This window comes from Tachypleus tridentatus, chromosome 13 (genome assembly GCF_004210375.1).
Source record: "Tachypleus tridentatus isolate NWPU-2018 chromosome 13, ASM421037v1, whole genome shotgun sequence".
Taxonomy (NCBI): domain Eukaryota; kingdom Metazoa; phylum Arthropoda; class Merostomata; order Xiphosura; family Limulidae; genus Tachypleus; species Tachypleus tridentatus.
Genome location: NC_134837.1, coordinates 70,054,157 through 70,176,052, shown reverse-complemented (window position 1 = coordinate 70,176,052; position 121,896 = coordinate 70,054,157). Strand labels below are relative to the sequence as shown.

Genomic DNA, 121,896 nt, shown 5'->3' with positions numbered 1-121,896 from the left:
TCTTGGACTACTCTTTTTACCAACAAACAGTGGAATTGACCATCACATTATAACACCTTCATGGCTGAAACAGCAAGCATGTTTGGTGTTATGGGGGTTTGAACCTGTGACTCTGAGATTACATGTTGAGCACCCTATCCACCAGGCCATGACAGGTATCATCATAAATTGTAGTGTTATTTGTATATTAAAATATAGTTGTGTTAAGAAGGAAACTGTGTGCATCAATCTTGTTTGTAAATATCATAAATTTGATACATATTGAAAATCAATTAATTCCTGAATTAAAATTTCTGGCTATTTTACATCATAATACCTAACGTACGTAACATAATAAATTGGATAATCGTCCAAGATAAATTATAATACGTAACAGAACCCAGAGTCACTTCCATTCCTAACTGTATGGACAAAAGTTTACACTCTAGACATATTATGGACATATCAGTAGCTAGAAGATTGAAAACTTAACCAAAAAGTCATTAAAACAATTGCTTTCACAACTTTACCCATCATTTTTGAGCAAGTCTATGCCAATTTTTGCTGCACATGTATGTTGTAGTCTGTGGAATGTTCTATGCCTCTGTTGGGTTATAAATATGCCTCCAAAACATAGTTTGAATTACTTAGACAGATAGTGTGATTGTGAGTTTAGCCATAAAGAGCATATAGTAGCAATTTCTAAAATGAAATTATCACAGACTGTATTGTAATAACAGAGTATAGAAGAAATAAATTTTCTTATCAGTATTGCTCTAAACGTATTGAACCAGTCTGCGTAAATTTTGAAGAAAGAGAGATAATTATTTATCGCTCTAGATACAACAATGTATCAAACATTTATTGACATATGACTAGTTTTAATATATTATTTTACAACAAGTGGACTATGTGCTGTTTGTTTATTATTCAAATTTACCATTGTCAAGTCACAGAAACTCAATATAAACAATTCAGCCCATACATAAAAACCTGACAAGTTTAATGTCACACAAAACATCCACATTATTAATAATGTGGCCCAGCATGGCCAGGTAGTTAAGGCACTCAACTTGTAATCTGATGGTCGCAGGTTTGATTCCCTGTCACACCAAACATGCTTGTCCTTTTAGCCATGGGGGCATTAGAATGTGATGGTCAATCCCACTATTCATTGGTAGAAGAGTAGCCCAAGAGTTGGCAGTGGGTGGTGATGACTAGCTGTCTTCCCTCTAGTCTTATATTGCTAAATTAAGGATAGCTAGTGCAGATAGCCCTTGTGTAACTTTGTGTGAAATTCAAACCAAACCTTTAACAGTGTACATTTATTGTATCATAACAATCATTGCCATTATCATTAATTATTAAATGAAATAATAGCCTAAAAGTGGCTAAAAAACATCAAATTTGTTTAAAAAATAATGCACTTTCAAAGACACCATTAATAATACCATAATAATTTTATTATATGTAACAAAAATTTTACCATACATGTATAAAAAATAATTGACACTACAAATATACATGCTAAAAAAACTGATACAACATTATCATTAGTTAGTGTGACAGAAAAGACAACCTTCTACTTTACATATACATAACAGATTCTTTGGTTCAATTGAAAACAAAACAAAGTATCAAACATTTTGATACTTTTGATACCTACATTTATATTTATCCTACTATCAAAATTAAGTATTATATACCTAAAAGATCAATACAATAAAGTAATACTGATTAAAAAACACATTTTTAAAATGTTTTAAAATACCTACTAAAATGTAGACCTCTCTAAAGCACAATTTACACAACTCAGAAGAATTAGGTTAACAACCATATATATTTCACCAATACGAAAAGACTATAGAAAATAGTTGAAATTATTTAATGAAAACAGTAAACTAGTTAGTTTCCCAACAAACACATCTAACAACAGTTTCAATTATTATAAAGTATTATTTTGTAGTGTTTTTGTATTATTATTATCACTATAGTGTTCAAGTAATATAACTATATAGTGCTTATTATAACTGTAGAACACATTCTATACAAACTAACCAGTGTAGCCTTTCCTATACATATCCAATGCCCCAATTTGCTTATCTTCTTGCTGATAATTTACTAATTATTTTCTTTATAAAGAATAAATCATTTCCTTGTAATACAAAAATCTAAAAACAGTATAAAATTTTGTTGAAGACTATATGTTGAATTTATAAGGTTGTACAAATATAGGATATATGATATGATATGTGTGTCAAAGAACCATATACACATGTATTAATTACATTTGAAAAACAGCAATCTTGTACTTACTTTTTTACTTTCAGTGGCTAGTATGAATAAAATTGTGACATGAGAATTCTATTCTCATTTTAAATGTGTTAGAAACAGCAAGTATATAATGCACATATATAACCTCCATCTATATAACACAGAGTCTACAGTACACATATTTAATTCCTCGTTAGTGACATGAATTCTCTTGTCAGCAGAAGAGTGGCACAATATATGTGTACAGTCCTTGTTTCTAAATGTGGAGACTACAATGCATACATAAAACCTCTGGTTAGTAACAAGGAGCCTACTATATACAATAAATATGACATTTTTTTTAATGTTATTTGTTTATGTATATTTATAATGTATATTTATTAAGAAAACCTTAAAGCTGTACACTTTCATTATATACTACTGTTGGTAAAATAAATATACTTTTGTTGGAATATAAAAGTGTATAAAGATGTGCATATTGGTATGACTTGGCTTTAGACTACTATGAATGTATTAGTATGTGCTAAAAGGTTAAATATGGGACTGAAATGTGAAAGCTCTAAAACTATTAATTAGTATGAAGTAACTAAGATGAACATTATCTTACTGGGTATCTTATCATGTAGTATTAGTTATCAGAGAAATACAGAATAAATAGATACATCTCAACATGTACTTTAATTCTTATATATATAATCACACTTCAGATAACAATATATATCACTTGTAAAAAAATAATAAAGAAAACTTTGGTGTCCAAATGTGTTGTTAACTGTCTTTTAGAATAAACTTATTTAGTATGACTATATGAATAAAATTTACTAAAGCTAAGTTTGAGTGTAAACATCAATATTTTTGTGTTAATAAAAGAAAGTTTATGAAGAAAAATTATTTGTTTTTCCCAAAATACACAGCAACAATTTCAATTTGTTAAAACTAAGTATAGGAAGGCAACAATATGTTGAAACAAAATATGAAACAATGCATACATATGACGTATATATACTTATGGATGGTATGTAGGTAAGAACAATTTTAATAAAGCAAAACAATTGCTGCATAATATAAAACAATCAATCAGTCTTTGACTTTTTGGATTTACTTACTTTGTATTTTTGTTATTTTTTTTATGGAACTGTAGTTCACAAGTATGTGTAATATATGTGCAGTCTCTTTATAGATGCAGAAATAATAAGGCAGTTATGTTGGAAGAAAGGGAATCTAATGACATCATCCTTTTATCCTGGATAATTTTTTTGATATATATCAAATAATACAAAGGTCAGACAAGTAAAACTAGAATACAAATTATAATTTGGAAAAGACAAAATGAGTCCTAGCAAGAGATACATCTGAATAAGTACAATCCATACAGTAACGAAGGTATTATATGTAACTTCCACGTAATGACGTGTTATTAGTTTTATTGAACTGAAGAGGAAATTCCCATTTTTCTTTCTTCTGATACTGGTAATTGTTGACTAGGTTTCATTATGCTGTTCATTTACACATATGACTATTACAGACAGTAGAATGCTATCTTAAAGTAATAAGTTTTGCTACAGTGATTTGTTTATAGTGACTTACTTTATATTTTCAATCTCTTTTCACACTTCCCATTTTCAGAGAAGGTACTATTCTCCAACTAGCTGCACACAAGGAATGGTAGTTGTAAATGTAGGACATTATGAGCTGGAGCACTTATAAAAGTGCTCTTAATTGATTAAGTTCTAATTCTAATTCATGTGAGACTTTGAAACAGAGATCAAATCTGATGATTTATGTATGACTTGTTCTTTTTACCTCATCTGAATTGTTTTATCTTTATACATAAAATACATTTGCATTAATAATATTTCTAAAATCTATTATCAATCTGAAAACAAAAACGAAACCAAAATTAACAATATTCTATCAAAAATATAAATATATACAAGTTATTGTATTAAAATAAGGTTTTTAAAAGAAATTAGTTGATGTTAATGAAAACTTAACATGCAAAAAATATACCTAACATAGATAAACTTATTACGTGTAAATAAAAGAACAATAATAATTTTTGAGTTTTTAACAAATTATTGGACGAATGTTTTTCGGGCAATAACAAAAACTGTAATATGTATATATTAAATTATTTATATTATTTGTACCACATAGAGATATTTAGTCATTCTTGGAGAATAAAATCAATTTGTACAGAATTTAATGATGCTTGAATGAAGTTTTAGGAAACAAATGGACCTTTACAGAATTTCTCTTGGTAAAAAAATAGCCCTTCCTGCTAATAAAAAATCTAATAATATTTGTAAGCCATTAAAAAAATTAGCTCAAAAATATTAGCAAGTGATATAGTAAAGATTTGAAACTATATAATGATATGGAATATCTCTTTCATACCAGCAATCATAAAAAGTTCATTAATAGAATTTTGGTACTTGCTGAGTGATGGCACTAGCTCAGACACTATATTGTTTTCAAACTCAATATCAAACATTCATAATAACCTTACTTGATCATATTTCAAATATATTCAAGAAAATGTAGACTCTAATACCGAAAATTTGAGGATACCACAAACATTATTTTGTTTTTCAGACTTTTTTCATCTTTTCTTCAAGTTTCTACAAAGAAAAAAAAACAACATTTATTTGAAACAAAAATAAACAAAGTGTTAACAATAAATTGTTTTTCGAGGTTTTGAAAACTGTGAATATTCACATGTAAATTTTATGTGAAACTTCAGTTATAAAACAACAGGTTGACATTTTTATTGATTTGCTCATTTCAAACTAATATGTTTGACATTTTGGAGAACTGTAAATTGTAGTCATTTATTTTGTAAATTTTTAAAGATACACATCAACATGAATAAAAAATCGTTTTAGAATTTACATTCTAAAATTTGATGACATAATATATTGGGTCAACAAAAGACCTATTGGTCCATCTAGGTTGTCCCATCCAATAAACTAAAATAAACAACCTCAAAGCAAGCCTTTATCATTCAAATCTTTATCAAGCCTATCCCTTAAAGTTGCTTAAATTTACTGCCTTCACTCCACACCCAAAGGCAACTCATTCCAAAAACCAACCATCCTGCTAGAATAATTAGCTGAAGATGACTCTTACCTTGTCAGAATTTACACTTGTGTACCCTAGTCTTACCTTTCTCCCCATTAAGAATGATAAAAGATGGTGCATCAACACTATCAATCCCCTGTACAATAGTAAACACCTAAATCTCCTCTAACACCTCTTTTTTTCTTCAAGATAAAATTTAACAAATCTTAAACTCTCCTCATATGACAACCCCCCTCCATCCCAGGTATCATCTTAGTTGCCCTCCGTTCAACTATTTACATCAATTTAATATCCTTCCTAAGGTACGAAGCTCTAGACTGAACACAATATTCCAAATATGGGCTAACCAATGACCTATACAATGAAGTTACACCTCTTCTGATTTTTTATTCCATATTTCTGTAGATAAGTGGCTTAAGAGACTGATCTACCAATACTCTAACATACCTTTTTTACATAACACTGTCAAGGTTATTCCCATTCAAATTATGATAACCCACATGCATTATCTTACATTTATTATAATTAAAACCCATTTGCATTTTATCCATCCAACTCACTAATTGATCTACATCCTTAAATGAAGCAGCACCATCTTCCTCACAATCAGCAACATCCAAGGCCTTGATATCATACAGATGATATATCAATAATATCATCTGTATTATTGATGTAAATAAAAACAAGAATGAGCCTTAAGTATCTCATTTACATAGTTTAACTGAGCCATCATTTTTAAGAATTCTCTACTTTCTTCAATCTAGATACTTTCTAACCAATTAGCTAACGTATCTCCCACATCTGTTAAGGTAAGTTTGTTTACAAGCCTTTTATGTGGCATCTCATCAAATGGTTTCTGAAAATCCAGATAAACAAAATCTACACAAGCAGTAACTTTTGACATTCTTTGAAAAAGCTTTGAAAAGGTTTTCCTTTAGTGAAACCATGTTGGCTATCCAATAAAACTCTAAATTACTTTGTAAAGCATCCTTTAATAGACTTTCCAAAACTTTCCCCACAACTGATATAAGATTAATGGGTCTATAATTACTGGGACTATTTTATCCCCCCTCTTGAAAAGAGGAGTTACATTAGCTAACTTCCAATCTTCTGAGATTTAAGGACTGACAAAAAATAGTAGCAAGTACCCCACATATCAAATCCTTATTCTCCTTCAAAACCCTTGAGGAAATATTATCTGGTCCAGGACCCTTATCATTTTATAAATTTCCTAATTTTTCTTAACCAGCTCAGAATCAATGTGATCTTTTTTTTTATCAGACTGGTTAACTGATCATTTGAGCTACTAAAAATTTGTAGTTAGTTTTAACCATCTCTATTCAAAATGCTTCATTTCATTAAATAGATATTGATCTAGAAATGTTTTGAAATATGAGATCCACATAACTGTGCATTTACAATATCAAGCATAAATTAAATTAATAACTTGAACCACATTAATCAGGAAAGGTCCTTATTAACAATGATATATAACATTCACTGAGAAGTCAACTTAACTTCACAAACAATGCTAAAGTAAAAAAAGTTGTAAGTTTATTAACTCTGTATTACTTTATAACAAAACCAAAGTACAATATTTACAAAATGAATGAAGTAACAAATTCACTAACTCAATAATCAATCTTCTACAAACAGACTCACAAAATCATTCTTCATCTACTTAAGCCTAAGTCATATTTTACAGTACTTAAGTCATTTCCTAAATCTTCAAAAAGGTTCTAGTCATTACTACTGCTTATCATACAACTTTAAAACCCAACTAACAAAACGACAATACAAATATAATTTATAAAAATAGTTTACAACATTATCCCTCTGCTGGATCGTGAAGTCCCTAGTACAATCTTATTACATAAAGAACAGTGGAATATGAAATTTAAACTCACATGATTAATGATAAATTACTGTTGAAAGTTAACATAACTTGATAGTTTATAAATATAATTATTATTAATAACATGTGTAAACCAAAGTGCAATCAAAATGTTTATTAACAAAACAAAATATTATATCTTTACTTAATTACTGTCTCTAAATTGTCCAGTCACCAGATCTTTTTGTGGTTTTCAATGGCTTATGATATACAGAACAGATGACTGAAAGAATCCACTTGTGGCTCCATTCATGGTAATAATCTGAAGTAGTCTCAACAGGAATTTTGGATGTTTCAGCAGATTAATATTTATCTGGTGAAGTCTCCTTTGGTTACCAGTTGGCCATTCTCAAACAAACATGCTTGCAAAGATTATCATGACAGATGACCATTCTGGATTTTGCTCTTTTACACTTCAAGTTTATTGTCTTTATTATCATGAAATTCCTTCATTTTTTCCAATGGAAGTTCATCCCTTGATGCTGTAACTGTTGAATAATGTACAGGTATTTGTTGGTAATAGATGAAAATGTTTGTAGCAAGTATATACTCAAATCTGCATTTCTGAGCAAAGATTTCTCCCACATATATATATATATATAAGATGTATGTATATGTATGTATGTATATATACATTCTTTCTCAATGCCAATTATCCAGATATCATGTTGTGTAGTGAAACTTCTTGCATTGATGGTAACTTCCACTTTTCCTTTTGCTCAAACTTTATAACAACTTGATATTCTCAAACCTCTTTCCCCTTGCTTCACCAATGAAGGCAGTTTCTCACATTTAATTACTAGATTATGTCAATCAAAAGTAACTGTAAAACCAGTGTCAATCAAAACTGTATGAGGTTCTTCATCAATGTACAGTTGACTTGTGGAATGAGTTCTTTGAAATTGAGGCAGACAGAGTACTCCCATTTTCAGGTGTAATGGTCATCTTTTCCTCACTTACATCAGTTTCTTTTCATGTTATCCTTTAGAAGCTGTTTTAATTTTCAGTTGGCTTTTGTCTGAGGATCCTGGCAGGAAATCCTATTAAGTTTTAACTGAAGCATCTTTTGTTCTGTTGTTTACATCTTCTATTCTCAGTATGTAATTGTCTACTTAATATTTTGAGTTCTGTCAGAGTCAGTTTATGTTTCCAAACAGTTTAATCTGATGAACTCATATTTACTGGATGTGTTTTCAGACCTTTATCAGGAACTTTAATGGGTTAAAATTGGATAACTTCCTTTAAAGATGTACGCCTACCTTGCTTTACTGTAGTTCACATATTCTCATCCATTATGGCATCTATAAGTTGGTTATATTCCAAGGAATCCATCATTTCAAATGGAGCATTTGTAATCAATAAATGATCAAGTCTGTAGGAAATATGGGTAAGATCTTGACCTTCTAACAATAATGCTCCTACTCTTTGCTTTGGATGCGGCACTCCAAATCTATTTGATATTTAAAACAGCAACCAGTTCCTTGTAGTTGTTATTGCTCTCTATTGGAAGTTTAATTAGTTGATTAGATATTTCAAATAAGCAACTAGATGAATAACTTGGTTATCACTATTCACTTTAACAAATACATCAGATTAGGACTGATATGCCTCCCATGGTACCTTTCCATTACATTTTCTTAATTTTTCAATTTGATGAAATTATTAAACTGGTTTGTTAAATTCCATAATTTGATGAGATACTGGACTATTGGTACAGAGTATGTTTTCAAGGAAGGTCCTGCAGTCATAGGTGGTACAGTTTGTTTGTTTGGAACTAATCACAAAGCTACACAATGGGCTGTCTGTGCTCTGCCAAACACTGGTATCAAAACCAAGTTTCTAGCATTTAAGCCCACAGACATACTGCTGTACCACTAGGGGCTGGTGGTACAATTACAGAGCTAAAAATGTAAGCCAGATAGGTTCTTTCATTTTATACTGCATTGTTAACAGTGTTTGAGATCAGAATTCGTCAAAAGATGTACATAAAAGTGTACCAAGTTTGTTCTCTGCATTTCATGATACAGTTTACAAATTTTCTATGCTGACATTGATATGATACTGTACTTCATTTATTTCATTTTCATAAATCCTTCTCTACATTTCATTTGACCTTTTCAATGTCAATCCATACATACTTTCTATTTTGTTTTATCATCAAACTGTTTTGGGTTCACAATTATTCTGTAAATATCATGTTTCATTCTTGTAATGCCTTTCTTAAATTCTTTCTTCTGGATATTCTTTTAATTTTCTGTCTTTTTTATCATCTAGCATTTTTTAAACATTTCCAGCAAATCTTGCTTTGAGGATTGTGTTTGCATTAATTTTACTTTTACAAAAACAATTTCATTTCCACACCAGTGTTGTACCAGTTTCTTTATTTTGGTGGGTTCATTTGCATCACTTGATAGAAATAATGCAACATCTAGTCCACTTAATGATAATAAATGTCATATATGCCTACGACTTCAAGTCATAGCTAACATTCACTGAAATGATAGGCCTAAGTTCACAAATAATGCTAAACAGTCACTAACTTCTAAAACTCCTTGTGTCTGTAGTACTTGTAATATTTCTTGTACTTCATTAAAATACAAACTCAATATTCCCAAAACAAAACTAATTAACTGTCTAATAGTAACAGACACACTGAATATCTAATTCTCTAAATCCTCATTTTCTGTGCATAGCCTAATTCATATTTTATACCATTGAAGTCATTTTAAACTTTCAGGAAGAATTAGTCATCATGCTATGCCTAACATGCTGCATCTAAACTCCCTTGGCTAAACAACAGTAGAAAGGTCTAAATTTTAAAATAATCTGCTGGAAAGAAATATGTACTTTTTCATTCAGATAAGGATAAGTTAAAGATGGGAAGGTTAACTCCTTACTGTTATAATTTACTTACCATTCTCTTAATATAACAAAGAACATTTATCCATATGAAAGAAGCCACTCCAACGTAAGCAACCCTCATGTGTGCTGGTACAAAGAAAAAATTGATGTACTGAACTGGGAGCCAATATGTACAGCTCAACTAGAAATTAAAAAAAAAGCTTTTTGTTAAATGAAAAATGCTCTTGAATACCTTATCTTAAACTTCTTTCATTTTATTTTGAAACTGTTCCAAGTGTTTTGAATGAAGACAATACATGTAAAACTAACATATATGACTCTTAATAGGTTTTAAACAACATACTGTTCAATGTTTTGGTATAATCTTACATATTAAATTAATTGTTCCTTCTATGGAGAAACGATTAAATGAGTCAATGTTGTCTTCTATTTCAATACTAATTAAACAATTTGTTTTAGTTATTATTATTTTATATTACTGAAATATATCAGGCTGAAGAGAAAACAAAATATAGAAGTCTAAATCAAGTTTTAAAAACAAAAATATGAAAATAATACATTACTTTTGGCATTATGGAACTAAACTGACAATCTGTGACTGACATGTGCAATTTATCTGTATTAGTTTTAAACCTAAACATGTATATATATATATCAAATACATCTTATGGCCAAAAAAAACATTCATAGTGAAGTCACCCTGCTGATGAAATAACAATTTACTCATCACCAGATTGTTTTTATTTCTCATCTTTCCACATAACTTGCTCTGATCACAAGTTAGTATCAAATCCAGGTACAGTACTTATGAATATGCTTATGTAATATAAGACAATTAGAATCAACTGGGAATTACAAAGAATGTTAAAATTTTGCAATGTACTTACCTGATAGGTGTGAAGCCACTTGCATTTTAGTTCGAAGAAAATATCCTGTTTTTCTTCTAAAATACTCATTACTACCATAAAAAACAAACAAACAAAAAAATGGAAGTTTATTAATTTACTTTCTTTATAAAACAAAACTTTTGAGATGATAAATTAATTATTTACAAATTAATTTCAAAGAATTCAAAGTAGTCTTTCTGTTCATCTTAATCTAAAGCTTGGGGCAGCCTTATGAAAAATAATAAGCATTTGACTACCTCAAATCAATAGTTACCAGTGAATCTCTGTTAATCCTTACAAACTGTTAAAATATAGGGATTTCAGAATCTAGAAGGTTCATTGATAAAAAAATATTATGAAAGTATCAATCCAGTTATAAGTTCAATGCTTGCCATGCCTTACAAGGCACACAGAGCCAGTTCTTTGGATTCCAGTTCCAACAGCAAGAATGGACAAGAATGGTGATCCATTCTATACTAGACAGAATGTCTGTCCATCACGAATTAATCTCTATCTAAGAGCCAAGTACCCATTGCACAGCTTGGTAGACTGGAACATGTGGGATAAAATGTCTTGCTCAAGGACATAACAGTATGGCACAGGCCTGCCTCAGACTTGAAACCATCTGACCACAAGTTCAAAGCATAGAGCCACTAAACAAAATGTCTTGTATAAACTTGTACAAGGTTGTTTGAAAACAATCACCCTTCCCCAGCCTTACATCTCCACACTATACAAACCATGGATCATATGGATATAAAGTACATTCTGCTGTATATGCAATATATATTTGTTGCTGGGACTGAGGAACATTTATGTTACATGAGACTGTTAACAAAAGGTCTCCACAAGAATGAAGTACAATTGATATAGAGAAGAAAGAACAGAGTACCTACCTCAATACCATGTAAATCAATGTCTTGTTTGCAAAGAAGAGAACTTATGCCATTGAAGGGATTGTTTCATGGTTATTAACCACCATCTTTTTGATCAAAATCCTACATGTATGACCTCAATCATGAAGTAATCTCCACTGTAATGGAGTTATTTTGTTTGTGCCCAGCAGTGAGATTCTTCTTAAAGAAGTGTAACTTCACTGTGTGTCGAGTATCACATCTTGTAAAAAGTCAGTACTGCCTCTCCATACAATATTCATTGCACACATCCAAGAAATTTAAAAAATAATAAACTTCATACACTGGCTTCCAAAAATAAAGCATTATCATACTTGAAATATCAAGTAAGTCCATTACCAATTTTTGGTGAGTACAAGCAGAATTTAACCTCTGGCAGTATGCTCTAGACCTACAATGTATATGATTTTGAGATAATATCTCAATGTAATTTTGCAAATATTTGAATTTAGGGATGTATGTTATTATTTGAGACTCCAACATGTACATATTTTCACCAACTAGTGAAGAATACAAAGATAGATGAATTATCACAAATCAACTGGAAAGATGTATATTTCACAAGTTCATAACTACACTATATCTTATATTACTCCTTTTGCAAAATATTTCAGATTAAACATATTAAACATATATGTGTAAATACAGTTACAGATTTAATAGAGCAAGTGGAATACATAAGTATAATGACCTAGCTCAGAATGGGCTGTACTTTATTAGAAAACATGAAACTTAAGTAGCATCCTTTTCTTAGAAACATAGGTTTTTCTAGTAATTATGTTTTATTTTAAAAACATAGGTTTTTCTAGTATGTAATTATTTGCTGAGCTATTTGGTCTCTCAGTGTTCAATTGCCTTTTTTTTTTTTTTGAAAGATTTGATTAAGTTATTCTGAGAAGATGACTTGTTTGGATGTTTAGGAGTAGATTAGCTAGACTTGACTGAGTTATTTCAACAAAATGGCATTTAATGTTTATGGAATCATTAACTAGGTTTGTATGAATTAGCCCGGCATGGCCAAGCGTGTTAAGGCGTGAGACTCGTAATCTAAGGGTCACGGGTTTGCATCCCCGTTGTGCCAAACATGCTCGCTCTTTAAGCCGTGGGGGCATTATAATGTGACAGCCAATCCCACTATTCATTGGTAAAAGAGTAGCCCAAGAGTTGGCAGTGGGTGGTGATGACTAGCTGCCTTCCCTCTAGTCTTACACTGCTAAATTAGGGATGGCTAGCACAGATAGCCCTCGAGTAGCTTTGTGCAAAATTAAAAAAACAAACAAACAAACAAACTTGTATGAATTATTGTTAATTAGCTAGATTTGATTGGGTGATTAACTAGGACTGTATGGGTTAGTGTTAATTAGCTACATTTGATTTGGTGATTAAGTATGTTTGTATAGGTTACTTTGACAACATGATTTGGTTTGATACTTAAGTAATGTAACTAAAGTTAATTGGCAATTTTGGTATTATGATGCAGTTGGTCATTTGAATCAGATTATATAGCTATAACTAACTTTGATTTGATTATTTCAACAAAATAGATTTTCATTTAAGAAAATTATGGCTTTTGATACGGTACTTTCCCTCCGCTTGTAAGATTAGATAGAATCCCACATTGAAATGGAGGAAGAAGCAGTGTGAGGGAAGTGCAAACATATTCCCTGTAAGTCAACTACATCCAAAACCTCACTCATTGAGTATCAGCATCCTCACAAGTACAGAATGAGGATCATTCTGTCTTCACCTCAAATTCTATAATCCAGTGAAAACCTCTCAGAAAGCTCCAGGAAAGCATAGGGTAGCCTAATTCCAAAGATCTGGGAATCCAAGGGAAGTCCACTTGACTCCTGCAAATGTGAAACAAGCCTGAAATGACCCAGGTCACCAATAAATATGTAACAACAAAGGAAAACCCATTCAGAAGGAAAGATGGTCAATCTGAAACCTGTATAAGGACTTATGTGATTGGTTCACTCATTCTCCAAATTCTCACTTGCTATGTACTTACATTCACAAGATGGTAAAAAGAGAGCACCCAATTGGAGGGATGAACTGCATTTAGGCATCTCATCTCTAGGAAGATCACCACCATCATACTCTGAACTGAATGGATATAGCCATTATGTGAAACCCACCCACCAGGTTGCCTTAATGGTCAACCACCCCAGTGATTTGAAACTAGGAAGTGGTAGGGACTCCTGTACTCCACTGGAAGGGGGAAAAATATGCAATGGGGAATCTGGAGAGACAGCAATACCCAAGACAATGTAATGGGTCATCACAAAACCATATTTTTAGAAGTGCACCAAACTGATTTATTCAGTCTAGGCATGGCAGGATGGACACCAATCCTCTTCTGCTTTATCCATTGCATGCATGGATGGTACAGTCAGAGACAGGCACATTATGACACAGTTAAAAGTAGGAATTTGAACTTCAGTGATCTTATGAAACACCCCACCTCAAAGGTGAGCACACATAGCCATGGAAAATGCATAAAAATCAACATGGTTTATAGTGCATATTTGATAGCTAAATATCTGTAAATGGTTATACTTATCCAAGTGGAACCCATTCTAATTACAGATAGAATACCTGGTCAGGCACAACTCATCCCAAAGTGGAATACAAAGCTGAAGCAGTTGCACCTGAAAGAAAGAAAAGCATTAGTAAAGACTTATCTTGGGTCACAGTCACACCAAAGTCTGTAGAAGAGCTACAGGTGGCAGGCAATACCTTGAAGAATCAGAAACAATGATTTGATGTAGGTAGTCAGAGATGAACATGTGTGGAGTCATCCACATGCTAATATCTTAGAATTTCTGTAATGGCTAGTGAAGATGAGTGGCAAGAGAGAAGGTAAGGTAATGAATTTGATGTGAGGAAACATGAAAGAGATCAGATTGGTTGAAATGTCAAACCCATTTGGTCAGGATAACCAGGGAAATGTCATAGGAAAAAAAAGGTTACCAGGAGTAAAAAGGCAGGAATAAGGAAGCTGTACAAGTAATAAAATAATGGAGGATATGGACAGGACAGAGAAGTTTATTCAGATCAGGATGAGAGCAGATATGAGAAATAGAGGATAAGCAGATAGGTGAAAAGGAGGACTGACCTTCTAAAGCCATAGAGGTCTTAGGAAAAAGAAAGTACAATCTGGAGAAAGGACATGATAGGAGGAGAGGTACAAAGTCCTGACAACATCAAGGACAAAAATATCAAACTTATGATGTTTGCAGGTCAGGAAGATTAGGAAATTCACCTTCAACGAGATGTGAAACAGGAAACACATAGACAGCAGTTCAAACAGAAGTAAAGGGAGAGCATGAAGGGCCACATTAATGTCCCAGTCCAGGAGTGATGGATGCCTCAGTGACAGATAGAATCAGAAGAAAAGGATCAACAGGGGAAAACCCTGCATAAATGGGAAAAATGGAATATATATGATAGCACTGCCCATACTGAGAAATCAAGGAGACTAAAGAACCCCTCTCAGAGCCACATGAGAAACTTGAAGATACTTGCAACTGTAGTGTGAGAAGCCCAGGATAGTGTTAGTTATCTTCAAACACCAGATGTAAGATTTCAGTTGTTTAAGAATGTTAAGAAACTCATGTAGATAGCTTTGATGTGCCATCTTTTTTCATAAGTAATGGTGAGAAAGATAGGATTATGGAATATAAATATAACTTTTGGCAAGGTAGGAGTCATCTTCAGATAAGAAAGTTTTATTTTTCTATCAGGAAAGTTGACCTTTGGTATCGGTTGTCTTCAATTGTGTTAAATGTAGTTAATTTAAGGAATTTTAAGAGATGTCTTGGTAAATATGTGAATAATAAAAGCTGGCTTTGAGTGTTTAGATTTTAGTTTAAAGTTTTGTTAAGTACATGGGATGGTGTAAATGGACTAACAGATACCTTGTTATCTTGAAATTAAATGTACACATGATGTAAAGTTTTATCACAAACTTGAGTTCCATATGCCTTGTTTTTAAATAATCACATGTGAGCCACTGTAGCTTAAAATCAATAACTCAGTTGAAGCTTCAGCTGATGTTCCAAATATGGCAATGCTACCTTGGACTCAGCAGATAACCCGATGTTTCTCTGAAAACATGTGCAATCCTGCCTTACTGTATCTCTTGCCTACTGGTGAAGACTTTACATAATATCCTGGAAATTTTCTTAGAGAAGAATGATGACATACCGTTTTTATTCGTTTATAAGACGATTCGCTTATAAGACGGGTCCCAACTTCACCTGAGAGATTGTCGATATTCTGTTTAGACTCGTTTATAAGACGAAGGAAGGAAAGCAGGTAACGAGAGAAAAGTGAAAAAAATGGAAATTAATAGAAACCTAATTTTGGGTTTCGTATACGATATTTCGATTTCAGATTAGAAGGAGAAAAATAGAAGAGATAGAAAAGTGAAAATAAATGAATAAATCCAAACTCGGTGTTCAAGCGTTTAATGGAATTTCATCAACTATTTTATTTACTGTATGATAAATATTCATATTTAAAACACATAACAAAGAACAATCTAACGCACAAAACTTATCACAACATATTTCAGTATCAAAGTACGTTTATGCTAACTTTTAAACCACATTTCTTCAAAGTATTAAAAGAGTTTACGCAAACTGCACTTTAATAGAACACAGCAAATCAGTATGCAAGTTATGAAATTCAAAAGCCTTCAAATTATTCGTTGTCGCTATCTCCAAACAGTTCATAAAACTGCTCCTCGGACAATCCATCATCGTAGAGGTCACATTCCTCCGTGTTCTCCACAATCACAGATCTAATAATAACAAGATAGCTCACTTCCCTATTTTCACTGTCTGAAATATCTGCACAGTTCTGAGTGAACTAAATTTATTTTCTATGTCTGTAGACCTCGCCTATAAGACGGGCCCCCCCAATTTGAGCCCGAAATCTCGAGGAAAAATCCCCGTCTTAAAAGCGAGTGAACACGGTAATTCAAGTTTTTATCAATTAAGAGCATGAGATTTAATTAATGAAACAACAGCAAAAAACAAAATAGCTAACAAACTTTAGGTGAGCTTATCTCACAGAAATTACTCATAATATTCTGAGTGATAACAGTGGCACAACAAATAACTTTAAATGTTCAGCACTTTGTAAATGAAGTTTATGCACTGCTGGCAAAGAATTCTTTCAATAAAATAATAAACATGCAAGTTTCACAAACATTCTCTCTGGAACACAAAATCCTTCTAAAGTACACATCTATGTATAACCTATTTCTCAGCAGCAGTTTTTTTACTATAATGCCCCCCAGTGGCACAGTGGTATGTCTGCAGACTCACACCACTAGAAACTGGGTTTCAATACTCATGGTGGGCAGAGCGTAGATAGCCCATTGTGTTACTTTGTGCTTAATTCCAATTAACAATCAACATCTTTACTACATTTAGACAAAAGTGGAAAATAAATCATTCCTCCACAATCATCCAACACATCAAGTTAAACATAGTCCTTCACGTAACTGCACTAAACAGATGTCAAAGGAATTCTTTAACCTAACAGCACTTACCAAATGGAATGATCAGATAAACCATTCCATTAATTTTATAACTCAAATGAAATTATACTTTTCTTTCAGTACATATCCACAAGTGGGCTTTCAAATCTTAAATTCCACCCCTCAGAACTCCCCCACAGTAAAAATAACTAAACCTATAACAACTTTTAACATCTGTATCAAGACTCCACTAATTTTTCCACCCTTTATTATATACACCCAAAATCGTTTAAGTCATTCAGTTTTTATGATTAAATTATATTACTTAAACCAATCATCATTCTAGTCGTTTGCAGCTAAACTATTCCCAGCATGTTAATATTCTTTCAATACACATTGATGTCCAGATGTTAAAATAACCTACAATTTGTAATTACGTGTTTATTGTAGCAAATCCCTAATAAGATAAATTGAAAAGTCAATACATATAATACCTATCACTTATTTTACTTGCCTGTGACTTATCCATGCAAGCTTTCATGTGATCGAACAATGAATATTAATACCAACATCGATTTATAAGGCGATACTTACACTACTACGATTACTACTAGTATTACTATTACACAATATTGGTAACAATGATATGGTACTTATAAAAAGCTATGCATTACCTACAAAAAATAAATAAAATAATCATTGAAATGATATTTTTTAAATGTATGATGGCGTTAGGGATGGGTGATTCCCTTCCCCCTTTTTTAATACGTTGTTTTATATATAAGGTTAATTATTTACTTTGTTTTTTGCGCACCAATATCGCCAATGATTTTGAATACAAGGATGCTAAGTACATTTATCATAGAGCTTATTTTTAATATTAATGTTACTCACCTACGTAAAATACTGCTAATTGTATTGGTGCACACAACCCTTGATCAAGAAGTACTTTTTTTATAACAACCTTCGAAGCAGTTGATGGTAAAGTTTTATCCAATAAATGATACCATCCATACAGAGCAGGTGCAAATAAAAATGTTCCTAAAAAACCAAATCGTTTAACAGCTAGCCAGTCGAACTTCTCTCCAGATTGCTCCGCTTGCCTTATAATGTATTGCTGTCCAAGTTCGGCCGTAATGTACATCGAACCGTAAGCAAACACATTCGAAATAAACGGTCTTTTACGAAAAGAGCTCGTAATTGCAGTAATTATAACTTTCATTATTTACTTTATTCGCATTGAATGTAACAAGTTGTCTACTAAACGCGTAATATTAAAAAACAACAACAAACGAATATGTGTTGTAGCTTTTATTTCTTCGTGGTATCATACCCAGAGTTACATACATTTAGCGAGTGATGTGCATTTACTGAAATCAAATAGTAACATGATTAATATTCCAGTCAAGGCCTTCTTTTCACCATCGCCATATCAGATTACTTTACATAGCACCAAAGTTGATAGAAGAAAAAAACAAGCCATGAATTTTGGAAAACGAAGCCCAAATAACGCATTACATATATGGTACTGTGTGTCAAATTTCCTATAATCTATCTCTAAGCATATTTATTTCTCTCTTCCAGTGCAAATAAAACTGATAAGTTAATTTTAAAAGCCACTACATTGAGCAATAACCTCAACGCGTTACCATTTTCTTCGAACAAAATATAGTGTTATGTAGTACAGAACCTTGAACAATCAATATGGAACAGCCATCCAACTGCAAACATCGTAACCGCATTCGGCTCCCCAAATTAATTTTGGCATTGAAAAACGTAAACAAAGATGAGGCTTTAATATAGAAACTAAGTACTTCAGTGACGGGTTAATTTGTAGGTGCAGAAATTTCGTTATCATATATATATCGATTACTCAACCTGTCTTGTTTTATATGTCATGAACAATTAAATATCTGTTGAAATTAAGGTAAATTCATACAATTTGTACAACGAAACTTAAGTTTAAATACGTGTGAATTATTCTTTAATCATGCAACCATGCACACGTGATTTTGTTCAAAAACAAGCAAACTAACAGATTGTTTGCTTGTTTGTTTTTGAATTTCGCGCAAAGTTAGACGAGGGCTATCTACGCTAGCCACCCCTAATTTAGCAGTGGAAGACTAGAGGGAAGACAGCTTGTCATCACCACCCATCGCCAACTCTTGGGCTACTCTTTTACCAACGAATAGTGGGATTAACCATAATATTATAACGCCCTCACGGCTGAAAGAACGAGCATGTTTGGTATGACGGGGATTCAAACCCACGACTCTCAGATTACGAGTCGAGCACCTTATCCACCTGGCCATACCGGACCCATTTCGCTAAAAAACAAAGCGACTGGATACTATTTGTAATGCAAGATGAATAATATCGATTTATATTGAAACACTAAACAAAGTATACATCTTGCACAGAACACTAAGGGGTGGGAAAGAAAATGAACAGAACAGTAAAACATTAAATATAAATGAAGAGAAAACGGAAATTAAAATGGAAAAAATATTGTTGTAATATTCTTCTATCACTGATGGGTCTTTTAAAGTTATTTAGCAAAAACAGTTGAATATCTAATCTATGTGCCAATCATTTATTTCATCCTTTAATGCTTTTACAAGTTTGAACGTTTGTAGCCATGAACTGTAGTAGGCCTAAGTTACAAATAACCTTCAAACTTCCCCACAGTAGTAGGATTAAAGTAAATTCGACTTAGTTGCCCAAAATAACTCAATAAGTACGATAGTAAACACTAATTTAAATACTTCTGGAAAAGCGATTGACCGTTATAATTACCTAAAAATAACTCTTCATGTTTCACAGCTATCTCCTGAGTATAATATAGTCTTATTTCATTTATACCGATCGAACAGATTATAGGCTTAAATTCAAAAATAATTTAAATACAAAAGTCCTCGATAATGATGCTAAAACTAACTTATAAATACAAAACGTTTCTGTGTTTTTGTACAATTTCACGGCTAATTGATTGAATAACTTGAATACAAGCAATAACCGACACTTCACTGAGTTCACCAATGGCAAAGTGGCATGTATGCGGACTTGAGCTGCTAGAAACAGGCATTTCGATACCTGTTGTGGGCAGAGCACCGATAAACTTTTGTGTAGGTTTGTGCATAATAACTAAATAAACAAACACTTTACCGCATTCTCAAGTATTACTAATTCACTATTCAATGAATATTTTCTGAAAGAACTGTCTACTCATATTTATTTCTGATGCACACTTGAAGGAATGTAGTATATTTTTGTCTTTATTGTAAAGATGAGCCACAGCTCGCAAACAACTACATTATAACATTGAAAATATTTGTTAAAAATGTGCCAATTAAAGTCCACATAACAAGAGCAATTTAATTTACATAAATAATAACGTTTGCTAAAGGCTACAATCACTTGTAGGCATAAAATACTTATAAACTCACATAATTTCATGGATAACTGATAGACAGCAAACATAACAAGTAGTAACTAATTCAGTTAATTGAATCCATGAGCATTCCTCCCTGGAAAATGAGAAACATAAATATTTATTTATTCAGCCTTTGTGTATAGATTTTTATTAAATTCACAATTTCACACTACTTTGCTCCCTCCTGGAAAACTTTGCCTCTTCCTGGAATAATTTCTCTGGACGCCCATAATTGGATCCTGGGCAGATGGATACAATAGCTCTCATTGTCTAAATCACTAAAAGACACTGGTTTAACAAATTTACTAAATATTCGTTAAAATATTTTAACTGATTCTCGTATTTATATCGTACCAATGTTTCCGCATATTCCACGAAATGTCCAGATTCTAAATTTTCAGTAATTTTCCAGATATTGCATCATTTGCATTATGCAACAGCTAACAAACGAACATTTGAATTAAAATAATGAAGTATAGCTAATAGTAGCATGTCTATCAAACAACAATTATTTAATTCTGTCTAACCAATCAGTCAAGAGTGCTTGATATAACTTGATTCTGGCGATTACTTTAAGATCCGAGTAGTAAGCTTTGCATATGAAGGAAAAGGTAAAGATCATGTTAGCAGAAAATACCAGTAATTCAGAATTTTCTAATTCCTAATTTACTAATGAAAATTTTAAAAAATGAACTTATAGAGATATAAAATTTGGAAAGTTTACAGCATTCCAGAGAGGAAACAAGCTCCTGCTGAGATTTTCCAATATCAATAAAGTTGGAACTTCCTTTTTAAAATTCAGAAAATGGAAGAAATAAAGTTCTCGATAGTAACAGAACATATTGGTAATTTTGATTCTCTCTTGTTAATTTGTCCATGCGAATGAAAGGCAAGAAGCAATGGAAAGTTTCACTAATTGGACTTTAAAAGATTTAAAAAAAGTCGTCAGCTTCCCAGGTTGAGATAAACTCTCTTCTCATACTCTGATGCTCAGTTACTTTGACTCTTCATTTTGAAAATCCTATATCAACCCATGTTAATGCTGTAGCGAATTTACTGTTATACATTTATTTTAATATTTGTGTGTTTTTCAGTTTAATATATATATTTAGAAATGTGTGTAACTTATATTGTTAAATGTGTATTGCGTAAGTCTCGCCTGTTTTCCAGGCCCGGCATGACCAGATGGTTAAGGCACTCGAATCCCCGTCACACCAAACATGCTCGCCCTCTCAGCCATGGAGACGTTATAATGTTACGATCTATCCCACTGCTAAATTAGGGACGGATAGCGCAGATATCCCTCGTGTAGCTTTGGGTAGAATTCAAAACAAACCAAACCAAACCTGTTTTCCAAGTTTGTAGAACATTCTCGAAAGTAATAATAAAAAATATATGTTTTACGAAAGCAGTAGCGTATCTTTGAATATTGTTGCCAAGTGCCTTAAAGTTTATAAATCGATGCGACGAGAGACTGTTTTAATATTGTTGGTCTGCTACAGTCAGTATACTATAAACCTCGGAAGCTATAATTTTGATAAAAGTTTATTAATCGAAAAACTACAGATATTTGACCAGAAACGTTTACAGATTTCAAACAATACAAAGCGTTTAACTTCAGTGAATGAACCTCGGATATTAGTATTTCTACGAGGACAATAGATATCTTCGTCGGTAAAGAACTGGTAAGCGGCGTGAAGCCAACCAAGAATAGACAGGAAGCTAGTTTCAGGGAACTATAGCAATATCAACTCAGAATTAATTCGCTTGTTGTGAACCTGGACCATCGATAAAATATTCAGTTTCAGACCAAATAGAAGATTTAATATTGTTTGTAAGTTTATGAATTCATGATGTTGTATATAACTCATTGTTTGCAATAATCGTTATTGTAAATTGTTAATTAACTGTCGATATTTATTAAATGTATGATATTTGCCAACAAGATTGATACACACAATTTTGTTTCTTAACACAAATGTATTTAAAAAACAAAAGTTTATAATAATGGTTATCAGAATTAGTTATTACAGAAAATTATTTATATAAACAAATGTTACCAACTAACAAACAATATGCAGTCTTCTATCTGGTCTTTAAATGAATATTTTATTTACGGTTTGTTTGTTTTGAATTTTACGCAAAGCTATACTAGGGCTATCTGTGCTACTTATCCCTAATTTTACAATGTAAGACTAGAGGGAAGGCAACTGGTCATTACCACCTACCCCCCAACTCTTAGGCTACTCTTTTACCAACAAATAGTGGGATTGACTGTCACATTATAACATCCTACAGCTGAGAGGGCAAGCCTGTTTGGTGTGATAGGGATTCGAATATCTGTAGTTTTCAGATTAATAAGCGTTTGTCACAGTTGTAGTTTCCATGGTTTATAGTATACTGACTGTAGCGACCAAAAACTACTCTAAAACTGTCTTTTGTGATAGCTAGATTTTATATTTATTAGGCGAGATTCTGGAAAGCACAACAATATTCGAAGATACGGTAGAGTTTTCGTAAAAGGTATATTGTTGATTCTTGCACTGGAGAATCTTCTACAAATTGCACAATAAACATTCAACAATATACGTTACATGCATTAAACTGAAACAAACGTAGATATTAAAATAACTGTATAACAGTAAATCTGCTACAAAGTACATATACGTGGATTATGTTGTCTCTGTATATATTTCAATCCTACTTGCAGGTAAACGTTTTTATAGACCCAGATTTTTTGGTACATACGAATGTAAAGTATATGTCATTTGTTATTATGTGTTTAGATTCAACATAGAAGAGTCACACTTTCTATATATCTCTGTAGTGAATAAATTTGGCTCATAGCGGTTTGGTTTATACTGAGACATCCCTAGTGGTAAAACAGAAAATTACCTGAGCGTCCGCTTTTTTTTTAAAAAACTTAAAATATCTAACTTTCATGCTCTTTATTAATTTATGTAAAATGAGTGTAGTTCAACCACAGATTCTGTGTTGTTTTGATGTAAATATCTATAGTTCATTTGTTATGAACTCCAAGATCTTCTGGATGAGAAAACGGACTCGTTTAAGCTTTTTTGTATTGAGAGTGTGTGTTTGTGTGTTTTCTAATTTCAAAGCCACATCGGGCTATTTGCTGAGCCCACCGAGAGGAACTGAACCCCTGATTTTAGCATGGTAAATTCGTAGACTTACCGCTGTACTAGCAGGGAGCATTTTGTATTGAAATATAATCCATATGCATTTATTATTATACGTGAGAATCAATCGAACTCGACCATAGATTTTTTGTTGTTCAGAAGTAAATATAATGTTATGATGCTGGTCTTTCATTAGCAGGTTAACGAACATGATAACAAATTAATTAATTAATTTTTTAACCTTCACAATTTGAAATACTACTTGCAGGCCAACTTACAAGTGCAACTAATTGCCCCATACTAACGTAAAAAAAGTTATTGTAAAAAGTAATTCATTGTGTGATAGCTAACATAGATCCAAATATTTCACTAAAACACCACGACTGAACCACTCCACTGATTATAAAAGACTGTACCATTTTCATGTATTTATAACATACTCTAATTTACTTGAAAATCTGACAAAGTTATTAGACTGTTTTAGACTTAAATATTCTCATTTAGTCTCATCATTACGAATTACTGCCATCTCTATCTAATACTTAAATTATAACATTAAAAATATGGCTTTTAACTTTCCGTGGTTCACAGTGCTTTTGTATATACCACAAGCCCTCTGACAAAAAAGGGAGATTCATGTGCACCATCTGTATTTATTAGGATAAGTTAGAATCAGTGTAGGTCAATCGCAACTATATTTTCCTGAGGTAAATGCATTTGGTTTATACTGTGAAAGTGCGCCTGTATACATTCAGAGTCCTCTAGTGGAAATACTGACTCTATAATCCGCATTTTGGTTTTATACATGTGTCGAAAATTTCCTTTTTGGGAATGATATATATTTCAAAATAAAATATACGTGTATGTTTGATTTTACTTTCCATACAACTTAGAAAGCTCGAAAAAGAAATACAAAAATTTTAGCTTCAACGAATAATTGATTTTGATGTGACGGTTTCTCAAATTAAAAATATATATTTAAGAAAATGCCAAATGTTTTGAGATCTAAATGCTTAGTTGTTGGTATGTATATTTATTTTTTATTTTTGAATTGAAACATAGAAACACCAATATGGTAAATATTTAAAACCGAGAGTGATTATGTTTAACGTTTGTGATTAAATACAGCAAAATTAATAGCAACGTAATTTGTAAATTGTAATGCACTCTAGTATTACTATCAGTACTACTGGTAATATTATTACTAATAGTATTCTCTTTTTACATTTCAACGAATACCAAGCCCACCATTAACTTCTATTAATTCCAGTTTCAAGAGCAATTGCTCATAAAGTAAAACTGAAGTTTATAAATAACAGTAGATATTGTTGGTGCTGGCCCTGTACTGTATTAATAGTATGCTAATATTTGATAGTTTAGCATTAGCAATACAACACGATGCGCATAGTCTGCATAAGTTATAGCCTAAGTAAGCTGAACACGTAATCATATAAAAGTAGAATTACTACTAGGAACTATTATTAGTAAAATCATAGTTTTACAATGTATCAGCCTTACATGACCAGGTGGTTAAGGCACTCAACTTGTAATCTTAGGTTTGCAGGTTTGAATCCCCATCACACCAAACATGCTTGCCCTTTCAGTCATTGGGGCATTATAATGTGATGGTCAGTAGTAAAAGAGTAGCTCAAGAGTTGGCATTGGGTGGTGATGACTAGTTTTACACGGCTAAATTAGGTAAAGCTAGCGCAAATAGCCCTCATGTAGCTTTGCACTAAATTAAAAAACAAACAAACAAAACAATGTATCTTATACATGGCATGTTAACATATTCTTGATGCTATGGTTCTGTATTTTTATAAAATGTTTATTTTACTGAACTAGGATGGGATTCTGCGATAAAAGAGAAATAAATAAAAATTATACACATTTGTATAAATATACAGAGTGATTATTATTTTATAGTATTACTAATACCACTATGACTAGTTTATTTGTAGAGCACTGCATGGTCCCATTGGAGTGTACAATTTTTAAGTTTATCTCAGGTGCTTATTTCCTAGTGTACCAAGTACTGGTATCACTCACAATTGTTATGGTTATTACACTACACAATATCTGAATCAACATTTCTCTTCTTCTAATTACTACTAATACTAGCTATTAACTTGATACCTAATTCCTAATTTTGGCTGCTAATCTGTTGATTTTGTTGGAGTGCTCTGTCTTCCATTAGACCCCACCCCATATAAGATATTACATTTCAGTTTTTTAATATCTTAAAATTTGTCTTTTTGTTTGAAAAATAACATGAAAATGTTAATTTTTGTTTTAGACAGATAGTGTAGTTATACTATTTTAGTTAAAGAAGTAGCTCCAATCAGCTAAGACTATTTAAGTGGGTTTGTTGGTAATTCGAAATAGAGCCAGACTGCTACAAATTTATGCAAAGAGAGTCTGAAGTAATGGGGACCTATAATTTAAGGAAGTTTAAAAGGGGAATAGATGAATTTTTCACAAAAAGTTTCAAGTTTTTAGTTTGCTTAAGAGTAGACAAGGAAGGACTGTCATGAAAGATCATATTGTCTTTCTTGTTCACACATTTTGTTACTTCTGACTTTTGTTGGTTATTTTATTTTTCCTTGAACACGTGATAAAGGAAAAAGTAAACAATATAAACATGAAGAACGTTGCAGACAAACAGCCATGCTCTCCTGAAGACGTACAGAAGATGTATATATATAACATCATAAAGTTAGAACTGTAATAAAATACATATTTAATAGTAAAAATTGAGCTACTTAAGGAATTGAAAGAAAATCTAAAACATTCCTTCTATAAGTGGACTGCATTACACCATAAAAGGCCAATAAAACTCAGAATTCAAGAATATAATACACACAATACTAACAATAGTCCATTAAGCAAGAGAAGGAGACCATATGATTAACTGAAATAACATTAAAATGACGATTTTAACCACACACATAAACTGATGATATATTTGGTCAACCTAGCATCAAAACTGAGGTATCTTCTCTTAAAACTATTCAAATGGAGAATTCTGATCAGTGGAGAAGACCAGCAAGAGGATAGTACATCAGTCTTTCTTAACTAGAGGACGGAGAATTCTGAACAGTGGAGGAGACCAACAAGAGGATAGTACATCAGTCTTTCTTAACTAGAGGATGGAGAATTATGATCAGTGGAGGAGACCAGCAAGAGGATAGTACATCAGTCTTTCTTAACTAGCAGATGGAGAATTCTGATCAGTGGAGGAGACCAGCAAGAGATCTCCTTGCTGATAGTATATCACTCTTTCTTAACTAGAGGACCCAGGATTGAATCCTTGCTCCTGCCACTGTGCAGTTACTCTTGGAACTTCCTTGAATAAGCTGAAAACTGACAGCTAAAGTATATGATCTAAATTAACTAGCAACTGCTATTTAATAGGAATAATAATAATAAAAAATTTACAAATCAATTAATAATTAGACTTAAGTGTTGCTTTAGGTTACTAACTGTTGCAACAGTTAATATATGGTAAATACAGTCTAACAATAAACATATAATAATTATGATTGTTATTTTATTATTTCACAAGAATTGCAGTAAGATTTTTACAAATTTGCTATTTGAACTTTTTCTGTTAGAATACTAAGATTGTTACTGTAAACAATGTATGTATAGGACTATTTCCTTGTTTTAAAACAAATATTTTTTACAATGATATGCCAGTCATCACTATATAATTTAAACAACAGTTAAAATACATTTCACTGATGTTCCATAACTCACTGCTATACACAATTTAACTATTTTTTTCTTCTGTGTTTTCATGCAAGATTAGCTCTGATACAAGTTCCACCTAATTTCATGTATTTTACAATGAACTGTGCTAGTGCATCTGGCATCCTTGGAACCCCTCATTCTTTTAAGGTATGCAGACATATGGCTTTTATAAAGGATCTCATGAATCTCCAAGTTTCTTTCTTTGGTTCCATAATTCTTTGTGAACACCTCCTCTCATCAGGGAATTGTCATAGTGACTAAACTGGGCTTATACTAATTCTGGCATTTTCATACTGGTTCTCCAAGTTTCTTTCTTTGGTTCCATAGTTCTTTGTGAACACCTCCTCTCATCAAGGAATTGTCATATTGACTAAACTGGGCTTACACTAATTCTGGCATTTTCATACTATTTATTTAACCAGGTTTCTCTTTTTTCACTGATGTTGACACTTCCAACTCTGCTTGAGGGACCTCTGGGCAAGAGTAGGTAGTTTCATCCATCAACTGTCTGACAGGCACCAGTTCCAGTACATTTTTCTTTCAGGCATTGGACACACATTTCATGGTCCATTCACATCAGGTTTGACTTTTTACCTGTCATTTATCAGGAACTTAATACTTGGTGGCAGACTGCTTCTCTTGTCCAGTTCAAATTCTATTAATGATGTGGTCTCCACACTCCCAGGTCATTTTCTTGGTTGGGCATGCCACTCATGGATGCCTTTTATACATCCACCTCTACTTTGGGCTGCCTCTCTTCTAGTTCATTGTTTCTCATTCTCTGGCTGTTGATTTCTCAGCTAGGTCTGATTTCACCTATTTCTATATGCCTATTTCCCCATTTGTCTCTTCCTTCAGGTCAGGTTCTTTCTGTGATACATGCTTCTGTTTATTGTTTCCTATGGTTGTTGCCCTTTTGGCCAGCTTTCCCTCGGTTTGTTCTGCTACTTTACTTATCATTTAAACCCCTTTCTCATTTCCTTTTTTTTTTTGATTCACCTTCACATTCTCTTTTCCTCTTAGAATATCTTCTCTTTATCTTCACATGTGAAATTTGTCGAGCTGTTATGTGTCAGGTTGGGCTGTCCACTCCGTGGTATTCTTCCTGTCACCCTTCCACTGTTTTTGTCTATCTACAAATCTGGTTTTTCTTTCTTTATCATTTTATCTATCTCTCCTTTACTCTTGGCTATCCTACTGTGAATCACTTTTCAGCCATTTTACTTGCTTTTTTATTCATGGTTTCATTCTTTACCCTTGCTAATTGGATGGCCTTTGTTTATCTTTTTTTTTTTTACTCTCCTGGCACTACAGTGTTTTTTTTTTTTTTGCACTTTCCACTGTGTAACACTTCTTCATTCTTCTATGTTCTTCTCATCTAACTCTCATACCAGATTGAGATCTTAGTGAGGGTTTACACACTTTCATCTATGCTCCATTTTAGCAATTGGCTTCTTGTTATATTCCTTCTTTCTGTCCAGTCTTATTTCTTCCTCCTTCCTGCCTGAAATTACTGTCTTTATGTTATCTATGCTATGGATGCTTCTTACACTCTCTTCCACTGCACTTACATACTTTTCTTTCAAGGCTGGTCTTTTCTCCTTCAGACTTTGCCTGCTTGGGAAGGTAATGGTACATTTTGTTCCACATCACTGCATTCTCTGTCATCTCTGATAATTTAGACCCGGAATGAATCCTTTTTCCTTTTTGGACTATTTAGTATTACTCCTCATGGACCTCTCCCTTTCAGTTTTTCTGCATTGTCTGTCCCTACCCTGGGACTCCTCTCTTTTCAGGGACCACTTTCTTTCTTCCCTAACTTTTAAGTCCATCAACTGCTATGATTGATACATTTGTCTCTGGATATGGATTCTCCCAGATTATTTGATTTTTTTTCTTTTATTCATCTTCTCTTTTGTTCTCTTGCATCTCATCTTTGCCATTCTCCAGGCAGGCTCATGATGACTCCTGACATCATCTGGCTGTTTTATCTTCTGATAAAATTGGGCTTTCACTGGTCACCATTATTCAGTCATCCCACTGTCTTTGTGGTGAATATGTACAATTTCATTTTCAGAGCCCTTTTACATTTATAGAAATCTCATCAGGTGGCTGATGATGTCTCCCAGAGTATATTTACCCCATTCATGATGACAAGAAACCCACTTGAAGTAAAAATGTATTCTCAAGACAGTTGGTATGGGTATTAACACTTTAATTAAAATAAAGGTCGAAATGTTGTTCTATACTTGCAGTAGGTACAAGCCAGATAATATGAAATCTGTCTATTATCCTTGCTCAATGCAGATTTGGGATGTTTCATAAGACTACTTGAGGTATCTTTGTGGCATATATATCTTTACTCAGTTGTTTGATCCAGACTATACCTATTCCATGGATTATCATGGAAAAAGCCAGCACCAGAGAGGTGATTTGCTAACTACTTTGGCTTGTACTTGCTGACGTATAAATATAAGGTTTCATAGTCACCTACTGCAATCTGGCTGCAGCTCTGATAGAGATTTAGGCATTTTTCCAGATGTTTTCAATGCATATTTTCACCTTTTTCATTGAATGGAGTACAGAAGCCCCTAGCTACTGGGTTAGTGGATCATGGAGAACCTTCAGTGGTTGGACTTAGCATAAAAGGTGAGAAGTAGAGTGGTGTTGACACTGGCAGTGTAGTGTGGGCCACCCATTTAAACCACATATGTAACTTGTGACATCTTTCTGCAGCCCAAATCTGTTCAGTTAAGTTGAGGTGGGAACACATTATACAACATTGTAATGCATATCTGATGTTCTTCCCTCCTGCAGCCAATGTCTGAACAGTTCAGTCAAGGTCATGAGATATGATATGAAACCATTGTGCATAACCACAGTGCCATTCTCCTGCAGCTTGAGTCTGTTCAGCAGAGTTAAGGTGAGCATGTTATATGACACATACTACATAACTAAAGTACCTTCCTCCTGCAGCTTAAGTCTGTTCAGTAGAGTTAAGGTGAGCATGTTGTATGAAACATACCACATAACTAAAGTACCTTCCTCTTGCAGCTTGAGTCTGTTCAGTAAAGTTAAGGTGAGCACATAAGGTTCAGTTTGAGCATGTCTCAGCTACACTACATGTACTGTTTTGCCAATTGCTCATATGAACATGCGTGGTTTTTATTCTCTCTCTCTCTGTGATATATGGGATTCATTTGCCTCTTTCCCATTACATTCTAAATGAAGAGTACACCCTGGTCAAGATGAGATGTAGTTCCCATGTATGCACCCCTGTGGAGCCCCTGTCTTCAGGTGTTATGCTCCATGGGGGTTAAAATGCCTGAAGGGAACTCATCTAGGTATGTGTAGAGAATAATATCTCTTGGAAATACATTTTCAGTTAAGAAAAATGTTAATTTCAGCATTAGTTTCTGTTGAAACGTTATGATGATATGTGAAGTTTAGAATAAATAAAACAGTAATGAAACATGTGTTTTGTTTGATTGCTTTATGGGAGTTTTTTTAAGAACAGGTTTAAATTATTGTAATGAATTCTTACTTTGCACTTTCCAGGAGACTCTACTGTTGGGAAAACTGCGTTGATCCAAGTGTTTAACAGTGACAATACTTTTTATCCTAAAAACTATACAATGGTAAGTAATAATGTCTTGAATGAAAGTAGGGCTTGTAATCATATAGCACTTTAATATATATTGTTTCTAAAAACCAGCTTTCAAATTTGACAACTACCTGTTGGTATCTCTGAAATCCTCGAGATATAAGGTAAGGTTCTATCAATCACTTATTAGTTATTGTCATGGTCAGTAGCATGTGCAATGACAGATGAGTTGAACAGTACTCAAGTCTTTCTGTGAAGAAGACCCAGGATTGAATCCTAATCACTACCATCAAAAACATAGTCCTTCTTGGGTCTTCCCTGAAGATGGCAACAAGTTACAACTGAAACATAGGATACAAACTAATTTGGAACAGCTATGTAGTGATAAAAGAAAATTAATTAGTATTTAGACTTAGATGATGGAATAAGCTAGAAATCTTGACAGCTGTATTGATGTTGTCTTAGGTGATGGTTTATGCTATTAATCTTGACAGCTATATTGATGTTGTCTTAGGTGATGGTTTATGCTAGTAATCTTGACGGCTGTATTGATGTTGTCTGAGGTGACGGTTTAGGCTAGTAATCTTGACTGTCATATTGATGTTATTTCCTGAGGCTTCTTTTTAAAGACATTCTCATATGTTGCAAAATTTCTTAATTGCTAGAAAATTCAGACACAACTCTCATTAAGACAATGTTATTATTCTGTTAAAGTGTTTTGCTAACAGTATATTGTAGTGTGCTTTTAGGTGTGATAGAAGTTGCAATATTGGATGGATGTAAAGAGGAGATTGGATGTAGTGTTGTACTGTTCTAGAGATAATTATAATTTGGTTCATGTGCATTTTCATGGAACTACAAAAATTAAGAAATAGTAGAAATGAAAGTGTGGAAGAAACAACTGTTTAGTGGTAGTTAAAACAGTATGAAGTTAATTAAGGGTATGAAACAACTATATAGAAAGAACTCGTGTTTCATACAAGCATAAACAATACACATTAGCTTTTTTTGATAAGTGTTTAAATAGACATGCAATGAATCTTAATATTACTTAATAATGGGTATGGTTAGTCAAACCTTGAGGTGTATTAATCCGTATAAGAATTTTTTTTTTAATTTACTAATAATTTTATTTTTCATGAGTGCAGTATTACATCAGGTGAGTTTCTTAATGTTTGGAAATTTATATTTGTAACCACATTCAACAAAATAGTCAATTAATTTTCATTTCTATTTTAGGTCATGTTAGGAAAGTTGGCCTTTATCTCATGTTAATTATGCCTAGTGATTTTCATCTTCTCATTGTCGTTGTTAACTACAATTTAGGATCAGCTCATCAATGACCATGTTCACTAATAAATACAGTTTGTTATAAAGTATTCTCAGATTTCTGTTTGAAGTTGTATAAAACTATTGTGTGACATTATATAGAGGGCAGTCCAAAATTTTCTTGTTTTAAAATTTAATAATTAAACATCTTGAATCTAAACAGTTTTTATTGACATGTCAGTAGACTTGTATATGCACCATTAGTTGTTCTCTAGCTCTCAACACCCCTCGGTGTGGATTCCTGTACATGGTGAGGAGACCTCCCAGGGAATGTTCTGTTCTTTCAGTTTACCTCCTCTGGGATCTAAACATCCACCCACGTGTTTGCCATGTGTGGTGACCCGTGAAGGAGAGGAGAGGATCCTGGTGGTTGAGGGGTCCAACCTTAACACACCACTTTAGCCTTGAATTCTTGTAGACGGGCAGCCTTTAGGTGGCCCCCCTTGGGTCAGTTGCCTGGTCCACTTGTGCTAGGGACAACCAAGTACCAGTGTTGGATGTTCTCAACAGGTGTTGTGGACATTGTTTCCAATGCTTGTGTTTGGGTATAGTGCTCATGAAACCCTGGTGTTGCTGCAGTGTCCTTGTTTGACATTGTAGTGCTTTCCCTTGTAGGGCTACATGGTGGGTGGGGTCAGCGGACACCTAAATATTCCTTTTTTTTATTATGGATTCCCCAAATAAAAACTTAAATAAAATAGAGAAAAACAGTCCATAGGTAAACGACCATGTCTTGAAGATTCTGAGCAGCAATCTTCAACATCTGTATCACCTGTTGTACCTCTTTTTTTTTTATCCTACATTCTCTTTCAGACAAACCTTTAGGGCATATGTCTCCCTTTTTCATTCAGAAGGGACTAGAGGGACTTGCTGGCTTTCCATAGTTGGTAAAGAAGCTCTGCTCTGGTGACATATTGGTGGAAACATTCACAACTCAAGAAAGTGAACTCCTCTTGCATTCGAAGGCAATTGGGGATATACCTATTGAGGTTACACTCCATGCTACTTTGAATTCATCATGAGGAGTTATTGTTGAGAGGGATTTGAAGAACATCCCAGAGTCAGTGATTCTCACTGGTTTCTCCACCCAAGGAGTTTCTACACTTGTAAAGATAGAATTATGATGCTGACCAATGTCCTCATTCTGACATTTACATCACCACATCCACCTGCCACCATCATGGCAGGCTATCTTAATTGAAGGATACTACCATACATTCTAAACTCTTTTAGATGTTTCCAGTGTCAGAGTTTTGGTTACTCAAAGACACCATGTAGTGGTTTCTTGACCTCTGCTCGTTGCGGTGGCAAAGACCATGATGCCTATGAGTGTGAAACAAACCCTCATTGCATCAGCTGCAATGGCTCTCACCCATCCTACTTTCGTTCTTGCCCTAAATGGTTGGAAGAAAAAGAGGTGCAGCATTTGAAAACGATTCAGAACATTACTTATCCTGAGACTCGTAAGTTGCTGTCCACCACTTCATTTTGGACGTATGCTGCTGCATTTCATTCCTCAAATACTGTGGGAGTGCAAACAGATTTCTCTGTGCCTCCAAAAGAATCATTCTCAAAACAAATGAAAAGTTTTTTGACCTCCATAGTTAAAAAAGTTGATGATCAACTTCAACACCCATATCTGTCCCTTACATACATTCCAACAAACCCCAAGATCCACATCCTTTGTTTCTAGGTGTAGGCATTTCTCCATTACATCTTCTCCCACCCTAAGATGCAAAACAATCATTCAATCATGTCCTTAGTCACTGGAATCCCCTTCTAACATTAAAGACCTGCCCAATCGACCCAGGGCAGGATCCATGGAGGTCGACAGACCTCTCTTGAATAAGGACAGTGAAGAAAAAAGACGTGGTCATAAACAGAAGGATTCTCCACCCAATTCACCTACACATAAATAAAAATGACCACCTTGATAAAATGGAACTGTTGAGGTTTACGTTCTAATCTGGATGACATCAAAACACTGATTGCTTCCTACCATCCTGTATGTCTTTCCTTACAGGAAACATTTCTGAAACCTGTCGAAACAGTCACTTTTTGATGATTTTCTTTCTATAAAAATGACAGGCTGTATGATGGATGAGTGCATGGAGGGGTGGTATTGTTGGTTGATCAGCATGTGCCCACCCTGTCTTTTCCACTTGACACACCCTTGGAGGCCTAGCCATCTGTGTTTCCTTGGGTTATACCATCACTGTTTGTTCTCTCTACCTGTTGCCTGGAGAGACATATGATCAATCAGATCTTGATGCTCTTATTGAACAGTTGCTGTCTTCTTTTTTAATCCTGGGGGACTTTAATGGACATCATCCCCTCTGGGAAAGTGCTGATATTGATATGAGGGGTTGCTCTGTAGAGCATATGCTCTCTGATCACAACCTTTCTCTTTTCAATACTGGTTCTTCTACTTATTTTCACGCACCTAGTCAGTCCTTTACTGCTGTTGATCTCTCAGTTTGCTCCCCTTCATTATTCTCCCAATTTTCATGGAGGGTTGACAATAATTCACAAGGCAGTGATCATTTTCTTGTAATTTTGAGAGAGACTGGCTGTGGTTGATGCATCCCAACCTGCATGACCTGGTGAAAGCTGGATCATATAAACTGGCCTACTTTCTCTGCTCTCACAGAACATGATCCTGCCATTGTCTGTAAGCCATCAGTAGATGACTGTGTGGCAGCAGTAACTGACTGTATTATACAAGCAGCTGCTCAGTGTATTCCTGAAACCTCAACACTTTGCCACTATATCCTCGTCCATGGCATAATCCTGCCTACCACATGACATGGAAGGCTCAAGAAACTGACCTGGGATACTTTTTGTAGGTATCCCACACTCTCACACCGCATCGCTTCCCAGTAGGCCCTTGCACATGCTCAGTGGGTAAGATGTCAAAGCCAGAAAGAATCTTGGATTAAGTTCACAACTGGCATATCTTCTGACACTAGTTCCAAAGCTATATAGGAAAAGATTCGAAAGGTCAGTGGGCAATATAATTCTGTCTCCCTCTCGATCTTGATCTCTGATGGCCAGGAAGTGGCTGATACCTGGAGCATTGCTGAAACTCTAGGTGAAAGCTTTTGGTTGGTATCTAGCACTTCTGCTTCTTCCTCTACCGTCTTAGCCAACAAGACTTGGGCAGAGCAATTACCTTTTTCCTTTTAAGTTGATTTTCTCTATGACTATAATCCTCCCTTTATGCCGGTGGAACTCAAACTGGCCCTTCATCGGTCTGGGAGTACATTGGTTGGACCTGATGATGTACACTATGAAATGTTGCGCCATCTATCTCCTGCTTCTCTTGGTATTCTTCTGATTGTTTTTAACTGGATCTGGCAGAAGAATGTTTTTCCTGATGTCTGACACCAGACTATTGTCTCACATTTCTTTAAGCCTGGGAAGGATCTCAAGATTCCTTCAAACTACCGTCCAATTGCTTTGATGAGCTGTCTCTGAAAGACCTTAGAGAAGATGGTTAATGCTTGTCTTGTTTGGTTCCTTGAATCAAACAACTTCCTCTCACCCAACCACTGTTGGTTCGAATGACAGTGTTCCACTGTGGACCACCTGATTTGACTTGAAACGTCAGTCAGAGAAGCCTTCCTCAAATGACAACATCTTGTATCAATATTCTTTGATATTGAGAAGGCTTATGATACAACATGGAGGTATGGAATTTTGTGAGATCTCCATATATATGGGTCATGTGGCCATTTGCCCATTTTTATTAAAAAAATTTTAATGGACAGGAGATTCCAAGTTTGTGTGGGTTTGACACTTTCCCGTTCTTTTCTACAGGAACTTGGAGTCTCTCAGGGCTTTGTTTTGAGTGTCACACTTTTCAGTATAAAAATTAATGCCATCACTGAACAACTCCCTCTCACTGTTGCAAACAGGCTCTATGTCGACAATTTCACATCTCATGCCAGTCGTCGAACATGAGTTATATTGAGTGGCAGCTACAGACTACCATCATTTGTTTACTGAAGTGGACCACAGCAAACGGCTTTAACCTCTCTGTCTCTAAAACTGTTTGCATGCACTTTTGCCGCCAACAGGGTATTCACCCTGATTCTGAACTCCGTATTGGTGAAGTTGTTCTGCCTGTGGTCCCTGAGACAAAATTCTTGGGGCTTATCTTTGACCTTAAGCTGACCCTTATACCACACATCAAGCAGCTACAGGTCAAATGTACAAGAGCACTGAACGTCCTCCATGTTCTCTCTTTCACCACTTGGGGAGCAGATCAGTGTTCTATGCTAAAGATATATTGTGCTCTTATTTGATCAAAACTTGACTATGGATCACTGGTGTATGGCTCTGCCAGACCCTCAGCCTTAAAGATGTTGGACCCCATTCATCATCAACGACTTTGGCTCTGCACTGGAGCTTTCTGCACTTCCCCAGTTCAGAGTTTACACATAGAGTCTCATGAACCTTCTTTGCACCTCTGCCATTTGCAATTGTCTTTACTATATGCTTTGAAACTTTATTCCTTACCAAAAAATTGCACCTGGGGATGTGTTTTCCTTCCTCAGTGGGCCATACTTTTTCAGAACAGATGATCTGCCATTTCTCCTTTTGGCCTTCGTATCCAGGCGCAGTTGGATGAATTGGGTCTGTCCATTGCTGTATCCACTGGTCAGCTCATCCCACCATCTTTAAGTCATCTGAGAAAAGCAGAAACTCCCAATTGGAAATACTGTCTGCTATTTGCTGAACATCTTCCAAGCCATCCTTTCATTCCTATTTATACAGATGGTTCGAAATCAGATGACTGTGTGGGCTCTCTCATGGTTTGCTGTGGTTCGGTGGTTGCATGCAGAATCTCCTCTACAGCTTCTGTGTTCGCTGCTGAACTGTATGCCATTTCTCGTGCCCTGGATCACACAGAAGCTAAGCAGTATTCAAACTGCACTATTTATACTGACTCTCGTATTTCTCTACTGGCCCTGGAATCGCTTCACGTTACTTCACACCCTGTTCTTGCCAATATTCAAAACTGACTGGCCAATTTCTGTTCAACACCTACTTCTATCCAGTTTTTCTGGACAACAGGCCACATTGGTATTCATGGGAATGAGTTTGCCGACACTGCAGCTAAATCCATCTGCTCTGGCACTATCACTGCTGTGCCTGTTCCATACATGGATTATGGTCCTGTATTCAAGGCTCAGCTTCATGCCAATTGGCAGTCAACTCAGAGTGAGCAATGTGAAAACAAACTTTTCCAAATAAAACCCTCTTGGTCAGAATAACCCACATTTCTTTCTTGCTGTCGTTACAAATCTCAACAACAACACCATTTTAAACATGTCCTGTCCCAAGGATTTTCTATAACGTTAGACATTGTTATTGGTGATGGTGACACTGTTCACCTTTGTAATGTTTATAGTTTTTTAAAGGCCATTAATTTTTTTAATGTCATTTAAGTTTTTTAATTTATACATTAGACCTTTTTTAATGTGATTCCCTTTGAAGAATCACAGTTTATCTAGTTTGATTTGAAATTAGAAAATGGTTGTAACATTAAATAACTCAAAACCAGGACTGGAAAGGCCAACTTCAGGTAACTAACATTGCTGTTTGAACTACCTGTTAGTCATCCTGGTGAGTTATTATTTTACTACAAGTCTTTTAAAACTTTTATTACTTTACTTTTTGAAAATGGCCATAACATCAAATAACTGGGAACCAGGACTGGAAAGGTGAACTTCATGTGACTGACAGTAGTTTTTGTACTTACCTGTTAGTCTTCGTGGCTAGTTATGATTATTACAATTCTGCTACAGAAAGTACTTTACAACTTGAATTACTGTAGTTTTTCTCTTAACATTGCAGACTATATGTAAACATTGGTTTTATGCTATTTATGTTTTTTAAACTTTTTTGTTTTACCTTAATTTCCTTTCATGAATTTTACTAAATTTACTTTAATTTTAACTTTTTACCAGATATTTGACACAGATAGCCTAGCTGCGTTGTGCCATAAAACATTAAATCAACCAACCAATCAACCAACTAGCTCTCAACAAACATTTTAGGAGTTTGTCCTAAGAAAGAAATTAGGTGTTACCTGTTAAGACCTGATGAAAATAAAAAGTTTTCAAATATTAAAGTTTCAAGTATAATTTTAAGAAACACAAATGTATGTAGTAGAGATATTAATAAACCAAACTGATTAGTTCCTCTCATTTCTCACCATGTTACCACGCTTCTTAAGACTTAAGATGTTTCACAAATTTTCTTGTTTTTCTTTATTCACTTACTATACAACACTTACGATTCTGGAACATCTTTCTAGAAGTATCTTAATAAATAACACTAAAGATTCTGGAATGTGTTTTTAGAGGTATCTCACCACATAACGCTAAAGATTCTGGAACATCTTTCTGTAATTGTCTTGCCATATAACACTAAATGTTCTAGATAATGACAAAATGAATTGCTCAAAATTTAATCTGTTGTTTATTTCTTACTTAAGGTGACTCTTAAAAGGGCAGAGTTTTCAGAAATTCACCTCTCAGTAGAAGTGAGAGCTATTACTTTAACCTAATATTAGGTTGTCCAGAAATAATCGTTTTTGAACTGCGAAGTTTGTAATGGTACAAACCAGTGCTGTAAAACATGCTTTAATCAAAGTAAGCACCATTTGTTTTAACACACTTTTGCCAACATCTAATGATGCTGTTTATGCCCCTGCTGTAGATATCGAAGTTTCTATGGTGAATGAACTCCCTGAAAATTTCTGCAGATCCTGGTTTTGAAAGAGATTATTGTTCAAAAAGTTGTCGAAGTACTTGAAAAAATGAAAATATGTAGGGGAAAGCTCTGGGGAATAAGGTGGATGAGGCATAATCTCAATTCTTAATTCATTCAATTTTTGAGTGTCATCCTTGACATGTCTCATAATGCCAATTTTGTTGATCTCCAGTCAGCTCATACAGAACCCACTTATCCAACTTTTTTGTCTTTCCAATTGTACTCACGAGGTTGGAAATGCTTGATTTTTTTGTGCCTAGCTTTTATGCAAGCTCACGTGCTGTTATGCGAGGTAACTTACTTCCCTTAACGTGTTTTCATCTAAGGATGGCTTTCTTCCAGAACCTTTGTTGTCTTCAAGACTTTCATCTCCATGTCAAAACTTTTGGAACCAATGCTGAATTCTATGTTCAGTAACAGATCCATGGCTGAATGCCTGGTTGATGTTCTGTGTAGTTTCAGTAGATTTTCATCCATATTTGAAGTCATAGAGGAAAAATAGATGAAAGTCCTTCTTGTCCATGTTGCCTTGGGGGTTGTGAAACTTACTCTGAGTACGGCTGAAACAGCAGACAATTAAGACACCTTGTAAGTGATAAATGTTGGATTAAACCAACCTACCAATGATAACTTACTCGATATTTAGCTTCTAAATGTCATTGTGAGAGTTCCAACATGTTTTTCTGGACAACCTAATACCAGAAAAATTTTAAACACACCAAATCTTTGAATGAAACTTTCAACCCTGTGTGTAATGATATGTTGTGTGCTAGACTATGGTGCAATTAGTGTTAAACTATGGCTGTGTCTAGTAGGAGGGCAACCCATTCTGTATGTGCAGTGTTATCTTTGAGCACATTGAGATATTAAGTTAGACAAAGCTCATTCTTTCCTCATCACTGCTTATGAACTATGTTTTTTCATTATGAATTATGTACTTTTTATTTTAAATTGTTAACTAACTTTCAGTTAGAACTTCTGTCACAGACTCATTACATTTTCTTACATTAATCTTATTTTTTCTATTAATCAATCTACAAGATTTTAAGGCATGTATGATATACACCCTTGTGTAAATTAATTGAAACAAGACAGAAAATTATGATTTTTTTCAATTTTTTGAGTTTATTTCTGAAAATCCAAAAATCCTCACAAATTAATACATGATATGACTGCCTTTAATTTTCAGAAGATCATTAATCAGCTTTAGCATCGAGTCCACGAGTTGCCTGCAATATTTACTAATTTTTGGATTGTGGTATCACACCTTAATTATGGCCTCAATTAGCTTATCTTTCATAGTATAGTCTTTTCCTGAAGTCTTTCTTTACAAATTGCCCGAAGATTTTCAATAGGATTTAAGTCCAGAGAGTTTCCAGGCCAGTCCAGCACCCTATTCACATTATAGTCATAAAATTCTTCACAAGTTTCAATGTGTGGCACAGAGTCAGATCTTGCTGAAAAATGCCAGATCCATCTGGAAATATATTTTTCAATTCTGGAACAACTCTTCTCTGCAAAACTTCGATGTACTGTGGTCCTCGCATCATGCCTTCTACGATATGTAAGCCTCCGATGCCATAATAGCTGAAAAAGCCCCAAAACATCTTCTTCAAGGGATATTTTACAAACTGATTGATGTGAGATTCTTGTAGTTTCTCACCTGAAGATCTGCGAACATGCAGACTTCTTTGACCCTGTACGAAGAAATGAGTCTCATCACTGAATAACACCTTCCTCCATTGTTCTTGCATCTAGTTCTTGTATTTCACACCCCATTGATACCATTTTTTCTTCATTGAGTTGGTAAGAAGTTGTTTATTGACTAGTCTCCTTGCCCTTCTAATGCAATTTCGAATGATGTAATATTCCTCAAAATTTCATCATATATCCCAAAACTAGATCGACTGTACTGCAAAACACAGCTAATGATGCCGTCTGTGTGAAAAAATGACTATTAAAGGAAATCAGTGGGTCCAGTGAGCCTACACTAGCTGCCATGTTGAAAATATTGTAAAATGACCATTTGTTTCAGTTAATTTGCACAAAGGTGTAGCTTCTGTGACAGGACTGTTCCCCATCATTATTAACCATCCTCTTTTATAGTGCTCCTAATCCTTCAGTCTCTTCTCACAGTTTAGGGATTTTCCATCTTCCTCTAGTACTATGATAATTCTAGCCTCATTCTGCTCTTAATGTTTTCCTAACTCACTTTATTAGCTTGTTGTCTTTTTTATCATTTCCTTTCCTGAGGTTCTGTATCACTTCCCTGCTAGATTCACAATGTTAAGGTTGGACTAACTGTTCTTCATACAACCTCATTTTCTTCTTCAGCTATTCTAGTGGTCAGTTTCTTTAATTCTGGAATTTGTTTTATTGGATTCTTTGTTTTATGTTGGGAAATTCTTATTTGATATTCTTCCTTAATGTAGAACTTTTGTGGAGTTTTTTATCCTTGGGCTCTTCATGGTGTACTGCATCCTAAGAAGCCAGCCATCATGAGGCTCTTTAACTACCAATCACTTTCTCCTGTGGAATATTGACTCTTACATTTTGGCCACTCATGGACTCATTTTACAGGAAATGCTTGGGTCCAACAGGGTTTTTCCTATAAACCTTGTTTGTCATTCAGAGCTGTTACTTTAAAAGTAAACTCTTGATTACAGAAACCACCTTGTGGATAACTTGTTAGTTATTCAAGGTCATCCTTTGCTTATAAGTAATGAAGTTTAAAATATTTAGAATTTGTTCAGTTTGCTGGGATGGAAAGATGAATTTCAGGTAGCTAGGCTTGTTGTAGCTCATCTGGGTTATACTTAAATTTTCAAAAGAAGAGGAGAAGAATGGGAGCTTATGAACTATAAAGACAAGGGTTTCTAGTTTTGTTTAACATTATTTTGCAAATAAAAGGGTGGAGGTTTGGAGTTGTACATTGTAGAATTATTAGGTTAGTTTATTTCTTATTTACAGTTAAATCTAAATACTAAGGGTAACTGCCTTTCCACAGTTGGTTGTAGACAGCAAAAAGCAGTAGGAGTTGAGGCATTGTGGGTTAAGCACTCAACTCCTAACCCATAACTGATTTTCCATAGTAGCTTGCTAGTTTGACATCAGAATCTGGATCTTGTCTGATAGATGGAATATCTCCAACATAGTTAGGTGCTATAGCCACAGATATTGGCTGATAATGGAAAAATAATTTCTAACGTTTTTAGTTTCATTATAATGTTTTTGATTTGTTTATATGTATATATTTTACCTTCCAAGCCATACCTCATATGTATGGTAATCCATCACACAGTTTGAGTGTGGGAATTTATGTCTTGTGACAGAAAATTTCAGTTTGATCCATGCATCTTGTTGGTGTTTTTCCTCATACAAATTTCTCCATCCTGTTTTCTTTCAGTAGAGTAAAGTGATAAGACAGGTTCATCATCATAAAGTTGCAAGGAGTTCAGGATGGAGAGTTTCCTTTCAAGTTGGTGTAATCCCACTAGGTAATCAGGATAAAGAGTACCCCTTTGGGTTGGTGTAATCCCATAGATATGAGACCAAGTGGACACACCTTCAATCAAAATTAAGGATGGAATGTTTACCAGGAATGTAATATAGATTACCCCCCTAGACTAAGAACCACACTGTTCCTAGTTGGTATGTTAGCCAGATGGGTCTTGCATTACCCTTGGGATGCTGGTCTGGGATGATTCATTTCTGTACCTGCTTATTTTGGTAAGCATGATCTGACTTATTGTCCTAGCCACACTACAAAATAATTCTCTGCTGACCCCTTGAGACATAATGGCCAGTAAAGCAGTTATCATGTTCCAACTACCTATGTGACACTAGCACTGCATAAGAGGCCATTTTGACACTACTTTTTGTTCTGTCACTTTTGTAAGATAGAGAGTATTCATGCATGAGTATTCCATGCAGTCTCCCTGTGAGTGACGTTCCACTAGCCCTGTCTCCCCACCAGGTGATGAACATAGTGTATTTTCAGAAAGAGCTCAACTGTGCTGTTTTCTCTTTCTCTATATGCCCTTCCACAGTCTTATCAGTGTTAGGTTTCAGCTCATCTGTTCAGTTTTCTCTTTTCCCATATGTCCCTCCACAGTCTTGTCAGTGTTAGGTTTTAGCTCATCTGTTCATTTTTCTCTTTTCCCATATGTCCCTCCACGGTCTTGTCAGTGTTAGGTTTTAGGTCATCTGTTCATCTTTCTCTTTCTCCATATGTTACTCCACAGTCTTATCAGTGTTAGGTTTTAGTTCTAAGTTCTGTGGAGGGGTGAGTAACATTTCTGAAATTAACATTTTCTTTGTATGAAAATGTCTTTCAGATATATATCTTTTCACAGAACCACTTACCTTTCTTCCCCACTTCTTTTGCCTCATCAAGAATGAGCCTTTGATGTAATCATTGTGCTCAAGGAGAGTACTGATCATGGAGGATGTGTCATCCTCCTATTGATGGAGAGCTATAATATAGTACTGACTGCATCATAGTGTAGCCCAGAACACCTTATTACATGTAGGGGTGGGAGTTTCATTCAGAGGCTTGGTTTGTGTAAAACGTTTTCAACAGTGATGTGGGGTAACAGTCATCATTCTATGGAAACATAGTATCTAGCTGAAATACATTGTAAGGTAGGGAAAATTCTAAACATGGAATGCTAGCTTAACCATTATGATGATGATCTTGAAGCTATAATTGATGTATATGTGAACATTATAATAAACATGTTCTACTAAGACACACAGCTAAACATTATAATTGTAATTACACACACACACTATCTTCTGGGTGAAGGAAAATCATCCAACCTTGTAGTTCACTGATTTTTATCAAGAACATTCTTTGGCAATGAAAAGATATATATATGTGTTTGTCTATATATATATTGAATTAAATAAATTTTAAAGGAAAGATTATTACACTTGTTCTTTTCCAGTTTCACTTTTTTCATGCAGGCAATGAAAAGATGTTTTTTTATACTATTCATATTTTTTACATTGTAGTTGTCATACTGTCGTAAAAACCTGTACAAATTTATGAGCCTTTATTTCAAATGTGATCTAGACATGCGGTGTAGACCTGCTTGTGAAAACCGTCAATGTTCCAGACACAAATGACGTAGTGGTGAGTACACATTTACACATTATTATTTCTATCAGTTTTATCAGGATTATTCTGTGTAGTTTTTTGATATCATATATATTCATATCTAACATTTATTTTTCTGAGCAAGTAATATATGTTTTCCATATGATAACGTAATTACATTCACAGGTAAAAACAAACTGGTTAGTGTTCCACAGAACATTACACCCAAAGTAAAAGATTTTTTGTTTTTACCACTTATTTATTGTTATTTAATGCAGATTATAATGACAGATGATAAGGTCTTCTTTACTCTCTGCTTATCTTTTTGACAACAACAAGAGTAGTGCTAGATATGGTTTTAAGCTATATACCTTCAGTGAAATGTAACTGGAAGCAGTGAAAGAGAATTCTAGTTTTAGCACATGTATACTTTGAATGTAATTATATGGATGGAAACTAAAGATTATAAGATACACATGCATCAGAGATTTTTAAAATGTTGACTAGAACTGTGTTTATATTCTTTAGTTCTATTCAGGTAGGAAAATGATTTTTTTTTTTCATGTGACCTTGTCATAATAATAATCACTTGCATATCAGAATTAACTGAGATAAAAATATATGCTGTCCTGTACTTCAGAAATTTGTATCTCAAAATGTAAGTCTTAGTGCTCAGTGTTTTTCTTACATTTTCATATATATCTTTTTTCTTTTTAAGTGAAATTCTTAGAAATGGATCAAGATGATCTTACGACCTTACAGAAGTTAGTTTACTTAAATAATAAATTCTACTCAAACATCTGATTAGTATTAGAATGTGAAGTTTATAGTAGTGAAAATAGAAAAATACTGATGTGGATAGTTGCATTTAACATTAATTTGTGGGCTAACAGGGTTATGGGATCCTGTAATTATGGATACATACTTTTAGTATTTGGTAATAAAAAAACTAACTATAATATAAATGTTACTACTAATGCCATTAATTTATGTGATTTAGGAATTGTACTTCTATGATTCATCTGGAAAGGAGACTTACCTTGATATGATGCAAAAGCTGGTATGTTACACTATAACATGGTATCAGATACGACTAATAAAATACATTTTATATGTATGCAATCACAAATATTTCAAGTAAGTTTTTGGATGTGATAAAGTAATGTAGTTTTCAAGAAAGCAAAAACTCTGTGCAGCATTTTAGAATAGAGGATTTGATGTTAGAATTTAATTTGGTGATATATTTTCTACTCTTTGAAATATTCACACAAGGTACCTCTTTATATCTGCCAATTTTTGTAACATTTTCTAAGCTCTGTACTATTGTACTTGTAACTTTAGTCTTATGAATTCTTAAAAATTAACGACTATAATATGTTCTAAATATCCAATATAACAAACTCTGCTTCCCATCTTTCTTATTCTAGAACTTAATAGCATTTTCTCTTTGAGGTCTTTGAAATAATAAATGAAATATCAGACAGTGTGATACATAAATTGATGATTGTGTCATCATATGAAACTTGTTTAGGAAAAACAGTTGTATAACACTGCACAAAAAGTTATGTGAAAACAATAAATGAAAATGTGACTTGGGTTTGATAAGGATGTCATTAAATATTATTATACCATCTGCTTCTTCAGTCATCTTTTAATTATATGTACAATTGTTGTTTTTTAACTTTGTGTGTAGCAGGGATGTTTGATCAGTAGAAACAACCTGGGCAGTTGACTGATCAAGTAATATTGGGTACAGTAAAATATTCTATTTATTTTGACTGCACTGTTGAATTTTGTATAATTTAATGTTATTAATGTAAATTATGTGAAAATAAAAAATTCCAATTTATGGTTCATCTCCAGCCTTCTAACAACAAACTTAGTGGTTCATACAGCACTGCCATTTTGACATTGTATATCATAAATAACTAATATTAACAGCCGTCACACCAAATAACTATTTGGGTTCATTAATGATATGTCATTATTATAAAGTTATAATGCAAGTTTAAAAGAAGAAATATCTTTGTTGGATGTATAAATTTGGAAGATATAATATGGCATATTATAACATCACTCACGTATAAAAAGTAATGATCCATTAAATTTGTATATTATACTAACACACCCAAACATTAAATACCTTCTTTCACACAAAAATATCTTGATCCTTGTTTGCCCTTCGAGCTTTGTTAGAAGAGTATTTGTAATCAGTCTTTACACCACATCAGTTTCATGCAGTTTCAGAACATGTACATATCATGTGACAACTCTCCATCAGTAATTCTACACCATCTATGTTGGTGCATCTGACTCTTTCTGATATTCTCACTTTCTTTATTGGCACTATATTGTTTAGATGTGTGCTATTTTCACATGTGGCTTACTTTTATAAACATGTTTCTTTGACTTTTGTTTTATTTCAACAGGTTTCTTTTACTGTATTTGCATTCACTTGTTTCAGCAATTTTTTTTCTTATGCATTTATTTCATGTCACCAAATTACAGTAAATTATAGTCGAAATTTGTGATTAATGTAAGTCATGACTTCTCAGGAACCAGGTTCTACTTTATATGCTTAGGAAGTACAGGCCTAAATTTGTAGGGAGCTCATTTCACATGTTCGGCCAGTGGTTTCTTCATCTCACATGACAGTGTTTCCAAGGAAGAATATAGTAAATCAATAGAAACTTTGGATTCTGTTTTTTTCTGGCACCTTACACCAACTGCTGTGCCATTATGTCATTTGTTTTGGTAAAAAGAGTTGTTTTCTTCTGTAGGCAATCTGTGATAAGTTTTTTCCATGTGGTTGATATACCTGTGGTAGGTGCAGTTCATATTTACAAATGGGAGAATTATGTATTTCATGTCATTAGTGCTTGGATTTCGATAAGTTAGATATTTATGTGTTATTTGTCATCTAAGTTACTGTAGTTAAATTCCAAGTTAGACATTGATTATTACTCTAATTTTTGGTCAGTGTAATCACTTTGCATGTTTATTAATATTATCTACTTTGAAGACTCTGTAGGTTCCATGGGTTTGTTAGATTGTTCTTAATAAGTACTCTATCTAAGTATGATTAGATCATATGTGAGTTACATATCTTTACTGTTAGTTACACCTAATTCCTTGTACTATTTCAGTATTTCTTTTTCATCCAGACCTTCACATCCTTATTTTCATCAGTGTAGGATATGACTAGATGTCCTTTGTTTTCTAGGTTAACTTAATGGAATTGTGGATAAGATATTTTGCAGGTAATCGTTTTACAGTTTGCACATTCACTATTATTACATACTTTGTGGACTACATACATTTAGATGGTTTGTCCCTTTCCTGTTTATAAGCACTTTATTAACTAGGCATGTTTAGATAGTTTGTACTTTACCTATCACTACTACTAGTAATATATAATTCTTTGTTCTGTTTGAATCATTTTATTTGTCCTTGTTAACCAAATGCCTTATCCTAATTTTCCTCAGCGTAGGAATCATGTCTTTTCTCGTCTAGGTTAATTTCAATGACTGATAACTTGGATGTTAATTATTAAGGTTTTCTAGCTAATTTTAATCAGGTTGCACCTTCTTTATTACTACACACTGTGTACCAGATAAATTTCGATGGTTTATCCATCTGATGTTCATCAGTACTTTGTTAACTGGCTATATTTTGATTGTTTATATGTTACATATTTTTACTAATAGTAATATCTAATTCATTGCCCTGTCTTAATTTTTTCCTTCTTTGTAATGAGCTTTATCATACTAATGCTTTGTTAGATTAGACTTGATATTTTGCTTTTTTACATCACTGACATGTTCATTCCTTTCTCATTCATAGAGCTGGACCTTGGCTCATTTTTTGTTTGTGATCCTAGAAATTTCATTTTCTCCTTAGAATTTACAATCTTGTAGATATTTATTTGTTGTTCTGAGTCAGTTTTTCCAGTTAAAGATCCTACCTTTCAGATTAACTTTGCTTCTCTAAGTGTTTTGTTGGGGAGTACAAACTCTTGCCTGGCATATTCGTTCAATAAGTTTTTGCACCCTTCCTTCTAGTCATGACTGCTTCTTCCCATTCACAGTCTAGAGACCACACTTCTTTGTTCCTACAAGGTGCAAAATGGGTGGGATTCTTGATGAGAGGGTGAAAAACTAGACTCACACCCTCTCAATATCTCATTTGGGGGAGGGAGATCTTTTTTCAACCTCAATCAGGCACTGCCTTCTTTTCTTTGCCTTTGGAATGAGCATTTCACATGCTCCTCACCTTTTCTTATGGTATAAGATGTTTGATATTCTTGGGGTTATGGGTTTCCTTAGGAGCTCACATTCCCATGGATCACGCTCATTTAAGTTCCCTTCAGTGGACACTCTTTGATCAGTGGAACTTCTCCTCTGATCCCTAGTTTGGTGGTTAGAAAGAGTCTAGACCATGGTTGGGATGCTGCTTACTCCACCTCATCTGGATTTACATCTGTTCATGTACTTATCTTCAGAGAATTTGGGTTCTTACCCTCTACTCTTGGGTGATTACCAATTTCTGATTGACCATGGTATCTTCTCTCCACCTTTCTCAGGCATTTGGTAGTTCATCAAAATTTGTACCACTCACATTCTCTCCTACGGGAAATGGTGGCCATTATACATTCTGAATCTCCACAGCGGTCACTTATATCACTGAGCCAGGGGGTACCAATTCCAGGTCTCTGTGAGTTCAGATCCTGGATCTCCTTTTTGGGCTAAAAGTTACCACATTGTGGTCTGCTCTTGCCTTTTCTCTGGCTCCATGAATCAGGTGATACATCAATTATTTTTTCCTAAAAAGATTCTTCTTGAGGAGTGGTTCCTCCTTACACAGATATCTCCACTGTTTTTCATGTCCATTGTCCCAGTCCAGGGACTGACTCTATTCTACATGTTATATATTTTCACTCCTGACCCATTAGACCTTCTTCCATGTCTGTTTATTATGGATGATAGTATACCTTCTGAATTTGGTCTTTTTGTCATGGATTTCCACCCTTCTGTTCCTCATCTTTCTTTATTTTTCATCTGGTATTGTGACAGAGACTTGCCTACTTTGTCCCTGTCTAGCTCTTAGACAGTCTTGTCTAACCTTTTCCTTTCTCCAGTTTTCATCTGTTTTCTGTTTCTTCATTCTTTCCTTACTTTTATGTTCCTCTGAATTGCTTGTTCAGTTCTCAATGTTGTCCTTTATGCTCTTTCTTATCCTCCATGTAGACCTTGTTTTCTTCTTCCATCTACCATCTCTCGTGTAGGACCTATTTCCTTCCCTTACTTGCTTGTGGTAATCTTCATTCAGATATTTATACCTTTAATATTACCCAAATCCTTTACCATTCCTCAAACTGTGCCAGTAAATTCAATTCTGCCTATTCTTTTGTTAGTTTCCTATTTCCTGGGTAGAAAGCATACCACTTCCGGAAGTAGTGCAGCACCCCCCAGGTGTGCTTCATTTTTATCTTGTACCATGTCCATTCATTCTGGGAGGTTGCTTTGTGCTTTATTTAATACTTGTGCTCCTAAACTGGCTCCATCACCTTTGAAATGTGGGATCCTAGCTTTGTGTGAAAGGAGGTAAGACCATTTTGTAAGTAAACATTTTATTACACTGAAAATTTATTTCTGATAATTATTTACCTCTTCTCGCACACTTTCCACCCTTCTTCCCCACTGCCAATGTTTTTTTGCTAATATCTGCCAGTTTTCGAAAGTGATGGTTGAGCTGGAATAGTAGAGGAAGCTAGCTGTGCCAGTATAGATGGTGCATGAATATTGGTGGAGAATAGTCACATGATATGTACATGTTTTGAAATGTTGTGAAATTGATGAGATAACTGCAAACATTTTTAGCAATGCTTAGAATGCAAGCAAGGATCAAGGTAAGTACTTATTGGAAATACATTTTCAGTGTAAGAAAATGTTAACATATGAAAAAATATTAAGCTTTGACATAATGTAACTATTTTTTTTATTGTTGGGATTGAATACTCAGTCATTTTGAAACCCTTAAGTGGGGGTGAAATCCTAAGACTGGCTTGAATGGAGGGGGGGACCTAAAATAATGTAAAATATTGACTAATACATGGGTATTTAATATAGGTTCTTACATTGACCAGTTTCTGATGAGTCAAAAAAACAGTCAGTCTTATCAGCAAGAGCATTAAAACTTGTCTCTAAAATTAAACATTGTTATAGTTTTGGTTTTTCTTTAAGGTACAGAATGTTTTCTGTATTTGCTAGTGGCATAATCCATCCATGTGGGCTTTAGTATTTGATGTTACCAATGAAGATTCATTCAATAACATTTCCTCATGGCTACAAAAGCTACAAGATTTAAAACCCGCTGTTCCACCAACAGGTAATTAATCTTTTAACAACTACTTACTTCTATTAGAGTTGCTCATGGACTTTTGCATAAGAACCTAGAAATGGAAACACTGATACAGTTTTATGCATAAACATTAGCAATAGATACCACACACAAAAAACAGTCATATGTGAAAGGTAACACCTTAAGTTAGAATTGATAAAATATAAAGTAATAAGGAAAGTTTGGTATCAAAGAATATAGGCACGTATTGTATATAATATCTTAATATATAAAGGTGCATTCTAGGTTTATTTAGCTTCTGGGACATCAGTTAATAAATACATATTCCTTAGTTTATTTTTTCATAGTTTTTGTTGTCTTAACACATGGTAAAAGAGGATTTAACAACAACTGTTAGGTACGTTAAAATATAAATAAATTTCGATCATGCACATGTCATTTCTCACCCAAAATATTTTTTTAAAAATTCATATCAGGTAGAAACTTTGGCTTCTCTAAATAATATTTTGAACAAATTGTTTAAATATGTTGTGAATTTAAATAGCCATTATATTGTGTGGCAGATTGTATAAATGTTTATGAAAAAGTGGGCTGTATGAAAGTTTATCTTAAAGAGAGAGAGGAAAATAAGTTTACACTTGGTGATGTGTGCAGTATTAGTTTGGCCAGTTTAAGTTGGAGTCTGTCATTGGAACTTTTATCAGGAATTTCCTAAATGCACTTTAACTGGGTTTTATTGATGAACTGGTATATTAAATATCATTTCCAGCATTATATTTTAAGACATCTTATCTCTTGGTCTTATATCAATGGATACACGCTGTTATAGCTCTGAACTCTTTCATTGTGTAAGAATAACTTATTTCCAGATGAGAGAATGTTGAAAGATAATGCCCATGTTAATTTCTCTTGTGTAAGTGTACTGTGATGACAGCCAGAATGAGTGACAGTTGTGAAAGTTAGGTTAGGTCAAGAATATTGAGAGATATGTTGTTCATGTTAACTTAGGTGTGCTTCTTGGAAACAAAACTGACTTAAAAGAGAGACGGAAGGTTTATCCAAAGGTGGCTCTAGAGTTTGCCAAGAAAAATGGACTTCAATATTTTGAATGTTCTGCTGTAAGTTATGGTTCTAATTATATCCATCATGTATTTTTATATGTATTAACACCAGTTTTTCTGATGTTAACAGCTATGATAGAATTTCTTTTGTCAGATATAACATTCATTTACAAAGATTCATCTAATAATTTTAAAGAGTTGTGAAGTTATTCATAATATATTTTTTGTATTAAAATTTCTCTCTTCAGCTAGAATATGTATATATTAATTATTTTGGAAATTATATATGTCAGTATTACTTACAGCTAGAACATGTATATATTAATTATTTTGGAAATTATATATGTCAGTATTACTTACAAGTTATAATGACTTAATATTGTTTTTATCAAAAACATTCAGTTTTATAGGGCTTCAGTGTATAACTAAACTTTGATCTATAATTATTTTTACAAAAAAAAGGCTTAGTTTTTCCTAAACTGCCAACAGTTTTATTGTTATTGTGCTATAAACTATTTACTCTCTCAACCCTATGTCTGAGACACTGGCCCATTAGCTCAATTTATCTGTGAAAATCTACATAGTAATGTTTAGTATAATTCTAATTTCACTAAGTATGTTTTCCAAATGTTTGACAAGTTGTTAGTAAATATTATAAATCTGCAGCACGCAAAAAAAATCAGAATCTGAAAAAATATTTTTATTAGATATTTGTCTGTGAATTTCAAAGCCTTTACTGAGTCAATCTCAGTGCGAATCAATTTTCATTTTAAGAATAAAAATTATTTTCTTCATCTCATTTTTAATGTTTCATTTGAATAATTTCTAAGAGACATCCTAAATAAATATCAGAAACATTATACTATTATGTGTTATCTTCTTTACTCTACTATCTAATACCAACTGTAGCAAAGCTATTGATGTACATTGAGAGGAAAAATTGAAAAGTATAAAACAAATGAACAGTAATTTCTTTTATTCTTCTTTGGGTGGAGTGTTTTACTGAATTAATATTTCTAACTTCACAGTTTCAACTGTTAACCTTAAGAAATGTACATTGTTACTGTAGTCGCTATCCACTTGAACAGTAATCCTCTTATCATACAGTGATAAATCATGGAGTGGATTATTAACACATATCATGTATACCACAAGCAAAGTGCCTGACCTATATGAACTTTGAGAGTTGAGACGATAATTGTGCTAGGCCTCATATTTTTTTTCAGAACATAAGAATTCATGTAGCTTTCAAATATGCATTGTAAAACAAAATATATATCAGGTACTAGAACAGACTGTTTGAAAACTACAATAATTTATCTGGTTTTCTAAGTAAGCTGTAAATATATTTAAAAAATTTCCATTACTGCTTTGAGCAATGGGTTTAATCTAATGATTTTATATTCTGTCATGTTAATATCCATAGTTTGTGTTTTAATTGGTTGGATGTTCTGAAACTGATAAAGGGTTTCTAACATACATTATTAATGAATTTCTTCATTTAAAGTTTGAATCTAATTAATGTAACTCTGTAAAAGAGTATGACATGCACTTGATTAAGTTGACTTAATAGGTTGAGCCTTAAAAATTCTGTTAAAACACTCTAATAGTAGCAAAAAGTAATTATTCCACAGCTGTAATATCTGTTGGTATGAGTTAGTAAACATGTAAGTAGTAAGAAGTACTACTTCTTACTATACTGATTTGACTTACTGTTGTTTTGTTCAACATTAAAACTTAATTTCCCATCCCCTGAGGAAAAGAATTAGCTTGAAACATCACAAAAGTGAAGCTGTTATAACTTCATATTAGTTGCACCCAAAAAACAGTTACATAAAAGACATTTTCTGTTTACAGAGGCTAATGAATAAATTCAAGAATATCTTTGACGATAACGTAAATAAACTGTTCAACATTGCCTCTTGTTTTACACTGACTTTGATTATTAAGTAGGGAAAACACTAAAAGTACTGACCATTACAACTGTTGTGTGGCTATTACAATAGTGCCCTCTTGTATTTTGTTCATGTTGAATATTTATCTCACAACTTTTGTTTCTCTGGTCACATGGAACAAAAATACTCTACAAGCTTTATTGTCACTTGATATGGCAAAAATAATTCAGTTGACATGTTATATCGTACTCTTTTTTGCTTTTACACATGGGTTTGTAAAATTATTGTAACAATATTTAACCAAAATTATTGAAGTAATTCATGATGACATGAAACCCACTTGAAGTAAAAATGTATTATCAACACAGCTGGTATGGATATTAAAACTTTAATTAAAATATAGTACAGAAGAATGTTTTGAACTTATGTCATATTCAGTTTACAATGGAACTCCAGTATTTCTAAAATATCCACAGAATTCATATATATATATATATATACATAATGATAACTGATTTTCATATTGTAAGTGGATGCTTCCAAATTTTGTTCTTTTGTTTGACTTTGTGTGCCTTCTTACAAAATTCCCAAGGAGCTAAACACATTTATATCAAGTCATGGAAATTCTTTATCAATTGTCTGTGTATTACTTGCACTAACAATAAAAGGTATGTCATACTCTTTAGTTCTTATTTTTTCCCAAACTATTTGGCCTGTAATTTCAGCATATTTATGGAACATTATAAACTAAAAATACTTTCAAAAAGTAATAGGTTAATAACATGTCATATGTTTGTGTTTGTTCATTTAAAAATCCAATAAAAATTTTGTGTCTTTGGTGTCAGAAACAATAATTAATATAATGTCTGAAAATGGTGCAACTCACAAATTTTTTGTGTTTGTTCTGATATTTCTAGAATAAACAAGTTCAGTACTTTTGTAAAGTGTGAAAAGCCAACAATGGTATTTTTCTTAAGGGTCATATATTTTATTTTTTTATTCAATATTGAAAACCTAAATATATATTTATTATATACTTATTTTTAAGAACAGTGCAAGATGCTGAATAGTATTACACTCCACAGTTAAATAATTTTTTTGTTTCCTTTAACCTTAGTTTCAAACTTTGATCTTCATTCAAATATACTTCTACAAAAACATACATTAATTAATGTAGAATTTAATTTTATATATTACTTTAAAGTAGAAATGGTGGGATTAGACTTTACTTGATGGTGACTTCAGTTTTCTTTATGCTTGTAGCTTATATTTTAAAGTTACTGTAAATGAAAATGTGTTGATAAGATGATGTCTTATTTCTTTTTTAATTATCTTTAAAATTTTCGGATCCATTTGCTTCTTTCACCACGATGTTATATTTTATGTAGTTTCATCTTTTTTATGAAGAAGTTAACCAGAAATCTAAGTTACATTTACTTTGGAATGAATACATCACTTAATATTAACTGTGGGGGGGGGATTATATGCAAGATCTATAGTTTTACATAGATAACTAATTTCTCTAGATGTAACTGTTTCTTTATCTTTCCAGAAAGACATGACTGGAGTAGACGAACCATTTTTTTTACCTGGTAAATGAATGGCACAAACTATATGTAGAACAAACTGAAATTTTCAAAACAATGTCTTAATTTATGTTTAAATCATATTATTTCATTTGGTTCATCACTACTTGAAACTTGAAATGTAATTAAATAATTTTGAATAATTCGTGTTCACAAACTCTGTTTACACTTTTCATTACTTAAGGCCTTAAAACAGATTTACTGTAATATGTTTTTGTAGAGGAACTATTTGAGGATTGCAAAATCTATTATTGTTACACAGTTGTAACATCATAAACTCATATTGTGATAAAAATTAAGAACTTAATTGTTAGTAGTTGATAAAGTATTACAATCATCACACTATCTGATATAAAGTTATTGTGATACAATTCATGAACTAGTCATGTGTATGATGTATTATGATTGATCAAAAATATGTGGTTAATTTCAAAACTGTATAGTATTTAATGTTATATATATTTTTCAAGCACAATACCATTAATTTCACTATATGAATAAAAATATATGCTGCTTGCAAAAATGTGACAGTTGTTCAGTTTCTTTTACAATTATTACACATTCCATTATAATTTCACAAGTCTTTTGGAAAGTTTCTGTTTAATAAATGAGATATTTTACTGTTTGAAGTGCTTAGGAAATTTTTCTTATTTCCAACATCTATAAATGTAATTTCTGTTTCTTGTGTTTGGGGAATTTTTCTTAACCTTTTATTTGAGGTGTTTGGACAAGGCGTAAGTTGCCGTACCTTACCACCCTGACTGTTAGAAGAAATTACATTTTTACAAACCCTCTGTGATTTATTTTTTCTTAGACTGTTAGCCAAGTGTGAATACAATCCACATGAAACTGAGAGTGGATTGTAGGTTTCCCAACATTCCACGTTTTTAAGATAATCCGATACTCTGGTTTTAGCTTCTTCAGAGGGCGTTATTTCTTCTGTTACACAACCCATCACATTTGGAAGTAGAAATTCCTTGGTGATAATACTTTTGATTAACATTGACTGATTATTAGATGGGAAGATAACGTAGTAACCATTAGGTGGTCTCCCTCTGCTGCCTGCATTAGAAATGTAAAGCTTAGCCTGTCTTCGTGCTAACAGCACCACATCCTGTTCTTTCAATAGGTTGTTTAATGCAACAAACTGTTTTTGATTAGATTCTAACTCTTCCCATTCCATCTTCCAACAACGAGTTGCAAAAATAATAACAGGAAGACCAAAGAGGACAGAATCGCAAAGTCCAGAAATTTTTATTGTGCTTTCTATTTCTAGGTCATAAACTGGTACTTTTTTGGTTATGTTTTTAGCTTGGCTGGAATTGGCTGTTTGTGTGAAGCTTGTATCTAGTGAGAGAAAAAACTGGCTACTGAAAGGAACAATTTCTGGATTGATCATTCATTCCTGGGCATCACATTTGATAATGAATTGTTCTGATAATTCTCCTCCTGAAAAGATTAACCTCACACTTTCTGTATCAGTGTTGACGTCATGAAGCCATTTTTTAAAGAAGTTTTCTACGCTGTATGGATCAAAATTTAAAGTAAGAAACTCAACCACTCCACCACTTAAACTTTCTACAGTTTCAGATGATGCAGAATGTGCTTGGTCTTTTTGATGAATATTTGGGGAATCTAGATTAGTTCCCTCCAATCTTTTATTTACACTGTTTTCTTGCCCATCATTAGAAAAAGCACTGCACAGATTGGAGATAGATAGTACCTAAGAAATATATAAAATAAAGTCTTCAAATATATTTATGGTTAACCCCTAATCATATTCACACCACACTATAAACTTACCTGATTCTAAACCGACTTTATTCAAATAACCCAAATACTGGTGTTTATTAGGTCATTCTAAACCTACTTTATTAAAATAACCCAAATACTGGTGTTTGTTAGTCATTCTAAACTTACTTTATATTAATAACCTATATACAAGTGTTTATTTGGTCATTTTGAAAGGATTAACTGATTTTTAAAAATTTTTTGGGTCAGATTGCATAAAAGATATTAATTAGATGGGGATAGAAAAGAAAAAGAGAGAGTTTAATTTGTTAGCATTCTTCAACTTATTATAAGCAAAGTTGCTTTAAATTATCTATGTAACCTTATCTGTGGAGTTTTCACCTCACAGAACTATTTCTCAGATTGATTTTGAGTAAAAATTCCTGTTCTAAGTTATCCATCACAAAACTATATATACAAGTACCTTTGTGTTGACTTCCAACTATGCGGGTGTTTCAAATAAAGGGTTGAAATAATGTGGTACTCTTTATAAGCTGTGCTCAGATGTTTTAAAATGGAAATATAACAAAAATCCAGTGTAATATTTCCAGATCTACTGGTGAAATGTTTAAAATTTAAGAAACAAGATTATTTTCTTTATTGTTGATTAATATAGGATAAATAATAAATATAAATTATTTTTATATGTTTATATAATTTTGGGAAATGGATGCCTGTCCTTAAAGGTTGCATTTTGTTGAACCAATGTATTCGGTCATCTCCACGTATCTTTATCAAGGGTGTGGTCATTCGATCATTTAATTTTTAACCCTGAAAGTGCAAATGTTGTTGCTTACTAGCGAGTTTTGTAAACAACTTTTACATTATAAATTTGATAGGCCTTAGTTTTAAAACAATGGACTGAAATACTACAACTCTATTCTGTCAAGTTTCAACATGTTTTACTAGAAGATGAATATAATTTGAGAAAGTTGATGTTTGTCCATTTGTTGGATATGAATATAAACAAATGATATGTATAACTGTTAAGTCTTCTAGTAGCAACTTATATGGATGGATGTGTTATTAAAATGTAGGAAAAACCTTTTTCTGCTACAAAATTTGTAAGTGATAATTTTGTGATGCAATAACATCAAAATAATTTTTTGATGGCCAATTTTGAGTGCTATTTATCTAAAGTTACATTAATAAAAAGTACATTACTTTTTATATTTTAAAAAAATGCACATGCAATAAGTATTTTTGAACATGTTTTATTTGCGAGTTTAAAACAGATTTGCTCATAAATTCAATGTTTAATTGAGTTCAAGAATTCTGTTAACAAGTGCAAAAATATGGAACACTAATTAAAACCTCTGAAGGTAGGGTAAGTACTCACAGTATCAACATTTTCAGAGATTATTTTGAGTTTTAAAAGAACATTTAGAACATATCTTAGTGGCCAAAACACCACATTTTCTATGGTTTCATCAGAATATGAATTCAGTGAAATACGAGAACTAAATACATTGTTGAATTTTGTACTAACATAACTATACATATTTTAATTTATGGAAGCACAATTTACTCTATATTTTTAGAAAAAGGAATCTTTAAAAAAAAGTTTTTATTGGTCCACTGAGAAGCCTTTATTTCATAAAAAGACAGTTAGTAATGGAGTTTGAAAGTACATCTTGTATGTAAATGGTAAATTTAATCATCAAATTGGTATATGATAAACTGTTAGTCCCTCTTACATTTGATATCAGAAATGCTACTTTTGCATATTTTACTCAAATATCTCTATGTATCCCCACTTAGTCAATGTCAAGTTTTAAAATGACAGAACTGAGCAGTTTGATATTGAGCATTAAGTACTACTCATTATATTAGAATTTACTGTATTACCATGACTTGGTCTAATTTTGTCCATGGATATGTATAAGTACTAAAAAGAAGGCATTATCTGGATATTCTCCATACAAACATATATATTTTATCTTGATTAATGAAACTACATAATAGTAGGCCAGAATCTAAAGAATTTTCATGCAATCATTTTAAGAATTGTGAAAATAAAAAACTGAGTTATTACAATTACTATTTAATTTACATTGCATGATTTTTTTCATATAGCCAATAAAGTGTAGTTAATAGTGAATTCAGCCCTTTTTTTATCATTATAAGTGAAAAGTAAAGAGTACATGCTGGTTTTATTTCGTGAGAGAAATATACTTTTCTCGAGGTTCTACAGTTACCTTCCTCCTGGCACAAGTAAGAAAAAAACTTATTATTTTTGTTATTACTTAAAATAAGTTCTTTGATAGGTACATACACAAATACAGACTTACCTCAATTTTCCTTATAAAGGTTAGATCCAAAGAAGATGTTACACTGTCAATGCAGGGAATTAACACATGACTATTTTTACAGGACAACAGAGTTATTTGAAGTTGTGGTGTACCTTCTTTTATTGTTTGCACATTCTGTCATTTAAAAAAAAGAAAATGATTACAAACACATTTTATAAATGGTCTAAATATACAATCAAATTCCTGTTGTAACTATAGCCAGGTGAAATTTAGCAAGATTTATTTAATTCTTTCATTAAACTTTTAAACTACAGAAAGTTGATAATTCCTCTGTGGTAAAAATGCAAAGCTATGTTTATTTTGTGTTCTATCTATTCCACTGTATGATGTCAATTTTGGAAACTACCTTTCTTTTATGAGGCTGTGCTGAAAAAATAACAAAAAACATTGATTAGGCCACAGATATGAAACATCAGTACAGTCAGGTATCTAGTTGTAAGAACCAGATATTGAGAAAACACACTAGTTCAAAATTTTTAAGGGTCTTAAGTAAAATTATATCAGTGACTTATTTATCTTATGAACAGTGAAACCCTAAATTGTTGTTAAAAGTTTGGTTTATTTGTGTGTATATATATATATAAACACATACAATTTTATAATTTTTTTTATAAATGTGTATGAGCGTAAGTATTCTCATTTTAGGATTCTGAACTGATGAGTTAAAAAAACCTGAGTAATAAATTTATCTCATTAGCTTCAGTTTTTTTTCCCTCAATGAAAAGAATACAAATATGTCAAAAGCACTCCAAGTAATTTTCTAAATCATATAAAGTTTCATTGTAAACTGTTTTAACCATCATTATTGGATATTTGTTGTAATGGTTTTTATTGTTGGGCAGATTCTTTTGGATTATTTCAGATAATGTAAATTCCAGTCCATTTAATGATAACTAAAACCTTTATGTTTTCAAGATTTAAAAGTTAGTCACACTAATGTCTATGATGGGCCTAACCTTAAGATAACACAAAAGTTTCACTTGCTTATTTTCTTGGTGACAACTTATATATATCTTGTACTTCTTTGAAATACAAACTCAGTTTTGTAATATTGCATTAGTAAACTTATTAAACAGTTGTTTGTTATTACCAAACAAATACAATGCTTAATAACTTTGCTAAATCAATAATCATTTATTATAACAGGTTCACTAATGAACAATCATATACTCTAGTGTCAGTCAGTTTTTATGGCTCAAAACATTTCCTTTACTTTCAAGAAAATTCCAGACATTGTGCCATGCATTCATTGTGTAACATTATACTTAATTATAACATTAGTCTCATTGTAAAACTAAACGATTGGCACTAGCTGTTACTGAAGTATTTAATATTTACCTAGCTAGTTTACTATGACCATAAATTAATTAATTTCTCACTATGTAAATAAGTTTATCTGGTTGTCAACAGCCAGTAATCACCTTGCATTGAACTGTATCTTGTGGTCTGGTCACCAACAAAATTATACATAAAAAGAAAAGAAATGAAGGCTGCATAAGCCAGACACTAGAGAACGTGGGGTTCTCAGTTGGATATTATTTGAATCATGGTTAAAGATTATGAATGTTCCCTGTTATAATTAATCCTTGTAAATGTTGTATCAGATTCTGTGATAACTTACAAAGTTTGTTTTTTTTCACCCCTTTTTTTTTTCCTAATTTATTTTGTGAAAAGTTTATATTGTTGAGTTAGAAGTTTGGAATTCATTGTGTCATGTTTAAGAGCCCTGGCCTGGCATTTTAAAATTATTAATATATTATTTTAATCTTATGAAAGCTCTATTAAATACTCAAAAATCCTGCTATTAATTTTTTGGCTGTTGTTAGTGTAGAAGAAAAATGTCACATTAACACTCAAACAAAGAGTATTCTCTCATTAGGGACAGCAGAAGTTAGTAAGAGTGATAGATGTGTTCGTTGCTAATGATAATAATAATAATAATAATTAAAGCATTAATACCAGGATTGTTCAGCTGTACTCTACAGTAATAAAGTATTGCATTGCCTTGATTGGTCGAAACCATCAGAACAATAACATAGGTCAGTTACATAATTCTTTTCATGTTCCGGTTGAACTTGTCAGAACAATTACATAGTTATCTTCCTGTCTTGCTTTAGCTTATCAAAACAATATTGAAGAAAGAAAAGATGTGTTATACTCTTGTGTTCTTGGCAGGAATCAGACCTACAAAACATCTGTAATCAATGTGACAATTTGGCTTATAGTTAGTAGTACTTCAACAGCAATTGTTGCAGCATCTAAAGTTTTTCCACCAGCTCGAACAATTATATACTATCGTTCATAAGGTAAAAACATGTTTCTTTACATTTAATATTTACCCTTTATTGTGCCACTATTATGATCCTTTAATTCATTGAGATTATATAAACTGTAGATCTTTCAAGCCACTAAACAATAAACAGTACAATATATTACATCTTAACTATATATATATATAATATATATATATATATATCACTGAGAAAAAAGTTAAAATTGCCTCATACATGTTTTATTGCTGTTTTTCTAAAACTATCAACTAATACTAATACCGTCTTGGAAGTCATAGCTAAAGGTAGACTAGATTCAAACGGATGTCAAAGTAGTATTTGTTGTTCTACATATAATAAATCCAGAATTGTTAATAATTAAATTGTTGCTGAAATTTTAAAAGTAAGGAAATATATGCAAAAATAACAGGAGCATGGAATGAGTAAATAGTAGAGGTAGGTTTTGAACTTACCAATAGCCAAATTTTTCACATTCTATTTAAAAATAGCACAAACATTTCAGACACTGCAGTAAAGATAAATGGTGTGAATGTTAATGAACATACAAATAATGGATCTGATTATTCTGATTTAAATTAAAATATTTCTTTAGAAATAAAGAAATGAAATTCATATGTTCAATTATTAAAATGGTAGAAAGGAATAATGTTTCTTGCTGTTAGATTGATAAATTGTAAGCCTTTGATATTTCAGTGTTGAATTACTTGTAGAAAATATTGCTATGCAATGGTAACTTACTGTTTTTTGTTTTTAGTAATTTTATAAAGGTGTAATCTTAAATTTTCTAAATCATAATATATAGTACTTCTATTTTAAGGTGGGTCTTCCCAGCTGAAGTTAACTTCAACCATTGTTGACTCTGGCTCCTCCATATGATGCCCGGCATGGCCAGGTGGTTAAGGCACTTGACTCATAATCTGAGGATTGCGGGTTTGAATCCCCGTCACACCAAACATGTTCACCCTTTCAGCCATGGGGGCAATATAATGTGACAGTCAATCCCACTATTTGTTGGTAAAAGAGTAGCCCAAAGGTTTGCAGTGGGTGGTGATGACTAGCTGCCTTCCCTCTAGTCTTACAGTGCTAAATTAGGGATGACTAGTGTGAATATTCCTCGTATAGCTTTGCATGAAATTCCAAACAAACAAAAAAAACATATGGAAATTGTGGGACATCTCATAGGGGAGGGCTATATTTCACATCAACAGGGAATAGTAGTTTCTGCACCAGCACAAACATTTTGAGCAAACATCCTGTTGATACCTGCTCTATTGCTGTGAATGATGTTGCCACATATGGAAAATGTTCATCCCAGTCAATCTAGCCATGATTAATAAACTTCAGAAGCATATGCTTGGTAGTCTGTATTACCAATCCTGTCAAACCATCAGACTGGGAGAGATAAGGTGAAGAGCAAACCTCCATTACACCTAACACTTTGGACAACTTATCACAGAGTCTGGCTGTTGAAACTGGGTCCTTGATCCTTGTCTTTTTGTATGGTGCCCCAGTTCTCTGCCAATGCATCAACAACAAAGTATATATATCAACTAATGGATAAGTCTCAGTCCCTGCATGAAGTAGTCAAAGCAATGAGTATATCCAAGATCATCTTCTGAGTGGCATGCACCACACATTATTCACACCAACACTGAACAACTTGTCTCGGATGCAGCCAAATCTTAGGTAGTACCTCAGTGCCCTCCAATCTTTGTATTATGCAAAAACTGAAGAACTTCTTGCCATATTATTCTGGGAAGAATTATATACTAAGTGCAGCACAGTCTGAGTGCCATGACTTGGTGGTTTATAGTGAAGTACAATATACCTTCATGCACTTTTATTGTCCCATGGATTGCCACAGGTTATTTGCTATATTTTTGTATTAGTGCTGCTTGGGATCCTTCATTTGCTCTTCTCAGAGCTCCTGAAGTGTTAGTCATGACATCCATTTGTTTGTTTCAGATGACTGTATGAGCTAATGCTGCCTACTTTTTGGAGAAGAAACAGTTTACTTTATGTGCGACTTTTATAACTGTGTTGTACAAGACTGATATATTACACTTTGTTTGTAGTAAACCACTTGTGTATATAGAGGTATTTTCTGCAGTACACCCAACTTGATGGTATTAATACCAGATTGAAGATAATTCCTTGTTCTATGAGTAACATTTCCAAACCTCTAACTCTATTTTTAATGGCTGGTCTATCACCATTTCTCTAAACAAAGCCTGTATTAAGTTGCTGGAGAGGTGGTCACACTTAGAAGGCTTGATGTATTAGGTCTGTCATTGTTTTGGTAACTCCTGTGACAACTAGAAACTCAATCTCTCACCCCTGTACCCTTACAAATATATAACATGTTTCATCTACACCTGAGAAAGTTGGATTAATCACTAAACTCGTTAGTGCAAGAAGTTTACTATACTCCCACAAGCCCATGGCTGGATTTGACTTGGGTTCCATTAGCTTTTCAAAACAATTACTACAGAATCCACTATTTGCTGCTGGTTGTTGTGGGCTCACTGAACCATTGGACAATACCAATAGCCTACCCTACTTTACTGCTTAGCAGATTAAGGGTGCACTTGGTTGAATAGTATTTTCTAAGCCCTCAGCTGGTAGTGATACTTCTGTTGTATGCATCCAGATGGCATCATTATTATTATTGGCTGTTTCATATGTCCCATGGATGGACGTGGAAAACTCTGCCTGTTCACTGGGAACCACTATGTTTTTATTGCCGCACTGGGACGTTTCACCAAGAGGTTAGTTCTCAATGTAGTTCTAGCTTGAGGTGATGGAAGTACCCAAGTAGGTTGATCCATCTGAAGAATAGACACTACAGCTTTTGTTGTGGGCTTTCCTTATCTAATGAATGACCAAAAGTTAATATTTCATTCGAATGAAACTGCCTTATGCTCAGGTGGTGTTCAACCAGAAAGTTGCTTAACAAGATTCTCTATTAGTATGCCCTTTAGAGTTGCTGTTGCCATTGCAAGGTAGACATTGCAATAAAATTGGCATATAGTGTGCATTTATGTATCCATTCTATCACTTCAAGTTCTCCTCCAAACCTTGAATTCAGCCCAATGGATTGCCTGAATCTCCACAGCATTAAATTGGTGATGTAACTTGGGTATGACTTTATCCCAGTTCTTTTATTACTCCTTGTGTAAATGCTCAGTGGCATCAAGGGCTGAACACTTCAGGCTCAGAATCAAACATTAGACTACCTGTTCCTGAGTCCAGCCAGTTTAGGCAATTACATTTAGGCAAATCTGCTTTGTCTCACTGACAGGGATCTGTGGTGTGAGCCAAAGCATCTTATTTGTGGATTCTCAGCCAATGTATGGTTGAGATAAAAAACCCTGTTGTACAAGAACTCCAACACTTAGATGAGTAATCAGCTCCTAGTCCAAGCAGCAGGGCAATGAGTTGCTTGTGACAATTGACCATACAGCCTTCTGCAACCCATGCTATCAGTGTGAGTCATGGTTACCATTACAAGATACTTATCAGACCCATGGGTTCCTGTCGTCTCAACAACCAGAGAAACAGCTTTGACTGGCAGTGGTCATCTGTAGGAGCACTTACAATCCTTCTTGGCTGGTTGTAGATGGCCTTTTCCAGAGCTTGAACTGTGATATTCTGGCTAGTGATAGCCCAGGAATTCTGTAGAGACACCTCTAAATTTTATAAAACTTGCCAGTTGCCATTTCATCTCTGCCATTTTCCTTGTATTTAGATTGACCCTCATGAGTATGGTTCATTCTGTTGGTCTGGATGCACCAGGCATCAAATGATTATGCTGAGTCTGTGGCTGTAGATCGATAAATTTTGAGGATCTTAGCAGTGTAACAAGTCTTGTGTCACAAACAGAAGTTCTCTTCTGCTCCCCAGTGGCACAGCAGTATATTTGTGGACTCGCACTGCTAGAAACCAGGTTTTGATACCCGTGGTAGGCAAAGCACAGATAGCCCATTGTATAGCTTTGTGCTTAATTCTAAGCATACAAACTTCTCTTCAAGTTGACATCTCTCTCATACAATGTCTCTTTCCAAAAAAAACTCTCTTCCTAGGTTAATAGTATTTCTACTTTGGGAATGAGCCATTCTTCAGGTAAAGGTGTTTCTTTAAACTCTTAAATTTGGGAGATTAATAAGCAAGAGCTAGTATGGACATTAGTAAGTACAGAGAACCCCACAAATTTTTCCATGGTCACAGCACTAAAATTTCTCCTCATCAAGCTAGGGTAATCTGTAGTCAACTTATTTCTGTGCAACTATCAAACAGTCAGTCCCATCTTATAACAAGAAATTCATCCAAGATAACTACAGAGTAAATCTGAATTTAACTAAACAGCTGTCTAGCATGTGTTGCACGGGAAAACCTACACACTAGAAACCGGGTGGAAATTACGTTTCATACATAGTAAGGAATGCTATATTTAGCCAGTCTGGTATACAGATTCGGCCTGTTCAGTTGAAGATATGCTATAGGTTACAAACAGTCATCCTGTGTTAATAAAGCAAATACACACAGTTCTTGTATTTTATGTATAATATTAGTCATACCATGTTTCATTTTGTGTCCAGTCTCTATATTTCATCCATTCTCACGATTCAGTTTTTCATACATGTAGATAGCATTACATCATAATTGGTATCTTGACTGAATATTCTATCCCACAGCTCTAAGGTTAATTTAGTTTTATCTGGATATATGACAAAGAAATACAGCTCAACTGAAGCTTTGTATTGTCATTTACATTTTGTGTTCTGTTGGAATGTTTATTGATAAGCTATAAAGCGAAATGTTGCGTGTTCAGTTAAGAAAAAACACGACAAATTTGGTGTTATAAGGTCTGTTATTAACTAATATTGAAATGTTCAGTAACTAGTTCAGTGTTCTTCCGGAACAGTAAGTTCATTATTTTTAACTTTTTTTTTTTTTTTATTATTATTGCAATATCTTTCCTCTTTCCAATTTAAAAATTCATCTTGTGATACATGTAAACTTGAGACAAAGAAAAAAATCAAGATGAGATCACTTAAATTATCATCTCCTAATATGACGAAATACAACAGGTATACCTGACTTACAGCCATTTCAAGCTCCATTAATCGAGCTTAGCTGGTGAGAGTTAATATGGTCGAAAGTGTACATTCAGATGGTTATCATTTGGTTTTATTGCAAGATAACAGCTTATATACATTGATTCTTAAAATTATCACAGAGTTCTACAACTAGGCCTACCCTGAATTTGAAGTGAGTTATGTACTATAGTTCAATTGTTGTTAAGCGCAAAGTTACGCAATGGGGTACCTTTGTCCTGCCTACTGCAGAGATCGAAACCTAATGTTTAGCATTATATGCCCTTAGACTTACCATTGACCCAAATATTGCCGATGAACCATAAATAATAGAAATTACAGTACATAGCAAACGACGCGGCAAATCAAAAGATGTATTATGCTTTCATGTCATAATTATATTTTCAATTTTACATTTGGTGAATACAATCACAAAGAGTTGGTTCACTCTATATCTAATAATAAATAAGGCGCACACCTGAATTAAATTACGTTACTATAATAGCATAATGAATTAAAAATATTTAGACATTCCACGAATTTTACAAAGCAAATAGGTTTAGTGAAAGAAGTCTAAATGTACTCAGGTCTAAGTTATTTTTAATTTTACTTTAAATTCAGTACGCTTATGTAAATAAATCTGATATTCAGTGACTTATCAAACTTAATAGTGTTTAATCATTGGGCATAGTATCTTGCCTAAGTTACTGTTAGTTTTAGGCTTACCTGAAGTTGGCGTAAGCGATTATACTGATCAATTGCTTCTTGAAAAGCATGCATTAAAATATCATAATTAAAAACGTTTCCAAAACTCGCAGCTTCTTGATAAAGTATAAGCACTTCTTCCAAGGCAGAAGGAAGTATTTGAAAATTCGGTTTTACTTGTTGCAAAGGAAAGATGCAATTTGCAGAGTTTCCCAAAACAGTTAGTCCAAACGATGACAGTCGTGATGAACCTTTCAAAGATATGTCAAGCGAAAACAATTGTTCTAGCGTTTCACACACTTTTTTTACAATATCAAATGTCATTGGAATAGAAACATCGAATAAAAGAAAATGAACTGGTTGTCGGCAGAAAATATTTCTCCAGTCAGATCTTTCCATTTCTAAAACAGAAAACCACTGAGATCACTCTTAAAAACAAAAGCAGACGATAGAAATGAGTTTATATCACGAGTCGCTGGAAGGAGGCATTATTGGTTAGAATGTTTAAATGTGATAAAAGTGAATTTAAATAAAATAATGATTATATTTTACAACTACATTTGATAAGCATGAATATTATTACACTTAATTTTATTTAAAGCAAACTGGGGTTTGTTGCAAGGTTTTTATATGAATAAAAATAAAACAACGACTTCTATCTCCATTATACATCTATTATCTGAATGTTTCCAAAGTGCATCTTCTAAGGGAGCTATCGATAATCTACATGTTCACTGATCGCATTATCGATAGAGCCTGACGAAACTGTAATAGCGAAATATTGAAAGAATAAATACATAGTGTGTAGATATAGGCCATTATTTCATCTACATTAATATGCATTAATATTTTCGTTTTCAGTTTAGTTAGTTAAGTATACTTCATTAAAGTTACAGTTTTTACAGTAAGTAAGATTTGGTTTTAGAACAGGTACGACATTTCGATCACTGGTGCGATTATTCTTGAGGAAGCATGAATATCGTTTCATAGCTTATTATTTTGTTCGTTTGCATCTATTCGGGGTTCGATTCTCGCGATGAATCTAGCGTGTAGCCTAAATTGGCTATTCGCTAAGTCAAACAAAAATCGTTCGAAATAAAGCTTGAACCTTAATCATAAAATGCGTTGCTGTATGATTATTATTATCATTTGTCATACACGTCTAAATTTCTTTTCAGCACATGACCAAACGAAACAGAAATACTGAAAGTGAAGTTTGTGTGTATGGATATGTAACATCACGTGAAAGGCATGAATGCGCGTATTAGTCGCCTCTAAGCAACGAGGTCCGGCATGGCCAAGCGCGTTAAGGCGTGCGACTCGTAATCACAAGGTCGCGGGTTCGCATCCCCGTCGCGCCGAATATGCTCGCCCTTTCAGCCGTGGGGGCGTTATAATAGTTTTACCAACTATTCGTTGGTAAATGAGTATCTCAACAGTTGGCGGTGGGTGGTGATGACTAGCTAACTGCCTTCCCTCTAGTCTTACACTGCTAAATTAGGGACGGCTAGCACAGATAGTCCTCGAGTAGCTTTGTGCGAAATTCAAAAACAAATAAACAATCTAAGCAACGAGGTGGGATCTGGGCTCATGTTCACTAAAGTTTTATTTTTCTAATTTTTAATAAATGTAAGTGGTACATTCCAATTAAATAAATCCACACACTATGAGTACTAAAATGTTTTACAAGTTTCAGTGAAAAGCAATGATTTTCGCTGCGCTATGTATTTGCATTAGTGTACATAGACAAATCTTCAAAATCTACAGACAGGAAATAAAACATGATGTTATTGTTTTGGTCCAATAGTTCTGTAAACTATCTGGTGAAAATAAGGCCAAGTACAATCCACTTAACAATCAAAAATTAGTTTAGTTCTTTTATAACGTTTCTACAGGCGTAAAGTTATAAATACATTTTCATAATCGGCAGTGATTTACTCATGAATGATGTTACAACTAACGTATAAATCAAACTTGTATAATTTCACGGCCAATCGATTAATTAACTGAACAAACGTGATGGCTACGCTAATTCTTATACTTCCCTGAAGCACCTAAGTAGTGTAACTGTATGTCTGCGGATTCACACCACTACAAACGGGTTTCGATACGTGTGGTGTAGTTTTGTGCTTAATTCCAAACAAACAAACTTCCATGAAACTAAATATTACACTGAATGACCTGCACTCTGCCGACAGAAACAATTGACTCATAACCTGTTAACAACGATTTGGCATTCACTCGCTGAATACTTTGCTTTCGCGCTGCTACTACTACTTCACTCTACTAATAGTATTATGTTTAGGCCTGACGTTTTTTAAGTTGCACAATCAGCATTAATCTCGTCTTTCTAACAATGATTTTCACTTTTGTTTCATATGCAGGCTAACAGATGGTACTAATACTGTACGAAGTTTTTATATTTAATTAACGTTTATGGCCCGAATGCAAATATAAAGATCGAAAGGTTGTCGTGTTTAACTTACAGGATAAGTCAACCAACGAACCATGACAAAAATAAAACTGATATTAACTCCTTGTGGTATGAACAAAGTGTGTAAACATCTCTGAAATAAATATCAACATCAGATTATTTCGTCCTAGATGGCGGAACTAGGTAATTCTTTAGGTTCGTCACATATCCACCATTTTCGCCTTAGGTCACGTTTCTTATATTAGCATCGTGGCCCAGTGATTTAAAATAGTTACTTGAAAATTTACACTTAGGTAATTTTGTCAAGACTGACATAAATTATGTTACCTTTTAGTATTCGCAGATAAAACTAATCCATTCCCCACCACTCTTCAAGAAAATGTAGGTACGCAGAATAATAGATGATTCGACCAAGATATTTACACAAAATGATTTTAAATTCTTTGCTCTGACTATGTTTATACAAAGAAAGATACTGTACACAAACGTTAAACACATAGTAAACACAATATTTTTTTCAAAAACAAACCAAAATATGTTCTCCACATGACGGAAATTCACCATTACCAGACAGCCAAAGCTGTTGAAATCTCTCTTATTACCAGTAAATTGTTAACTCTGAGATGAATTGTTATAGTCTCAAAAAACATCATATTATAACCTTGTAATTTCCCAGAGTGACTAGTGCTACCCACGTGACTTGTTATTCCCATCAGTAAATAATGGAAGTTGTAAATTTGATCCCGATCTACCAAATGAGGAAAATGCTGTTTAGCTTCACATATCAAGTACTTTAAGACAGCCTTCCCCATGGGTTGACAAGGTCTCCGATGAGCGGCACAGAACAATAAGTATATAGAACAAAAGGAACTTAATAACTTTTTTATTAACGTGTTGTGTGAAAACTGCACATATGTACGTCAATAAGTGAAAAACGTTTGAATGGGAGTTATAAACTACATGGAATGCTATATTCATTTATTTGATATCTTAATAATATATAAGTATAATAAGCAGAATGATACAGTCATTCTTTACTTTAAACAGATACACAAGAAAGTCAACACATCACACAAACAACTCTTAGATCACTCTTGTATCAGAGTCCAAGAATTTGGTTTGATTTGTTTTGAATTTCGCGCAAAGCTACTCGAGAGAAGACAGCTAGTCATCACCACCTACCGCCAACTTTTGAGTTACTCTTTTCCTAACGAATAGTAGGGTTGACCGAAACTTTATAACGCCCCCACGGCTGAAAGGGCGAGCATGTTTGGTGCGATAAGAATTCGAATCTGCGACCCTCAGATGACGAGTCGAACGCCTTAACCCACCTGGCCATGCCGGGCCCTCCACACTAGTTACCCACCACGTAGCAACAGAAGCAGTATTCTATATCATTATCAGTGCATTAGATACAAATGTTCGTGTGTTAACGTTTCTTGTCAAATCCAGCTGTTCTTATTGATTGTCTAACATTTTTTGAACAAATTAAAAAAGCTAACGAAATCGTATTCGGCTGTCTCTAAATATCGTGATACCAGATTTGTGGCTTCGATTAACGTGAAGTTGTGTTAGCCCGTAATTCGTCATTGTGATGTATAAGGTTGTCACGCCCTCTCGGTGTCTGAAGTATAAAAAGCTAGATATAGAAATAGAAAGAAAATATTTTTTTTAGGAATAACATTTTATTTTCAGTGCACTCATGTTTGTTTGAAACGTTGAACATAACTTTTTAATTCCGTATAGATACTGAGTACTTTTATTGGTGTAGGCATTCAATAAGTTTTAATGTTACCGCCTGTTTCCCGTTTTTATTATATTTTTTTCACTAATTTTGGCAATAAATGAACTGCGAAATATTGAAAATAAATGTGAATTATTCTTTCAGGAAATTTTGTCAATGATGTATTTCGTCTAGTAATTTTGTCGCTTTGCAATTTTGGCATGTTCTGTACGCGAAATTTAATCCAGTTTCGTTTCATAAAAATGATAACGGCCCAGCATGGCCATGTGGTTAAGACACTTGACTCGTAATTTGAGGGTTGCGGGTTTGAATCCCCGTCACACCAAACATGCTCACCCTTTCAGCTGTGGGGGCGTTATAATATGACGGTCAATCTCACTATTCATTGATAAAAGAGTAGCACCAGCGGTGGGTGGTGATGACCAGCTGCCTTTCCTCTAGTTTTACCTGCTAATTTAGGGACGCCTACCGTAGATAGCTCTCGTGTAGCTTTGTGCACAATTCAAAAACAAACGCACTAACGACTCCAAAGTGCAGAGCGCGTTTTTTCAGTCAGTGTACACTTAAATTCATGTTACAGCAGCTAATCACTAGGCCACACTCAGTCAGAGTAAATTACTTTTTAAATGGTATTATACTTTTTAGACAAATCAATTAGTCAAACTAATTTTAGAAACCCGTTGGTCTACGGATTTACAACGCTAAAATCAGGGGTTCGATTTCCTTCGGTGGACACAGCAGATAGCTCGATGTCGCTTTGCTATAAGAAAACACACACAAACAAATCTTACATATTATAATAAATAACAGTCATAATGTTGATTTATTCCATAAGAGGCCCGACAAGGCGTCTACTCGTAATCTGAAGGTAGCGGGTTCGAATTCTCGTCGCACCAAAGATGCTCGCCCTTTCAGCTGTGGGGGCGTTATAATATGACGGTCAATCTCACTATTCATTGATAAAAGAGTAGCACCAGCGGTGGGTGGTGATGACCAGCTGCCTTTCCTCTAGTTTTACCTGCTAAGTTAGGGACGCCTACCGTAGATAGCTCTCGTGTAGCTTTGTGCACAATTCAAAAACAAACGCACTAACGACTCCAAAGTGCAGAGCGCGTTTTTTCAGTCAGTGTACACTTAAATTCATGTTACAGCAGCTAATCACTAGGCCACACTCAGTCAGAGTAAATTACTTTTTAAATGGTATTCTACTTTTTAGACAAATCAATTAGTCAAACTAATTTTAGTGCCCCGTTGGTCTACGGATTTACAACGCTAAAATCAGGGGTTCGATTTCCTTCGGTGGACACAGCAGATAGCTCGATGTCGCTTTGCTATAAGAAAACACACACAAACAAATCTTACATATTATAATAAATAACAGTCATAATGTTGATTTATTCCATGAGAGGCCCGACAAGGCGTCTACTCGTAATCTGAAGGTAGCGGGTTCGAATTCTCGTCGCACCAAAGATGCTCGCCCTTTCAGCCGTGGGAGCGTTATAAAGTATCGGTCAATTCCACTATTCATTGGTGAAAGAGTAGCCCAAGAGTCGGCGGTGGGTGGTGATGACTAGCTACCTTCCCTCTAGTCTTACACTGCAAAATTAGGGACGGCTTGCGCAGATAGCTCTCGTGTAGCTTTGAGCGAAATAAAAAACAACAACAACTCATTCCATGATATTTTCAAATGCAGAATGTTTTGCAACAGTAGGCGGAAAATCAATTTTATAATTCGTGCTCAGCACGTAAATTATTTGGCCACGCCCAACTTACTTCAATAAAAAAATAAAATATCTTTATAACCACCAAATCCTTCATATCTAGTGCTGTGGAGACACTTTAGTTTAGCTACGTTATTATTATTATTTTTCAAACTGCTTGATCAAAGAAACACGTAAATTCAAACATTAAAAGCAGTCACAGGTCAACTCACCAGAACCACAAGCCTAGCCTATCGAAACTTGACGTTTTTATTTGTTATGTTTCGCTCATTCTTTAATTACTTATGCAATATTTCGCTAGTGTATTATCACTGTTTAATGAAAATGCACAAAGTACTCTTCCTTTAAACACAGTGTTTGTCATTATTTGCTTAAAAATGATAAAGTTGAAGTGAAGTTTGAACTGGTTCAGTAAGTGTGGGTTTTTATAATATAACGTGATTAATTGTTTTTATTTATTAATCCATCTGCGTATCAAGAACAAAGATAGTGAAAGCAACAAAAACAGAAGTTACATATTATACTATGTGTTGCTTTAATTTATATAAATATAATAATGCTGTCTGTTGTTTGTCCGTGTAACTACTTCACAGGATGTGGATAGCTCTTCACCAAAATTGGAGTGGAAGTTATCCAAATTTTACATGAAGGTTTGTTGGATCTGTGGAGAGGTACATACAAATTTACGGTTTCACATTTTATGTTTTGCAGTTTTATGGGAACTTTTGCGTTTTTTCACAATAACATCCAAGGGAAGCTACATTTTATGTCATAAGACAACCATTTATTAATCATGAATTTACATATCTATTCCATCCAAATGTAAAATAATGTTTATGAATTTAATTTAATAGGTAAAAGAATTTCACCAGAATCTCTGTAACAATATTTCAAAATATTACTTTTAATTGTTGCTGCTCAATCTTGCCAAATATAGTATTGCTATTAGTAAAAACATGACGGGCCCGTCCGGGATTTGAACCCGGGACCTCTCGCACCCAAAGCGAGAATCATACCCCTAGACCAACGGGCCTTGGTTTTATATATTCCAACATATTTATATAGATAAATATCTTATTCAATTATTCATTAACATTTTAATTCTCATTTTAATGAGATCCATTTAATTAATTTGAAATTTCAAATACAAAGATAACGTATATTGTTACCCTAAATACATACTGAGACACTACGTTACGTCCTTCGCATTGCTATAGAAATAGTTTGTCCTTCTATTACTGTATAAGCATCAGACTACAGTAGCAACCAGAATGCACTGCGGAACTTGTAGCGGCGACTTTGTTATGTGTCAGATTTCGTACCAAGAATTCGTTATTAATAACTGAAAATGAAATATTTGAAATTGTACTATCTTTACATCAATCTTAATAAGTTTATTACTGCTCATAAAAATGTTTATTATTTTTCAACTATGTTTAACTTACCACGGAAGTGAAAAATGTCAATATTAAAGGTTAATTTATTCTATTAACCAACATGTAACATCTTCACTCTTCCACTTACTGGCAATCAAATTATGTTTATTACTATAGACTTCTATTATTGTAGTTGTTTATCTTAGTATAATACACTCTAATGTCACACTATCTTCTTCTGCATTCATATCCGCGCACCACCACAAACTATCAGGTTTCTTTTTAATTTCGCGCAAAGCTACACAAGGGCTATATGCGTTAGTCGTCCCTAATTTTGCAGTGAAAGACTAGAAGAAATGCAGCTAATCATTACCACCCAACTTTTGGACTACTTTTTTACCAAAGAATAGTTGGAATGACCGTCACAGTATAATGCCCACCTGGCTGATAGAGACTGTTCAATATAGCTAACCATTATATTCACGTATTATATGTTATCATATATTACAGGTCAGGTATGGCTCAATGTTTATTGTGTCAGGCAGTGTATCAGAATGTCCATGGTTCGGTTACATGAAAAGTTGCTGAATACTATACTGTAAGATATAGATATCATTTATTTGGTTACAAATAAATGTATAGGAAAAGGTGCTACTAACTGGTTACATTTCCCCTTCTCTGGTCAACAGTTGGAAGTCAGAAGTGACTAATTATTTGCTGAACTTTGGGGTTTCTGACTTGAACTTTACTCCAGGTGTCTTTCAGGTTGCTATCCTTAAACCTTATGTAATTTTTATACACTACTTTCGTCATTAATCTAAGCGGTTCTTTCTATCTGGCGTACGTTGTTCTTTTTACGTGCACTATTCAATGTATGCGTATTTGTTTCTTTTGTGATCATCCGGAAACCGTGGGTGTTTGATCAAAAGCCACTGTTCACTGTTCATTGACACTCATACCACGACAAGACTGACTTCACTGTCAAAGTGAATATTTAGAAATTTATAGGTACAATATCAATATCATATTGACAGGAATGAATTTCAGCCCCTATATGTGTTAGTATCCAGCACTGGCAAGTGATTTAAGAAAACATAGAGTACTAATATAGAATTTATGTACTGTTACAGAAAGCTGTAATATATATGAAAAATATGTCCATAAACATAACAGTTACACCTAACAAGATTTATTTTGGAAAAAAATAGTAAGATAACTTGTGTTATGTATATATACATATAACATTATAAAAAAACAAGTACACTCTTTGTTTAACTTTGATATATTTAGAAATAATTAAACAAAACCGAAAGAGATGCTTTTTCGATTACAATATTTATTGTATAATAATATTATAGAGTACGAAGCCTCCTGATGACTCAGCGTTGACCATGGAGTTTATAATGATAGAATTCATGGTTTTACCCCTGCATCAAACAGGCAGACAACTAGATGTGCAGTTCTGTGTTAAATTGTTTGTTTTTTAATTTCGCACAAAGCTGCACGAGGGCTATGTGCGCTAAATAACTGTGGTAAATAAAACCAAACGAAAAATACATAAATATTGGGCCGTGAAACTCAAATTTTTCGCTTTAGTAAGGTTGGATGATAGGGTTAGGAAGTCTAGTCCACGACAAAAGTCCTTCCTGACACCCACTGGGGAATATTTACACAAAAGGTGTCAGCGTTATGGATTAGCTTCTTCGTAGGATAAATTATGCATTTCTTTCTCTGGAAATTTAGCTGCTAAAGTATATTTAAAGAGATATTAACTCCATAACTTGGGAAATCGAAGTAATCACACGTGACTAGTTTTGGCACATAAACCTTATCTTAATGCACATGTTGACGTATGACTTTTATGTATCACTTTATAGTAATGTAGATTGTGTTTCCACGCCCTTAAAATCACAAATTTAGACTTGCATAAATATTGAGTCTTTTTTGTTTTATTTCTATCAAAACGCATTATCTAAAATCGGAAATCCCACGAATCGAGGATATAATGTTTCACTGAAATGTGATGTTTTTTTATCGATAAAATATAGCAATGATTTCTTTTTTTAACGCACAGAGAGAAGCAATAAAATATTTTATGTTGATTAGTTACGCTGTTAAACAGAAATAGGTTAGTTTAGTTCTTAAATCTCCAGTAAGAAAACCCCTTTTAATGTCATCGTCTGGAATTGGTAGTAAGTAAATGGTTAACAAATAGCAAATTAAACCCGCTAGTGGCACTTGGTAGAGAGAAACTTAATTTCGCATTTCAGTTTATATTTTTTTTTATTATAAGTGTATTTCGCATCAGATTCATAAAGCAGTTTAAAAGTCGAGTAAACATTGTCTACAGATTAAATCTCGAGTTTAATCTTTGTTGCTCTTTTTTTAAAACCATTATTTCATTTGGGTAGTAGCTATAAAAAGTTCTAAACCTATTTCGGTCGAAAAATGTGCGAATTATTTTCCTCTTTTTCTTTGCATGAGTGAGCAATTCCTAGACCAGTGGCTTTTCGTGTAGTTAACGCTCGTGTGAGCCCTTTTCGTTTCGATTTTTGCGAGCTACGTGATATAATGAGTCACATATGGAACTGAGTTTTCGGGTTGAATTGGTTAGCTGGATTGATCAGGAAAACGAGTGTGTTATCTTTGGAAAACAGCTAACTCGCAAGTTTGAGAATACGGGTTATTTTGTTTGAAAAAGAGAAAAGAAACGTGTTTTAATCTTTAGCATTTGGTAGCAAACAAAAAATAGAAACCACTATTCAGAGATACAGTATGTGAAACATTAATAGTTTAGGTAGAAACAACCACTGAGGACATGATAGACTGGCTGTAAACGTCAAATATTGTTTTGGTTTTTTTCCAACTTTAGTACTACTTAAAATATTCGAAATGTATTATTTTAGTGCGTATATGCCCCCCTCTAGTACAGCGGTATGTCTATGGATTTACAACTCTAAAATCAGCGGTTCGATTCCACTCGGTGGGCTTAACAGAAAGCCCAATGTGGCTTTGCTATAAGAAAAACACACAACACACACTGTGTACACTAAATAAGCTTCATGGCTTGTAGTGCTTAAATTTGGGATTTGAATCTCGCAGCGGGAAACAGCTCAGTTAATCCGCTATGTGACTTTGCAATTAAACAAACTATATTCAAGTTTCTAGATCAACATAATTAAAATTTTTACCAGTTAAAAAAATAAATTATCTTAACTTCCTCGTTTAATCAGTAAACTTAATACATTATTTAAGCCATCGTTATTTATTTATTTATTACTGTGAAAACAAAGATATTTGATACACACTTCGATCACATTTGTTCAGAACATGATCATGAAGAATGGAAACAGAAGCGACAACAGAACACAGAGTTTATTAAAAATAAACCCTCCCAATAACACGTAGTAAACACCAAATTTACGTTAACCTTCTAGTTAAACGATTGAATGTCATCGGTGTTTGGGTACATACCCTGGAGGGTCAGGTTCTCTATGACCTCTTCCTCCTCCCCGTACCTATGTTCTTGACGGATTGGTATTTATAATTGTAGAACTGAATATTATTTTGATCCTTTTCAGGGCAATGTCCATGTATTGTGGCTCATATATAGTGATTATTTTATTCTATCAGCAGAATGTCAAGTTTGTTAGTGGCATATTTTTTATTATTTTTATTATTTAATATATATATATATATTTATTTATTTTTATATTTAAAATATAAGTTAACTGGGGAGAGATATTTAGGACTAGCTTCATCATGTATGAGGTACCTGTCTAGTTCGCATAGTATTTCGTTTTTCATCCAATTCTTATTAAAGTACATTATTGTAATATGTAGGAGTCTATTTGGTATGGTTGGTATGTTCGAGTATTTGTGAATGAACTGAAATGATAGTTCTTGGAACTCTGTATGCAGTTGTGAGGAGTGTGTTTTGGATTGTTTGTAGTTTAGTTTTAATTATTTTATTGCTTACAGTTATCCATGCTGGAGCTGCATAGTCTATTACAAGTCTAATATATGTTTTATAGATTTTTAGAATGTTATCTGTAGATGCTCCACTGTTTTTCCCAGTTAGACTCCTAGCATAGTTAGTTCTTCGCCATACTTTATTTTTAATTTCGTTCACATGATTGATCCAAGTTAGTTTTGAATCATAGGTCAGACCTAAAAATTTTTCCGATGGGGCAGTCTGGAGTAGAGTGCCATTCATATATAGTTCTGGCTGTTGTTTCTTGTGTTTTGTGGATTTCGTAAAGACTACGAGTTGTGTTTTTGCTGTGTTTATTTTTATTCTATATTTTTGACAGTATTCACTTATTCTATTTAGTTGCGGTTGTATGTTCGTGGCTGCTATCGTGGGTGTTGCGGCACTTTTCCAGACTGCCACATCATCTGCGAACTGTGAAGAGAATCCATGATTTGGATCCTTCAGTGACATATTGTTTACATACATGATGAAGAGTATAGAGCTAACTACCCCTCCATGAGGGACACCAGCTTGTGGAGTAAAGTTAAACGATTGGTTTATTTGTTTGGTTTGTTTTGAATTTCGCGCAAAGCTACACGAGGGCTACCTGCACTAACTGTCCCTAATTAGGCAAATAATCAACATAAATATAAAGAAATGTACAAAATACATTGTTAATATGTATATTTATACAATGTTAAACCAAATATAACCAGAACACTGAAACTCTTGAACCCTCATATTAACTTAAGGAAAAATATTTATGTTTAACTCTTTCTTGAGACATTCAGTTTATTGTAACTACTCGTGGAATAAATTAATTCCATGTCATTACGTAGGATGTGATGGGTTTGTTTGTTTTTAATTTCGCCAAAGCTACACGAGGGCTGTATGCGTTAGCCTTCCCTAATTTAGCACTGTAAGACTAGAGGGAAGGCAGCTAGTTATCACCACTCACCGACAAATATGGGACTACTCTCTTACTAACGAATAGTGGGATTGACTGTATCAGTATAACGCCCCCACGGCTGGAAGGGCGAGCATGTTTGGTGCGACGGGGATTCGAACCTGGATAAGGTGGGTATGGTTGATATTATGTCCTGCTACACACCATAAAGTTGTTTTTACCGTAATAAAAGAAGAAGCCAAGTCTCATATCGTGCGTAGCAGTACATGCTATTAACGATAAATGAATGGGTGGTTATGGCGCTCAACTCGTAATCTGAGAGTCGTTGTGTAAGATAAGAAATTACCTTAGCTTTCTGGTTTATTGCATTCTTTTATTATCCTGGTATAAGGTAAGAAATTATCTTAGCATTTTGGTTTAATGTAGCCTTTTATTATCCTGGTGTAAGGTAAGAAATTACCTTAGCTTTCTGGTTTAACATAGTTTTTTATTATCCTGGTATCAGGTCAGAAATTATCTCACCTTTCTGGTTTAGGTGACAATTAAAGTCCACTGTACCACTGTTTAACAATTATAACCAAGTCAACTGTACTGATGTTTAACAAATATAACTTAGTCAACTGTTCTGATGTTTAACAACTATAACTTAGTCAACTGTCCTGATGTTTAACAACTATAACTTAGTCAACTGTCCTGATGTTTAACAACTATAACTAAGTCAACTGTCCTGATGTTTAACAACTATATCTAAGTCAACTCTCCTAATGTTTAACAAATATAACTTAGTCAACTGTACCAGTGTTTAACAACTATAACTAAATCAACTGTTCTGATGTTTAACAACTATAACAAAGTCAACTGTCCTGATGTTTAACAACTATAACTAAGTCAACTGTCCTGATGTTTAACAACTATATCTAAGTCAACTCTCCTAATGTTTAACAAATATAACTTAGTCAACTGTACCAGTGTTTAACAACTATAACTAAATCAACTGTTCTGATGTTTAACAACTATAACAAAGTCAACTGTCCTGATGTTTAACAACTTTAGCTAAGTTAACTGTCCTGGGTTTCAAAACTTTTCCTAACTATATTTCATTTCAATTAATTGATCAAGTTATTACGAACAGCACTAGTGTATAAACTGGCTGATGTTTGACTGTTTGGTAGTACTTGCTGAGTATAAGGACCTTATGGGAATATTTGAGTTGTTTTGTTTTTTGCTATTTTTATGATGTATTCAATTGTGTTTAATTTCGAATGTTAATTTTTCCAGCTTTACACTAAGGGGAGTAAACTGAAATGACATGAAATAAAATAGTTCTCTCTTAGTATGCCTGAAATTTCAGGATTTACCAGCGTTGACTATTATTTTCCTTTTTCTTTCTCGAAATAGACTGAATTTTACAATCTTATAAAACTTAACCCATTCCCATGTATTATTATTACATTGTACTCAGAGCTTAACTGGTTCATTGGGTTTTTAACGATAGCTATTTTTTAACTACTTGTATGTCCTGTTTCTACACTATGAGAGATCAATGGTCTTACATTTGTTCCCCTCTATGTGACCTAGTCCTTACCTCTGTTTAGATTATAATACCAATTTAGTGATTATTGCAGGGTAATGAAACTGGTTTCTAAAATGATATATTATATGAATATTTGTGTATGACAGTGTCTTTTTTGAATATTTGGTGATGGGGATTTGGCTATGTCATTCTCCTAATACAAATTTAGTAGAGATCACTGAAATAACAGCAGGGCCTTAGGAAGCGGTAAGGTCAGTCAGAGCCTGACCACTTTTTCATGGCTTGAATAACTACAACTTATGTACTAAAAATTTGTTTTTTTTAATTCAATAGATTACGTCGAGTGTACGCAGTATTTGTAGTTAAAATTGCTTAGGATTCAATCTTAATTGCACTAATTAAAAAAATTATGGGAGGAAGTGTGACCTCAGATCCTTATAGAAATTATAATGTGGCAGTAGCCTGACCACACAAAATTGTTTTCTACGGTAAGGAACACGGGAAACACATACAAATAGTTCGTGATAACGAGAAACCCACTTGAAGTAAAAATTTATTCTCAAGAGAGCTGGTATGGATATTAAAACTTTAATTAAAATAAAGTACAGAACAACGTTTTGACCTTCTTAGGTCATCTTCAGGTCAACAAAGAAGGTGCCCTAGAAGGTCGAAACGTTGTTTTGTACTTTATTTTAATTAAAATGCTAATACCATACCAGCCGTCTTGAGAATATATACAAACACTGTCTACCCGGGGAGTCATATGGGGGAGTCAGACCAAACCCTAAACTATTTAAGACATTTCCAAGGTGTGAAGTCGGCCACGGTATTACCCCTGAGGATTGACATGGAAGATTAGAATTAATGCCAATTCATATACAACAGTTTTGCTGTATAGGATATAAGCTATTGAGTATATAAGCGTGAAGAACCAGTCACTGCCTTTTTCGGATTTCGTTTTCCCAGTATTAATGAAAATGTTAATAATTTATTCTAATCAGAACACGATTTAATAATGAACGATATTGAATTTGTCCATTCACATATCACTCCAAAACGGAACAGCTGGCTGTTCAGTACGGTTTTATTGTTATTGTGTAAGTAGGTATGGCGGCAGCACGTGGATTTAATACTTATTCGTGGTTAAAAAGATAAGGGGGGATCTTTGAAAACCCACCCCTCCCTTGATGAAGCCCTGTATTTATATTGTTAGAAAAAAATTGTCTGTGTTTCTAATTTCGCGCAAGGCTACACGAGGGTTATCTGCGCTAGCCGTCCCTAATTTAGCAGTGTAAGACTAGAGGGAAGGCAGTTAGCGAGTCATCATCACCTACCGCCAACTCTTGGGCTACTCTTTTACCAACGAATAGTGGAATTGACCGTAACATTATAACGCCCCCACGGCTGAAAGGGCGAGCATGTTTGGCGCGATGGGGATGCGAACCCGCGACCCTCAGATTACGAGTCGCACGCCTTAACACGCTTGGCCATGCCAGGCCCGAGAGAAAATTTATTAAGAAATATATAAATCTATTAACACTACCATTATCTTGTGTACGTTATATAATTATCGAAAGAATAATGACCGCTCGTCTCATACGTGTGGTAGGGTTAGAAACGAGACTTAACGGGATTCGAAAAGCTGGTTCCCGACTGATCTGTTACCGTTTTAAAGATATTGGGAAAATCTGTTGAAATACATTGACAAGTTTTTATCGCTCAAAGTTGGAGTGAAAAGTATGAAACTGGAAAACGTAGGATGATATGGATTATTGTTACTGTAAATCTACTATTTTTATTGATTGTCATACGATCCCTTTAGAGTTCACAGTTCTAAAATATGTGTTCTTTAATGAGTGTTCAGATTTATAGGAGATGGTGGTAGTAAAGCTAAGCTTTAGAATAACATAAAATTATATCATCAATATTTATTGTGTGGTAGAAATAAAATATTTAATTTCCAAGCTTATGAACGGGTTCGTTCATTTTAATTCAACAACTTAGTGAAACGTTGCTTCTAAAGACAAAGTTTTGTGAGATGACGCCCTTGTGAAAAGAAATATTGGTCCTCGGTCTTTTTTCATAACATGTTCTTTCCCTCCACAACAGAGCGAAATGTTGCTTCTAAAGACAAAGTTTTGTAAGATAACGCCCTTGTGAAAAGAAATATTGGTTCTTGGTCTTTCTTCACAACATACAAAAACGTTGTTTATAAGAACAAAGTAAGTCCAGAGGGAAAAACTATCGTAACATAAGTTTGGGGTCTCTGGAGACAATAAAATTCTTGGTAAGGTTTCTGAAACTAGCGGAAAAACGTGATTCATTATGGTGTCTGTTTCGTTTCTTACGTTAAGTACTCCAACCTGTATGTTAGTTCTTTTTCATTATACAAGGGGATAATAGTCCAAGAAAACCATTATTTTTTCACTAAAGATAATGATATTTATTACAACACAAGATTCTGATATTTGTCAAATGTTTTTGTTTATTTCGTATAAGGTTATATCAAAAAACATTTCGCTTCTAGGCACAAGTTCTCCAAAACACATCCGGAGGAAGAATGAAACATGCAAGGACAAAATTAGCCATAAGTACAACAATACATGTAAAATAAGCCAAGTTGATATCACATATTTGTTCTATTATCTGAGAACAACAATCCGAGCTTTATATAAAGTCTTTGTTCTGTTGTCAGAGGAGAACAAACCGAGCATAAGGTAAAGTCTTTGTTCTGTTGTCAGAGGAGAACAAACCGAACATGAGGTAAAGATTTTGTTCTTCCCTCGTGGAGCATGCTGTTTTTGTACAAAGCATTACAATAACAAATGTTTGTGTATTATCTGAACTCTTGCTGACTAGCCTAGCTATAGAAAGTGCAGACTAGTAAGTGAAGATAAGTGTAACTAAGATATCATTTATTTAGTATCGTGTTACTTAGACAAGAATCATGAACACAAAATACTGAATGTTATGCGGTATTTATTGTTTTAATCGCTCAAAGCTACACAACAGACTATCTACGCTCGGTCTACCAGGACTTTAGTGCTGTAATTTGGTAAAATTACCGATGAAATGCCACAAAATATTGTGCTAAGCAGTATTTCAAGTGTAAAATGAACTTTCGAATGGTTTGTTTGTTTGTTTTAAATTTAACGCAAAGCTACACGAGAGCTATTTGCGCTAATCGTCCCTAATTTAGCAGTGTAAGACTAGAGGGAAGGCAGCTAGTCATCATCACCCACCGTCAACACTTTGAATATTCTTTTAACAACGAACAATGGGATTGAGCGTTTCTTTAGAACGCCCCTACGGCTAAAAGAGCGAGCAGTTTTGGTGAGACAGGGATTCTAACTAGTAACCCTCAGATTACGACTCGAGCGCTCTAATTATCTGGCCATGCCGGGCCTCTTTATAATGGATTGGACCTGGTTTGTTGTTACAAAAGTGAATGGAAAACAAATGTCTCAGGAAAAGAAAACAACGAAAAACACGTGACACAATGGCTAAAACTGTAATTTAATTGAAGTCTCTTTCAGAAATCACTTAGTAACAGCCTTTTGCTGTTGAGAAATCACTTAGCAACGGCCTTTCGGCATTCAGAAATCACTAAGCAACGATCTTTCGGTATTCAGGAGTTGCTTAGCAACGTACTGTCGTTCTTTAGGGATCACATAGAAAGGGACAATTATTATTCTGTTATCACTCATCATTTAACGAAGTTCATTTTGATATTTATATTTCAGGAATACCTTAGCAACAGTCAATCACTATTCAGGAATTACTCGGAAGTGGTAAATTACTTCCTAAATTGGAACATATAGACAATCTAGCAACGAACAATTTTCTCATTATGTTTTACACATTGAGAAACTATTGAATTTCAATTATTTGTTTTGGCTAAAACCTTATTATAAGCTACATCAGCTTACTGGGCCAACAACGATCTTAACTACACAGGTGCAACAACTATATTAAGTGTATAGCTCGCATAAACTTACAGAATCATGTTGATTGTTCTTTGATTACAACGATGACGCTAGTCGTGCACATGGGGTCGTCTTCATAACGTTTTTGGGCAATGTCTGAGGTCACGTTTACCCTGTTTCAGGTTCCCACAGAAGAGTTGCCTCGGATGGTTTCCTTCACCCGGATGACATGATCAGTCCGTCGTAGTTGGATTTTTATAAGGGTAAAACTGTTAACTATATAGGTAACAATAGGTTAAAGGACGTAAAATATCTTAACTTGGTCACAACAGCTTAAAGGGCATAAAATATTTTAATTGCACTGGGTAATGGAGGAAACTTTGTCACAAGCAACAAATGTTTCTTTCATTATTCATTCAAACTTTGGTACAAGCAACAAATGTTCTTTCATTATTCATTCAAACTTTGCTACAAGCAACAAATGTTTTTTTTTCATTATTCATTCAAACTTTGCTACAAGCAACAAATGTTTCTTTCATTATTCATTCAAACTTTGCTACAAGCAACAAATGTTTCTTTCATTATTCATTCAAACTGTCTTCAACCTTTGTTGACCCCCACTAGGACAATGGTAAGTCTTCGGATTTACAACCCTAAAATCAGCGGTCCGATTCCCTTCAGTGAACATAGCAGATAGCTCGATGAGGTTTTGCTATAAGAAAATACACACGCAAAGTTTGTTGCAAGTAACAAATGTTTGTTTCGTTATTTTATTCAAACTGTTTTCCAACATTATTTTCTAAAATGGATTCCTCTTCATCAGCTCTTGTGAACATTTCGTGATTTTCAGAAATGTGTACGACTGGCCAGTTCACATAATAGCAACGTTAGAAATATCAGTCATAGTGACTAAATAAGATATTGTTATCAATCATTAGTAGATAGATAACCAGCGAAAAAAATGTGTTTGTGCCATTATATATTTTGGAAGAACTAGCGCAATGAATAACAAAACCGTGCTTATAATTGTAGAACAAAGTTCAACAATAGTTAAGTAAGTAGATAACAATGTATTGTTTAATATACTATTATAAAGACTATTGAAAGTCAGTTTATCTATTATTTTCAGATTGTTTAGATGGGCGTTAATATATCAAAGTTCAACAACTCTCTATTTGTGTAGAAGTGGCTTAAGAACAGTAAAAAAGGCCCTGGGTTTTGTGAAAATTTGTCCACCTGAGAAAAGTTTACTCTAAAGCAAAGATTTCGGACTGTGTGTGAATCGTCTTACGATTTGGGCAGTCAGCATGGTTTCGTTACATTCACCTGTCCTGCTTGTTTTTGTATTTTGTGTGAATTTAACGGCAGGTGGCGAAACAAAGACTCCTCCTCAGAAAGTTGGACAACGTAAGTTTTAATATGAATTAGGGTTAATATTCAGGTAAGTTTATACAGGAACAATAGAGAAGGGGAGTTGTTAATTTCTCCTGAGCATAAAACACTTAAAGAAAAGCAGTTTGTTGGAAGTTAAGCCCAACGCTAATTTACTTTTAAATGAGGAAATTACTAAATTAAAATTCACCCATGGCCTTTTCTATTCAGGCCTAAAAATTGTTGTTCAAATTTAGAAGTCAGAAAACTTTATTTGATCGACGTACGAATTTTGTTTCGTCTGAAGCAAAACTAAAAACATACTTTTGTTTATTTTTAATTTGTTTGTTTTTATTTGAGTAGGGCATTAAAATTAACATAGTTATAAACACGCGTTATATATTTTCAATCTGACCGGCAGTTTATACGACGCGGGCTGAACTGTTACGTTCGAGACCGCAAGATTCAGGCATAACCGTTATTTAACATTGCTTATCAGAGGAAGAGAGATTACATGATATTATTATTCGAATATCTGGACTGATTCATTTATATAACGTCTTCACATCTGAACGTACGGAGCGAATTAAGCAACGCACAGCGAGCTCGCGTCATGTAAGTTATAACTATTTCACGGCGAACAAATATATATATTAGGGCTACGCGTTTTAGATATCATTATTTGAATCATTTAGGTTTTACTTCTGAAAAACTATTTTTAAATTCGGAAAAAATTAAACTTTATTACTCTAACAACAAATTTTAAACTTATCAGCTCTTTTAAACGTACCGCTTACATGGTTGCAGTGGTTAGTCAAGGACATCTTATACCTTTCATTTTAGCGTGAAAGTCCTCTGTTTCGGTGATGACGTCGTGTCATGGTCTACTCTAGTTATTTTTTTAGCATTCTATTGGTTCTTCGGGTTTTAGTTTTTTTTCATCCTTATTTAAAATTCCAATGAACAAATATAGTTACAACTGATTTATATGTTGCAGAATAGTTGGTCAGTATATAGTATTTATTGTATTATAAGCATTACAACATTGGACTAATTAGTTAGTCTTTTTCAGTTCTGTTTTTCACGTGCAATTTTTACAACTGCTAAATTTTCCTCTTCAATTCAGCCCGTTATAGTCAGGTGGTTAAGGTACGCGACTCGTAATCCGAGTGTCGCGAGTTCGAATCCCCGTCCCACCAAACATGCTCGCCCTTTCAGCTGTGGGTGGGTTATCATGTTACGGTCAATCCCACTATTCGTTGGTAAACGAGTAGCCCAAGAGTTAGAAGTGGGTGGCGATGACTTACACTGCTACATTAGGGACGGCTAGCGCAAATAGTCCTCGTGTAGCTTTACGCGAAATTCAAAACAAACCTCTTCAACTCCTGCATTAGAATACTGTGGACATTCAAAATTATCAATTATTATTTTTCGGCTTTGGTAGAACAGGGTAAGCATTGCGTGTTATGCTTTTATGCGCTGTTACAACCAATAGGATGGAGGGGTTGGATTTTTTTTTTTTTTTATCATTTCCTAGTGCTGGCAGGTTTGAACTCATTAACAATTGTTACGTGCGTTATGTAGTGTTTGGTCGTGAGCATTCCTGGTTATTGAACTCTGACAGAAATGTTTTCAACTACGAACATGTATTTTCATTGTAATATGCAGTTGTTTGTTGTTGTTTTTTTAAATCTCGTGCAAAGATACATGAGGGTTATCTGCGCTAGCCGTTCCTAATTTAGCAGTGTAAGACTATAGGGAAGGGTGCTAGCGTTGCCGCCCACTGCAAAATCTTGAGCTACTTTTTTACCAACGAATAGTGGAATTGACCGTAACATTATAACGTCTGAAAGGGGTCATCATGTTTGGTAGGACGGGGATTACAACGCACTACTTTCAACTTGTGAGTTCCCTGACCACCTGACCATGCCAGGCTAAAATTTATGTGTGTATATATAATATAAAACCTGAATTTTCTTCGGATGTCTATATGAATATCTGAACTATTGTTTTAATTAGCTATTTTTTTATAAAACAGACTTAATTCAAATTCAGCACATAATAGTCTAGCAACTAAGTCGTGAACTTTTTTATTATTTATATAATTTAAAGTCCTGTAACAAATCGTTATACACAAGTACATCTTACTTGATTGGAAAGAAACTAAGTTTCACATTAAAACTAATAAAAATGGCCCTTTTTTCAGTGTTTGTTTTCATAAGGAATTATTTTCCTCTAAACACAGCCCTTGTATTTTACAGCTCTTCTCTGTGAAGGATGCATCGCTATGTTATCAGGTAAGAAAACTTCGTTGGAAACACACGAACAAGTTATGTATCGTTTGACAAATTATTTAGTGTTAACTTATACAAGTCTGTTTCAGTGCCTTGCCTCAGACTTTAATTAAAAACTCGGTTTAGCAACTTTGTTTTCTAAAATAATTTTAATCACGTTTAAACTGCTTTTTAACCGATGGCAAATAAGAAAAGTAGAAACATTCTATGATATGTTAGAAAACCTTCAGGACAAACAAAAAAGGGAATACATCTTATAATTTTATTAACACTTTAGGCTGGTATGTAATTGGTTGATTTTGTTTTCTTTCAATAATTATAAAGGTCATGATTTTCCTTTTGATTAAGTGTAGTGGTCATGATTTTTTTGGTGATTATACTATATATGTACCTTGAAATTATTTATGTAATAAGAGAGTTTAACTGATGAGTTAAGTAATATAGGTAATAGTTTGACCCCGAAGAAGAGAGGTCCACCTTTCGAAAGCGGTTGGGCTATAGGGTTTTTATTTAATTTCTATCAAGACTTCTGGAACCTACGTGTTTTTCTAACGTCATGAATGAGTAATACAACAGTTTGATTCATGAGTTAAATAATACAACAGTTTGATTCATGGGTTAATTAATATAACAGTTTGACTCATGAGTTAAGTAATACAATTTGATTCATGAGTTAAGTAATACAACAGTTTGATTCATGGGTTAAGTAATACAATTTGATTCATGGGTTAAGTAATTAACGTCCCCCGTTAGTACAGCGGTAAGTCTATGGATTTACAACGCTAAAATCAGGGGTTCGATTCCTCTCGGTGGACTTAGCAGATAGCCCGATGTGGCTTTGCTATAAAAAAAAACAAGTAATAAACAAGTAATATAACAGTTTGACTCATGAGTTAAGTAATACAATTTGATTCATGAGTTGAGTGATACAACAGTTTGATTCGTGGGTTAAGTAATACAACAGTTTGATTCAGGAGTTAAGTCATATAGCAGTTTGATTCTTTATTTAAGTGATATAACATATTTAATGTTGACTTTAGTAATATAAAAAACTTAATTTCCAGCAGTGTCATCTCTTAGCGTCACTACAACATAGATAACCGTTTGTTCTCTATTCTCGGATTAACGTTACAAAGGTTTATGGTAAGTAAGATTCGAAGGTTTTATTCTCACGAGTAGTTTTGAGTAAGTTACCAAAAAGTGTGTGGTTTGTACTTTTCATAAAACTGTGTTTGTTTGTCCTATAAAATGACACGTTCTATGTATTTATGTATATATAATAATTTTGCTACTAGAACTTCACAAGCAACTGAAAGACTCTTCAGGCCAGAAAAAGACAGTAACATCAAGCCTGACAAACCTGTGTAATGTAAACAACTTTCTTGTCTACAAATTTAGTCCACCCAAAATGGTAAAAGCCTGCAATTACGTGACTGGTAAGAAACCTTTGAACTATTTAAGAAGTAATTACTATTTTATGCACTCCGTTATATAGCTGTATATATATTATAGTAATGTCTATGTCGTATGGTGTGGTGGTTCATGAGTTCTATATATATACTATAGTAATGTCTTTGTCGTATGGTGTGGTGGTGGTTCATGAGTTCTATATATATATTATAGTAATGTGTATGTCGTATGGTGTGGTGGTGGTTCATGAGTTCTATATATATATTATAGTAATGTGTATGTCGTATGGTGTGGTGGTGGTTCATGAGTTCTATATATATATTATAGTAATGTCTATGTCGTATGGTGTGGTGGTTCATGAGTTCTATGCGGGACTACAAACAGGCATTCCTAACGGAATTTAATAAAGGTTCGTTGGAGTTGTGGATGAATACATATGAATTTTCAATTTTACTTTTTGCGGTTTTTATGGGCGTTTTTTTACCACTACCTCACCTCATGTGGATGGATTTTCACCGAATTTAGCACGAAGGTTCGTTGAATTCATGCAGAGACACATTCAAATTTACGGTTTCACTTTTTATGGGCGTTTTTACATTTTTTTTTACAGTCACATATAAGGGAAGCTAACCTGAAATAAATTATGAATTTACACAACTTCCGTCCAGGAGACGGTTACTCCAATTAGTAAATAATTAATTAGTGTATGAGACAGCCACACTTATCGTCTATGAAGACGACATAAAAAGTGAATTATGCTTCCTGATTTCACAGATTTGGTGTTTCGTATTTATTGTTTTTTATTGGTATAATATTTATGATGTTGGTTGTTTACTTGATATAATATACACAATGTTGGTTCTTTAATTGATATAATATACATGATGTTGGTTCTTTAATTGATATAATATACACAATGTTGGTTCTTTAATTGATATAATATACATGATGTTGGTTCTTTAATTGATATAATATACACAATGTTGGTTTTTTTAATTGTTATAATATTCATGATGTTGGTTCTATAATTGATATAATATACATGATGTTGGTTCTTTAATTGATATAATATACACAATGTTGGTTTTTTAATTGTTATAATATTCATGATGTTGGTTCTGTAATTGATATAATATACATGATGTTGGTTCTTTAATTGATATAATATACACAATGTTGGTTTTTTAATTGTTATAATATTCATGATGTTGGTTCTTTGATATAATATACATGATGTTGGTTCTTTAATTGATATAATATACACAATGTTGGTTTTTAATTGTTATAATATTCATGATGTTGGTTCTGTAATTGGTATAATATTCATGATGTTGGTTCTTTAATTGATATAATATACACGATGTTGGTTATTTAATTGATATAATATACATGTTGTTGGTTCTTTACTTGGTATAATATTCGTGATGTTGGTTCTTTAATTGATATAGTACGCAGTGTGCTCGTTCTTTAATTGACATAATATGTCCTTACTTGGTATAATACGTATGATTTTTGTTGTTTAGTTGACGTAATTCATATAATGGTGGTTGTTTAATTGATGTAATTCATATGATGGTGGTTGTTTATTTGATGTAATTCATATGATGGTGGTTGTTTATTTGATGTAATTCATATGATGGTGGTTGTTTAGTTGACACAATACACGTGACCTATCAACACTTCTAACTTTTCTTATGCTACAGAAACGTTTAGGACAGAACTTGAAGAAAGTTTAAAGAACTTCTACAAGAAATACAAGACAAAAGACAACAGCAAACTCCTGACAGAGTTTTGTAAAGTAAAAACCAGTTCCTGTGAGGATATTCCAAACACAAAAGAACAGGTAATATTTTTAACGCCTAATTTTGAAATAAATATCTGTAAGTAGTCTAAATGGGTTCGTCCACCAGCGGCTAAGCAATAAGGTTGATAGTTTATACTACAAAAATTCAAGGCTGGATTCTTGTATCGGACTTACTACATATAGTCCATTATGCAGCTTTGCGCTCAAAAACATGCAACATAAATCTGTTTTAATAAAATAGCTATTTTATATTTGAACAACTATAATTTGGTTAACTAATACTTTAAGATACTGAATTCATGAAGGAACAACAGACTCGAGGTACACTCTTTGATCATACAAGAAAAGATAATTCATTACATGTACGTCGTATACTATTAAATGTTCGATATCAAAACATAAGCGAGTATTTTTTCTACATCTGTGTGTGTGTGTTAATAAAACATTTCCCGCATATTTTTATGGTCTCACACGTTGTAAAGATTTGGCGCTAAACTACTTACTATTATAGTTGATTGACAGTTCGTTAGATGTGTCCATCTGTTAGTTGCTTGGTACCTTTCCAAGTTTATTTGTCTAAATCCTTAGTAGCTTGTATTCAAGAAGCTAGAGTTCATTGAATGTGTCCATTTGTTAGTTGCTTTATACTTTTCCAAGTTTATTTGTTCACATACTTAGTAACTTATATTCAAGATGCTACAGGTCATTGGATGTGTCCATTTGTTAGTTGCTTCATTTCATACCTTTCCAAGATTATTTGTATAAACCCTTAGTAACTTGTGCTTAAAATGCTATATTTCATTGCATGTGTCCATTTACTAGTTGCTTGGTACCTTTCCAAAGTTCTTTGGACTGCACCCTTAGCGTCTTAAAGGCTACAGAAAAGTTCCTCAAATATTTCAGGATGCAATATTTGTAAATTCAAACTGCATAACATCAAAACTTTTACCTTAAATAAACAAAAATGGTAATAAATATTGCTATGTAAAAAGTAATTTACTCAACCAAACGTAATTGCAGTGAAACACTAAGTTGAAACATTAAGTTGAAACACCAAGTTGAAATACTAAAGTTGAAACACTAAGTTGAAACATTAAGTTGAAACACTAAAGTTGAAACACTAAGTTGAAACACTAAAGTTGAAACACTAAGTTGAAACAATAAAGTTAAAACACTACGTTATCTTTCAATCTTTTTGTTTAACTGGCAGGAAATTAAAAAAAATACATTTATTTATTTTATTTCTGTTATCGTTATTTTGATGTAATTTGACCTTTTTATTCTAAAATTGCTTTTTAGGTATTTAACGTTTTCTAAATTCTAAGCTATTTAGTAAGTTTATAAACGTGTTTAGTTTGATGGCACTATTATGTTAGCTACCAAACAGTTAGTGTCTGAATTTATATTGCAGGAAAACCTGATTCATTGTACGTTTCCTGCTAAGATGGTTTTTTGAAACATTACGTAATACCACGAAGTATTGATAGTTTAAAATTAAATCTTTAAGCACGTGACAACTCTCTTCCTTCATACGTTACATGTCAGCACAAGGCACAGAGCAAGCTTGGAAGTAAAAAATACTGTCAACATTGTGATAAAACGTCATTGATACCAAACCCTTCTCCACGTGGAACGTTCAAAGCGGGAAAGTACATCCAAAGTGAGAAACTTGTCTACGACCTTGCGAAGTGTTTTAATAGTAAAAATTACATTATAATGTACGTAACAGCGTTATTCCATGAGGTGTTGACAGTGTAAAAAATTAGAAGCTGAAATGAAAAGTTATGAGAAGAACGTTGTAAGTAAATGGTAATTTAATATTTCGTTCTCATTATCGTGACTCGGCATGGCCAGGTGGTTAAGGTGTTCAACTCGTAATCTGAGGGTCTCTGGTTCGAATCCCTGTCACACCAAACATGCTCGCCCTTTCAGCTGTGAAGGCATCATAATGTAACGGTCAATCCCATTATTCCTTGATAAAAGAGTAGCCCAAGAGTTGGCGGTGGATGGTGATGACTAGCTGCCTTCCCTCTAGTTTTACAATGCTAAATTATGGACGGTTAATGCTGATAGTCCTCGTGTAATATTGCACGAAATTAAAAACAAAGAAGTTAAATATTTTGTGTAATATGGCTGCTTAGTGCTTTCTAAAATGTATTATTTTACCAAATATGTCCATAGGTACAGAGATTAAAATAAGTAACATGTAAGACTATTTTTTTTAGTATTATGTTTAATTCCTAATTTTATAAAATAAATTCTAAGCAAGAATATCACTGCTGTTGTGACTAACTTATCGCAATGTTAATCGAAATTGGCATTATAATCAACTTAAGTATCGGATATTTATAAGTTTTTAACCCGAAAAAATATAACATGGATCAATACACTACATTCGTTTTTTTATTTTAACTTACTAAATGTTAAACGTATTTCTTGTGCATTTCTTATTTTAATTTGTTGGACTAAGGTAACACCAGAGGGCCTGACCGTAGAAGAAGCCAACGAAGAACTCCACAACCATTTGTCCGGGAGCAAAACTAAGTCTAGTGAAGAAAAAGTCGAATCTAAGTTCGAGCGAAGCCCTTACGCGGCAAAAACCGAATCTAAAGATGAGCTGTGAAATTTAATCTGAAAGAATAATTTTATATTTCGTTTTTCACTTGAGACTTTAACGTTACTTGTACAGTTTGATAATAGCAAAAATAAAATATTCAACCTTTTCTTCTATCATTTATTTTAAATTTTATTACAAGTACAGCATTAACTTGAGTGAAAAATGTTTTTTTTTAGTATAAAACTATTTAAGTAGTTTATTTTAATTGCCAATTAATACGCCAGGATACACTATTTACACAGTACTGACAAAATAATCATTAACTTAAACATTTTTGTTGTTTTATCATCCATGAAACCTAATGCAACAAAGGATTACCAACCATGTTATACACTGCTGGCCAAAATCTTAAGGTCAATGAACATAAAGAAATAATATGCATTTTACGTTGTTAGACTCAACCACTTATTTGAGTAGAGCTTCGAAAAATGAAAATAAGAAAAGGGAAAATAAAAATAAAACCTTTTTTTAGCATTTAATAGGGGAAATGTGAACACTATGAAATTAGCCTAAATACTAGCTGGTCAAAAGTTTAAGACCATACCAAAAAGAAGTCCTAAACAGGGTAGGAAATGCCCAACAAATGGTCTCAGTAGTGAGTTGCATTCGTTTTGGCATGGTCGACATAAGCGTTTGCAGAAGGCTGACTGGAACGTCATTTCAATTGGTGAAGATGGCTTCACGAAGATCATGCATTGTTTGGAATTGACGTCCATTTCTATAGAATTCCTTTGCCATCCACCCCCAAACATTTTAAATGGGGTTCAGTTCGGGTAATACGCTGGATGGTCCAAAAGAATCACGTTATTCGCCTTGAAAAAGTCTTTTGTCCTGCGGGCATTGTGGATTGCAGCGTTGTCCTACTGAAAGATCTACTCATTTCCACACAAGCGAGAGCCTTCAGTCAATAAGGATGCTCTCTCCAACGTGCCAATGTAGCCAGCTGCTATTTGACATGCGTGTATAACCTGAAGCTCCATTGTTCCATGGAAGGATAAAGCACCTCAGATCAAGATGGAACCTCCTCCACTGTGTCGTGTAGAAAATGTCTCCGGTGGGATATTTTTATCCTGCTAGTAACGTGGGAAGCCATCTGGACCATCCAGGTTAAACTTGTTCTCATCAGAGAACAAAACCTTCTTCCACTTTTCTACATCCCATGTTTGGTGCTTCTCAGCAAAGTTTAACCAAGCTGTTTCGTGGTGTGCAAGGAGGCGTGGCCTTTGAAGACGTTTACGATTTTTAAAGTCTTTCTCTCGTAGATGCCGTCTTATTATTCTTGAGCTGCATTCTGCATCTGTAAGGGACTTAATCTGGTTCAACCATCGGCTAGTGTCTTACTAGACAACCCGTCGAATCCTCCTGCTTAACACCGGCGAAATTTTCTTGGGACTGACCACTTGAAATTCTCGTTCGGTATCCCTCAGGGTCTTTTAAGAAATTTGCAACAGCAGTTTTACTACGCCCAAACTCACTAGCGATGGCACGTTGAGAGAGACCTTGCTTTTGCAGCTCGACAATTCTGCCACGTTCAAACTCTGTCAACTCTTTCGCCTTTGCCATGTTTTTACCCAGTGTAACACAGGAGATGTTGATAACGCTAATGCTTGAACACAAATGCCTAAATTTCGTTTCGTGTTTACCGATTAACGCTTCGTTTCAGTATGGTCTTAAACTTTTGACCAGCTAGTATTTAGACTAATTTCATAGTGTTCACATTTTCCCTATTAAATTCTAAAAAAAGTTTTTTATTTTTATTTTCCCTTTTCTTATTTTCATCTTTCGCAGCTCTACTCAAATAAGTGGTTGAGTCTAACAATACAAAATGCATATTTTTTCTTTATTTTCATTGTCCTTAATATTTTGGCCGCCGAAAATACTTACAAATGAAATGACTTAGTGCATTTTACATTTATACTACTTTATTTAGTTAAATATCATAAAGTATTTCATTTATACTTCATCAAAACTATATGAGCCACAAAAGGGCTGAACAAGTGACCGAAAGAAACGCGTTTTTTATTTAGTACCATCGAGACACAGAATACATGTCACAAGTTAAACATCAGCTGTTCCCGGAGAACTTCAGAAGGTGTGAGAAATCTGATTACTTTTTAAGTCCGCGAGAACTTGTCTTAATTCACGGAAACAAATGTACAGGCTTTGTTGACTAAAGATAGATGTCTCGTTTCGTATTGAATGAAACTGTGTCAGTTAGAACGAAAAAGTAAAAAACAGATAAGATCTTTTTACAAGAACATGTGACTCTTTTACATCATCTAAAGTTCGAAATGAACAATTTAATTTATGGCTAGGATGATATAAGAGATATGTCGAATTTTTAAACTATTTATCAGTAGAAACTGATGAAAACAGTTAATCCTTCTTACGACAATAAATTGTTAAGTGTATTGACGCACTGATTAGTCTCCTTAGATCTTGCAGTGTAAGTTCTATATCTGACTGTGTACACGTATACTGATTAGTCTCCTTAAATCTGACAGTATTATGAAGTTCTATGTCTGAGTGTATACACATATACTGATTAGTCTCCCTAGATCTGATAGTACAATGAAGTTCTGTATCTGAATGTATACACATATACCGATTAGTCTCCTTAGATCTGATAGTATAATGAAATTCTACATCTATGTGTATACACCTATACTGATTAGTCTCCTTAGATCTGATAGTATAATAAAGTACGCAGATACCTTGATTTGTTTGTGTAATTAGGTAATAACTAGATATAATGTAAACATACATTTATTAAATATATCTATTTATACGAGGGAACGATGACATAGTTTACATTTTGTGACGCATCACGATCTTCAACTCTCAAGTGCTAATGGTTTGTTATTAAAATCTCTTTTGTATAAGAATCTTTCAAATGTGAATGTGTTTTTAAGGGCAAATATAACTTCTATTGTTGTTTTTCTCCGTCTGTTTAAATTTCATCAACCCAAGCATCTTTGTAGACAGTTTTTAAAATTTAGCATTTTGTTAGCTTAGTCTTCTGATCGCTTATGATCACACAATATGATATAGGTAACTGTACACAGAAGAAAATAATTTAGAACCAGGAAGAGAAACAAAGCCACATGACAGCCTCTCCCAGGTTTCATTTTCTTTCTTTGTCAGATACCTAAAAAAAACAAAAACTTTCACGACCCGTTCAACATACCAGATTTACAGAACTCCAATCCTGTCATTAAAAGGTTTCGTCTGGCATTTTGATAGCGACACATCATTTCTCTGCACGTGCTTGAAACCTTTGCAATGCCAGAATTAACATGAATTGTTCCACATTCAGTTGATTGGGTTGCATAATTAGATTACCAAACCCATTTGTTCACAAATAAGTTTAGGAAAAGAAAAAAAGGAGAGAAACATTTGTGATGTTTGTTGTTACAGAATGATAAAATACACGTCTTAACGCTGTCGTCGTTATCGCTTCTCGAACTAAGATTTATTGTATGAAAGGTGAGTGTTAGAGTTACTTTAGGCTTACCAACTTCAGCTCGGGTAGTAAATAAAAATAGTCAGTAACAACAAAGTAGAAACTTCTTATATCTTATAAAGAGTGAGCTAGTTTTATGGTTAATTATTTATTTGTCATCCAGAATTACATTAATAATGGAGTTTTGACTTTTTCAGTAAAAATTTATCTTACTAAATGAACGTTAATTATAATTCACTTCTTTATGGTAAAACGGAAAGAAAGGAAAATTGTATAATAAGATTCACCAATATCTTGGCATTAAAAGTTTAACGAATTAGTTTTCTTTCCGAATATAAGCTTTTTCTTTATTTTATTTTTTGTCCCTCTAATCTTGAGAGTAGCGCCCTCCCTCGGAGTATTGAATTTTATATAAGGCTCGAGATCGATGTCAACCGACACCAAGGATTCATTGGGTATTGCTAAAATGGACAAGGACATGTTGAAGAAACAGATAGAAAATATGCGTTACCAAGCTCAGATGGAGAGGTGGCCATTGTCGAAATCGATACAAGCGTGAGTATTGTTTAGTTAGGAAGTAGGTTTCATGTCTTAAAAATGTTGTTTTGTGAAAACAAAAACGAATTACCTACAAGTGTGCATGATACAGTTACGTGTGCTAGTACAAGTTACAACAGTGCTAGCGCTGATACAGTGTCGGTGTAAACAAGAAATGGTTATGTTGTTGTGTTTGGTTTAAGTTACTTGACGGCAAGCGAGATGAAATATTTAGGCCTATCTCTCTATCTTTCATTATTAAAGTAGATAGGTTTATCTTGTTTTTGATGGAATAATAAAACTTGACATAATGTTACGAGAAAGTATAGGAATTGAATGACGAATCCACACTGTTGATTGACAGTTTTGTATGAATTTAATTTCAGTTTTGTGCCGTTATTATGTTGAGATTTATTAATTAACTTAATACATCAAAGATAACCACTTACAAATTTATTACTTTTTATTCAAATAGTAAGTAGTAATTTGATATAATATTTCTTTGGAATTTACAACGATAGTACACGTTGGATTTTAGGGAACTAAATAGGTTTGTTTTTTAAAAACGTTACCTTTTTGTGTTTTTTTTGTTTTTAGCCTTTGATTTTAAGTTTCTCAGAAGTACGCAAGTTACCATGTTAGTTAGTACACGTTGAAGTTTAGGGAACTAAATAGGTTTGTTTTTTAAAAAACATTGTTAGTTTTTTCGTGTGTTTTTTTTAGCCTTTGATTTTAAGTTTCTCAGCTGTACACAAGTGACAATGCAAGGAAATGTGATTTACAGGCGGGTATTTGTATACATTTTAAACCATGTAGGGTTAAAAATTATATTATAAACTTAGTTTGAAGTAGTTTTGGACTTTTTTTATCAAAAAATTCAAAACTAACAGAAAACACTCCCCAAAAGAAAAATCCCATCAGTAGCCAATGTTCTAAAGCCTAATGCTACGAGCATTTGGTACTTTTATTTTTTTAGTTACGAAGTGAAGTAAATGTTCACTGTAGATCTTAATTTAATAGAATATTCAGCTGATCTTATGGATGTTAATATTTTCCTCTAGGAGCTAAACAATGATATATCGAAACTGTTTAAAAATATTTCATTTAGAGTTGAAATTACTTTAGGCTTATCAATAGATTTCATTGTGTATGATTGGATTTATTTGTAAGACTTAAAGAGAAAAAGTCTTAAGATGATAATTCCTGTCCACGAAAAACCTGCAATGTCATAATGTTTTATGAAGGAAAACTAAAATATATCTACATAGTATACCATGCCCTCACTTTTCATAGCCAACTGAAATTAATAAATTTTGCGAAACCAATCTTGGCTAATAAAGAGGCAGAAAAGAGCAGTCAAGGAAGTCAAACGTTAGTATATTCCTTTGTGAGCCAATCATAATTAAGATAATTGATGAAATGAATTCATGGCGTATTCACAGAATAATTATTGGTAAAAATCGGTTCGAATAATTAAAAAAATTAATTTATGTAGAAAAGCCAGTGTATTTGATAACAATGAAATAATCATAAAAAGTGTTCAAAACAAGTAAAAATACACGTCTGTGACAAAATATTTTTAACCATTTTAGAAAGAAAAACTGTCTAACGAAGGGCTTTTACCCGAAACTCTGCAAAATAATATAGATATTTTGTCACAGATGAGTGTTTTTACTTGTTTTGGACCCCTTTTACATTATATCGTTACCTTTAGACGTTTTGCGGTCTTTTCCACTGTACGTTTTGGTAACACAACGTTCCAACAATTGCTTTATGTCATGTTGCTTAGCAACAGAAGTATAACCTAATATTGTTGTTACTGTATATACTGAAAGTATAAAATGAAATGTATAGACAATAAAACTGCAAAAATATTTTTAGATTTCTTAATTTAGAGTGTATGGATTAAAATATGTTTTTCATTTTACTTAAAAGCGTTGATGATATAAGAAAAATATGCTTAAATCAGAAACGATTTAAGTTTAAAATTGAATCGATATTTTTACGTTCGTGATAAAGTTTTACGCTTGGCTCTAGATTAGGTAGTCCCACACTACGTATTTTCTCTAGTTTTATTGTACCAACACTCACTACACTTACAAGGTTTCATAGCACACACACCCTCCTAGCTCCCTTTCAGTACCGTCACTAAAATCATAATGGCCAAAGAGTAATCGAACTATTCTAATGTTTTGAGAAATCAAGCGTGACGTGACACACACTAGCTCTTATATAGGTTAGATTCCTAGGCATTATATGATGAAAATAACTTAATGTGATTTCTTATTTTTTACCAAATATGTTTTCTCAAATAATTATTTCATTTTCTTTGTACCAAATTGGCACAGCTATATGTTTTCGGACTTTCAACGCTATAAACCAGATTTCGATAACCGTAGTGGGTAGAGCACAGATAGCCCATTGTGTTGCTTTGTGCTTAACTTTAAACAAACTTTTTTACTTTTTAGTTTTGTCATTGAAAGTTATAAGTTAATAAAATTTATTGAACATATGATGAAACTAAGTATTAAGGGTTGATTTCAAATAGATTGTTATTAACAGAGTGGTAAATGCAAGTTAATGGTCATATGACGAAGCATTGTGTTAAGGTTGTAACCCCCAGCAACCAATTAGCAACCCTTATAGAATTTACTACCACCAAAAGTAACTTTATGTTTAATAACCAAAACTACCTACAAATAAAAGGCTGAAGTATGGGCAATCCCGTGTCACCAATTCTAGCCAGAATTTTCATGATACAGATACCGGTCAATCCCACTATTCGTTGGTAAAAGAGTAGCCCAAGAGTTGGCGGTGGGTAGTGATGACTAGCTGCATTCCCTCTAGTCTTACACTGCTAAATTAGGGACGGCTAGCGCAGATAGCCCTCGAGTAGCTTTGCGCGAAATTCAAAACAAAACAAAAAACAAACCAATCGAACTCACCGCGCACCACGCGCAACTGGAGCGTGAAGGCACACGTCGTGCGTGGATTAGATCGCTTGTGTCGTAAATGTGAAGCTATTTCAGGAATAAGGAATCTAATGTCGTAAGTGCAGCATTAAAGTTACACAAGGAGGAATGTTCTTTTTTTCATTATTTAAAGATATTTACCCAGAATGCAGCGTGTTTAGTGTTAAAAGTTGAAGGTAATTAAAAATAACTTTGAACCAAGTAACTGTACCATTACATCTATGAAAAAAAATACTAACATATTTTTTACCTGCACGTTACCTAGCACTTTGTTAAACTGGCGTTTTTTATCACTGTTTCATTTTTTTAAATTAATCAAACGTTTGGTATGCGCAGTCTGATGGTTAACGGTCCGGGTTGCTTGTCTAAAACGCGAAAGTTCCAAATGCCAAATGCTATTGAACGCGTTTAGTGTTTTCAGCTTTGAGCACGTAGTAACTGTGGCATTCATTCTTGCTCTTAGGTTACGGGAAGAGGTGTGTGCAGTGGGTGTTGTTCGTTTTTTGCCTTTGTTCTTTTCTTCACAAAATTTGTTAAATTTGATGTATTTATTAAAACTCGTAACAGCATCAAATAAACATCTGCGTCATAAAAACAGCATTTAATTTATTTCTTTGTTGAGTCTGTTGCGGTATTTAATAATACATCGAATATCATAACAGTATATATAGCTGTGAATACTAAACGACGGGTGTCATAGTGGGGATGCCCGGCATGGCCAGATGGACAAGGCACTCGACTCGTAATTCTAGGGTTGCGGGTTCGAATCCCATTCCCACCAAACATGATCGCCCCTTTCAGACGTTATAATGTTATTGTCAATCCCACTATTCGTTGGTAAAAGAGTAGCTCAAGAGTTGGCGGTGGGTGGTGTTGACTAGCTGCCTTCCCTCTAGTCTTACACTGCTGAATTAGGGACGGCTAGCGCAGATAGCCCTCGAGTAGCTTTGCGCGAAGTTCAAAAGAAAAAACAAACTCTCATGGTGGGTCAGCGGTAAGTTTAAGGACTTACCCACCTGCCCTGAGGTTTGGAAGATAACAAGGTTATTGAAGCTTATCTTACTATAATGAACGTATTGTGTATATCAATATTTATGTATGTAACTAAAACTCCTGCGTCATCCATTCAATGGAACCATTTATTTAAAGCAGAACATAATTTCAAACAAAAGTACTCTCTTCATTACGAGTAGACACAAGGGTTTGATTATACCTATATTGAAATGATATTTAAATGTAGTACATTATTTTTTCACTTAACAATACAACATTTAATATATAAAGGCGTAAAAGTTCATATCAATAAAATTTCTTAAGCTCTGTACATTGGATCTTTTTGATGCAATAACTTTGAATATGACCAAAAAACACAATCAGAACATTTTTTTCCGTACAGTACTTCCCATAAAAAAATGTTTATAGAAAATGTTCACTTTTTCGAAATTTTCTTGAATGAATTATGGATACTAGTCACTCAAACAACCGTCCGTGGGGGGCGTTTCTGCTAGTACTTAGAATGGAGCTGGAAGGAGTTATGAATTTTACTACGTTAGTCAAATATTAATTAGTAATAGAATTACAGTTTTCACACCTTTAGATTTTATGAAAAAAAAAATCCCCATTAGGTTCCGGATTTCCTGCCCCGAGAGACACAGCAGAACTCAAGCAGTGGGATTTTAGTTGTAAAAAACAACCTGAGTTTAAAGTGTCACAGAATAGTTGTTTCCTTACATCTCATTTTTTAGAGTGACAGAAATTTTAAGCATATTCATGGTTCGGTTGTTTTATACAATTTGTTTCTAAGATAGAAATATGAGGAAGGTTTAAGTGTATTTAGTAAGTTACAAGATAAAAGCTGATAATTTAAAAACCTGTTAATAGGGTTCGTAAAAGTAAGGAAACAAGGCTAGAGATAGACAGTTTTCTGCTCAAACTACAAATCGTGACATTTGGTGCAGTCGAAATAGGGATATGTGTTTCGAGAAAACAATGTCTACAGTCTCTTCAATCTTGTTTCCTTACTTTTTACGGTCCCTATTTGCAGGTTTTTAATATCCATTTTTTTACTCATACTGTTTGCTGGCTTTTTTATGTTGAACTGTGGGCAAGGTATTGCTCGATATGGTACCTAACTTTATACATTGTAATGATAATAAAATGTAGCTAGTAGCTAGCTGATACGGTTCATGATGATTTACTGTAGCTATTGACAACTTGATCAGATTATTTCGAGATGTAAAATGTTAAATTACAGCTGGAGATTATTATGGAGATTTGCCCACTGCTGTGCAATATATATCTAGACTAAGACACAATCCCCACTAAGCGAGAATAAAGTTTTATCAGTAAGAAAGCAAGTAAAACGTTTACATCTGAAACATCACTTTAAATAAACTTTCGTGTCATTTAAAGTAATTATTCTGCAAATGTGTAATAAAATTTGGTATTATGTGACTTGATTTTTTTTTTTTTTTTGCTTTTGCTCCTTCACTTGATACGTAATATAGGGGTTGACTCCGTAAAGACATCGATTGTATAGTGTACAAAGCATTGAGTATCTACATGTTACAATTATTTAACGTTCATATATTATTGGCTAGTAATTCCTGTTTCACGTTGTATGTAAGCTTTATTAAGTGAACATCGTTTACACTATGATTATGATGTTTTTTAACGCGTGTAAAAATATAGAAAGAACAAATTAACTTTTAATACCCTACGACCTTTGTACTGCCTTATTTAGTATTCTACAGAAGGTTTGAGTACAACACACCAAGCTGTTTTTGTTGTAGCCTGGCAACAGTAATAATATCAATTACAGACAAGCCGTTTTGAGAGGAGTTTCTTTTCATTGTAAATCTAACATGTGTACTTTTTATATGTGTAAAGCTGCAGCAGTCACTGGTACAAGTTTTAAAGTGTTGTCTGAATTGAATCTCTACTGTTTAAGGTGCTTTTTGCCCGAACGTTCTATTAGGGTTTTGTGCAAAATTTTGTAATCTCTATAATGAACTGCTATTATGAACATGATAGTGATGACCAGGTTGGTTTTTAGTTTAGCTCAAAGTACGTAACTTACTCTGACCAAAAGCTATTACTATTTATTTGTCACATCTTTATTCCCATGAACTGTTAACTGTAGAAACATTATATCAGCTTGGCTTATTTTCAAGAATATATTACAGAAAAATTATTCATTTTTTTCGATTCCTAGAATTTCATATCTGTATCAACATCGATCCGTCAGTCTTCATATATGTTGAACGGTCAGTGTGAGAAGATAAAAACTTTGTAAGAATAAAAAATATTTTTTGTGAAGGATTTCGCGAAAGAACGGGGCCTTTTACGTCGACTGATTAGAATAAATATTTCGAAGATAAAATCACGAACCGAATAATAAAAAGAGAAATATGTTTGAGTACATATACATATATGTATGTGAGTGTTTTAATTGAATTGAATATCTTCCTTATAATACTTCTTATAGAAATGACAAGTGTGAAAAAACTCTCACTTTAGTAGTTGTCTTATCTAGCGCTCAGTAAAATGACAAGGAACGGCGGAATCCAACGGTAGAAAATCCAAAACATCGAGTCAACATAGCGAACTTGACTCTTTTGTGCAGAACGCACGCATCGCATCGAAACCCATGTATTTTTGCCAACAATGCATTACAGTCAATCTTCTTCGTTAGAAACAAACTCAGTAAATCTTCCTTATTGGAGTAACACAGATGTAAACGCCCACTTGACAATTATATTGCATATACTCTCTGATTCTAGGCATTAGGTTAACTGCATTTTTGAGATTGTTTCATAATTACTTTTAGGAAATTTACTATTTAATTATTTCACCGGGCGTCTGCTAGTATTTTATAAAACGTTACTGACATATTAATTTTGTAATTTCATCAAGAAATTGTGAATTGTTTCTTAACAAAATGTATTCCTATATATAATTAAACAAATATCAGAAGATTAAATACATCCTAACACATTATATAGGCCTCGCCTGAACTAGGGGTTATTGGGCCAAAGAGATCCCTGAAAGCTACTTTACATGATACAATTTTAATTTACTACATTAATTATAGTTTGAAATACATTCTCAAAGTTTCCAATAGTACCATTCCATGACATTTTTTATTCATTAAAATGCCTATATAGCTTGCTAATTACAATCTAAGCTCATAACTATATATTAGTTAGGTAACTGATATTTAAAAGGGAAATAAATAAAATAATTTAATATAATCGTAAACGAAGCCAAATATACAAAGGATCACACATTTACGCTGAGAACAAACCTTATGAATTCATATGGTCATAACCCATCATCTTAGCTGGTAAAGGTTTATGTTCACTGACAGTCATGTTAAATATACAGGCCCGGCATGGCCGTGTGGTTAAGGTGCTCAACTCGTAATCTGAGGGTCTCGGATTCGAATCCCCGTTACGCTAAACATGTTCGCCCTTTCAGCCGTGGGGGCGTTATAATGTGACGGTCAATCCCATTATTCGCTGGTAAAAGAGTAGCCCAAGAGTTGGCGGTGATTACTAGCTGCTTTCCCTTTAGTCTTACACTGCTAAATTAGGGACGGCTAGCGCAGACAGCCCTCGTGTAGCTTTGTGCGAAATTAAAAACAAACAAACAATCTATCGTTAATGACGTACATAGAAATAATCTGATATACTCTACTTATGAATCTTAAAATGGCGATGGTTCTTGTTGTTGGCTTGATGCAGAAGTGGTTTGTTTTTTTGTTTGTTTTGAATTTCGTACAGTGCTACTGGAAGGCTATCTGCGCTAGCCGTCCCTAATTTAGCAGTGTAAGACTAGAGGGAAGGCAGCTAGTCATCACCACCCACCGCCGAATTAAAAGATATATATATATAGCGAAAATTGCTCAATTCGTAAATTTTATGCATATAAATATCTAGCTTTATCTAAGACCTAGAGAAAACCGTGACCTTTGCTCTTCAATGATATGTTTCCATCATTTGAACATATCCACTCGATAATAATTAATACTGAAATGTGTAAACAATTTACTAGGTTCTCTTGGCTTTAACTTTTGAACTCAGCCCGGAAAGAGCCAAAATTTCTTATTAAGAATGAGATTACACAATGGGACATCTGTACTCTGCTCACCACGGGTATCGAAATTCGGTTTCTAGGGTTGTAAATTCGCAGGTATACTGCTGTCCCACTGTGTGAATTCTTATTATGAAACACAGTGACTTTAAAAGTCTTAAATTGTATTGTTTTCACACAGATCGTTTCACATCGTCATCCATAAAAATGTTCTGATAAACAACCATTAATAATCACCACTTTCTAACATGTTTTGAAGAAAAACTCTTTCTAAACGTATTTTAATAAACAACGTTTAATAATATTGTTTTTACATCTGGTATATGAAAAAAAAATATTGTTTCTACGTATGGTATGTGAAACAACATTTAATAATATTGTTTCTACGTCTGTCATTTGAACCAATATTTAATAATATCGATTTTACGTTTGGAATACGAAACAATATTTAATAATATTGTTTCTATGTCTTGTATGTGAAACAACATTTAATAATATTGTTTTTAATCGCTAAAATCTTCTGATAAATGTATCTTAATAATTAGAACTATCTCTAAATTTGTACTTGTTATTTTACCCGTCAATATATACAAATGGTTATTTGTATCTTAAGTGCGACAATCGTTTGAAATGTAAAACAGTTATTTTAAAAAAATGTCTTTTGTTACAACAATTCTTCCATTCTTTCAGGCTTAATTACTGAAATAATTTGTTTCTGTCACGTGCTAAAAGGTTAAGGCTAACGATATGATACGAACCCGACATGAACAATAAATATGTTGCCTTGGTTACCACTACTTGTTTCCACAGCAATAAGTTAACTGTTTTATCGTTATATATTTATATTAACTTTTAAAAAAAAAGCACTCGACAAGTGGTATTTTTCCCATAAGCCTAAAATGCACGTGGCGAACACGTAAAAATTATAGCTTATTATTATTATTTTGATAATTGCTTCTTCATTGTGAGATACTATAGTCAAGAGAACTTCACAAAGGCATGACATAAATGCAACATGATGTACCTTTTATTTATTTCGCTTATATAACGTGTAACACTATTTAACTTAAACGTGATTCAATAAAACGTAGACTTTGAAAAAACTATATTTTTAGTAATGTTTTTTTTTGTTATTTTCCTCGCTTACAGCTACACGATAGGCTGTCTGCATTCTGTCTACAGCAGGGAATTGAAACCCTGGTTTTAGTATTATAAGTTCGTAAACTGATTTCCGTCTCGCTGGAGAACCAGGTGGCTTATTTGTATATACCTACATTTATTTGGATCCACGGTGCCCAACACGGTCACCACTCGCTACATGTGGTGAAACGGCTATTGACCTGTAGCGAATTGGTGCTTTACTTCTACCACCTGTTTTTTTAATAAAATTAATTATTTCAATAAATATTTGAAATGTTATTGTGTATTTTTCTCTCCCTATATAACTATAAAACTCAGTTAACTTTTATGTGCCACGTGGCGAAAATGCTCACTTATTCTCCAAACTTTTTGCGATTATGAACAAACTGTTGGATACCACTGATTTATACCATTTTTAGTAGCTCCTAGTGGCTCAACAGTAAGTATGAGGACTTATAACGTTAAAATATGGGTTTTGACCTCATTATGTAGCTTTATGATTGATTACAAAAGAAAAATATTAACAGCAGTGGAAAATGAAGGTAATTTTTCAGACAATAGGTTGTTTTTTTGAAAAAGCTGTAATCGTATCTAGCTTTAAACTTAACTAAAGGGAAAGCAGCCAATCGCAAGCACCCCCAATCCAATCAAAGAGATTGACTTTCACTTTTATAAGGGCCCGGCATGGCCAGGTGGTTAAGGCACTCAACTCGTTATCCGAGGGTCGGAGGTGCGAATCCCCGTCATACCAAACATACTTGCCATTTCAACCGTGGGGGCGTTATAATGTGACAGTCAATCTCAGTATTTGTTGGTAAAAGAGTAGCCCAAGAGTTGGCGGTGGGTGGTGATGACTAGCTGCCTTCCCTCTAGTCTTACACTGCTAAATTAGGGACGGCTAGCGCAGATAGTTCTCGTGTGGCTTTGCGCGAAATTCAAACCAAACCACTTTTATAACTCACTCGCCACTAAAAGTGTGAAGAATATTTTATGGTATCACATGGATTCGAACCATGCTGTTTATTAAGGAAATTCACAACCCTTCCACAGGACAAAAGATACAAAAGAGAAAAGAAAAACAACATAAACAGTAATATAGAAATATAGACCGTAAGAGAAGAATAGGGAGTGTACTTTTACCATTCAGTTATTAAATGTATTTGATGGATATCGACAGAAGATTTTGATTGGCTCTGCCCTACATGCTGGAATCATAGGATCGTTACCTGTTCTTACTCTTTCTGACTTTGTAGTTTCTTGTTTCTTCCTTCGTACGTACAATATTATAACGTTCTTTCAGATTAGCAAATGTCGCCCATAATTCAACTTACAAAGTTCACATATATACTAAACATTGATATGCATATTATATAAACCTGTACGTCGCCTAGCTCAGTAATTGTGAATCTAATAGCCAATCACATTTGTCAGCTGCGAAGGCAGTTAAAAATCGACTGCTAAATGCTTGGGCGTAGTAAGGGTCACATAATTTTAAAACTTAAAGATAACGTATTTGCTTTGATAAAAAACATTGTTATTGTTATGATTGTGTTTTATCTAAACATTTCAGAAGAGTGTTCCAGTGATCAAAGTGTAAATTTGAACTGCTTTGTATCGTCTGTGAGATTAGATGTTCATAGGTTAGATACTAAAAAACGGTCATCAGATTGTACTGTTTCACGTCAAAATTTGAAACCTTTCCATGCCGCCTAGCACCAGGAAAGGGAGGTTCGCTTCGCGTAACATCCCCCCCCCCATGTTTAAAATTCAGATTTATCCCTAGCTACGCTTCTGGTAGCTTACACAGGACCGACATTGCGGAGCATGTTTTTGCGATAATGTGTTGATAATCGTAAATTTTTTAATTCAGTTTCACAGGTCACTAACAACTTGTCACGCCCTATCCTCTGAACATTTGCCAAAGGCGACATGTAATCAAAATTCGAATTGGTATTTTGTCTCCAAGTGTCACTCTAATACACTAAACATCAGGCACACCTTAGGATTGAGGTACAGTTTTTTCTACTTTTGGACAACTGACCAGACAAAAGGTAACTAACCAGTAGACCCACCGCCACAAAGACTAGCCGGTTATTTGAATCGAATAACAGTATTGGATATAAATGACAGTGTGAATCTTGTTCAGAGATATCACGTCTCGAGCCTTGGTTCATTCGATCAGCTAATTTTGAAGCTGTGTTATTAAAATAAGATGTTTTTCTATTTTAAAAGAAAAACAAATAACTGTGTCACTTAAATTGTTTCAGAATTTTCAGGAATGGAGGAACGGCAACTTGTCATGAGCACCCAACGCCAACTCTTGGCCTACTCGTGTTTGTGCATGCCCTTGGATCCCATAGCATGGACCCCGCTAGTACAGCGGTATGTTTACGGATTTACAACGCTAAAATCAGGGGTTCGATTCCCCTTGGTTGGCTCAGCAGATAGCCCGATGTGGCTTTGCTATAAGAAAACACATAAACACACACGCCCTCAGCATGGTTTCACTACGTGTTTCCTTCTATAGATGTTTGGCTATAGATGTCCACCAGTCCTAAATTAGGGTTAGCAGAGATAGTCTTTGTGAACTTTTGCGGTAAATCTGAGAAACAATTACACCTCCGTAGTCCCTTGAAAGAAGATATTCCGGAAATGACGTCAGTTGCCCGAGACTACATACGAGGTTATACTTTTTTTTTTTTTTTTAACTGCATTTAACAAACAAGACTTGGGTTAGTTTTACAGAGAAATTCCTTTAAACTGTACACCGGAAACTTTAGTGAACTGATTTTTTAATCCGGTTTATATTTGTTTGCTTGGAATTAAGCACAAAGCTGCACAATGTGTTAGCTCTACTCTGGGGTCATCGGGGTTAAGAGAACTAGAATTTACCAATTACGAAGCTGTACATGCTAATGACGTGACCCATAATTGTACATAAACTTAGTCCAAAAGGTTCGATATCAACTCAGTTGTTAGGAATTGTTTCTGATATACAGGAACAATTTGTTATCCAGTTTATAAAGTAAAGGTATTAAATTATTATACAATTTTGGCCGAGTCTTTTGACATTTTCATCTTATGTCTAGTTTTGTTCCAACAATGTTCAAACTTTGGTAACAGAATAATACTAAAAGATAAAAAAAAACAATCTCGATTTCTTTCTTGTCTTATTTTTTCTCATCGTTTTGGTTATTAAAACTTTTGGTATTTATATGAATTTCATTTTTAGTCTATTTACTGTGAAGCCTTTCAGTTTTTTTTTTTTTAAAGGAAAAACTGTCACTTGCCACTTTAGTGGAAACGTGGCTAGAGGCTTACGGCTTTGTTTGCTTCAGCTTTCATCGTGTCCTATTCCACTCACACTGAAGAAAAGCAAGTTTAACATCGGCGGTAGTTTGGCGGGAAAAGGGAACTCAAGTGCGTCTGTATTAAAAGACAAGCGCTCACAAGCACGGCGGAGGAGAAATATTAAAATTTATTGGAATGTCGCTTGATTGAAAACTGAAGAGATATACAAATATTTCATCTTTCATAATATTCAATCGAATTTTCCTTTCTGCTAAATAAGTTTGAACGGTTTCTTAACCCGCACTATATATAAGTTGTGATTTGTTTGTTTTTAAGCACAAATCTGCACTAGTTTATCTGTGTTGCACTCTCCTCGGAGATCGAATTTTAGTGTTATAATTTATAAGCTTCTGTTTTTATGATAAAATCAAAATGTAGCTTATTCTGATCGGGGGTTATTATTTTTATAATAAACTTAGCATTCAATTAGGAGGGGTCATAATTATAGCTACACAGTTCAAAAGACACGGGAGTGTATTTTTATTGTACGAAAAGAAAACAAGATATCGAAATCAGACTTCATATTTCAAACTTATCGTACCGATCTAGTGAACTGGATAATAAAATTGTATCATTCTGTATCTAAAAACGGTTGTCTCTGACAATTAACCCTTTTTATCCTTAGACGAAAGAAGTGAGATGGCAGGAGATTATTAAATGTGCAAAACAGTGTGGAAATATAAAGACAGCCAGAAAGGCCAAGCGAGTGCAATATAGAACCTCTTTCATATTCACCTTGTTGAATACGATCCTTAGAATGGAGTAGTTATCGAGAAAGAGTGGTATTCGAAGAGGGAAATTGGGACATAAGCTATAACAAATATATATTAGAGGGACAGACGTGAGATCTTTTTATGAGAAGGATATGTTTGAGCAGAATCAGCTGTGGTCCTATAATAGGTAGGATAAACAGTTTCTACATAAATATATTTATTTACAGTGACTTGAACTTTGGTAATTTTGGATTAAGTAAGACCTTTGAATTTCGCGTATTGTATTGTATGAAATAAGAAACCATTAACAACAGCCCCATCTACCATTGATATATGAAGACAATGTTTCTAACTTCAGAGCCCCCTATTATAAATATTGCTTTTTTTATCTTCGAACCCCTGTTACATCAAACTAAAGGCACGGATTTCAGAGGCGTTTGCTTTAGTTTGTCATCTTATCGCAAAGTCGTATCAAGATTGGTCAAAATTTATACAAATGAGGGGACTGAATCCCTAATTCTGTGAGGTTTTTTTATATTTGGCCTCCGTAAAATTGCAAGAAAGGCTCGAATCACAAATCTGTTTGTGGGAGCTGATACAGGTTAAAGTTATGCCAAATCTTATTTGGAGTAATGGAAATAGAAAGGAACTGCTGGTAAAAATGGTGTTTAACCTTTGTCCCTTCCGTAAAATCGGAACGGTGGCCGAAATTTAAAAAAAAATGCCAGTGTTATCTGAGCATATTTAAGACAATAAGCCAAGAAATAAAGAAGTTGTAATGATGAAGAAAGAAACATGAAGATTGTCTATCTTCCTATGAAGGAGACGTAACGACTACTTGTCAGCAGAGAGGAAAGACTTTTTTTTGTAACTAAGAACAAAGCTGCAAGTTGGGCTATTTGTGCTCTGCTCACCGTGATTATCGAAACCCGGTTTCTAGCGGTGTGAGCCCGCAGACATACCGCTGTGCCACTGGAGTGGTAAGAAACCGAACTTTTTCAAACGTACATGAACAAATCAAATCGAAGTAACGCCATCTAATTAAAGAAATAACTCAAGTAATTATTTAGCAACTGCTCATAACAGAGTTAGGTATTAAACTGTTGTACTGCCGTTGGTCTAATAAACTTTGAGTTAATTTTACGTCGCTAACATTTTATTTGTTTTGTTTTTTTAATTTTGCGCAAAGCTACACGAGGGCTGTCTGCACTAGCCGTCCTTAATTTAGCAGTGTAAGACTAGAAGGAAGACAGCTAGTCATTACCACCCACCGCCAACTCTTGGGCTACACTTTTACCAACGAATAGTGGGATTGACTGTTACATTATAACGCCCCCACGGCTGAAAGGCCGAGCATGTTTGGTGTTAACATTTTGCCAACCCGCACATGTACGTAACTAAATCTAGCTTACAAGAAGCGAACTTTCAACAACGTGTAGTTAAACTCAGGTGGCTTAACATTCGTAAAACAAATACATATCCTGATTTAATATTACAGTCAAGTTATTTTTGAACAGTTAACTGATATTTGAGCTGCGAAACTTTAAAAGATAAATAACTGTAGTGTATGGGAAGGATGAGAGTTTTATAAATAAACTAGTTAACAGGTACTGTCCGTTGGACGGGTGAAAGAAAGAACCGTTTGTAACAGAGGGTAGGAAATTGTGGTTTTATTTTGTTTATTTAACGTAGTAAATATTAAAAGTGCAATAACAATATGCAAGGATACTAATGCTGAAAAAAAAAAAGGTCTCTGTTTTCTTATAGCTATCTGCTGTGTCCATCGAGAGAAATTGAATCCGTGACTTGTAAAACCGAAGCACTTACTGTTGTCTCATCGGGGGACAATGGAAAGAAATACATGCTGATTTGAAGAATTTTAATAATAGTAATTACGTAATTCTAATGCTGAAGGATATAACAACATTGGTAGTTTTTCCGAAATTAGATATGAAATTATATTAGTGTCTATCCCCACACTACCTTTCTCATGTCATCCTGTATCACTATGGGAAGTTTGGTGCTAATTGATCAAGAAATGTGGAAACGTGTGAAGGACAGACACACATACACATATTGCTGTGTAGAAAAAAGTTTAAAATCATTTATGTATATAATTATGTGTACCCAAAACCTCCTCCCCCAGCAGCATATATTACTGACTTACAAAGCTAGAAACCGGATTTCGATACTCGTGATAGGCAGAGCATAGATACACCTTTGGGTAGCTTTGTGCTTAACTACCGACAAACAGTATCCGTGTGTGTGTTTTCTTATAGCAAAGACACATCGGGCTATCTGCTGAGTCCACCGAGTGGAATCAGACTCCTGATTTTAGGGTTGTAAGTCCGTCGACTTATCGCTGTACCAGCGGGGAACCCGACAAACCGTCCTGGAAATATAAAAATAAGTATTTCTTTAATAGTCTTGGGTTCTTTATGGTCCTCCAGTGGGATAGCAGTAACTTTAGGGACTTGCAAAGCTGAAATTCTCTAACTATGTAGCTGTGCGTTAAAACATCAAATTATCATTATGTTACATAGAAATATTATGTATTATCAGTTATGATCTTTTTGTTGGTTTTTTTCAGGCATATTGCACACTGGGTAAACAACAAGTTTACTGAAGTACAACGCTAAAATTATGGTTCGATTCCTCACAGTGGATAGAACGCAAATAGCACAATCCTTAGTTTTGTGCTAAAAATACAAAATAACATTTAACAGCAATCTTCCAAATACGTTAGTGTTTGTTCCAAAAGATATTAGCTTTTATTTAAAGTTATTTTTAAAGAAATTAACATTACAGAGAAACATGTCAGTCTGTTGAAAGATTTAATTCATTTTTCTTTTGAATTTTACTCAAGATACCAATAACATTTCATATTGTAAAGCAGAACACTGTATAAGAATTAAATAACGATAATAAATAATATCAACGTATATTTTTGAATAGTCTTCTGACTGCTATAAAACATTGACTCGTCGTCTTTCCCTAGCTAGAATACATTATTTTTACAATAAATACACTTTTTATGTTTAAAAAAAACGTTGATAGTTTTATTATCCGGTCCTTATAATGTCAGTAAAAATATTTTAAAGCTCACTCCTTTTAAAGTGCCTTACTTTAGTAATGATCCTTTTAGTCGATAGGGGGCTAAAACAGGCTATTGTACCACAGAAACTAATTTTGTGTAGTAATGTCCTTAAATAGACGGTTGCCAAGACTACCGAAATAGATATGTCGTGTCTCAGTGTTCACTGTTCTGTTATGGTAGCAATAACAACGTTAGTGTTGAAATTAAATGCCAGGAAGTCTTTTTTTTTTCATTTCTTGAAAAATGATACTTTAATTTCTTCACTGAAGTAATATCAATAAGACGAAGGTCATACGTCTTTATATATATATATATCTTAAAGAAATCGGCCCTCGTCACAATTTACTTGAAAGTATGAGGTAAGTGAAAACCTTGTTTTGGAAAGAATGAATCAAGTTGTCAGTTGTATAGTTCATGAAGGTATCATAGCTTAACATTGGGTCCTTACTACTGAACGTGATGGTATCATAGCTTAGCATAGGGTCATAACTACTAAACGTAAAGGTATCATAGCTTAACATAGGTTCATTACTATTAAACGTGAAGGTACCATAGCTTAACATAGGGTCATTAATACTAAATGTGAAGGTATCATAGTTGAACATAGGGTCCTTACAACTGCACGTGAAGGTATCATAGCTTAACATAGGGTCATTACTACTGAACGTGAAGGTATCTTAGCTTAACATAGGGTCGTTACTACTGAACGTGAAGGTATCGAAGCTTAACATAGGGTCATTACTACTGAACATGAAGGTATCGAAGCTTACCTTCACGTAAGGTAATGAATTACCTTAATTCACGTAACTATATGATACGTGAAGGTATCATATGTTTATTACTACTAAACATAGGGTCATAGTAATGACCTAATAACATAGGGTCATTAATAGTGAAAGTGGAGGTATCACAGTTTAATATGGGGTCATTATTACTACACGTGAAAGTATAGCTTGACATAGGGTCATTACTACTAAACGTGAAGGTATCATAGCTTAACCTTGGGTCCTTACTATTGAACGTGATGGTATCATAGCTTACCATAGGGTTTTTACTACTAGACTTGAAACTATCATAGCTTAACGTAGGGTCATTACTACTAAATGTGAAGGTATCATAGTTGAACATAGGGTTCTTACAACTGAACGTGATGGTATTGTAGCTTAGCATAGGGTCATTACTAATGCACGTGAAGTATTATTCCTTAACGTAGGGTCATTACAACTAAACGTGAAGGTATCATAGCTTAACATAGGGTCATTACTACTCAACGTTAAGGTATCGTATCTTAACATAGGGTCATTACTACTGAACGTGAAGGTATCATACCTTAACATAGGGTCCTTACAACTAAACATAAAGGTATCATAGAAAAAGATAGGGTCATTACTACTAAACGTGAAGGTGTTATACCTTAACATAGGGTTTTTACAACTGAACGTGAAGGTATCATAGCTTAACATAGGGTCATTACTACAAATCGTGAAGGTGTTATATCTTAACATAGGGTCATTACTACTAAACGTGAAGGAACCAGCTTAACATAGGGTTATTTCTACTAAACGTGAAGGTATCATAGCTTAACATAGGGTCATTACTACTAAACGTGAAGGTATCATAGCTTAACATAGGGTCATTACTACTGAACGTGATGGTATTATAGATTAGCATAGGTTCATTACTAAAACACGTGAAAGTATTATAGCTTAACATAGGGTCATTACTATTAAACGTGATGGTATCATAGTTTAACATAGGGTCATTACTACTGAACGTGAAGGTATCATAGCATAGAATAGGGTCATTACTACTAAACGTAATGGTATCCTAGCTAAACATAGGGTCATTACGACTAAACGTGAAGGTATCATAGCTTAATATAGGGTCATTACTACTAAACGTGAAGGTACCAGCTTAACATAGGGGTATTACTACTAGACGTGAAGGTATCATAGCTTAACATAGGGTCATTACTACTGAACGTGATGGTATCATAGCTTAACATAGGGTCATTACTACTAGACGTGAAGGTATCATAGCTTAACATAGGGTCATTACTACTAAATGTGAAGGTATCATAGTTTAACATAGGGTCATTACAACTGAACGTGATGGTATCATAGCTTAACATAGGGTCATTACTACTGCACGTGAAGTATTATAGCTTAACATAGGGTCATTACGACTAAACGTGAAGGTATCATAGCTTAACATAGGGTCATTACTACTCAACGTTAAGGTATCGTATCTTAACATAGGGTCATTACTACTGAACGTGAAGGTATCATACCTTAACATAGGGTCATTACTACTAAACGTGAAGGTATTATATCTTAACATAGGGTCATTACTACTAAACGTGAAGGTATCATAGTTGAACATAGGGTTCTTACAACTGAACGTGAAGGTATCATAGCTTAACATAGGGTCATTACTACAAATCGTGAAGGTGTTATATCTTAACATAGGGTCATTACTACTAAACGTGAAGGAATTATAGCTTAACATAGGGTCATTACTACTAAACGTGAATGTATCATAGCTAAGCATAGGGTCATTACTACTAAACGTGAAGGTATCATAGCTTAACATAGGGTCATTACTACTAAACGTGAAGGTATCATAGCTTAACATAGGGTCATTACTACTAAACGTGAAGGTATCATAGCTTAACATAGGGTCCTTAGTACTAAACGTGAAGGTTTCATAGCTTAACATACGGTCATTACTACTGAACGTGAAGGTTTCGAAGCTTAACGTAGGGTCATCACTAGTGAACGTGAAGGTATCATAGCTTAACATAGGGTTATTACTACTAAACGTGAAGGTAGGAAAGCTTAACGTAGGGTCATTACTACTAAATGTGAATGTATCATAGCTTAAGATAGGGTCATTTCTACTAAACGTGAAGGTATCATAGCTTAACATAGGGTCATTACTACTAAACGTGAAGGTATTATAGCTTAGCATAGGTTCATTACTATTAAACGTGATGGTATCATAGCTTAACATAGGGTCATTACTACTGCACGTGAAGGTATCATGGCATAACATAGGGTCATTACTACTAAACGTGAAGGTATCATAGTTTAACATAGTGTTATTACTACTTAACGTGAAGGTATCATAGCTTAACATAGCGTCATTACTACTAAACGTGAAGGTATCATAGCTTTAACATAGGGTCATTACGACTAAACGTGAAGGTATCATAGCTTAACATAGGGTCATTATAACTCAACGTGAAGGTATCATAGCTTAACATAGGGTTATTACTACTAAACGTGAAGGTATCATAGCTTAACATAGGGTCATTACTACTGAACGTGAAGGTATCATAGCAACATAGCATAGGGTCATTACTACTAAACGTGAAGGTATCATAGCTTAACATAGGTTCATTACTACTAAACGTGAAGGTATCATAGCTTAACATAGGGTCATTACTACTAAACGTGAAGGTATCATAGTTTAATATAGGATTATTATTACTATACGTGAAAGTATAGCTTAACATAGGGTCATTACTACTAAACGTGAAGGTATCATAGCTTAACATAGGGTCATTACTACCAGACGTGAAGGTATCATAGTTGAACATAGGGTCCTTATAACTGAACGTGATGGTATGATAGCTTAGAATAGGGTCATTACTAATACACGTGAAAGTATTATAGCTTAACATAGGGTCATTACTACTAAACGTGAAGGTATCATAGTTTAACATAGGGTCATTACTACTTAACGTGAAGGTATCATAGCTTAACATAGGGTCATTACTACTAAACGTGAAGGTATCATAGCTTAACATAGGTTCATTACTACTAAACGTGAAGGTATCATAGCTTAACATAGGGTCATTACTACTCAACGTGAAGGTATCATATATTAACATAGGGTCATTACTACTAAACGTGAAGGTATCATAGCTTAACATAGGGTCCTTACTACTGAACATGTTGGTATCATAGCATAGGGTCATTACTACTAAACGTAAAGGTATCATAGCTTAACATAGGATTTCATTACTACTAAACGTGAAGGTATCATAGGTTAACATAGGGTCATTACGACGAAACGTGAAGGTACCATAGCTTAATATAGGTTCATTAATACTAAATGTGAAGGTATAATAGTTGAACATAGGGTCCTTACAACTAAACGTGAAGGTATCATAGCTTAACATAGGGTCATTACTACTAAACGTGAAGGTATCATAGCTTAACATAGGGTCATTACTACTAAACGTGAAGGTATCATAGTTTAACATAGGATCATTACTACTGAACGTGAAGGTATCATAGATTAACATAGGGTTATTACTACTAAACGTGAAGGTGTCATACCTTGACAAAGGGTCCTTACAACTGAACGTGAAGGTATCAAAGCTTTACGAAGGGTCATTACTACTAAACGTGAAGGTATCATAGCTTAACATAGGGTCATTACTACTAAACGTGAAGGTATCATAGCTTAACATAGGGTCATTACTACTAAACGTGAAGGTATCATAGCTTAACATTGGGTCCTTACTACTGAACATGTTGGTATTATATCATAGCATAGGGTCATTAATACTAAATGTGAAGGTATGATAGTTGAACATAGGGTCCTTACAACTGAACGTGATGGTATTATAGCTTAGCATAGGGTCATTACTACTGAGACACGTGAAGGTATTATAGCTTAACAAAGGGTTATTACTACTAAACGTGAAGGTGTCATAGTTTAACATAGGATCATTACTACTGAACGTGAAGGTATCATAGCTTAACATTGGGTCATTACTACTGAACGTAAAGGTATCATAGCTTAACATGGGGTCATTACAACTGAACGTGAAGGTATCATAGCTTAACATAAGGTCATTACGACTGAACGTGAAGTTATCATAGCTTAACATAGGGTTATTACTACTAAACGTTAAGGTATCATACCTTAACATAGGTTCATTACAACTGAACGTGAAGGTATAATCGCTTAACATATTGTCATTACTATAAATCGTGAAGGTCTTATACCTTAACATTGTTTCATGACTGCTAAAATTGAAGGTATTATGGCTTAACATAGGGTCATTAATACAAGATGTGAAGGTATCATAGTTGAACATAGGGTCCTTACAACTGAACGTGATGGTATTATAGCTTAGCATAGGGTCATTACTAATACACGTGAAAGTATTATAGCTTAACATAGGGTCATTACTACTAAACGTGAAGGTATCATAGTTTAACATAGGATCATTACTACTGAACGTGAAGGTATCATAGCTTAACATAGGGTCATTACTACTGAACGTAAAGGTATCATATCTTAACATAGGGTCATTACTACTAAATGTGAAGGTATGATAGTTGAACATAGGGTCCTTACAACTGAACGTGATGGTATCATAGCTTAACATAGGGTCATTACTACTAAACGTGAAGGTATCATAGCTTAACATAGGGTCATTACTACTAAACGTGAAGGTATCATAGCTTAACATAGGGTCATTACTACTAAACGTGAAGGTATCATAGCTTAACTTCATGTTTTTACGACTAAAGGTGAAGGTATCATAGCTTCACAAAGGGTCCTTACAACTGAAGGTGAAGGTGTCATACCTTCACAAAGGGTCCTTACAACTGAAGGTGAAGGTATCAAAGCTTTACGTAGGGTCATTACTACTAAACGTGAAGGTATCATAGCTTAACATAGGTTCATTATTAGTAAACGTGAAGGTATCATAGGTTAACATAGTGTCATTACGACGAAACGTGAAGGTATCATAGCTTAACATAACGTCATTACTACTAAACTTAATGTTATCATAGCTTAACATAGTGTTATTACAACTAAAGGTGAAGGTATCATAGCTTAACATCCGGTCATTAAACTCAACGTGAAGGTATCATAGATTAACATAGGGTTATTACTACTAAACGTGAAGGTGTCATACCTTGACAAAGGGTCCTTACAACTGAACGTGAAGGTATCAAAGCTTTACGAAGGGTCATTACTACTAAACGTGAAGGTATCATAGCTTAACATAGGGTCATTACTACTAAACGTGAAGGTATCATAGCTTAACATAGGGTCATTACTACTAAACGTGAAGGTATCATAGCTTAACATAGGGTCATTACTACTGAACGTAAAGGTATCATATCTTAACATAGGGTCATTAATACTAAATGTGAAGGTATCATAGTTGAACATAGGGTCCTTACAACTGAACGTGATGGTATTATAGCTTAGTATAGGGTCATTACTAAGACACGTGAAGGTATTATAGCTTAACATAGGGTCATTACTACTAAACGTGAAGGTATCATAGCTTAACATAGGGTCATTACTACTAAACGTGAAGGTATAATCGCTTAACATATTGTCATTACTATAAACGTGAAGGTATTATAGCTTAACATAGGGTCATTACTGCTAAAAGTGAAGGTATCATAGCTTAACATAGGGTCATTAATACTAAATGTGAAGGTATCATAGTTGAACATAGGGTCCTTACAACTGAACGTGATGGTATTATAGCTTAGCATAGGGTCATTACTAATATACGTGAAAGTATTATAGCTTAACATAGGGTCATTACTACTAAACGTGAAGGTATCATAGTTTAACATAGGGTCATTACTACTGAACGTGAAGGTATCATAGCTTAACATAGGGTCATTACTACTAAACGTAAAGTTATCATAGCTTAACATAGGGTTATTACGACTAAACGTGAAGGTATCATAGCTTAACATCCGGTCATTATAACTCAACGTGAAGGTATCATAGATTAACATAGGGT

The 121,896-nt window shown here is 33.8% G+C and overlaps 6 protein-coding genes and 1 non-coding gene across 7 annotated transcripts in view; 3 read left to right on the top strand and 4 right to left on the bottom strand.

Moving 5' to 3' along the window:
- Positions 1-1,420: 1,420 nt before the first annotated feature.
- On the bottom strand, positions 1,421-18,763 carry LOC143237450 (mpv17-like protein). Its single transcript, XM_076476711.1, has 4 exons — positions 18,277-18,763; positions 10,978-11,048; positions 10,143-10,271; positions 1,421-4,874 (listed from the first exon to the last, which is right to left on the bottom strand). Exons 1-4 carry the CDS (start codon positions 18,602-18,604, stop codon positions 4,845-4,847), a joined length of 558 nt encoding a protein of 185 aa, XP_076332826.1. The 5' UTR covers positions 18,605-18,763; the 3' UTR covers positions 1,421-4,844.
- Positions 18,764-24,760: 5,997 nt separating this feature from the next.
- LOC143236818 (intraflagellar transport protein 27 homolog) lies at positions 24,761-55,950 on the top strand. Its single transcript, XM_076475415.1, has 7 exons — positions 24,761-24,978; positions 31,267-31,346; positions 44,502-44,561; positions 45,526-45,585; positions 50,795-50,912; positions 51,894-52,003; positions 55,394-55,950. The coding sequence occupies exons 1-7, from the start codon at positions 24,942-24,944 to the stop codon at positions 55,439-55,441; spliced, it is 513 nt and encodes a 170-aa protein (XP_076331530.1). The 5' UTR covers positions 24,761-24,941; the 3' UTR covers positions 55,442-55,950.
- Positions 54,217-56,826, bottom strand: LOC143236816 (meiosis 1 arrest protein-like). Its single transcript, XM_076475413.1, has one exon. It carries the CDS (start codon positions 56,824-56,826, stop codon positions 56,002-56,004), a length of 825 nt encoding a protein of 274 aa, XP_076331528.1. The 3' UTR covers positions 54,217-56,001.
- LOC143236815 (meiosis 1 arrest protein-like) lies at positions 54,217-68,075 on the bottom strand. Its single transcript, XM_076475412.1, has 3 exons — positions 67,644-68,075; positions 59,510-59,644; positions 54,217-57,150 (listed from the first exon to the last, which is right to left on the bottom strand). The coding sequence occupies exons 1-3, from the start codon at positions 68,019-68,021 to the stop codon at positions 56,827-56,829; spliced, it is 837 nt and encodes a 278-aa protein (XP_076331527.1). The 5' UTR covers positions 68,022-68,075; the 3' UTR covers positions 54,217-56,826.
- A 6,407-nt stretch (positions 68,076-74,482) lies between these two features.
- TRNAP-UGG (transfer RNA proline (anticodon UGG)) lies at positions 74,483-74,554 on the bottom strand. Its single transcript has one exon. It is a non-coding gene; the product is annotated as a tRNA-Pro (tRNA).
- Positions 74,555-86,375: 11,821 nt separating this feature from the next.
- Positions 86,376-94,839, top strand: LOC143236817 (uncharacterized). The gene is made up of 5 exons (XM_076475414.1): positions 86,376-86,644; positions 88,870-88,905; positions 90,198-90,338; positions 92,016-92,155; positions 94,587-94,839. Exons 1-5 carry the CDS (start codon positions 86,545-86,547, stop codon positions 94,737-94,739), a joined length of 570 nt encoding a protein of 189 aa, XP_076331529.1. The 5' UTR covers positions 86,376-86,544; the 3' UTR covers positions 94,740-94,839.
- A 3,277-nt stretch (positions 94,840-98,116) lies between these two features.
- The window catches only part of LOC143237797 (guanine nucleotide-binding protein subunit gamma-e-like), a 61,621-nt gene continuing 37,841 nt past the window's right edge, over positions 98,117-121,896 (top strand). The window contains exons 1-2 of the mRNA XM_076477391.1: positions 98,117-98,219; positions 98,580-98,751. Of these exons, the coding sequence (XP_076333506.1) occupies positions 98,624-98,751 (128 nt within the window). The 5' untranslated portion in view covers positions 98,117-98,219; positions 98,580-98,623. The remainder of the gene's footprint in view (positions 98,220-98,579; positions 98,752-121,896) is intronic.

Coding starts and splice junctions, on each gene's coding strand:
- LOC143236815 (XM_076475412.1), bottom strand. CDS start 68,021: ATGGAAAGATCTGACTGGAGAAATATTTTCTGCCGACAACCAGTTCAT. Junction 59,645..67,643: donor ATCGCTTACGCCAACTTCAG/GTAAGCCTAAAA, acceptor TTTAAATGACAG/AATGTGCAAACAATAAAAGA. Junction 57,151..59,509: donor CCTTTATAAGGAAAATTGAG/GTAAGTCTGTAT, acceptor TATATTTCTTAG/GTACTATCTATCTCCAATCT.
- LOC143236818 (XM_076475415.1), top strand. CDS start 24,942: ATGCCAAATGTTTTGAGATCTAAATGCTTAGTTGTTG. Junction 24,979..31,266: donor ATCTAAATGCTTAGTTGTTG/GTATGTATATTT, acceptor TGCACTTTCCAG/GAGACTCTACTGTTGGGAAA. Junction 31,347..44,501: donor ATCCTAAAAACTATACAATG/GTAAGTAATAAT, acceptor AATGTGATCTAG/ACATGCGGTGTAGACCTGCT.
- LOC143236816 (XM_076475413.1), bottom strand. CDS start 56,826: ATGATCAATCCAGAAATTGTTCCTTTCAGTAGCCAGTTTTTTCTCTCA.
- LOC143237450 (XM_076476711.1), bottom strand. CDS start 18,604: ATGAAAGTTATAATTACTGCAATTACGAGCTCTTTTCGTAAAAGACCG. Junction 10,272..10,977: donor AGTGGCTTCACACCTATCAG/GTAAGTACATTG, acceptor TTTAATTTCTAG/TTGAGCTGTACATATTGGCT. Junction 4,875..10,142: donor TTTGTTATATTAAGAGAATG/GTAAGTAAATTA, acceptor TTTTCTTTGTAG/AAACTTGAAGAAAAGATGAA.
- LOC143236817 (XM_076475414.1), top strand. CDS start 86,545: ATGGTTTCGTTACATTCACCTGTCCTGCTTGTTTTTGTATTTTGTGTG. Junction 86,645..88,869: donor TCCTCAGAAAGTTGGACAAC/GTAAGTTTTAAT, acceptor TGTATTTTACAG/CTCTTCTCTGTGAAGGATGC. Junction 88,906..90,197: donor ATGCATCGCTATGTTATCAG/GTAAGAAAACTT, acceptor TTTTGCTACTAG/AACTTCACAAGCAACTGAAA.